Below are 144,179 nucleotides of genomic sequence, written 5' to 3'. Positions count from 1 at the left end.
TGCCACCCTGCAGGATATGTGGTATACCTTACACCTAGGTGTGTAGCACGTGGAGAAGCGATGTTAGACAGATGTCAAATGCTTCAAATCGCCTGCAATAATCACTTCACACCTCTATCATTGTGACAGATGGTGGGTGCTTATTTGCACTTGATCGCCAGAGATAATTACATGACACCTTTACAATTGTGTATGTACTTGTATGGTAACACAGGTGATTGTTGCATATGTTCACCGCACGATCTCATTTTAATGTACTGACGATTCTCTGTAGTACTGGTGGGGGCGGTCGGGTAGCCTAGTGGTTAAAGCGTTCGCTCGACACGCCGAAGACCCGGATTCGATTACCGACATGGGTACAATGTGTAAAGCCCATTTCTGGTGTCCCCCGCCCTGATATTGCTGGACTATTGCTAAAAGCGGCGTAAAACCATACTCACTCACTCACTGACTGTAGTACTGGTCCGTCTGAGTTCGTACATTCGAACATATACTCTTCAATAAAAGAAGGAGATACGTGCAAATAACTTAATATTTCAGAAAATGTAAGAGAGAAATTAGTGTCTAGTCACATTACAAACGGTAGGGAAGTGTGACAGTAGATGTTATGACAGCGAACGATCTTGAAGGACGATAGAGGTAAGATGGGAAATGAAAAACGACGTTTTTTATCAGTGGTGGGTATACCGCTTCGATTTTTCAAACATTCATTCACTCGACGAGACATACTGGCGATTTTTAGGGAATCTGTCCCACTCCTCTTGCAGCGCCTGCCAAGTTCAGCCAATGTGGTCGACCTCATATCTCCCATCATGTCCCAGGCGTGTTCAATGGGGGAAAGATTTGGGTTCATTAATGACCATGGCATTCCATGGATGTTGTTCTGTCGGAAGTGACGATTGACGATTCGTGCACGGTGAGCACAGGCGTTGTCGCCCTGAAAGACAAACGTCGACCCACACGCATTGCAAACGGGACCAAAAAAGCGTGTCAGTATGTTGTCCCGAGAGTACTGTCCATTAAAACACATCTGTAACGTCATTCTATTGTTTCAACGCTCCATTATTTTTCAGGAATGGAGAGTTGTTTTTCAACTGTACATTATCTTGAGGCAACATTTGAATTAATTTCCACTTGGAATGGACGGAAGTATTTTTTACATTTATTGACAAGTGAATAATTTCATTTTTTTCCGAAAACATGTGTCACCAGCAGGATTCGAACCCGTATCGTTTGATTTGCTAAAGTGTAATTGTCAACCTCAGCTACGGCGGCACAAAAAGTATGGTGTGAAATTAACTATTAAATATTTTCATAATTTTGCATGATGCTTAAAAGCTCAAAATAATATTATATAATTTGTGTTAGAGCAGGTTACCTACAACAATGTTCCTATTTATAGCAATTAGATAAACCTTTTGCGAGAGAAAAACAAATAAGGTAATATAAATAGCCCTTCTTCGGGGCTCTATATTTCCTATTATTCCCGTCAGCATGTATTAACAGTGTGCATGCGATGAATACTAACCCAACGAAAGCCCAAAGAAATTACGAAGAGCCGTGTACCATGCATTGTAAATGTCAGCTCGCGACGGAGCGTTGCATTTGCAACAGCGGCAGAGGACGCATTCCCCGTGCATCACGCAAGGGCGACTCATGCAGTAGAAATACAGACAACAAAGAGTTCTGGTGTATTTTACAAATAGTATTTTCAACAAAAGAATATTTTGTCAAAGTGTAAAAGTAGGGATGAGTTTTAAGCAGGGAATTATACTCGTAACTCTCCATTCCTTAAAAATAATGGGCCTCGGCCCCTGCAGGGCCTCTGCTCCATTATTTTGAAGAAATGGAGAGTTACTCGGACATTTCCCTCTACGTTACCCTTCCTTGCACAACATGGAGTGGGGTTCGGTCAGTGATAGTGATGCCACCCAGCACCATAACCGATCCCGTAGGCTACACATGTTGCAGACGCCGCATCGCTAGTTCTTACACAAACAATGAATTAAATAAAGTAAATCAAAACTGTATGACTCAAGACGATTGACAGAAATATCACACAGAGATTGATATACCTTCTTTAAAAGTAAGAGGCGCCTACCGGGATCGAGTGGTCAGGCTCGCTGACTTGGTTAATGCATATCGTCGTATCCCAATTGTGTGGATTGATGGGCATGATGTCAATCAACGGATTGTCTGGTCCAGACTCGATTATTTACAGACCGCAGTCATATAGTTGGAATATTGCTGAGTGCGGCGTTATACAACAAACAAACAAATTGCTACTAAGCCATCCCTGTACAGTGGAGCATGGAATGCACGTGCACTTACATGGGATGTCCATGGATTACCACTGTCCACACAATCCTGGTCTACCAATTTGATGATCTATGGTGAGTAATATCAACGTTTGTCATCATGCATTCACATAACAGGTTTTAATATTCATATATCATCGACAGTCTATTCTGTGCCTGTGCGTTTAAACGCAGTTGGCTGTGCAGACTTAGACCACCTGCATACGATGATCGTGGGTTCGAATCCTAGATTACCCTACATTATTATCCTTGGTTTGTTCAAACCATACCCGTCCTCCTGGTTCCTCACCAATGGTGTAAACTGCCAAGGCCACTTTGGGCTTTCCTCCGATATCAAGCTGACACAAGCATATTTGGACATTGCTAATAGGTCAAATTTGCAACCAAGTTTTAAGAGCTGCAATGCATCATGCAGGGTTAGCTTCCTTTGCCATGTCGGGATCTGCAGATTTTTGTTTCGACTCGTAGAGTCGTCCTGATGAAGATCATTTGCTGATCAGAACAGGTCAAGCTGTCTATCGAACGGTATGCAGCCTCTATATCTGCTGGTTGTAATTAGAAGAAAACTGGCGAATGGTTATGTATACGAATCGGATCAGCCGTGTTATGTTCAGTGATATGATGTGGAACAGGTTGAGATGATAAATTTTGAACATATTAAATGACTTATATTTCATTATTTCATTTGCCTACCCATGAGGATTCAGGGGGAGAATAGGCCCCCAGTTCCCCATTCTTGTACTGGACAACTAAAGGGGACCAGACTCTGTGCCGGGATCATCGCTGCTCGTGTTTCCAGTCACTGGATTATCTGGTCCAGGTAATGACTTTGTAAAGGCCGCCATGGTATGACTGGAAGCCTGCTGATGGTGGCATTGAACGTCACTCAATCATTTATTCAGTTAGACTTCGACAGTGTAGTTTAGATTTCTAATAGAATTCAAAATAAACACGTTCAATTTTAGAGTTTAGTTATTGAATATATGTATGGGTCGTGTCATTTTGCTGTGAAAGCCAAGTCACATACATGTATGATATATGCTCGGGTTTTTATTTGTACCAGTGCGTCCTTTCGTCAAACAATGCACTCTTCAATACTTACTCAGCAATCACACTCAAACTATAGAGGAAGCGACACTAAATATTAACACACCCATAAATGGAGAGATATGTAGTGCACACGAATTATCTTGTATTAGTTGATTATTTCCATTTATTGTATACTGTTTGTTTGTTTGTTTGTTTGCTTGTTTGTTTCATAAGCTATATGACGGCGGTCTGTAGATAATCGAGTCTGGACCAGACAATCCAGTGATTGATATCATGAACATCGATCCACGCAATTGGGATCGATGACAGGCATCAACCAAATCAACGAGTATGACCACCCAACCCTGTTAGTCGCCTTAAGGCAAGCATGGGTTCCTCATAGTATACTGACAAAGAAACTGCATCATCTTTTTATTATAACAAGATTATATTTTAAGTCATTACGAATCATCAGAGTAACACGGGGAACTTTAACCCTGTCATTGATTAAGGCTCAAATGCACCAATTGGATTGTATTAGTGGGCAACATCAAACATGAAAAATCAAACACACAAGCAGCTTTGCAAGAGTCAATAAAAGGATGTAAACGAGGGTGTATGTAAAGCGAAGCAACTCCGGCCGTACTCTATACAGCCCGAAGTGAAGTAAAAGCAGCTCTGCTGATGTAATAAATAAACAGCCTGTTTCATTCAGGTTTCTCGATGGCTGAAACTTGAATTCTGTGATGATGCTGACAGAATTAAATAAATCTGATATAAATGTAATGGGGTGGCATAACAAATTATAGTACATACAAATTTCCATTTTAGTGACTCCGCCGTGGTTTTGGCGAATCGTGATCGGGACGATATTATATTATATTTCACGCTCATATATATATATTTAAGATAATTGTAACTGCTAACATCTCACATGGGGTACCCGTATTCAGTTTGTTCACATGTATTTACAGCATACACTTGGATTTTTAGAATAAAATAGCACCAAGTATATGAATTTATTCACCATGTCAGTGTAAATTTTAACATTTGATTATCTTTATTATTAAAAATTATTTCATACCTGTGATAGTTCCACAATCATTTTCCCCTGTGCTTGTAGCTGTCAGTGGAGTGTAAAACACCTCCTGTGGAGAATCTGAAATATATAAGTTGTGAGTGCACTAAAATATTTGTATTGAAGATTTTGCTTAATTGTGCCTGACCGTTAAGTGCATCGATAAATCTCAAATATTTCTTTTGTATGCATGTGTTCATTTATAATACATTTAATATGTAAGGGGAATTTGCCAATATGCAGGAGGTATTAGTTTTTGAATATGGCAATATTTAGTTTATTAACATCTTCAAAACAAAGAAATAAATGAGTTTGAAGTATTATTTACCAAACATTAATGCCTGTGTAGCTTCTTCAGCTTCATCAGCTACTGAAGGAATCATGCTGAACACTGTTAAATAAAAAAAACATATTTTTCATTGGTGTTATCATAACAAATACTGTCAATATGTCCTAAATATACCATCAAATACCCATAAAACTTGATTAAGTTACATTCTTTATTGACTTTAATACACATGTACATGAATCCCAAGAAGGAAGTGTCATCATTACCAGGTGTTTCCATGCCTCCTGAGATCCCCTCAGTAGCACAGGATGGAATCAGTTGTAGAATCTATTTAAAGAAGGAATTGGTGGCTATATTACTATAATAATAGTTTATTTTAAAATGTGTAATACACAATTAGTTTTTCATGAATTATGTCTATTGTCACACAAACTCAATATGTTTCAAACCATTTTACTTTATCAGGTACATATTGAAACATTTTGTTTGTAGGCTTCATGCTGTCATGAATCTATGTTAATTATTTACCCTCTTTTCAGTTGCAGTTAGGTCATCTGGGGGTGGTCCACCACCAGTCCTCCTAGCATTCAGCCTCCTGGCTGACTCTGCCTTCTTCACACATCCATTCATGTCCATCCATTTCTTACGTACTTCATCCTTATTCCGGGTTATGTCACCAGTGTCATTTAGTCTGATATTTAAAATTATTATCATTATTATTTTATATTATTATGATTAGTAATGGTGTCATTTGTGAAAATTATTTGAAATTGGTATCTTTATTTAGAAATACGACTGTACTGTGTTAAATTCGTGTAAGATGTTAATTTATTTGTTCATCATGAAAAAAACTGGCAAGATTGATGATGTGGTTTTGAGGAACAATCACTCACCCACTCTCCTGTTCTTTCATATTTGATCATTATGCCATGATCATTAACAGTGAGAGGTTAATAAAATTTTGAAGTGAAGTGGTGGTTCGTAGTTGTTTATGTCATAAAGTGAAACCAAACAAATGAAAATAATCTGACCTTATTTAACTATCATTACATTATGTAATCCAGTATAGATCCACTTCTCTCAATAAACCTTTCCCCCCATTTCCAATTTGTTACATTCTACCTCACATTTTATGACCCTTGAAACACATGACAAATTCTTGTTACGTTTTTGAACATTCTGGGAAACAAATATGTAAGTTGAAATAAATAAAGAAATGAATATATAGTGGAATGTCCCCCTGGTTTCATGGGTGAAAATCATAGACTCACTTTTATATTTTATGAGAGTTTCATTTTAAGGTTTCATCAGAATAAAAGGCGCTTGCTTCGTGGTGATATCTTTCCAAATCTTCTTCTTTGTATTATTTGTCACTGTATTTGTAAAGGCCGAATTCAGCGTGTCAAAATTACTTTCCACGCCTGACACAATGATATCTATGTCAGCCGAGGAGAAGTGTCTCTTTCTTTTCTTCAGTCCAGAAGCGTCCATAATATATATCTTAAGGTCGTCTGCCGCTACGAAGGGGAACAACTCTAATATTACAATCTTCCGTGTTTCCACACAAGAGAGTTACTATTTTTGCCGATGCAGCTTGTTGTCGCTGGATTCAAACCCTCACACTTGACAGCTATAGATGGAACTTTGATGTGTAACAGACTATCATTAAACTCGAACAGGTTTGTAGTTATCTATACTCACCATATGAGCTTTTATTTCATTCATGTTTAGCATCTGGCTCTTTTTTGATAAAAAATTAACAGGTGCGCTTCAATTTCCGGTTTGAATTGTATAGCGTTGCTATGCAAGTTAGGATGTCGTAAATCGTAATCTCATTCTTATCTTAAGAGGGGTTTACGACGGGCTTACGATGCCTTTGTGAAACGGTCGTAAGACATGTCATTAGGACATCCTAAACTAGGTCGCAGCAGTTAGGAGGTCGTAGCGCTAAGAGGCTTTCGTGAAACGGCACCCAGATCCGTGGACCCTGACAAGGGCGTTTCCAGCATTTTTATTGAAATATCAAAATCCTCACTCAATGAGGGGTGGGGGGATTATCTACAACTTGCTACATTTGGTTTTCAAAAGAGGGGTGCTAAGTCACTGATATACCATGCCGCAGTTTAACATGGATACCCCACTCAGACACAGTATACTGTCTCAAAGATCCGGGTTAGAAGACGTCTCAAAATATACCGCGTTGTCGCATTGTCGCGCTTTGGTTAATATTGACACCTTTTGCTTGTTTTTGTAAGGTCGACAAAACGACAATGGGACAACGCGACAGTGGCCCTTCTAGTATTCCATAGAAAACGTTTTATTACTGACTTACTTTCCTCTTATACCATGACAATATAATAATATTGTTTACTGAAGCGTTAAAACCACTCACTCACTCACTCTTTCCACTTTTCTGCTCAGCCATGAAAATCCGGGATAGAATAGGTGTTCAGCAACCAATGCTTGCCATAAAAGACTACGCTTGTCGTAAGAGGCGACTAGCGGGATCGGGTGGCCGCGTTCGGGTGGCCGCGTTCGCTGACTTGGTTGATACATGTCATCACATCACAACTGCGTGGATCGATGCTCATGATATCAATCACTGGATTGTCTGGTCCAGACCGCCGTCGTATTGCTGGAATATTGCTGATTGCGACAAACAAACCTCACTCACTCACTCACTATAATTAACGATCAGAAGTCAGAAAAAACACCTTCATATGGTATGTTTATTCATGTTTGTGTATCAGTGTACACTGCTAAGGGCATTGGAATGCCAGCTTCATGAATTGACGTGTGTGAGCATTCCTCCATAACTTAAACATGCTGCTCTTCTCAGCGGAATGCTTATTGTTGCGCTGTCATAAGCATCCATCCAGACCTGGTCTCCTTGGTTCAAGTGTGTAGAAGTGGTGATGGATGCTACGCCATATTGCTGCCCAGTGATAAAACCACGAGCAATCATCGTGCTTTCTCTAAAGATACGGTGTTCCATGCTGACGCTAGATATTACCATCACAAGAGGTATGTGCCAGATACGGTGGCCGTGAATATGCCAGTAGCCTTGTTATAAGCATTCCCCTTGTTATATGAGACGGTGTCAAATGTCAAAGGCGTTCCTCCAATTTGGTTGATGTCTGACTCAAGGAAAACGCTGTACGCCACGTCGGTTGCTTTATTATTTTTTTTGAAAATTGAAAACGTATATGTATAAATTTCGATGTAGGAGTACCGCTCTATTAACTATGCTTTTTGAAAATTGATTGAAATGGTTCTGTCAATAGGATTTACTGGAGATTATGATAGGTACTATTTGTTCAAAGGAGACACTATTGCTGTGTTGAGAGAAGTCATTCACTGCCAGGTTGACATAACATGGGTTAATTATGTGAATGTGTGAATGTAATTATCACTATTGGAGATGAACCGTAACGACATTTCAGATTAGACATTTTCAGATTATCTTTCAGACCTATTCGAAAAATAGAACTTTTGAATCAAACAGTTTAGTAACATTGGTTATGCTAAGATTGATTCATGTACGAACGTTTATCATACTGTCACATGTGTAATTACAAATACTTTAATAATTAGTGTTCAAAAGATAACTAAACTGATATGGCTATGTCTAAATCCAGAGGGGCCACGGATGGCCCAGTCGTCTGAGGCGCCGTGATTCGCTGTGCAGAGTTGCGTCCCTTGGGCACGCCAAAAACCTATGATTGTGGGTTCTAATACCCGGTTCACCCTGATTGTGTTTCTGGGTTTGTCAGCACCATACCCGTGCTCGTGGGTTTCACCGAAGTGGTAAACATCTGAGACCTGCATCACTTCGGGCTTTCCTCCCACATTAACCTGACACGCCGCGATATTACTGTAATACTGTTAAAAGCGGCGTTAAACCAAGCTCAGTCACTCACTCACTCTCACACTAAATAGAGACGAAACTTGTATAAATGGATCACTGAAAATCAGTGATGAAAAGGGGTGTGACGAAAAGGGTTAACTGTGTTAAACACAACCTCACGCACTAACGGGATCGGGTGGTCAGGCTCGGTTGATGCATGTCATCGTATCCCAATTGCGTTGATTGATGCTCATGTTGTCAATCACAGGATTGTCAGGTCCAGACTCGATTATTTAAAGACCGCTTGAATAGTGCTGAGTGCAGCGTTAAACAACAAACACACATACAAACATGCAAACACTCACTATTGTTAATGATAAGCAGAGAGAAAACAACAATTGAATAAAACATATGTATTCATGTACAGGTAACAGTGTACAATGCGCTGACACTGAAATCCCAGCTCCATTAATCAGCATGTATGAGCGTTCCTCCATAACTTGAAAGTGCGCGTCCCCTCAGAGGAATGGTGTTTGTACTGATGTGAGCATGCATCCAGACCTGATCTCCTTGGTCCAGATGGGTAGTAGTTGTGGTGGATGCTACGCCATACATCTTTCCCTCGATGTAACCCTGACCAAACATCGTGTCTCCTTTAAAGATGCGGATAGCCATAAAGGCGCTAGATCTTACCATCACGTTTGCCCAGAAGACATATGTGCCAGACACGGGAGTTGTGAATATACCTGTAGCCTTGCTGTAAGCATCACCTTTGTTGTACAGCACGGTGTCAAATGTAAGAGGCTTCTTTACAATCTGGTCGATGTCTGTCTGTAGGGACACGCTGTATGCTACGTCAGTTGCTTGAGCCGCTGAAAACAAAGTATTTTTGCTATTTAGCAGTCTAGTTCATCCTTGAATCTCAAAACTTGTTTAGGGTTCAAACGAATATTGTTAATTGGTTGAATGTATCTTATGTACATAGAATGTATCTGATACGCACTAAATATATTTTTGTTAATGTAATATTCATAATATTCATATCTACATTTACGTGAATTCCCCCAATGCTGTAATAGTCAAAGTTATGAGGAACGTGTTTGATGATATTCGTGGTTTAGATGTATCTGATGCGGACATGTCCTCAAGAACGATGGCATTACATCCATAAATATAAATGTGAAAGTTTGTCTGTCTACACTGATCAAGGAAACGGTCTGAGGTCTTGAGGTTGCTACATAAGAACAGGCACACACCTTCCGCTCCCTGGGCAGACGCTCTATCCACCAGGCTGCCGCTGTACAAAGCGATCATAGAGCTGTGATCGTAACTCCCCGGCCTTAACATAGTGAGTAAGTGAGTTTGATTTTACGCCGTTTTTATCAATATTCCAGCAATATCACGGCGGGGAAAATGGGCTTCTCACATTGAACCCATGTCCGGAATCGAACCCGGGTCTTCAGCGTGACGACCGCCCCACCTCAAAATAGACCTACGATAGCTGTAGCGCTAAGGTTGTTTTGCAAAACGGCACCAAGACCACGGTTGCGAACCATGACTGCAATGATTACTGTAAGAAATGTCACCGTATCACAAGGTAAGCTTCGACTTATGTACAGGTTTACTTTATTGCATCACCGTTCATACCTGCAGACGATTTTATCCATTTCCAACAAATAGTACTTTCGGATAGTTCTCAGAAATTTCACTCTGGTCAGTCCATGCGATTCTAACGGGTCAACATTTCCATACTTACCAAGTGATCGTGTAATATTGGCCAGCAATGCGTCTTTGTCCCGTAGAGCAGATTTCATTGATTCTTGCATTGATGCCATGGTCTTCAGTTCTGTTGACATGATAGCCACAGTGCGTTCCAGTCGTAGCATGTTGTTGAACAAACTGTCTACAATACTACTCGGTCTCTTGTCATCTTCAGGGATGCTGGTGGCACAGGCAGCAAGAACAAATAACCACGACACAAACAGACAATGCATCATGATCACTGCTCATGAAAAGTGTCACACTGCAGATAGACGTGGTTTATAACCTAGTTTGAACGCGTCAGTGTAATTGTGGATATCATTCTTCCGTTTTCACAATGACGTGCATCCGGCATTAGTGCCTCTTCCTCTTTAGAATTGATTTAACACTTGAAATATATGTAAAGTGGAAGTGTCACTACTCAAACATATCTGATTTCATGACATACTTAACCCGACTTTCCGTGATCCACAGGACAGCCACAGCTACAATCTGGTCGCAAAGTAAGACACTCCAGCACTGAAAGGACTTCTTGTTTCAAAGTTTCAGTTTACTGGTTTTGATAATGACTAATTTGAAGACAGGGTAGAGATACCTGATGCAGTTCGGTTCTTTCACAGAAATATTTCCCTTTACGCCAAATGCAATGTGTTTCTTCGGATAATCAAGACTGGTTATTCTCTTGTACTGGCGTTTTATATTTACAATGATTGTTTAGTTGTTATGAACTTGTTGCGGAATGTACTGTTTCGTTGCGATTCTTTTATATGGACACGCACGTGTCAAACTCCTCTTAATGGTGGTGGAGTAGCCAGCCGTTTGTCATTCTGAAGGTCCAGGTTCGATTCCCAACATGGGTATATTGTATGAGACCCATTTCTGGTATCCGTCACACTGACACTGCTGGAATATTGCTAAACGCAGAGATAGAACATTCTCAATTATTCGTTCTGTGATTCATTTGATATGTCCGACATATAACCCACATTACCCAGGAAACTCAACAATGCACTGTGCCAAGTACTTTCAGTTAGGAAATTATAATGGAACCCGTGATTTTTGGAGAATATTTAGAAAATAGTTTTAATACACCACCCACTTGTCATACATATGGGGAAACGATTTATACTATTACATAATTATTATATCCCCTTTGTGAAAGAGTAATCGGTCACTTTTATTACATTTATATGTACCTACGTTGACATATAATTCCATTGAAGCTTTAAAAGTGAATAAATATATATATAACGCGCTTAATTTATTTTCCTATTGCAGTTCAGTACACTTGTTCCATCTATCAGGTCCGTTATCCAGTCAAATCCTGTCCGTCAACCCGTTCGATGATGTAAGAGGCTCGTCATGGTGGGTGTGGTAGAAGCTCGTCAAGGTGGATGGGTAGAAGCTCGTCATGGTGGATGGGAAGAAGCTCGACAAGGTCGATGGGGCAGAAGCTCGACAAGGTCGATGGGGTGGAAGCTCGACATGGTCGATGGGGTAGAAGCTCGACAAGGTCGATGGGGTAGAAGCTCGACAAGGTCGATGGGGTAGAAGCTCGACAAGGTGGATGGGGTAGAAGCTCGTCTCGGTTAATGGGGTAGAAGCTCGACAAGGTCGATGGGGTAGAAGCTCGTCTCGGTTAATGGGGTAGAAGCTCGACAAGGTGGATGGGTAGAAGCTCGTCTCGGTTAATGGGGTAGAAGCTCGTCACGACGGATGGGTAGAAGCTCGACGAGGTGGATGAGTTAGAAGATCGCCAAGGTTGATATGGTAGAAGATCGTCGCGGTGGATGGATAGAAGCTCGACAAGATGGATGGTGTAGAAGCGTGTGGTAGAAGCTCGACAAGGCGAATGAGTTCAATGCTCGAAGAGGTTGATGGGTTAGAAAATCGTCAAGGTTGATGGGTAGACGGTGGATAGGATAGAATCTCGAAAAGATGGATGGGGTAGAAGCTCGTCAAGGTGGATGACCTATGTTATGCGCTTTTACCTGATTCTGCTCTTTCAATTATCCGACATATAAATATATGTTGGGACTGTTCCTGAAGTCTGGACACCTGCCATCATTGTTCAAGTTCCAAAACCAGGGAAAGACCCAACTATGCCTGCATCATACAGACCAGTTTAACTAACTTCAAATCCATGTAAAATTGGGGAAAGATTAGTCACAAATCGATTGAATTATTTTCTTGAGAAGAACATGCTTATCTCAAGAATACAGTCACGCTTTACACTTGGATATTCATGTACTGACGGGGGCACGGGTGGCCCAGTCGTCCAAGGCGCCGCGATTCGCTGTGCAGAGTTGCGTCCCTTGGGCACGCTAGAAACCTATGATTGTGGGTTCGAATCCCGGTTCGCCCCGATTATGTTTCTAGGTTTGTCAGCACCATACCCGTGCTCGTGGGTTTCACCGAAGTGGTAAACGTCTGAGACCTGCATCACTTTGGGCTTTCCTCCCACATTAAGCTGACACGCCGTGATATGACTGGAATACTGTTAAAAGCGGCGTTAAACCCAACTCACTCACTTACACACTCATGTACTGACCATCATGTACGACTCCAGACTAAACCACAAAGAGCTTCATGCAATCAAGAGTATAATTATGTTGTGCGTCTTCCTCGATGTTGAAAAAGCATTTCGTGACTTGTGTGGCCGGCGATTAGGGTCCTCACTCTGGCAGTGAGGGTTCGAAACGCGGATGGGACTCAACCCCAAAAAGTAATAGAATCTGTACTTTACTCAGAAGTAACATGTGTTACCTTTGACCACTTTATAAATGGCATGTTCAGGTGGATTCGCTCGTCTAATAGGGCTATTCAAATTCGCACTGGTCAAGACTTTTCTGGTATGCATGGGACTGGAGTGATGATACGGAGGCGTAATATTTTCATGTTGTGAGCAAATGTAATAAGCTTCTAAATCTGCTTAAATGCATTGCCAAAACGAAGTGGGGAGCTGATAAATCATCTATGGTATTGCTTCATAAAGCATTAATACTATCAAGCCATGACTGTAGCTGCCAAGTATTTCAGTCTGCCTCAAAATGTCACCTTTCCAAACCTGACCGCATTCAGTCAAAGGCTTTCAAATCTGCACGGGTGCCTTTGCAACTACCCCAGATTTCAGATTTTTACATCTGAATTAAGTGTGTCAGGCTAAATGACCATCTCTCGGCTGAACCTATAGCTATTCTTCAAGCCCTAAGGTGGGTTAATGAATATGGTTATGAGTGAAGCCCGAAATGATGCAGGTCTAAGACGTTTCCCACTTCGGTGAAACCAACGAGCACGGGTATGGTGCTGACAAACCTAGAAACATAATCGGGGCGAACCGGGATTAGAACCCACAATCATAGGTTTCTGGCAAGGCCAGGGGACGCAACTCTGCACAGCGATTCGCGGCGCCTTAGACGACTGGGCCACCCGTGCCCCCGAATATGATTATGAGGCAGTCATATTTACTGACTCAACGGCAGATGTTAAGGCAATCGAATCGGATATCAATGTTTCACAAAGTGATATTGTTTATGAAATGTTAAAGCTTGATACATTGTTTAACTCAAAGTATATTATGTGTGATATTGACCGGATTCCAGCTCATGTTGAGCTGCATGGAAATGAGATAGCAGACCAACTTGCGAAATCTGGCTTTCAAAATCCTGAGGTAACGATATCAGATTCAGACCCTAACCGGGTGATTTCGACTCCATTTTAGTCAAATCTTTCATTCACCGCAAGCTTGAAACAGTTGTGGGGTGCTGGGACTGCTGGTCAACACATGAACACAGTTTGTCCTGCTGTAAAAATCAAATTGGATAATTCGTCGACGAAGGAACCGTAAGGAAGTCATAATAACCAGACTTCGTCTTTGACACAGTGTTAAAAGCTGTGTCATTGATAAAGAGGTCTCCCCTGTATGTATGCAGTGTGATGAACATACTCCCGAGACAGTGAAACATCATTTAATTGAATGCACAACCACAACATATATCATGGATAATTTCAGCGGGCAATACTTGATTTCGAGACTGCATCGGGAAAACTATATATATTATAAAAATATTCTCATTTCCGTTACTACTCACGTTGCTCGTGTTAGAAGAGATGTGATGTGTTAGGCGCAAATAGACCTTTAATGGTCCAAGTCGGCCAAAAACCCAAATACCATTCCATACCAATATGCTCTTACTGCCCGAAGTGCCGTAAAATTAGCCGTGGTGACGTAAGGAAGAGCCCTATTTTATTTCAGTTTTCTCTGACTGAAACTTGAATGAATAATGTAATTTTATGATGAGTAAGTGTGACTGCTTCCTGGTGTATTCGGTACTTGTACCAAGTTTTAAGTAAGATACACAGGACCTCGTGATACCCTCCAGTCTCCAGACCAGTGTCTGGACTGTGAAGATAACACACCTTATTTCCTAAATGCACCTATAACTTTGTCTGAGGTAACTAGAACAATTGGAGAATGAAAGCGGAACAAGTCGGCGGGTTGTGATGGTATACCATCAGAAATATTACTTCATTCTCTTGATGTCATATCGCCTGTTCTTTTACGTCTCTTCAACAAGATTCTAGTAACTGGAAATTTCCCTGACGAGTGGTGTAAAGCTATAATATGTCCTCTCCACAAGAATGGATCATTGAATGACGTAAACAACTATAGAGGTATCTTACTTTTATCGATAATTGGAAAAGTCTTCACAAAAATATTAAATGAAAGATTACAACAGTGGACAACCGACAACAATATCATATACGAAAATCAACTGGATTTAGGAAGGGCTACGCAACCGTAGATAACATGTTCACTTTACATGGAATGATCAGGAAATTTCTCTCGAAGTCGGGTGGACGATGTTATTGTTTTTTCATAGACTTCTCGAAAGCTTTCGACATTGTAAACCATTCTCATCTTTGGTACCGACTCATCGACTATGATTTACATGGTAATAACTTGACTATTCTACGAACTATGTATTCCAAATTAAAGTCGTGCGTCAGATCTTCCTGTGGTTTAACAGAATTCTTCCAGTGTTTTCAAGGAACAGGACAAGGCTGTATGCTAAGCCCGTTACTTTTCAGCTTATTTTTAAATGAACTTACAACGGAGATGACAATATCAATCTGTAAAGGTATATATATTTCAGAAGATGCTCCAAATGTACGTTCTCTCCTATATGCAGATGACGTGGCAAACACTATAGATACGGTTCGGAGGCTTCAGCAACAAATTGATGTTCTCAGCGCATTCTGTGACAAATGGGGGCTTTCTCTTAATTTAGATAAATCCCAAATTGTAGTATTTCGGAACGGAGGATACCTACGCAACTACGAAAAGTGGTTTACAAAGGAACACAGATTAAAGTTGTGCCGTTCTATAAGTACCTGGGACTCGTCTTCACGCCTAAGGCAGTATGGACTCGAGCAAAAACGATATTAGCACAGCCAGCCGAAGAAGCATTGCCAGCTCATCTATAAAATCCATTTTAAGTGTGGTGGACTGCCAATAAATGTTGCTGTAAACAAACAAACAGGACCTGGATTCTCTGGTCCATACTCGATTATTTACAGACCACCGTCATATAGCTGAAATATTGCTGTGTGCGGCGTTAAACAACGAAAAAAAAAACTTACTTGCTGCCAACATAGTGTTGACTGTCACGTGTAACAATACTTATACACATACTCACTTTTGTAAAGTTTTTAATTCCCATGCAATGCCCTTGTAAGGCACAGCCATTTCTATATTATTCCACTGTTACGGGTGGCTGTTCAGTGAGAGTCCGTCTTCTCGAATGAACATAGGTATTTGAAATAAATTATCTGTTCATCGTCATGTCAATTCCTGCGCCGTTTATGGGATCTGTTTCTAATCCTAATTGTGTATCGTCTAGTAGCATATGATACTGACTTGAAGGGTCTTTTACACGTCTCAATGAAAACGGCATGACAGTACTGTTTAAACTTGCTTTCCTCTAATGCTAGAACTATAGCAGCCTTGTTCCCTGGGTATGCTGCGCTGACGCTACACTGACCCAGGCAATGACTGCACGCCTCCACAAGAAGAACAAACATGGCGGACACGCCATGTATGTACTATAGAAAACTCTAGAACGGGTGGTAAAAAAAATTCTTAGCATGTTCATGAATGCTCTTGTAATGTATTTGTCACGAGAATAACGTCCGTTGTACTTTTAGTGAAGGAAAACATTATTTAAGCTGTTTCGAGACTCGAATGTGGTCGTCACATTGGTGAAATGTAAACAATGACACACACCATTTTCAACAGTGATATGTGCGTTAATATATCGTGTCAGCTCACTGTTATCACGAAATCGTATACATATATTACATGGAATTAAACGGCCACGTCAATGAAATACCGTTGGCATCTTTATTTGATTATGCCCCATTTTCTCCCATCGTGAAATGATGGTTTATTGACGCCCAGTATCCTCAATAATGGTGTTTAATGATAGGGTCTGTCATCGGTTCCGATTTTTGGCCTGTGGATTTTATTCACACGAAAAGCCATTTAATTGTCATTTGTTTTCTTTTTACACAATGAAATTAATCATAAATATATCTAATAATTTTGGAAACATATTGGAATCATTTCAATCGAGTGTTTCTGAACTAGATCTATGTGTGTGCTTATTAAAATTTCGGGTCTGAATGGAATAATAACAAAGAATATGATCATAATTAATTTGGTACAGTGGCATACACATCTATGAGCATTCTATATGATGCAATATAGACACTGGGGAATCCGTGTACAGAACAACATGAAGAAGAGTGCATACCATTATTATTGAAAAATAGTTTTGATTATATTATCATCATGTTCGATGAAATATATGTGTACGAAATTATCTACAAATAAAGAACTCAATGAAAGAAGTTAAGTTGCATTATTGTTCAAGCAAAGGAAAACAACAGTATATCAGGATGGTAATAAATTACATTAAAAGCGCACATAAATTGTAATATTTGAGGATGAAAGCTGGCGACACGTGCACATGTGTACATTCCACTATTTATTTGTGAACTGTTTAACTAGGGGTGAGGATTACCGGTACCAATGAAACCTGTCTTGACTATGAGTACCATAGTTTGGGGGGCTTAAAGCCAGTATCAAAGCATTTACTGACATCATTCATAACATGATATACATGTAGATCTGACAGAAGTAATAAATCACATGCATGTAATATGATGTTATTATTTATTCAGCCAGTGGATAAGATGATGCATTGGTTCACACTCTTATGCTTTAACAGTACTGCTTCCATACCTAGATCAACACACAATCAGTGATGCTTTGGATTCAGGAGAATTCAAACTGAACATGTTGTCCGATTTTGCTTTGTAAATAACATACTAACCATGCTAACAAGTTCCAAAACAGATTATGTCAATTATTGGTTTTGCTTTTATTCAGGTGATCATGTTCATTATTTGGAGTTAATGTTGATTGTCAGTAGATACATGCCAAATTACAATTTAATTCCATGTATTATGTATACGATTTCGTGATAACAGTGAGCTGACACGAAATATTAACGCACATATCACTGTTGAAAATGGTGTGTGTGTCATTGTTTACATTTCACCAATGTGACGACCACTTTCGAGTCTCGAAACAGCTTAAATAATGTTTTCCTTCACTAAAAGTAACAACGGACGTTATTCTCGTGACATATACATTGCAAGAGCATTCATGAACATGCTAAGAAAAAAAGAATAACCACCCGTTCTAGAGTTTTTCTATAGTAAATACATGGTGTGTCCGCCATGTTTGTTCGTCTAGTGGAGGCGGCCATTGGGCAGTCATTGCCTGGGTCAGTGTAGCGCCAGCACAGCATACCCAGGGAATCAGGCTGTAACTATAGTGATTACTGAAGCGTTAAAACCACACACTCGCTCACTCATTCCACTATTGTGGCATTCTACCTTGAGCTGACACACAATGTCTTATCTGCGTTAAAAAAAAACCTCACTCGCTCACTGCTGTTAGTCACCCGTGAAGATCCGGGTTAGAATAAGACTTCAGCAAACGTATGTTTGCCGTAAAAGTCACTATGGTGTCGTTAGTGGCGACTGAGGGATCGGGTGGTCAGGCTCGCTGACTCGGTTAATGCATGTCATCGTATCCCAGTTCTGCAGATCGATACTCATGATGTCAATCACTTGATTATTTACCGACCGCCGTCATATAGCTGGAATATTGCTGAGTGCGGTGTTAAACAACAAACAACATCAACACTATTGTTAAGCATAAGAGAACAACTTTATGTGATCTTTTTATTCATGTAAGTGAATCAGTGTACGCTGCACGGACATTGGAATCCCAGTTTTAGTAATCGACATGTGTGATAGTTCCTCCATAACTTGAACATGCTTCTCCTCTAATCGGAATGATTGGTTGGCTTGAGGTAGAATACGCATCCATCCAGGCCTGCTCTCCTTGGTTCAGATGCGTCGTAGTGGTGATGGATGCTACACCACCTGCTTGCCCAACGATATAACCACGACCAATCAACGTGCTTCCTCTGAAGATGCGCAAACCCATGTAGGCGCTAGATTTTACCATCACGTTTGCCCAGAAGACATATATACCAGACACGGGGGCCGTGAATCTGCCAGTGGCCTTGTTATAAGCACCTCCTTGGTTATATAAGACGTTGTCAAATTTGAGGATACTCACTCTGTTGTGGTTGACATCTGACTGAAGGGATACGCTGTAGGCCACGTTGGTTGCTTCATGTGAAAAGAAATGAAAATATGTATGTATATATTCGCTGTGGTAGTACCACCCAGTTGTCCCGCGAGTTGAAAATCGATTGAAAAGATTCTGTCAATAGGATTTACTGGAGATCACGTACTATGTGTGTTGCGAGAAGTCATTTACTGCCTGGTTGATATAAATCATGGCAATGAGTTTAGAATTTAAACACATCCAAGACATCTTTAGATCTAAAAGGGTCATGGAATTTGTTGACATCATAAACGGAATGCATATTTGCTGTTAAATGTCTCGACATAAAATTAGCTGTCTTCTCAGAGCCTAAACACGCCATCCCCACAATCTAAACATGTTTAAATTTTAAAATGTTTCAATAAAGTGCATATCATTACGCAATAAGACAAATATGGATAAGATGTATAATATATTGAAAATAGATGTGCAAATAGGATTCACAGGCACTTGCGTAATATATGTACCATCTGGACTTCAACGAACTTGGTACAACAATAACATCAAAACTTAACCAAACTTGGTTAATGGTGACTAGGGAGGAAAACTGACATTGGTGACAACGGTCTCTGTAGCACAGGTTGTCGCGTGAACGACTACATATCAAGAGGTTGCAGGTTCATATTCCGCCGAGGTTTACAAATCTAAGTGTTCAGAGAAGTGTTGTTGCTGTATGAATAGTAGTATTTATCTCATACAGGAAGCTCACAATAAAAGAATATATATAGCTATTTTCTACAATAGACCCTTAACTGTTTTTAGTTACCACCGCCCATCCCAAAATGAATCCATCTATACTGCTAAAATAGCTTTTATCCATATACATAATTCCAAATAAATAAACAATGATTGTGCATAAGATAACATTTTTTTAATATGGCCATGTCGAAATCCAGAGTCCATACATGTCAGAATAGACTTATTAACTGAGATTATATGAGGAAAATAAGTCGGGAAATCTACCTCATGGAACAGCCACATCGAACTTCCTAAGGGCTCTCACGGGAGATAAGTTTGGTGATTCTAACGGGTCAACATTTCTCTACTTACCATGTGATAACGTGTCACGGAGCTGTGCTCCTGTGATCAGGGATGTTATAAAATAAGAATAAAGTGAAAAAGGAACGTAGTAAAAGGTTCAAAGGTTTGACAATTAAAGACAAATCCAATCTCTGCTCACACAGATCGTAAATTATTTCTATGAGCGCAAATATACAACCAGGTTTCAGCCAAACTTTGACAAGGTACGGACCAGATGCTTAGACTGCCAATTAAGTCAGCTGCGACCAGTTAACACCTGTGTCAATTAACTCCACACTCTAATGAGTGAATAGCCTCGTCTCATTAAAATAAGAGGAAATAAACACCGAGAGCTTATCCCTAAAATGAGTCGCTTAGACTACAAAACAGACCATTGTGTCTGAATTTCAACTAGTCTTAATCGACTGAAGATTCTGTCACTTTGACTGAACAGGGAAATACTAAAGTTCCCAACAGTTAGTTAATCATGGGAAAGTTGGTTAGCCACGGATTGATAGAAAATAATGTGCATTACAAAGCCTAGTAACTAAGATTAGTTCAGTACAACCAGACTAAGTCAAAATCTAGATCGACATGGCCCTGAACGCACTTACTGGCGAAACCTGAGTTTCGACCATGACCAACGATTTAACGGAGCCTGGAGGGTCAAACCACCAGATCTTACAAAGTTTATATATACATGTACACTGCGCGCGGACTTTGGAGGGGAACATCCTCTCCTGGGCCGCCGAGGAATACAACTGATGGGCACAACTAGCTATCGCATGTTTCTAAACATGGGAGAATCACGTACTACATATACACTGAAGATGTGAGTACTAACATAAAGTGCTGAACATAAGCTATCCAACGGTACTGTTAAAGATTCACAACAAGCTAAGTACAATTATTAATGAGGTAAAAATGACCATAAATACATGAGAAATACCTGAACGTATCTATAAATTTCCCTAATGTTTGCAAGTCATAATTACCCCAAAACAATATTTTCAATGCAAGAATATGGTAGCGAACAAATAAGTGATAACATACGTCCAGTCAATAAATGGTTTGAGAGGACATTAGATCACAAAAGAATGAAATAGGCGGGCCAATAATTCTCTAAAACGAAATGATCTGACTCTGTAAGATTGCGACCGCGCGCGTTTGCCGAGCGGTACCGGAAATAAAGCTGGACAACGGAGTGGCACGAGACCGTGACATGGGAAAACACGAACTACGGTGGCATAATGTAATATTAGCAAGCAATGCATCTTTGTTCCGAAGAGACAATGTCATTGATTCTTGGCATCATGCAACCAACTGGATGTCTATACTTACCAAGAGTTCGTGTAATGTTGGCGAGCAGTGCGTCGTTGCCTTGAGGATTATTACATGACATCTTCCTTTCACATCTCGCTTGCCGTGATTTTATGGCCTTCAGTTCTGTTGACATAACAGCTACAGTGCGTTCCAGTCGAAGCATAGCGGTGAACACACTATTTAAAATACAGCTCGGTGCGTTGCCCGGTGCTCGGCTGCTGGAGGCAGAGGCAACAGCAACAAACAACGCCAGCACAAACATACAACGCATCATGATCACTGGGCTGGGTAAGCATGGTACAGTAGAAGCTCGGTGTGTTTTATACCCTAGCTTGACGGAAGTGTCAATGTTAATATTGATTATCATCCACCAGGCATCATGATCTCATTGTGCATGGTCAGCATCAAAATATGAACAGCTGACGGGCCATCTATCAGGTACGGGGTTGTTTTCTCCTCCATGTGAGCTGATATTGGATCTTTGCAATCAATGAGTGTGAGAATATTATTTAACGCCGCAATCATCGATATACCAGATGTGTTGGATCCGGATAAGAATAGGTCTTCAGCAACCCATGCTTGCCGTAAATGCGACTATGCTTGTCGTAAGAGGCGACTAACGGGATCATGTGGTCAGGTAAGCTGACTTGGTTGATGCAATACATCGTATCCCAATTGCGTTGATCGATGCTCATGATGTCACAGTCACTGGATTGTCTGGTCCAGACTCTATTATTTACAGACTGCCATCATATAGCTGGAATATTGCTGAGGGCGGCGTTAAACAACAAACATACATACATACATACATACATACATACATACATACATACATACATACATACATACATACATACATAATTACAAATAAAATGACCAATGAATGTGCATAAGAAAAAAAAACAGTACATGTAGTCATGTTTTCGGCCGTAGTGTTATAATAAGTTAACGTTTATCACCAATGTCCATAAATCGCATATAACCCACATGTACCCGTCGTGATACTGCTGCAACATATATTATCATCTGAGATTTTATGAGGAATATAAGAAGGGAACATTCCTCAGTCTCAAGAACGAGAGTTTATGTAAGCCACATGTAATTTCCTAAGCTTATAAATTGAACTCTCATGGGAGATGATTTCTGTAATTAAGTGATCATGTACATGTAACATTGGCCAGCAGTGCATCTTTGTCCCGTAGTACGGATTTCATTGATTCTTAACCTGATGCTACGACAGCTCTTGTAATATTGGCGAGAAGTGCGTCTTTGCCTTGAAGATAAGATGTCATTGATAACATCTTCCTTTCACTCCTCTGTTGACGTGATTCTATGGCCTTCAGTTCTGTTGACATCATAGCTACAGTGCGTTCCAGTCGAAGCATGGCGGTGAACAAACCATCTAAATTGGTACTCGGTCTGTTGTGTACCGTAGGGCTACTGGAGGCAGAGGCAGCAACAACAAACAACGCCAGCACAGACATACAACGCATCATGATCACTGGGCGGAGTAAGCATGGTACAGTGGAAGCCCGGTGTGTTTTATACCTTTACTCAACCAGGCTAGCTTGACTGAAGTGTCAATGTTATCATCCGCTTGTTTTACAATTTGGTTCAAAACGTGAAGCATTATTATCTCATTCTGAGTAGCCAGCAATAAAATATGAACCGCTGACGGATCATATATCACTTCCGATAACATGTCCAATTCCTGACATAGCTTATGATTGAGGATGTCCACAGTATATCAATAGCCAACCTTAATGGTAATCATTATAACTTATACGTTGGAAACACAGTACTGATGTTTTATCTTACATTTGTGCATAGGGTTCTGAAAATGAGCGAGTGTGAGAATATTGTTCAACGCCACTGTCAGTTATACTACTTGCTCAACTCACCACAAATTGTAAGACATGTGACCGGTGAAGATCCGGGTTGGAATAGGACTTCAGCAACCCATGCTTGCCGTAAAAGGCGACTATGCTTGTCGATAGAGGCGACTAACGGGACCGGGTGGTCAGGTTCACTGACTTGGTTGATGCAAATACATTGTTTCCCAATTGCATGGATCGATGCTCAGATGTCAATCACTGGATTGTCGGAATCAGGTTCAATTATTTACGGACTGGATACCGTCTCCATAATCTTTAGAAATCACTGCTAGAAGCGGAATCCATTGTACGATTCTGACTATATCATAATCATGTGTCTATAAATAACATTCAATTAGTGATGATGCCAAATGTTGAAAAGGTGAGCGTATCCTGCCCAACTGATGACATCAGTCACAAACACATGCAAAGGCGAAAACGAGAATATATGGTACAAGTCAATCCGGGAATTGCATCGGACATCGCCTTTGTCACTGATGCGTTAAATTTGGAAATGTCCTGCGCATGTATACAATAAAACATTTTGAAAACTTTACCCGGGCTTTGGAAAGATTAAGTCACTCATATTGTCATACAGTGGTTAGTCACTCTGAATCTATGCGTACATCTAAATATCATTAGCTATTTGACCAATATTGAACATACAGGTATTGTTTTTGTACCATTAAATCACTAGTTGATTTATCCCACGATCGTGTATGTACTGTAGATGTATGTAATAAATGTGTTGTGTCGTTTGTGTCCAATCAGAAAGTATAACCTGCGAAGGCGCAAAGTTGGGGAACCTCATGTCTTTGATATCTTACACTTGGGCATTTGCACATGATCGGCGATACACAGATTATGTATTTTGTTATTGGTTTGTCAAATGCATATTGGGAGTCTGTGCTTCTCTATTTTTAGTCATATCTTTTATCATTTTCATTTTTGTGTGTGTGTGAGGGGGCGGTATCTGTATTCGTAAACCTCAAAGATTATTTTTAAACATCATGTGGGGCACTGTGGATCTGAGCATACAGAATAGCGTATCAAAACACCTGAAACAATTCTCATGCCACCCTGCAGGATATGTGGTATACCTTACATCTAGGTGTGTAGCACGTGGAGAAGCGATGTTAGATAGATATCAAATGTTTCCAATCGCCTGCAATAACCACTTCACACCTATATCATTGTGACAGATGGTGGGTGTTTATTTCCACTTGATCGCCAGAGATAATTACTTGACACCTTTACAATTGTGCATGTACTTGTATAGTAACACAAGTGATTGTTGCATATGTTCACCACACCATCTCATTTTCATGTACTGACGATTCTCTGTAGTGCTGGTGGGGGCAGTCGGGTAGCCCATGGCCAGTGGTTAAAGCGTTCGCTCGTCACGCCGAAGACCCGGGTTCGATTCCCGACATGGGTACAATGTGTGAAGCCCATTTGTGGTGTCCCCCGCCCTGATATTACTGGACTATTGCTAAAAGCGGGGTAAAACCATACTCACTCACTGTAGTACTGGTCCGTCTGAGTTCGTACATTCGATCATATACTCTTCAATAAAAGAAGGAGATACGTGCAAAAAACTTAAAATTTCAGAAAATGTAAGAGAGAAATTAGTGTCTAGTCACATTACATACGGTAGGGAAGTGTGACAGTAGATGTTATGACAGCGAACGATCTTGAAAGACGATAGGGGTAAGATGGGAAATGAAAAACGATGTGTTTTTTTATCAGTGGTGGGTATACCGCCTCGATTTGTCAAACATTCATTCACTTGACGAGACATACTCAGTATGTGTCTCCCAATGGCGATTTTTAGGGAATCTGTCCCACTCCTCTCGCAGCGCCCGCCAAGTTCAGCCAATGTGGTCGACCTCATATCTCCCATCATGTCCCAGGCCTGAAAGAGTGAGTGAGTGAGTTGTGTTTAACGCCGCTTTTAACAGTATTCGAGTCATATCGCGGCGTGTCAGCTTAATGTGGCAGGAAAGCCCGAAGTAATGCAGGTCTCAGACGTTGACCACTTCGGTGAAACCCACGAGCACGGCTATGGTCGCCCTGAAAGACAAACGTAGACCAACACGCATTGCAAACAGGACCACAAAAGCGTGTCAGTATTGTCCATTAAAACACATCTGTGACGTCATTCTATTGTTTCAACTCTCCATTATTTTTCAGGAATGGAGAGTTGTTTGTCAACTGTACATTATCTTGAGGAAACATTTGAATTAATTTCCACTTCTTATGGACGGAGGTACTTTTTACATTTATTGACAAGTGAATAATTTCATTTTTTCCGAAAACATGTGTCGCCAGCGGGATTCGAACCCGCATCGTTTGATTTGGTAACGTGTAATTGTCAACCTCAGCTACGGCGGCACATGAAGTTATGGTGTGAAATTAACTATTAAATATTTTCATAATTTTGCATAATGCTTAAAAGCTCAAAATAATATGATTTATTTTGTGTAAGAGCAGGTTACCGACAACAATGTTCCTATTTATAGCAATTAGATAAACCTTTTGCGCAAAAAAACAAATAATGTAATATACACAGTAAAAAAAGTGTTGCACCCCCTATACTTTTTCATGGAGGGGTGTTTTGAAAGGGTGTAAAGATAACCGAATTAATATTATAACCAGGATTTCGTGTATACCAACAAACCAGTGTATTGTCTATACAATGAACTTAAATGGGGTATTCCATGACCTTATGGCATGTAATAATCTCATGCTGAACTTTTACGAAAAATGAACGAACAACGAAGACGCATTAAGTATGGTGACATCTCAATAATTTTTAGTGACCAAATTCATCCAATAGGGTAAGAATGTCATATGGAGATTTGACGAACACAGTAAGTCAATATCGAGAACTTCCACCAAGCACTTGGATCACAGCTTGAAGTCTTCGTCTCATACCCCTCACCAGACGTTGGAATCGCTCCATGGGCAGCTGCTGCCACTCCTCGTGTAATGCTGCTTCCAATTCACGCAAGTTCTGTGGAGGAGGGTCCCGAGGATAAATCAGGCGTCCCAAAATGTCCCATACATGTTCCAGAGGATTCAGATCTGGACTCATTGCTGGCCATGGAATCTGCGTCAGAGCATTGTTGTGGATAACCTGGGTCACAGCTCGTGAACGATGTAGTCTGGCATTGTCATCCATGAATATCGGTCTGGTGGCCAGTGGATGATTGTCAAAATGGGGCACCACAACTGGATTCACCACCTCTTGGATGTAGCGCTCCCCTGTCAAGTTGCCTCGTATGGTCACTAAATCAAGCTTACAATCAAATGAGAAGCATCCCCAGACCATAACAGATCCACCTCCATATGGTACAGTTGGCATGATGTTTCTTGCAGTATAAGCTGTTCCAGGACGCCTCCATACTCTCACTCTGCCATCCACAACATGCAGAAGGAACCTGCTTTCGTCCGACCAGTGGACTCTTCTCCAGGACCTCAAGTTCCAGTTCTGTCTCAGTCTACACCAGGCTAGACGTAGTCGTTTGTGGTTGTCTGTGAGTTTAGGTCGCTTGATAACCCTTCTGGACTTCAATCCTGCAGCTTTAAGACGATTTCTCACGGTCTGGGTACTGAACTGTTGACGAGGAAGCCAAAGACGTTTCAAGGTTGTGCTTGTAGCAAATGGATGACGCCTTACCACCCTCAACAACGCTCTGTCATCTCTAACTGTGGTCTTACGTGGTCTGCCAGAGGGTCTGCGATTCCTTACATCATTAGTTTGTGCGTGTTTTCTGACCAAACAGCTTATTGTTGAGTAGTGATGTCCGGTTCTTCTGCCAATCTCCTTGAACGAAAGACCTGCTCCATGAAGGCCAATAGTCTGCCACTTGACTGCTTCTGACAATCGTCTACCCGGCATTGTGGGTTACAATAAACTGGGCTGTCAGAGAACATCTTTTATAGGCGATGTTGAGCTTAAGAAGATACTGCAATCTGCAAATGTCATGCACTATGCAATTCACGTGCTGATTGCTACGTTTTGGTGATCATCTTCCCTCCGAAAACATTACGCATTTCACATCAGATCCCCAAGGAATACCTACCATTAAAACCAGAGTCGGGCGTTTTAAATGCTGTGATGTATCAAACGTATTAATGTGGGGGTGCAACACTTTTTTTACTGTGTATATAAATATTCCTTCTTCGGGGCTCTATATTTCCTATTATTCCCGTCAGCATGTATTAACACTGTGCATGCGATAAATACTATTTTAAAGCCCAACGAAATTATGAAGAGCCGTGTACCATGCATTGTAAATGTCAACTCGCGACGGAGCTTGGCGCACTTGCAACAGCAGTAGAGAACACATTCCTCGTGCATCACGCAAGGCCGACTCATGCAGTAGAATTACAGACAACAAAGAATTCTGGTGTATTTTTCGAATATTTTCAACAAAAGAATATTTTGTCAAAGTGTAAAAGTAGGGATGAGTTTTAAGCAAGGGATTATACTCGTAACTCGCCATTTCTTTAAAATATTGGGCCTCAGCCCCTGCGGGGCCTCTGCTCCATTATTTTGAGTGAGTGAGTATGGTTTTACGCCGCTTTACGCAATATTCCAGCAATATCACGGCGGGGGACACCAGAAATGGGATTCACACATTGTACCCACGTCGGGAATCGAACCCGGGTCCTCGGCGTGACGAGCGAACGCTTTAACCACTAGACTACCCGACCGCCCCCCATTATTTTTCTGGAATGGAGAGTTACTCGGACATTGCTCTCCACGTTACCCTTCCTTGCACAACATGGAGTGGGGTTCGGTCAGTAATAGTGATGCCACCCACACCATAACCGACCCCGTAGGCTACACATGTTGCAGACGCCGCATCGGTAGTTCATACACAAACAATGAATGAAATTAAGTAAATCAAAACTGTATGACTCAAGACGATTGACAGAAATAATATCACATAGAGATTAATATACCTTCCTTGAAAGTAAGAGGCGACTACCGGGATCGGGTGGTCAGACTCGCTTACTTGGTTAATACATATCGTCGTATCCAAATTGCGTGGATTGATGGGCATGATGTCAATCAACGGATTGTCTGGTCCAGACTCGATTATTTACAGAACCCCGTCATATAGTCGGAATATTGCTTAGTGCGGCGTTAAACAACAAACAAACAAACAAATGGCCACTCAGCCACCCCTGCACAGTAGAGCATGGAATGCAAGTGCACTTACTTGTAGTCGGGGTCAGAATGATCGTACTCCTGAACTGACACGAGATGTACTTGATGCGAGTAGTTTGGGTCGGAAGTATCACTATTCCTTAAATCTCGGAATTACCGCGGCCCGTACTTATAGACATTGCTAAGGATTTCCACTGCCCCCACCTGTCAGGATTACTATGGCTTACCACTGTCCATACATACCGGGATAACTATGGATTACAACTGTTCCAAAACAAAATGGATTACCATGGATAATCACTATGCCTACAGACCCGTAAAGATCCGGGTTAGAATAAGTCTTCAGCAACCCATGCGTGCCGTAAAAGGCGCCTAACGGAATCGGGTGGTCAGGCTCGATGACTTGGTTGATGCATGTCATCGATCCCAATTGCGTGGATCGATGCTCATGATGTCAATCACTGGATTGTCTTGTCCAGACTCGAATATTTACAGACTGCTGTCATATAGCTGGATTATTGCTGAGTGCGGCGTTAAACAAAAAAACAACAAACATACTGGGATGTCCATGGATTACCACTGTCCACACAATCCTGGTCTACCAATTTCATGATCTATGGTGTGTAATATGGAGGTTTGTCATCATGCATTCACATATCAGGTTTTAATATTCATATATCACAGTCTATTCTGTGTCTGTTGTCACGGGTATGCCTTGTTTCCACTAGCACATGGCATTGATATTCTGAGGGTTGTTCAGCCAATGTGCCTGAATTGCTTTGTCTGCTAATTGTGGAATAAACAATCATATTGGGCCGTAGGAGTGGATCCAGGATTTTTCAAAATTTGGAACATTTCAACATAATTATATTTACAGACATGTATGTTTAACTGTATCATACCGCATGACCTTTAAACATTGAAAACGAAAAAAAAATCACACTTTAGCCTTAACATTTCCCATCTTTATTTTCAAAGATTAGAATAGAAAATTAATCCGTTGTTTTAGGCTCGTCCATGAATCCATCAACTGAAACCTTCATGTTTATTTCGGATGACAGATTTCCCAGTCGTTCCAACGCAATTGGCTGTGCAGACTTAGACCACCTGGATACGATGATCGTGGGTTCGAATCCTAGATTACCCCACATTATTATCCTTGGTTTGTTAAAACCATACCCGTCCTCCTGGTTTTCATCAATGGTGTAAACTGCTAAGGTCACTTTGGACTCTCCTCCGATATCAAGCTGACACAAGCATATGTGGACATTGCTAATAGACCTGTGAAGTTTCCGGGGTAGAATAGGTCTTCAGCAACCCATACTTGCCGTAAAAGGCGAATAGGCTGGTCGTAAAAGGCGACTAACGGGATCGGATGGTCAGGCTCGCTGACTTGGTTAATAAATTGCATCGATCCCAATTTACGTAGATCGATGCTCATAATGTCAGTCACTGGATTGTCTGGTCCAGACTCGATTATTTACAGACCCCAGTCATATAGTCGGAATATTGCTTAGTGCGGCGTTAAAAAACAAACAAACAAACAACATTGCTAACAGGTCAAATTTGCAACCAAGTTTTAAGAGCTGCAATACGTCTACAGGGTTAGCTTCCTTTGCCATGTCGGGATCCGCTGATTTTGGGTTCTAATCGTAGAGTCATCCTGATTAAGATCATTTGCTGCAAACACCTTTAACCTTACCCTTGATTCTCCACTTTTACATTTACATTGTATCATGGTAAATACCCAAGCCCATCACCTGACAAAACTTCGTCTGGATAGTGATGTCATCATCTCCATCTCCATCAGCGTTTTAGTATCTCTTCGACGACTTTCTTCCGTACGTGATTGAATTTGATAAGACAGCTTTCGAGAGGCGTGTCACTTTGAATTCGACTTTGAAAGTAAAGGTGCATGTATGTATGGTCTATGCTCGTGTGTAATGGCCTACACGTGTACGTCACCTTGTCCATTCGTCAACCATTAAAGTGATATGCAGTGATAAAAACCGAAACACTTTAAAACTCACTCATACTCAAACATATCAGCGACCACACTCAACATATTGACGACATATTGTCGAGGAGACGCTAAATACTAACGCAAGCCACTGGTTTGGGAGATGAAGTGCACATGAATCTGTCAGTTGATTACTTCCATTCATTGTGTTATGATCAAGAATTTCATCAAGTCCTTGAGATAACACCATTGTCACTGATTAAGGCGCAAATGAACCGTAGGAATGCATTACTGGGTGACATCAAATATGAAAAATTTAGACACATAAACAATGTGAACAAGAATATACATAAAGGGAAGCAACTCCGACCGATCGAAGTGTCATAAAATCGGCTATGTTGACATTTACGGACAGAGATCGATGAATGTAATGTGAAAATAGGAATGTTTCCCATCGAATACGGGATTTGTCTTTTATTCAGCGAAGCTATGGCTGAACGCACCAAGGTTAATGCTTGTTTTGTTTTTTAAAAAGGCGATTTCGAAAACCTTTGTCAAAAGATATCAACTAACGCCGTTTTCAAACATATACAGATCCATGTAAGGTTGGTGTTTCCTTGGGGCAACTGTTTACGGCTTTATTAAAACAATATTTATTTACAGATGATCCTTTTTTTTGTCATTTCGTCACCGACATTTTGTTGACTGTCATGTATAAAAAAATTCATCCACTCACTCAGTTAAACTCGTCAAGACGGAAATGGGGTAGAAGCTCGTCAAGGTTGTCAGGGTAGAAGCTCGTCAAGGTTGTCAGGGTAGAAGCTCGTCAAAGTGTCTGGATAGAAGCTCGTCACGGTGGATGAGTTAGAAACCCATCAAGGTGGGTAGAAGCTTAACAAGGCGAATGGGCTAGAAGCTCGTCACAGTGGAGCAGGTGGATGCTCGTCACGGTGGATGGGTTGAAGATCGACAAGGTAGATGAGGTAGAAGTTCGACAAGATGGATGGGTAGAAGTTCGTCAAAGTGGATAAGGTAGAAGCTCGTCAAGGTGGCTAGAAAGAAGCTCAACAAGGTGAACTGGGTAGAGGCTCGTCACGGTGGATGAGGTAGAGGCTCGTCAAGGTGGATTGGGTAGAAACTCGACAAGCTGGATTGGGTAGAAACTCTTCAAGGTTGGTCGGGTTGAAGCTCGACAAGGTCGATGGGGTAGAAGCTCGTCAGGGTTGTCGGGGTAGAAGCTCGTCAAGGTGGATTGGGTAGAAACTCGACAAGCTGGATTGGGTAGAAACTCTTCAAGGTTGGTCGGGTTGAAGCTCGACAAGGTCGATGGGGTAGAAGCTCGTCAGGGTTGTCGGGGTAGAAGCTCGTCAAGGTGGATGGGGTAGAAGCTCGTCAAGGTGGATGGGGTAGAAACTCGTCAAGGTTGTCGGGGTAGAAGCTCGTCAAGGTGGATGGGGTAGAAGCTCGTCAAGGTTGTCGGGGTAGAAGCTCGTCAAGGTGGATGGGGTAGAAACTCGTCAAGGTTGTCGGGGTAGAAGCTCGACAAGGTCGATGGGGTAGAAACTCGTCAAGGTTGTCGGGGTAGAAGCTCGACAAGGTCGATGGGGTAGAAGCTCGTCAAGGTGGATGGGGTAAAAGCTCGTCAAGGTGGATGGGGTTGAAGCTCGTCAAGGTGGATGGGGTAGAAGCTCGTCAAGGTGGATGGGGTAGAAGCTCGTCAAGGTGGATGGGGTAGAAGCTCGTCAAAGTAAATGAGATAGAAGCTCGACAAGGTGAATGGGTAAAAGATCGACAAGGTAGATGACATAGAAGCTCAACAAGATGAATGGATGTGGTTCAAGCTCGTATCCACACTCAATTACATCAGCCAATGCAACCTGACTGGAGTGAATTGTAGCTTTTTCCTGGTGGAAATGAACACAACGTCAGAGTTTGCCGCGATGTTTTCGCCTAATGTTTTCAATAAGTTGGCTTAGTATTTACCATTCATACATATCCCCTGTGGTAGATAATCTGTGTATATTTCCTTTGTCGTCCCAAAGTAAGTAGGCCAGAACGTTCTCAGTGGCTCTGGTTGCTTTATACTTCTTGTGGACGGCATCAATGTCTTTTGAGATGCTGATGCAGAAACTTATGATCGTGGTTTTGGGGTTTGCCGAGTTTCTAGATGCACTATGGGTTATTTCTGGACTAAAGCCGGGCGATGTGTTGTTCGCGACTATTCAAGAGTACCTTCGTAATTCCCATACTTGTAGCACGATTACGAAATTCCCACGGCCGTTATAGCATTTTGATTCACCAAAGTGGTGAACGTCTGAGATCTGCATCACTTCGGGATTTCCCCCCACAGTAAGCTGACACGCCGCGATATAACTGGAACACTGTTAAAAAAGGCGCAAAACTCAACTCACTCATCCACTCAAACAGAAATGTAAACTGTGAATGAATTAGTAACAAACACAGAAAATGGTAAACATGTATCAAGAAAAGCTATCAAAGAAAGATTTAAAGATATGGAAACACTATATATTATTAGTTGACGGATTTTAACTTACAGATATAAGATTGTCAATTAATTAAACATAAAAACATGAGAATACCTAAGTACCTAACTTGTGACTTATATACTGAACTTGCCCAGTGCGACCGGGATGCCTATCTGAAAACGCCGACCTTTCTGCTCCTAGCACTGTTTGCAGTGTCTCCCGGGTTCAAGAACGGAGGGCGTGCATCATTCAACTGTGACAAAATTCTGGACGTCCTTGATTGCACTAGCGTATCCCAATGAGGCATGTTATGTATTGCTGCTGCTGCAACATATTTGACCCATTGTATTGCCTCTTGTGAGTGTAAACCTCATCTGTGTGTTTCAATATAATTTGTTTTTTATTCATTGATCTTGCATGCTTGTTAAGTCCTGTACATACCGCTTCTGTGTTAACCTTCGCGTTACAACTTGGGAATCAACTCTACCACTTTACACATATTCAAGTATCATCAGTTAGGGATTATTTTGTATTAAAGATCCTTTATATATAGATTATTTTTTTGTATTAAAGATCCTTTTTATATAGATTATTTTTTTAAATAGTGAGTTTGATTTTACGCCGCTTTAAGCAACATTCCAGCAATATCACGGCAGGAGACACCAGAAATGGGCTTCACACATTGTACCCATGTCGGGAATCGAACCCGGGTCTTCGGCGTGACGATCGAACGCTTTAACCACTAGGCTACCAGACCGCCTCTTTAAAAAATAGAACCATGTAGAACCATGTAGAGTGCTGACTTAGCTCCAGTACCTTTCATTTTTGTAAATAAAATATCGCTTACTTAAGATAATTTCAATTGAAAATCAAACTTAATATGTTAAAATCAACTGAGAGGTATGGTTTCCATTGCTACTCAGCTTAAATGGTAAGAAGTAAGAAGTGGGATTTACTGATCATATAACACAGACAAAGTACTGATAGATATATTGCTAGTAGGATACGTGAGTCATTTAAAGGAATGAATTATAAAACGTCGCTTTATTTTATGTAATTTCAAGTCGTCAATATTCGTTTATCTTGGGAGAGAATGTGAACGAGGAAATAAAACATAAAGGGAAGCAACTCCTGTCATACTCTTTACACGTACTGAACCAAGTGCCATTAAATCATCTAGGGAGACGAAATGAGCAGCCCTGTTTTTAGTGTTTTCTTTAATTGGGAAAAAGGAGTAATGTATAAGTGTAGGATTACCATTATAGCTGAAAAAATTATGCAATGTAGTAGAAGTGTAGATTTGTCCTGCTGAGATCATCTTGCCTTTATCCCGGATGGAAATGTCTGAACTGCACCCGGTGCTCGCTATCAACACGGGTCTTTCGAACTCTCTTGGCAGCTAAACCTTCCAAGTTTAAAACAAGATGCATAGAACACCGCAATGCTGGAAGTGTTTCCCTGGGGCCGCTGTTTACAGCTTCATAAATAATTCATTTCTCCTTTATTTTCCATTTTTCTCAATAATGTCAAATGTTCGTGAATCCAAATGCTAGTGTTTGGATTAACAAGGTTCCTTCATTCGGAAATACGATGTTCTGATTTACGAGATTTTATTCAAATTAACTACCCGACATGCTTTATCTCGACTAATGAGCTTCTTATGTTATTCCGAATGGAAACTAAATAGTCAATAAACCATCCTCAAGTGCAAACAAGACATGAATATGTATAGGTAGCTGGCGTCTGCCAAGGTAATTGTTCATTCACTTGTAACATACCGATGTGTATAGGCTTTGATAACCTGACGACGAACTGTGGAATAACATAGTATAGAGCATGATAATACAGTGCATGAAACATGACACTATGAGGTTTCGAAAACTATCCTCTTTTAAAGACATTTGTGGTGAATCACACGAACAAGGCCGAGGTTCACACAGATCGAACTCAGTCGAACTCGCCTCGAATGTTGGATACCGAGCGACGATCTAAGGGAGACACCGTATTGCTAGACGCGGCATCTTTGTCAGACATGTTGACCACTCGTGTCTGGTTATTATATTGTGTGTCTGTTTGTTGTTTAACGCCGCACTCAGAAATATTACCGCTATATGACGGCGGTAAATAATCGATCCTGGACCAGACAGTCCAGTGGTTGATATAATGAGCATCGATCTACCCAAATGGGATACCATGACATGCATCAACCAAGTCAGAGAGCCTGACAATTCGATCCGGTCAGTTGCCTCTTACGAGAAGCATAGTCGCCTTTTACGGCAAGCATAGGTTGCTGAAGACCTATTCTAACCAGGATCTTCACGGGTTCTGGTTATTATAGATCTGTGAGGCTACAATGTGTGACCTGCCTTATTCTGTGACTTCGTATCCATACGGCGTAGATAGTTGCTCACCTTATCAACCTCTGGCCTGGCCGTTACTTTAATGCCGCTTATATATATATATATATATATATATATATATATATATATATATATATATATATATATATATATATATATATATATATATATATATATATATATATATTTGAAAGCAATGTCATTGTTCCACGCTGCCAAGTGCACATGATTCCAAATTTTCTTTTCGGCAGAGCATGCCAAAACACCAGGTGACAGACCGCCTTTAAAAGTGACAGACGATCTTGCTCGAGAGCAGATGGACATTTGAAACAGATTATGTGTCTATCGTCAACTCAGCTATCTCAGATCCATACATAATCTATCGCAAGCTGTCATATTGGCGCATGGTAGCATCGTATTACGTCATCCTACATTTGTTTCCATGGCAACGCAGCTATCTACTGAAAAAGAACGTTTTAATTATCTGGAAGTTCATCTATTAATATCTGTTCACATAGTTCTGACGATATTACATGCAATTCCTCTGTCTTATGTCTCTGGTAAAACTCTGGGTTTCGCTGATAGTGATGTTTGAAGTATCCTAATCAATATATTTTAGCATTGACTTTTGACCGTCATGGTGAGCTCCAGACCCCGGTTCACATGCTCTTTGGAATAGCTTTAATAATGTACCCTTGTTCAATGATAGTAGCTTCTATAATGTACCACTGTCCGTGAAAGTAGCTTCCATAATGTGCGACTGGCCGTGATAGTAGCTTCCATTATACATCACTGGCCGTGATAGTCGCTTCCATAATGTGCCGCTGCCCGCGATAGTAGCTTCACTAGTGTACAACTGGTCGTGATAGTAGCTTCCATAATGTGCCACTGCCCGCGATAGTACCGTCACTTGTGTACAACTGGTCGTGATAGTGGCTTCCATAATGTACCACTGCCCGCGATAGTAGCTTCACTAGTGTACAACTGCCTGTGATAGTAGCTTCACTAGTGTACAACTGCCCGTGATAGTAGCTTCACTAGTGTACAACTGCCCGCGATAGTAGCTTCACAAGTGTACAACTCGCCGTGATAGTCGCTTCCATAATCTGCCACTGCCCGTGATAGTAGCTTCACTAGTGTACAACTCGCCGTGATAGTCGCTTCCATAATGTGCCGCTGCCTGTGATAGTAGCTTCACTGGTGTACAACTGGCTGCGATAGTAGCTTCAGTAGTGTACAACTGCCCGTGATAGTAGCTTCACTAGTGTACAACTGGCTGCGATAGTAGCTTCACTAGTGTGCAACTGCCCGTGATAGTAGCGTCACTTGTGTACAACTGGTCGTGATAGTAGCGTCACTAGTGTACAACTCGCCGTGATAGTAGCTTCCATAATGTGCCACTGCCCGTGATAGTAGCTTCACTAGTGTACAACTGGCTGCGATAGTAGCTTCACTAGTGTACAACTGCCCGTGATAGTAGCGTCACTTGTGTACAACTGGTCGTGATAGTAGCTTCACTAGTGTACAACTGCCTGTGATAGTAGCTTCACTAGTGTACAACTGCCCGTGATAGTAGCTTCACTAGTGTACAACTGCCCGCGATAGTAGCTTAACAAGTGTACAACTCGCCGTGATAGTCGCTTCCATAATCTGCCACTGCCCGTGAAAGTAGCTTCACTAGTGTACAACTCGCCGTGATAGTCGCTTCCATAATGTGCCGCTGCCTGTGAAAGTAGCTTCACTGGTGTACAACTGGCTGCGATAGTAGCTTCACTAGTGTACAACTGCCCGTGATAGTAGCTTCACTAGTGTACCACTGGCTGCGATAGTAGCTTCACAAGTGTACAACTGCCGGTCATAGTAGCGTCACTAGTGCACAACTGCCCGTGATAGTAGCTTCACTAGTGTACCACTGGCTGCGATAGTAGCTTCACAAGTGTACAACTGCCCGTGATAGTAGCATCACTTGTGTACAACTGGTCGTGATAGTAGCGTAACTAGTGTACAACTCGCCGTGATTGTAGCTTCCATAATGTGCCACTGCCCGTGATAGTAGCTTCACTAGTGTACAACTGGCTGCGATAGTAGCTTCACTAGTGTACAACTGCCCGTGATAGTAGCGTCACTTGTGTACAACTGGTCGTGATAGTAGCGTAACTAGTGTACAACTGGTCGTGATAGTAGCTTCCATAATGTGCCACTGCCCGTGATAGTAGCTTCCCTAGTGTACAACTGGTCTTGATAGTAGCGTCACTAGTGTACAACTGGTCGTGATAGTAGCTTCCATAATGTACCACTGCCCGTGATAGTAGCTTCACTAGTGTACAACTGGTCGTGATAGTAGCTTCACTAGTGTACAACTGGTCGTGATAGTAGCTTCACTTGTGTACAACTGGTCGTGATAGTAGCTTCCATAATGTGCCACTGCCCGTGATAGTAGCTTCCCTAGTGTACAACTGGTCGTGATAGTAGCGTCACTAGTGTACAACTGGTCGTGATAGTAGCTTCCATAATGTACCACTGCCCGTGATAGTAGCTTCACTAGTGTACAACTGGTCGTGATAGTAGCTTCCACAATGTACCACTGCCCGTGATAGTAGCTTCACTAGTGTACAACTGGTCGTGATAGTAGCTTCACAAGTGTACAACTCGCCGTGATAGTAGCTTCCATAATGTTCCACTGCCCGTGATAGTAGCTTCACTAGTGTACAACTGGTCGTGATAGTAGCTTCCATAATGTTCCACTGCCCGCGATAGTAGCTTCACTAGTGTACAACTGGCTGCGATAGTAGCTTCACTAGTGTACAACTGCCCGTCATAGTAGCGTCACTAGTGTACAACTGCCCGTGATAGTAGCTTCACTAGTGTACAACTGCCCGTCATAGTAGCTTCACTAGTGTACCACTGCCGTGATAGTAGCTTCACTTGTGTATAACTGGCTGCGATAGTAGCTTCACTAGTGTACAAATGCCCGTGAAAGTAGCGTCACTTGTGTACAACTGGTCGTGATTGTAGCTTCCCTAGTGTACAACTGCCCGTCATAGTAGCGTCACTAGTGTACAACTGCCCGTGATAGTAGCTTCACTAGTGTACAACTGCCCGTGATAGTAGCTTCACTAGTGTACCACTGCCGTGATAGTAGCTTCAATAATGTTCTACTGCCCACAATAGTAGCTTCACTAATGTGTCACTTGCTGCGATAGTAGCTTCAATAATGTACCCTTACAGCCTTTTAGAAGTTGGAAGAACATGAATACATGACACTTTTTATGGATAACACTCTTTATTACATAACAATATATTCTTAAATAATTTCAAATGTAGAATAAAATACGTTATACATACAATGTGTCATGTATTAATGTCCCCTTGGCCAGAGAAAGTAGCTTCAATAGCGTACCACAGCCTGTGATTATTGCTTCAATAATTACATCATTCCTGGGGTTTTGGCAATACAGGTAATATGTTTTACCAAACGTCTGTTCAATGTTTGTTTGTTTTGTTTTTTTCTTAGTTAAACTAATAATAGATTTTATTTCTATAATATAATAGCCTTTTTTCGATACAAATCAGTAAAGCAAAAATCAATATGTTTTCCCCATTAACATCATATTGAGGAATAATGAGTTTGCACTTACAAGCTCTGCATGGAAAGGCGAACATGAACTAATTATCCCAAATTTGCCCAAACGAGAAATTTACGTTCGCATCGCAATGATGCATATTATCCCTGTCAGGTCATCCACGCATGTACAGTTATTCGTATGATCATTTCAAAGCACATCAGCAAAACTGGACTTAACAACTGACTTAAATTAACGTATGAACCTAAAGTAATTGACCTAAGTTGATCCAAAGTTCAATTCTGAATCTCCCCTACATGTATAATGGAAATTGCTTCAGGGGAAATAGGCTTCTATTTTAGATACACTGACACTGTGTTTCAGAGGTTATATTAGACTAAATATACATTCCATTTCAACTGAGGAATATATATTTATTCCGATAGCTGTCGGAAGCTCTGTAGAGGGCAGGGTGCCGAGGTGTTGGCACAGCATTCGGCATCAGTTCCCTGGACAGTTACCACTATACATTTTACTGTTTCATTTATCGTCCCAAACGTTTTAACGGACAAAACAACTTATTTTCATCCACATCGATTTTGCCATTTTCCAGTCTAGCAACTAATTAGTGAGGTGTAGACTTCATATCAATCACTAAAACAATATATGTTCAGCTACTGTTTGAGGGCTGCTGGGGATTGGATTGTAGTAACGATCTTAACTGATGCATTCTTGGGTCAAAGGTGCTTTATGCAAGACTGGTTTTTTTAGTTGGTTTATATCCCCATGTACACGGTCACGTGATGAATACGTTCGGGGTCAGCAGGAGATGGCCTGTCTGGTACTGATACATCAGACGCTCCCCTGATACTGTCTCGCTTAGGTTGAGCGAAGGAATGGTGTTGAAATATATATTCGTCGAGTTTTGGTCATGCAAACTAGTGGTTGATAATCTGAGCATGTACTCCAGTCGTGGGTAACGATGACACGGCAGCAGCAATGTCATCCATTTTAACTATTTGCAATCCACAATGGAAGGTTACAAAAAACGGCACACTCACGCTCATTCACACACTCACTCACGCACTCACTCCAGCTGCAAACCATACAGAATGACATGCTGTATGTATGTCATAAGCCACTACAATTAGGACATGAGTGAGTGAAGTTATACTTCGTTTTTAACAAATTCAGCAAGACGTGGAACAGAATGGGCTCCAGACTTTGAACATATGTGGGGATTCTTAACTGGGAAACAGATTAACCCGTTAGTCCTGATTTGGATATTATTCACCACGTTACCGGTTTATTCGACTAAGACCTTAATCGTTTCCAAGAAAATAACAACTTTAAACTCATATCTTCTCTAAACAGAGATGCCCGTGAAGATTCCGGGTTAGAATTGGTCTTCAGCAACCAAAGCTTGTTGTAAGAGGTGACTAATTATAACGTGATCGGGTGGTCAGGCTCACTGACTTGGTTGATACATGTCATCGTATCCTAATTGTGTAGATCGATGCTCATGATGTCAATCTCTGGATTGTCTGGTCCAGACTCGATAATTTGCAGACCGCCGTCATTTTGCTGGTATATTGCTGAGAGGGGGGTTAAACAACAAATTAAAGAATAAAAAGTTAATGTTCATACCGTTTATAAAAAAAATAAATATAACATTGCGGACTATAATATACATTTGTCTGTACTGTCCATCATTGTCTGCATCATATGGTATCTAATTCCACAGTACACACTGCTATATAAAATGGCTGTATTACGGTCCACAGTTATCTAGATAGGATTAATGACATGCGGATGGTACCAGGGGATAATGCTTGTTCCTGCTTGAAATCGAAGAGATGAGGTTCCCCGCGAGAGTTCCAAGCTTGCAGCCCTTGTAGATTTGTGTAACGACAGTCGTAGACTGGTATCGATCTGCAGAACGGGCCCGGATCAAGCAGTTTCGATTCAGATGGGCCAGACATTCAATCCTTTCTATTTCCAATTTTGTCTATTTTAGTCATTCTGCTGGAACAACTTGTGCGACATTGATTGAGGTATTTGGGGTGAAAAGGAGCACACGGACCCCTGTGTCGGAATTGATAAATCCGAGTAAAATATTTACTTAATCAGTTCACAGAATGTCGGCTTGTCCTGAGCAGTGGAAGACAGTCCAATAGTTCAAGGAGCACTCACGCCAGTCTCTCTCATCGTAGTTCTTCACACTGAAAGAAGGAAACACATTACATTCAGAAAAGTGAACATTTGTGCTCAAATAAATTCATTCAATTCATTTGAAAACAATCACGTCCCAAGGATCCCTGAAGGCACAATGTGGACTTGAAAAATCTGAAAGTAAATAAATTCTTAACCGATTTTCAGTCCAATTTACCAAACTATTTCAAATCTAAATATGTGGTTAAGACATCTTGTACTGAACAAATACCAGTATGATATATTCTATTTATCTGTTACTGTATTCCCTGTAAATGTAATCGCAAGTAACAAATGAGCAATCATGTGTTACACATATAGCAAGAAACATCACTTGTTTAATGCAGCTCATTTGCAGCTTCTAATGCTATTGTTGTTTCCATTATATTCTATGATGTTGGTAAACAAAGCCTGTATCAGCTGGGCGTCAACCAAAAACGATCTGAGATATAATTATGAGTAAAATGTCACGTAGAATTAGCGCCAGTTGCCGCCAGTCCTATTCCTCTCAATGACCTTGGTATTTGCATAATTGGAGCGTCCTGAATGCCACAGACATTTTCTCGGATTTAGAAACAGTAACAACCCACGTGATGTGTTCGTGCCTTAAAATGTTTCGAAGTTTTCAAGTCTCTACTCACTGAAACATTTAGTTTAAAACTTCACAAACTACATGACGTCATATGTCACCGGAACCAGTGAACCACATCAATCATGTCACGTGATCAAAGAGTCGTCTGCTACACAGATCAAAATGGCGGCAGAGCGGTGGTGAAGAGTGTGGAGCGACACAGAGCAGCTTGCAAATTAGGATCCCGTTGTCTTATTTTTGGCATATCTTTTCCTGGCTTTGCTTGGCTCGTGTCAGGTTTCCAAGTGTAGTTGCATCTCGCAAGCGATGCATGTGGGCCTTGACAATGCACAAGCATCTAAAGTGAGGAAGCGGAGTGAAATGGAGTTAAGGCTGTATATTACGGACTCTCCGTCACCTGAATAGCAATTACTGGTCTTTTACACCAGTGGTGCCGATTTCCTCTTCTTGATTGTTTAATCAATGATGCATGTGAGACTCATACAAACCGTGAGTATATGGGTGCAGTGTTGTCGGAGCCATCTCTTCCCCGTTTCCGGATTACAACTTCCTAGGCCTTTTTCATTAAGCAACAACTATACATGACTTTGGGACGCGGCTTAACAGATGTACGATGTTTTATGTTCACACTACCGCTGTAACCATTTGCATTCTTCACGCAATGAAGAATATATCAACCACTTAACATATGTTTCAAGTGATCAGTTCCTAGGTCTTGGATTCTGTGTGCCGTTTTGAATATTCAAATGACGTGAGATGTAATTGAAATCATTACTGACTCAATAATCGTTGAAGAGTTGGGAGGAATAGTTCTACACTGTATCAAGGTTGCATCATAGGTGTCAATCCATTGACGATACCGTGACCAGAAGATCAATCCTTTGAGTTGATCGGCATATGTCAGTTGCTTGAGCTGTCTCAGGAGTCTATGGGATAGCACCCGCGCCCAAACATCTCCCAAACACACCATCACAGATAAGTATTGAGAAAACAGAAGAGTTTAGCGTATGCGGAATATTTTGGAAGCACTTATCTAAAGGTAGAAGGCCCTTGGAACAAGGCCAAGGATGTTGATGGATTCTTACTCTTCTCGTTGAAATTTGCATTTGATACTTCAATCCATGCTGGACGTGCATTAAGAACTGAACACGACGACATCAAGATTTCAAGGATTAAAGGTAGGACGTGTTTAGAGTGTTTCCTGGGATAAGCTGTATCGGGCAACCGACTGTCTAGCGAGTGGTAGTTATGTACATAAATGTTGCTATGATACATGTCAGGTAGTCAGACGCTTCTGATTTCATACAAAACACAGCGTGGATGTTGTATGTGTGCTTTTTATAGCATGCACCATGTCCTACTAGGATTAACATAACGTATTCGTAATTTATTCGACGCCTGGAGAGCTTCCACATTAAAAAGTACAATATATGCACTACTTTTCATGAATCTAGTTCTTTTCGTTTAAGAATTGCCATATTTTAAGTCTGGTTATTGGTTTACGTAAATAACGCAATATTTGATGAATGCGTAATATCATATGACTTTCGACAATTCAGTGTGCTTATCTGTGAAATTTGTTATGTGTACAAATGTGGTTTGTTTACTTCTTTTAATCTACTTGTTATACGGTTACGAAATTCATTTGCTATTATTTATTTTTGTTTCATTATCTTAAACCTGGTGAGTGTAATTAATCTGTAAATAAACGTTCATACAGATGTAAATCAGTCAGAATGCCTTGATAATATTTGCAAAACGTTTATCTTATAAGTTGCGAAGCGCTTCTCAATCCATCTATTATGCTACCAACGTCAAAAGTTCTTCCTACATTACACAGGGTTCAAATAATTACGAAATCATATCCTTTGATTTCCATTGACATATTAATTTCTTAAGTATGTGTCGTTAAGGAGAATCAGTTTTTCCTTCATCAAAATATCCATTTCACATCTATAATTGATAATATTACAAACGAAGCTTAACGGGAGAAAATTGATAATTTTCCAAAACAAAACCCTCAATGTGGCCAATTTATTTGCAGTAAGGAAAGGGGCAAGTGAGGAAATATTTAGCACCACCTGCATTTAATTACCTCCTTTGGCCAAGGAAGGATAATAATCCCCTCTGACCCAGCTCGTGAAGTGGCTGTTACGTGCCGTCAGGGCTTCGGAGATATATGGCAGGATACTATCTATATTCTCGCTGTGAGGATCATTAGATGTTAAGATTGTAGTCATGGGGTCTTTGGCGTTGAGGTACACCTGCTATATGTTACTTTGATGCATATCTTACCCTTTTAACTACAACTCCATGATTTGATATAAGCTCGATCAATATCTCACCACTCACCATTTGCCAGCATTGTTCGTAGTCACTAACCTCCAGATGATCTGCTTCAGTAGCTGTTGTGTATTACATGTATACTTAGTATGTCAGATAAGCTTGGTATTAGTCTTGTTACTTTTTAATTCATATATGTGATGCTTCTAACACTTTACCTTCCTTCGTTGACATATTTACCTTTTCCTGATTTATTATACTCTCGTTGTTGCAGAGATTTCTGATGAATATGGAAAGGGCTTTGGCGCATTTATTTGAACTCTCTCACTTCCTCAATGATCCACAGCAAGATTTCCTAACTTTTGTTGTTTATTGCCCATGTCCTCTGATCATAATGGGTTATCACGTTTGTTTAAATGCCTTAATTACATTTTTATGATGTAATATCTTTAATTCAATCTATGGTGCTTCGCTAACCATCATTTCCTAACTTTTATGTAGGAAGTTGTCGACGCCGGAATTAGGCCACGTTTATTGTTCTAGCATGTTAGTTAACACCATCCTGAGAAATACTGTTATATTATGGCAGCATGAAACTATGAAATCACCTTGCTAACATAGCACTATAACACTATGAAAGTCCATGTTTCGTGAGATCACGCCAACAATTGTTTACAAGTCATGAAAACACCAAGCAAGCATGAGACATTGAATTCACTTTGAACTTCCTGCCCGATTGACATAACCTTGTCGCCAGCATGAAAAACGAAGACAAAAAAGGAAACTTACAGTACCGTGACAGAAGCATGATATATTAACAAAACATAGATAACGGCTTGTCCATACGAAATCGCCTTTACAACAGGGTGGTAGTATAAGGCGTCAGCAGCATGAAAATTTAACAGTACCTGGACAATAACAATGCAAGACAGATTGACGTTGGGTAGAGTAGAGTGACAACAGCATGACAAATTCAAAGTACATTGACAAAGGTATGGCAGAACGATAACAGAATGACGGATTGACATTACATTGACCAAAGGTATCACAGATTGATGACAGCATTCCATATTGACCGTACATTGACAATGGTATCCAAGATTGATGACAGCATGACATTACATTGACAGTGGCCTGGTAGATTGGTGAGAGATTGACAGTACCTTAGTCACAGCATGGCAGATTGACAACACCAAGGCTGATTGACAGTACATTGACAATGGCATGGCAGTTTGACAACAGCATGATAGTACATTGAGAATGGCATGGCAGTTTGACAACAGCATGATAGTACATTGAGAATGGCATGGCAGCATGATAACAACATGACAGATAACAGTACCTTGGTAATAACATGGCGGACGGGCAACATCAAGACAGATTGGCAGTACATTGACATCAGCATGACAGATTGACAGTGATTGATAACGGCATGGCAGATTGACAACAGCATGAATAATTGATACAACACAGACAGCCGCCTTAAAGCATCCACAAATTCATTGCTTGCTGAAAAAAATCAAATCTACTGACACTAGTTGTGTAAAACAGCGAGCCAAACATACATAAGTAATAATCGTTTGAATGTTATACCCAAAAACAACAGCCAAATAATTTTTGGGAGTGAGCTTAGTTTCAAGTCGTATCTACCAGTACTCAAGCCAAGTGATGGCGATGGACACACATTGTTCCATTTCACACTATGGCGTATATTGTCTTCGAGATTCTGTAAAATTAGTCTTGGCTTCGTTTTCAATAATTCACAATGCTCACATGTTTTATTCAACCATCATATATTGAGGACCTATTTTGCCGGATGAACTTCATGAAATAAACATTCCAATGAAATAGTAATAAGAGCTTGCCTCCTTCACAATTTAAGTATGCAACTGAAGAATTAGTTCCTTCGTAGTAGTGTATTAAGGTCTCTAAATTTTTAATTAAAGTTAATTTATGATTGCATAACAAACTCAAATGTTAATGCATTATTTGTGACACGGTAATGAAATTAACGTTGAATTTAAGCTACATAATAATTGTATAACGTGTTAAACGTCCTTTGAAACATTAACCAAAAAAATATAACAAAGACCTTGTACGTGAGCAATTATGAATTTTGAATGAGAATTACCAACCAGGAAAATAAAAGTTTGAATAGGATGAAAACCCAGTTTCAAATTGCCTCAATGGTTGTAATGTAATTACAGAAAACACTTACATAATAGCCTTACACAGGCCATCACTAGGCTGTCTGTAACCTGCGTCTGGAGAGCCATATGGCCGGCAGACCTTCTTTACTTTTTGTTAAAGAGGCACTGTTGTTGCGTGTGATGAAAGCTGGTAAGGACTCTTATGCCTTCCAGGTGTGCAACACACACACTGCTTTCTCCAACGCTATACAGTGTGTACAAACACACACCATTCGAGATATCTCAGGAATCCCCCCTCCCATCTCCCTCTCTGCAGTCTAACCCCATCTTCATCCCTGCCGAGCAATGCACGTTTCACTATGCAGCATGATATGAACATAGGTATTCGATCCGATCGAAAAGATATTAATGGGATGAAGGCATTGTTGTTTACATACTGAAACAATGTAAGTACGCAACATTTTGATTTATTTGGATGTCTATATTTTATTAATCAGGGTATTGCTTTAGTTTCACATTATCACAAAACAAGATTGTAGTGATTTCATGTTGTGACTGTTTACATTAACCTCTACAGCTACATTTATTATTTTAATATTTTGGATCCTTTTTGTGAAGGCCAACATTATTTGGCTTCATTGACATTTAATCAATATTTCCATTTTTTTCGATACGTGTGTTCGATATCAGTCAAATCAGTAGAAATTGACATGAACAACCGGATACAATTACCTCTCAGTATTCATACTGAACCTACGTTTATATTCTGGTGTCTTACAGTCGTATTGAGGAAATATATTTTCATTAGAATCTGTATTTCAGTTATTTTCAGCCACCAAACCATATAAATTAGAAAAATGGTGTTTACCCTTTCGCGAACACTGATTTTAAAGTGATCCATTCATTTAATTTCCATCATTGTGTTGCCTTTTACGCAAAATGGAATTTGTTTCGGCAGGAAATCGAGACTGGTTGTTCCCTGGCTTTGACATGTTACATTAGTGTTTGTTTCAGATGCAGATATAAAGAACCTAGAAAATGCAGTCTGCCATTAAATTTTCATACTCAGTCGGTGTTATGACATTTGAAAACGAATCTTACTGTAAAATAAAATGTCACATGTAACACAATACGCAAACCTTGCCTTTGGGTTATAACGTACACGTAGTTGTGTCGCCGTCTGGATTATCGAAAGGTTCTTGCTTGAAATGTCCAGTTTGCAACACAAGAGGAGCGATATGAAAACAGGTGTTGATCTGTATTGAACTATTGATGGCTACTATGTATGCATCCTGTAGATATATGTCTGAGATCACAAATGTCGACTGCATGGGTATTTGTAGATATAAATATTGATATTTCACACACAAACACCGTATTCTTGATGTTAATTATATCGCATTTTTCAGATAGAACACAAAACCTTGGTGATGTGAAAATGTCACTGGGAACAGGAATACCTTGACGACGAAACGAATAATATTCCATTTATCTGTGAATAAGTGTTTATTCATTATATGGATACCAGGGATACAGGCTTTTTATTCGACGTTGACATTCGGATTTGTCCTTGAGCGGAAACTCGAATCAAAGCTGGCGACCATTGTGCAACGACACTATAAGTCAGACGGTCACGTGACATCTCCTGACATCCAAATCGCCCGTGTATGTACGGCGTTGTACTTAGTAAGCACAGTCATGGCAAGTGTTGCCTATAACTTTATGACAGTGGATTCAAACGCCCACCACCGTCGATACAGCAACGCCGGCCGTGACACCGGCGTGAGCGTCGACGTTTTAAGTGAGACGTCATCAATTCCAAGATCTGCCAAGAAACGAGGTCGTAAGAAGTCTTCTGCTTCTGTTGTTCAGTCCAACCACAAAAAGGTAAGCACGATTGCATGTTAATAATATAGTTTTTCTCTTAACAGCTTACTTTGTTAAGGCCTTTTCAGCATTTATACAACGTCATCGACGTCATGTAAGGAGCTATTTTACGACGTTTGAAAGCTTCTAACGAGGAAATACTGGTGAATTATATACATTGAAAAGTTTCCAAGTATTTCGAATAGGGTTCCAATAAATTTAGTCACTAAGGCTAATATAGGCAGGTTTACAATTTCATTTTGAATAAGCAACAGTACTGTCTTGACTGGGTACAATTATCAACGTTATCTGTGGTATTTGTGAAATGAAATATAGATATTGTGTATGTGACTTTCTGACAGTAAGCAATGCGACGACCAAGGACCATACACTCTAAGACCAATATCATAGCATAAGTAGATCACAATCTACGAAAGCAAAGCTTGATGATACATAAAACTGTGAATGAAATAGCTACTCATAAATTAACATAATGTTAACTTTGAAAGTGGCGTGCAACGATTTTGTACGATAACGACTTTCCCAGTAACTCCCTGCTATGGGCAACCTATTCAGTATTCTCCAGTATGCATCCTTAACCCCTCGTGTGCCCTGCTATGTCCAAATGTGCCTCAGATTGCCCAAGTACTCTCCAAAAGTATCTGTTACCCCTCGTGTGTCCTGTTGTGTCCACCTATGCCCAGTATACTTCAATATACATCTGTTACCCCCCCCCCCCCCACACACACACACACACACACACACACACCCCGCCCCTTGTGCCCTGCTATGTCCAACTGTGTCTCAAATTGCCCCAGTATTCTTCAGTATGCATCTGTTTCACACGTGTGCCCTTCCATGTCTGATTACAGCTAACATTGCTCCAATATTCTTCAGTATGCATATTTAACCATCGTGTACCCTGCTATGTCCAACTATATACCAAATTGCTCCAATATTCTTCAATATGAATATTTAACCATCGTGTACCCTGCTATGTCCAACTATATACCAAATTGCTCCAATATTCTTCAATATGCATATTTAACCATCATGTACTCTGCTATGTCCAACTATATACCAAATTGCTCCAATATACTTCAATATGAATATTTAACCATCGTGTAGCCTGCTATGTCCAACTATATACCAAATTGCTCCAATATTCTTCAATATGAATATTTAACCATCGTGTACCCTGCTATGTCCAACTATATACCAAATTGCTCCAATATTCTTCAATATGCATATTTAACCATCATGTACTCTGCTATGTCCAACTATATACCAAATTGCTCCAATATTCTTCAATATGAATATTTAACCATCGTGTAGCCTGCTATGTCCAACTATATACCAAATTGCTCCAATATTCTTCAATATGCATATTTAACCATCTTGTACTCTGCTATGTCCAACTATATACCATATTGCTCCAATATTCTTCAATATGAATATTTAACCATCGTGTACCCTGCTATGTCCAATTGTGCCTCAGATTGCCCCTGTATTCTTCAATATGCATCTGTTACCCCTCCCCCCTCCCCCCACCCACCTTCCCCCCGTGTGCCCTGTTATGTCCAAATATGCCTCAGATTGCCCAAGTATTCTTCAGTGTGTATCCGTTACCCCCAGTGTGCCCTGCTATGTCCAACTGTGCCTCAAAATTGCCCAGTATCCTTCAGTATGCATCTCTTACCCACGAGTTGCCTTCCATGTCCAATTACATCTTAAATTGCTCCAATATTCTTCAGTATGCATCACTTACGCCTGCGTCCCTTGCTATGTCATTATCAAATTGCTCCAATTATCTTCAATATGAATATTTAACCCTAGTGTGACCTACCATGTCTAACCACGTATATTTTATCTGTCTCGGTATTCTTCTGTGTACAAATTTGACACCTATGTCTCCTGTTATGTCTCAAAATATCGTAGTCTATCAGTCTATGAAATATTTTATTCTCTCTGAAATTGCTTTGAAATTATTTTTTCCTCTGCTCGGAAAGATATATATTAAATATTTAAACCCTTTCCTTAATGCTGATTTTATGAAATACAAATTAGAACACAAGAACAAGCCAACTAGAATTACAAACAATGCTGATATGTGAATGTCATTGTATAAAACTATGCCCTACTATGCCCCACTGTATTCACTCATTCTAATCTATGGAAACATCTGACATATAGGACCGTGGTTAACCTGACAGGACGGGACGTAACTGTATAATACATGACACTGATGCATAAGGCAGCCGTTCTCCTTTATAATCATGTATATCAATTTCTGACATTGACCTGTCTGTTATACTATATGCATACCTGTTGAAGAGAGGGACACGAGTGAACCAGTGGTCTAAGGTACCGCAAATCACTGTGCACAGTTGCGTCCCTTGGGCGTGCCGGGATCCGTGGTTGTATGTTTGAATCGCAGATTCGCCCTGATTATGATCCTTGGTTTGCCCCATCCACGTGATCGGGGTTTCACTAAAGTAAGAAATGTCGACCTACATGTGTTTGGGTTTCCCCAAACATTAAGCTGACACGCTTTGGTATAACTGAAATACTGTTCTAAGCGGTGATAAACGTGACTCACTCACTCTGTTCAGAGATCGTTTGTAATTATTCTCGATTTGGGAAGAACAATATGGATTCTTAAAGTTGAGAGTCAATTCCACATATGTGTTACTACATGTTTATAGTTTTGTTCCTTTACTTCATAGGTTCAGTCACCATAAATTCCTGTTAAGTACTAATTATACACTGATGACCTTGAGTCAGGCTTAGCATTTGTACAGGTTTTATAAGATTGTTTTCTCCACCCGTTCATGTATATTTAACGGTTGGACAAATCGTCTAAGGGACCAAAATTCGCGTCCCTTAGTCGTGTAAGGATCCGCTCATTAAGGTCGAATCTCATATTCGGCCTGATAATGATCCTTGGTGTGTCAGCATCAAAACCGTGCTCGTTGGTTTTACCAAAGTTGGTAATGTCCACGACCGCGATAACTTTGCATTTGTCTGACGTGTCCTGATATAACTGAAATATTGTTCACAGCGGCATTAAACCAAAATCAGTCACTCACTCACTCACATATATATATTAACGCAATCCTTTGAATAATTTCAGTTCTACGGTTTCTGCAGTTGTTGCCAAAATCGTCCCCTCACATGTTGTGTCAAGGTGTGTCACTAGTGATATTCCTTTATCTTAAATGTTCAGTTGCGTCCCTTGGTCGTGCCAGGATCCGCTACACGTGGGTTCGATTCGCCCTGAATATGATCCGTGGTCTGTAAAGACAACACCCGTAGTCGTGGGTTTAACCAATGTTGTAAACGTCTAATTCCAGATAGCACTCAGAAATAATGTTGTTCAAAGCAGCGTTAAACCCAGACTCACTCACTCACTGATATCTCGATATGTTACTTGTTTCCTGGTACGGGGGAACTCTAAGACTAACCATCTCTCACGTGTTGAGATAAACAGATCACTTATCTTGTACACAGGATGATATGAAAAATTAGTAAGTGCACGTTACAGCTATTTTCGTTCCAGAGCATTTAAACACACAATGCTCTTGTTTCACCTCAGAAAAATACCTGGCATGCATAGTTTGTTTTTATATGTAGGTTCTTCCTGTTAGAATCAAAATGACATTCATCTAACATTGCACCAACTACGAACGTAGTTCTGAATTAATGTTTCGTGTACTTCATCATAACATGATATAACATATATTGCCACGCCACGCCACGCCACGCCACGCCACGCTAGTACCGTACCATACCGGATTGTATCGTTTCCGTATCGTTTCGTATCGTTTTTGTATCGTTTTCGCACCACATCGCGTCGCGTCGCGTCGCATCGCATCGCATCGCATCGCATCGCATCGCATCGCATCGCATCGCGTCGCATCGCATCGTATCACGATTCAGTTGATCATGATTATTAATGTGCGTGTGTTCCTTATTACCCCGTGCTAGCAAGCCAAAAACACAACCTACACACTGAATGACGCCTTATTGTTTTGGGAGGGCCGAGTTTGTGCTGGCATACCACTAGTCACGTGTGAAGGCCAGTTCAAGGTATTTGTAGCTGCCTCACGGTAAATATACGTGCCACAAAAACGCTCATGAGCTTGTCCTAGCTTTGTTTGGCACAGTGTATGTGTTTTCGATGTATAAAGATGATCTTCATGTCATTGATTAAACCATATATTTATTCATTGAAGGCAACACAAATTGACACGCATTCAAAATTCAAATTGGTCTGAATTCATCGACCGAAAAACAAATCGACATTCATTCAAAATTATAATTAGACTGATTCACGGAATTATTCTCGTTTCGTATTTGAGCCCAGGCTTTTCTGTTTATTCTATGAATGTTTGACACGTTTTGGCAGCTTTACATTCCATTTCTCAAAGGAGTTCTTCGAAGCCAAGTTAATTGATAAGTGGGTCTATTTATACTTAGCCTAGATGTGTACGCCTTCACAGAAGCGAGCGGCAATGGGTGCCGCTCGCCGTTCACCTATAAACTCTGGTACCTCCCGGGGGATTCGCGCACACACCACGCGTCTGTGCAACGAGGCGTGCTTCTGATCTATCACACATGTAGGAAAGTCTACGTTAGAGAAGAGCTTTAATAAAATATATGCAAAAGATACCATCAGTAAAAAATATGCATCTAAAGTTGATTATACCGTTAGACAGCTGAAATGATAGTATGTTTATATTGCTTTGTAAAAAGGAATATTGAGGAGTTGTATTTTGTTTGTGTACCGTGGTATCACTCATTATATCAATTCTAGGGAGCGTTCAAGTAGGTTTGAGCAGTTCATTATTGAAGCCCTTTCATGTAATAATTTGTTTTTGATATTTATAAAAGGTATACAACCATACATAACGCTGAAGAATATGGTTTGCTAGCCCCAACTTACTCAAGCACATATCATTCCTTTGAACTAGAACACCAACTTAAAGAAGTTCGTTTTTAATTGAGGGCAGAGTTTATATTGAGGCGGTGGAGAGTACATCAGACTTTGTAACCTTATTATGAGAAAATAACCACGAGCATCTGATCAGGGAAAACACTTACTGACATTAAACTGTGCTCAAGATAAAACGGACCCTTGTAAAAGTGGTGTAAAATTAGGCGGAACTGACGGCTGAGCATGATAGGAATATATCTGGTAGTGTGAGGAGCTAAGTCAGGGAGTCGACATCAACAGGAAACTCAAGTCTTCTGCGCTGCCACATTATCGTTTCGAAATTTACTGTGTTAAAAATGTACACTCATTCCTTTGCATTTGTTTCTTTGATATTATTTTACACAGTCTAACTCTGCGATCCATGAGGGTAACATTCCAATGTGGAATTGGACGCCCTCGATCAGTATCTGGGCTAACGCATTAGCGTTAGACCGTGGCTATTTTAAAAGGGCTAGTGGAGTGAAGAAACGCTGCTGACCATTGCCCAGAAAGTTATATTTACAATGTTCAGTTTGGTGTTGTTTGAATCTTCTCCTGTCCAGAAAAGCTACTCTTCGAACTATGGGCTAGTTAATGTTCATCAAGACTATGTCTCACTGCTAACTATTTCTGACAACTCATCCATGTGGCTAATAAAGTGCAATTGTTGATTTCACTCTGCTTTTCATGATTGTCAGAGTTGATTAAACGGGGAATGGGATGGCTATCATAACTTCTTCTTCTGTATGTGAACATAATTTGTGTTGGTAACCAGTGAAGAAGACCAAATCGTTATGACCACCGGACTGTCCTCCTGGGCCAGAATTTGTTACCAACACATGCAGCACACATTGGCGACTGCTGTCTTGTTCGGGGTCGATAGCTTTAGCCAGTTGTTATGGTTGCAATATTACTGACTGGGGCTCACATCTGCTTACTCCCTCTGTATGTTCTCAATGTGTAAGAGATGGCATTGACGTCCAGTGTGATATGCAACTGTCATAACAGACACTATGCAATCTATACAATGTGTACGTCTGAATATATGGAATATTATATCTATAAACATTCTCTGCTTCTGGGTCACTTGCGTTAAAATACACAGAACTGCGTCTTAGCATTCATGTACTAAATACGGCATTCGCCTTTGAGATCTCTGTATATATTTCTATATAGTGTTTGAACTGTTAAGTCTCGTTTTCAAAAGTAAGCCGGAAGATTACAAATAAGACAATTCAATATTAAGAAATTATATAGAAATTAACAATCTGGCGGTTCTTTTGTCCTGGCCTGTTATTTATCCGCACTTATTCACATTCTCACATGAATCTTACTCTGCCCTTTTATCTCTAATTCTTGTACACAAACAATTTTTGTATTAACAAGTCAATAATATATAATTGTAAATGTATTTTAACCATGTAGATTTCTTGTATTTTCAATGTTGATACAGATTTCCTGTTTATGAACAGTAAATTCCGGTTATAGCGAACTCAGGGACCACTGACATGAGTGCGTTATAACCGTACTTCGTTATAAGCATTACTGTTGCACAGCAAATGGACGGGACCAGAAACAGTTCGTTATATCCGTCGGTTCATTTTTAACGTGTAGTAGTTTGCTGTATTTTGATATGAAACGTACACTTTTTATAAGAATACGTGAAATTGAGATGAACCTAATGTTTTGTTTGTTGTGTAACGCCGCACTCAGCAATATTTCAGCTATATGAGTTTCCCTCCTTAAAAATTAAATATGTATACGATGAACCTAAGGGATACCTTTGAAATACCCGTTTTAATCAGGGAAACTTTTAGTCACATTTGACGCGACAATATCCAAATTTGTGGGTTGCTTTTTTCCATTATTATGTGTTTTAATTAATAGAATATCCATAAAGTTATTTCATCGTATCAATAAAGCTAAGTTCAACTCATGCATGAATCTCTAAATCTTGATCAATATTCTCAGAAAATGAGTCATGGTGACTCAAATGTTTCCAAGTGAAGCCCGGCGTAGTATTGAACAAGAGTGAGTGAGTTGGGTTTAACGCCGCTTTTAACAGTATTCCAGTTATATCGCGGCGTGTCAGCTTAATGTGGGAGGAAAGCCCCAAGTGAGTCAGGTCTCAGACGTTAACCACTTCGGTGAAACCCACGAGCACGGGTATGGGGCTGACAAACCCAGAAACATAATCGGGGCGAACCGGGATTCGAACCCACAATCATAGGTTTGTGGTGTGCCCAAGGGACGCAACTCTGAACAACGAATCGCGGCGCCTTAGACGACTGGGGCAACCGTGCCCCCTATTGAACAAGAACATACTGACATCAAAAACTGCTGCTTAAAAGGAGAAAAGTGACGCGTCTGATATTCACGTTGGTGGAAAGTATTGTGTCTAGCATAAAAATAAAAAATAACATATTGAGACGTCGATATTAAAACTTATATTTGTTACTTGGGGAAAAAGATCAAGACCAATTCCAATGTCAACAACAGTGATGACACCCGGTGTTGGTAGCACACATACCAGACACATGATCAGGGCCCAGTTACTACTAAGTCTTGTTCACGGACTCATTATGTATGCATCATAAAGCTTGTTACGCTCTAACACAACCTCTGTACGCACCATATACCATATATACGCGTCTCATCGCCTCCATACGCATCATGTAGCCAATGCACGCATCGCACGGACTCACAACGCTTTGCAATTGGGTTTCAGCTGTTGCTTACAGATAACCTATAATTCAAGGTTATGCTTACATATGTCAGCTGCAGTGATTCATAAATGCAAGAACTTATCTTGTTGTCTTTTCAACTTCACATGCAGGATTGCGGTATACACATTAACGTTCTAGTTGGTTAGGCGATCGTAATTTCTGAAATCGATGAGCCCATGAGCCATATTTATGAGCCCAAGACAGGGGTTGCTTTCCGATGTCGATGTTCGCAGGAACCATTCTGCATTCAATTGCTATCTCCCGCGACCGACGACTGAAGTAATAACTGTCTCGCGTCTTCATGTTCAAGATATTTACGATTGCCTCTAACACATATCAGTCTGGGACGGTAACGGAGTGTAATACCAAGGGATCTATTGAAGTGTGCGTCCATTAAGCTATGTATCAGATGTGTTTCACCATGTACACGTTATAATTTACCATGGATATACGTAGCTATATTGTACCATGCATAAACATAGATATATTGAAAGGGATTATGCCCTTGTTTTCAATGTAACATAAACTCTAAGAAATTCCACAAAAGCATTTTCTTAACACCAATCATTTATCAATTCCTCGAAGAAATGTAGATACACTGTCTAAATTCTTGAAATAATGTTAAAATTAACATGGAACTTCTATATTATTCTCAGTATGGTCCAAGGAGATACACTATTATTAACTGATACAATATTTTATTATTATGCTGATAGGGGATAGTGATGGACTACTGGAAGCTAGGACTTCTATTATCACTGATTAGTAATAGACAATGGCCAATGGTCAAACGGGAGGCACGGGGTGATTAGCACTGTATATAATAATAAGTGGATGAATAGAACCCGGCTAGATAATCAAAGCAATAAGTCCCAAGCACTGGGCAGATAGGTTCCCTGGTCCCGGTTCATAGGTGGCTGGTGTTTCCTGATGTCAATGGCTTCTTGTTGTGTAGTGTAAAAAAGAAGTTGACATCCATAAATCCTCTTCCCATGGTGGATCACTTCTAAATGCCATTCAAAGATTTCACTGTTCATTGGTGTAATTATATTCGTTGTAAATGTATATTTATAGGATTTTCCTAAGATGAGATAACTTGATAATAATAAAATATGTTTAAACTTAAAGACAGACGCAAAGAAACTGACTAAAACGTACAAATTAGCGTCTCCTCCATAATAAACAGGACCTGTCGACTTTATTGTACATGTAAGACTACCATATAGTGTACCAACCTCTGTGAGATACCTGCATGGTTTTCAGTCATTTACTACAGGCAAACGTCATTAAGTACATGTAAGCTATGTTCTGTACGCCTAAGAACGCTTTCCATTGTCCTATGCTGAATACGCATGGCTCGTAAAGACCACAGGAGATGACATAGTATATCACGTGATATACTCATCACGCGCATCCTAAACAACCAATCAGAGTGATGGAAGCTTTTTTTATCGGTGTAGATGCAAAACAGATGTTTCTTACTGTAGTCGTCTAGAGGTTAAAGGTCGCCTGACAACAGACGTTACTTAAGCTCTTGTCATCATCCCCATGAATATAACACTGATGAAGCAACTGACTGTTTTAAAGCAGTTTGTTTTCGAACAGCCAATAAGCGTCGCCCTAATCATTATACATACCCTTTACCATATTGTAGCTCGTATGTGATTTGATAAAAGTGCGAATGCCGAAACTATTAACCAGACAGTATTTCAGGGGACAGACCGCCAGTTAATGTATACGTTTTTTAAATAACGCGACTCTATTGATCAGGCATTATTTCAATCCCTTCGCATGTTATAGTAACACGAACACCGACACTTTTCATCAGATGTTATTACATTCGCGAAATTATATCTTTGGCTTAAATAAAATCGTGAATACCGACATCACGAACTCTAACAGCATTTCAAAAAACGACACAAAAGGAAGTCTCGGGATTCAATAATAACGTGAATACCGACACCAGGAACCTACACTGTATTTCCAGACAAAAGTCTCAGAAGAATGCCTTTTCATTTGATATTAACGTAGATACCGATTCTATGAACCCAAACAGTATTTCCAGACGAAGGTCTGAAAAGGATGCCTTTTGATTTTATAATAATGTGAATACCGATGCCACGGACCCAACCAGTTTTTCATCTAGGCGTAAGTCTCAAAATTAAGGACGCCTTTGGATTCTATAATGACGTGAATACCGACCATGAACCCAAACAGTATTTCCAGACGAAGGTCTGAAAAGGATGCCTTTTGATTTTATAATAATGTGAATACCGATGCCACGGACCCAACCAGTTTTTTTCTAGGCGTAAGTCTCAAAATTGAGGACGCCTTTGGATTCTATAATGACGTGAATACCGACCATGAACCCAAACAGTATTTCTAGACACAGTTCTCGAGAAGATATCTTCTAATGTTTTAGGATTCAATATATCCACCTGGAATAAGAGCATGGTGAAATCGTTTGCGTGTTTTGCCACATAAAACATGCATATATATCTCGACGCCTACAGCAGCTATATTCTCCTTACAATTGTTAAAGTCGTTATGTTCTGTATTTAAAAAGTGCTGATGTTCTTACATTGAAGCGTTACTCTGACTCCCATTCACTTCTGCCAGTAACAACGCTACAACACAGGGGAAAGGAATAAGATGCGACAGAAGAACAGTTGACATCATGATAGTAGTGCTTCGTGTATTACACATCACGATCGCTACTGCTTGATGCATGTAACGATGCTGGCGCCTCAGCACATATAATGACGTCACGTACAAACATGATATGCATTTTAGTCTTATCTCGTTTATATAAGTCTATTTATTTTGGAACTGCGGCGTTGAGTGGTTTCACACAAGGTGTTTCGTGTTGCAATGGATGAAACTGTGTTTATGTAACAAGTATATGTAGAATGTTTGTTTGACTGAATAGGTTCCAAGGCAATCTGCATTCGTTCCAATCAGATGCTTTTGTGGGCATTGTGATGGTAACGTGTACAGTTCACATATGCATGTTTACATTTGCTATTTGCTGAATGTTATTTACATTTTAAGAAAATAGAGTATCTACATGGACCCATCCAGATAATTCTGGATTAGGAGCTTGGTCAAAACACCTTTACTAACATATGTCACACTTCAGTGGACCCACACAATAGCAAAGGCCTAACACAATGTCAAAAGCATGCACGACAAGATTGATCTAACACTGTCATTGACTCAAGCTCTAAATATAGGCCCTAAATAATAATACAGGCCGAAGCATTAACATTGGCCTAAACACCACCATTGGCCTAAACGCTGACAGGGGACCAATCACTAACACTGGCATAAACGCTGACAAAGGTTTCACCTTCAGAATATATACTTGGGTTTTCTTGAACGTTTTACATTTCGTTTGCTACAAACAGGTGCACGTGTGCATATGTTAAATATTTCTAACCATTCACTGGTGGTTTCATCCAATACATTCCCATTGATAACCACACTCAGCTGCTATATTCATCCCACTCTGAAATCGTCGACTGCACTTTCAAACGACTAAGCCAACTGTCATAATCCATTACCGCCAATCTGACCAATATAAAAAGATAACGAACCACTTGACTGCTAATAGTACTGGCTAGACTACCCCCAATTACGAACCAGCTTCAGAATTAGAATACGGGTTAACAAGCAGAACAGTTCCAAACGTGCAGTGGACTTAGGAATTTTCTGACTTCAACCGTTTCTGTTTTTCTCATACCAGTAGGACCATCATATAAAACACACCCTATGATAACACAGCTTTAGCTTATAGTACTTTTCAAAGCTTCGATGTCTCTTTCATGTACATTCTGAAGGAGCTTGGTTGTCATGGATAGTTTCTAAGGACCGCTTCTCGTACCTTTAACTGTTTCCACGTGTGTTGACATCAATAACCTCTGTGCTCTTTGCGGCCATGTGGGGCACACATTTACGAATGATTGGTTTCATTGAAAATGTACAAAATCAGTATCGGCTGTGACATCGTGGTGTGCAAACCCAAATACATATACATGTTTAGACTGTACAAAATGTGTGCAAACGGGGCTTAAAGCTCCTGATTATCGTCTGAATTGACGAACGATTAAACTATTGTATTGCCCTGCAATCATGAGGATTGTAAAGACTGCCTCAGGTTTATTATATATTTGCAAGTAAATAACATTTTACAACATGTCTGATTGATAAACAAAGCGATATTAACCTGTAAACTGATTATTGTTTAGGTAATGGATATATAATTTGATAGATGTACAGAAAATTAACAAACTTTGCTGAAGTACACCATTCAATTGTTCATTGCGCATAAAAAATATTATCTATGATATCGTGTAATGTGTTCGATTGAAGTCGCTTAGATGCAAAGGATTGTCCATGATCAACATATGCTGAAGCGATTTTAGATTGTGTTGTACGACTTGAATTATACATAATAAAGACTATCAACAGTTTATAATATACCAACAAATATATAACAGTGATATATGTGAATGTCATATCTACATTACATACCTACAGGATATGCCTTAAATAGACACAATTTTATGGACAACAACTTCTTTAATACTGAAGATGTTATCCATAAAATTGTGTCTATCTTATCATCCGTCAACTTCTAAGTAATGCCTGTCAAACAATTTAGGATATGCCTAATTTACGGTATGATATACCTTCAGGGAATTCTCAAATATAGGCATGATGGGATATTCATGTTGTACACATGCATGGTATATAAACACAAAACCTAAATGATATGGCAAAGATCTACACATCATATCTTCGTGATATACCTCCTCTTTGTTCATAATGATATCATGTCTTGCAGCCATACGTTCATTCCAGACTGTTTGCTTTAGCGTGTAGATGCACATAGGTATTTTCGTAACATCTAGAAACAATAAGGCAAGATGACGGTATGCACTCCTGTAACCTGTGTAATATGACCTGTTATTGTAAATAATTCCCATGTGTCGTCGGACATTATTGCGTGTGTCATTTGACTGCAAATGGATAAATTTATTTAGAGAATGATATTGAATCTACCCTCAACACGTATTACACACAGCTCCGTAACATTCATTACACATGGCCCCGTAATATGCATTACACACAGGTCTACTACATCATAGAAACTGATCATTGTCAGGTGGTTCGCTTTTGCATAAGCCCTCGCCAGAACATGCTTCTCTGTTTTGGGAAGAACAGATGTCATATCTGTGTTAAATAATTTATCAACATAAATGACTTCAAGTATCCCATTTCATACTCGTAGATTTTGTTTCAATCCATAAGTGGCTTTACCATGGTATGCTATCAAGAAATGGCACAGATATAAGACGATGTTTCCTGGGAATCTCCACAGAGTTACCTACTGTACTAGCAGGGGGGACCTAGCGACATCTGGGATGCATTACTGTGTCACCATGTCACTGCGAGAAACGTACATGACAGCAGCTATTAGGGGAAGGGGGAAGGGGGGAGGGGGGCAGCAGTATTCAGGTGTATATAGCTGGAGGCTGGAATGTTACCGATTCTCAAACAGTATAGGCAACTGTTAGTCAGACCCTGATACAAATATATCCAATACAGCCCATGCAAGTTTATAATGCGTGGCAAGTCTAGATTACTGCAGTATCTGAAAATATCTGAGTCTCTGCGCTCTTTTTCATCATATTTTAATTAAAATAATTTAACCACTGTATTTTTCTGTAAGATATGATCATTTCAGAGACTAGATGTTAGTCTAAGGCAGCTGCCTACGCCGTACCTCATGTATCATGATGGTTTATAGGGTGATATTTAGCCAAAGGACATTCCATATGTTGAATATACTTACTACTTGGCCAACTTAGAAATTGAACGTGTTCAGTGTTACCTTTGCATTACACACGTTATTAATCATGTTAAAGGATTATATTTTGTAATATTCTGTAACATTTAATATTTTTAAAAAACCATCAATCGTAAATTGCATCAAATGGACCTTGTTTCAGATAGGACAAATCATGGATTCCAGCGAGGAATATTTGTTGACTTCCTGTGTGCTCATCTGTTTTAGATCCACGACCAACTTGATTTGAATGTGTGCCAGGTAGAGCTTAATATACACACTTAATTGAATTTATCTGCTTTAGGCTTGTAGGTAAACAGCAACTTAACATCTGTATGGTCAAGGAGCTTGGATCTGCTAAATACACGAACACGTGGCGAACCTGTAAAAAGTATTATGGGTCTGGGAAGACTCAGAAAGATAAATAATGTTTCTTTCGATTCACGATAACGCCGTTTTCAATTCTCTTTTGACTGGGCCACATACCGAGCTAAATATGCATATTATATTTATCTAGATGTTTGTAAGCCATGGTCTCTTTTCAAACATGTCTCTGACCGAGACTTCATGCAAATATACCAGCAGCATATCTTAGAACAGTTGTTATACACTCTTAGAACAGTTGTTATATACGAACAGCATGTCTTGGAACAATTATTATATACCTCTTGGTATAGTTGTGATATACGAATAACATATCACGGAACAGTTGTTATATACCTCTTGAAACAGTTGTCATATACGAGCAGCATATCGTAGAAAAGTTGTTATATACGAGCAGCATATCTTTGAACAGTTGTTATTTTCGAGCAGCATATCTTGGACCAGTTGTTATATACGAGCAGCATATCTTAGAACAGTTGTTATATACGAGCAGCATATCTTGGAACAGTTGTTATATACGAGCAGCATATCTTGGAACAGTTGTCATGTACCAGCGGAAAATCTTGGAACAGTTATTATATGCCGGCAGCATATCTTGGAACAGTTGTAATATATAAGCAGCAAGTATGTATATTGTAACAGTTGTTACACACACGCAGCATATGTTGAAACCGTTGTTATATATAAGCAGCATATCTTGGAAAAGATGTAATATACAAGCAGAATATCTTTGCAAAAGTTGTTACATACCATCAACATATCTTGTGACAGCTGTTATATATAAGCAACATATCTTGGAATACAGTAGTGGTTATATGCAAGCAGCATATCGTTGAACAGTAACTATACACCTCGAATATATATAAGCAGCATATCGTGTGAAATTTGTTGAATGCAAGCATCATATCTTGGAACAGTTGAAATATATAAGAAGCATTTCTTGAAGTAGTTGTTTTATACAAGTGGCTTATCTTGGATTAGCTGTTAAATACCAGCATCATATCTTGGAAGTTGTTTTATACCAGCAGCATATCTTGGAACAGTTCTTATATACCAGTAGCATATCTTTGAATAGTTGTTATATACCAGTAGCATATCTTGGAATAGTTGTTATATACCAGTAGCATATCTTGGAATAGTTGTTATATACCAGTAGCATATCTTGGAATAGTTGTTATCATCCCCCATTCCATTGCCCATTCCTAGCCATCGCAGAGCAGCATCGTTATCGTGATCTGTTTCAACAGTAAAATATTTAATGGGGACATGGTGTAATGATCTAGAACCCGCCGTTCAAAGTCCCGAGTCACAACCATCAGTCATTGGTCAGACAATCATGATCCTTTGTTTGTCACCACCAAACTCTTGGGTTCAGCAATGAAGAAAACTCCTAAGACCTGTGTCACTTTGGGCTTCCCACCCATATTGAAATGCCACGCCGTGATTTACTGAACTATACTGCGCACCAAAAGAAACTGTGTGTTTTTTATCATATGCACCGTTTCTTTTGGTGGATAGTATATATACATCACTAAGCACCAGGTGCGTAGATGAGACGGCCTTTGCTGTTGTTTATACAAGGAGCATGGTTAATTGTGTAATAAAGAAAAGGAAAGCAATATTTAACAATGAATACATATCGATGTATATTTCACAAAATGTCTGGAACTTCATTGTTTATTGTTCCTGCCAGTGAAAAATGCGATACTGCTAAAATACACGGTTAGTAACTTTAGGAATACCGAGACTGTTTTGAAAGGGATGGTACCATGCCAAACTGAATCGTCCATATAAGTAAATTAGCAAACTATCTGGTAAATCTCACCCTCGTGTCTTTTGCTGTCCAATATATCAATACGTGTGTTAGCAGTTTACAACTTTTTTTTATAGTAAAAGACTGGAAGGTGAGATTCTATTAACATCCGAAATCATTCTTCCAACGTTATCAGTTTGTAAACAGCCATAAGCAGTGTCTTGAGCCTAAACGATACAGCTAACCATCTTCGGTGGCAGAGAAATGGGTGATGTCATTTGATGGTTTGCAAAGCATTGTAATTGAGTTGCATTGAAGCGATATCTAAGAGGAGACATCGATTGATCTCATCCAAGCGATATTTCCAGTGGAAGCCAGTTTGGGAGGATGAATGCGTTCTTATACATTGTAGATGTGTTCTTATACATTGTAGATGTGTTCTTATACATTGTAGATGTGTTCTTATACATTATAAATGTGAATGTATACGTGTATCATGTCCCGTCTACATCAACAGCCAACCTCGTTGCGGGGACCTTAGAATAGGTTACAGGCCAGGCGCTGTATTTTGTGGTGCTTGCGAAAGAGGTGGATCATGTGTTTAGGCTTGTGTGTAATCGTACCCCAAAAGCGTGGTCCACATCGTGTATGTCTGGTCCAAATTCGCTTATTTACAAGCCTCCGTAAAATGTAAGTGCATTGTCGCCTCCTGCGGCGTTAAACTACATGATCTGACTCACCCCCGTTCTCACTATTTAAACTTAAATCCAAACTGAATTTAAATCCAATTGAAATGTTAAAACCAAATACGAAACAGGTTGATGCACTTTCATATCCGTTTTCCTTTTATTTCATCATGACTTAAGATGAATGATTTGCTGGAACAAAGCATATGCTTTTGAACTTGTAGGAAAGTGTACTACCACTATTAATTTGTACACTTGTACAAAAAAATATCTGTCATTCTGAATCTTACCAATCTATGCACAGAGGAACCAAACATAGTTTCTAATTCTGCAAATATATTCATAACGACATTACACACACACTAGATAGGCGGCTTCAGAGCCCGGTCTCTCGAATCCAGTAATGTTGCTGTGAGCGAAGACATTCGCATCTTTACCTGTCGCTCCATACATGAAACATGTAGAATGAGATTTCATCCAATGTTCTCTCCCGCCCAAGACATTGGTTGTAGGTGTACATTGTTTTAACCACTGGTTTTTCTTGAACATAGGTTGATTACAGGCCGACGTAATGTTACTGTAATAGTTTCTGACGGTGTAAGAAAGCATTCCCTATCTCACACACGGTCGCTGAAACTAGAAGATATGAGTGGAAATATGTTTTAAAATTTGACAATACGATAACAATGAAAAGTACGGTACTATATTGATTAGAGATTATTTTGGTGATGCCATCATAAACAGTATTATAGCGTACTTGACATTTATTACTGTGGAACGTTAACGACTAATGTTAGGATTGTCTGCATATATAGTACTACCTCCGTGGTTAAGTGGATAAGGCGTCTGACAGAAAAATAGAAAGGTCGGTGGTTCGATACCCCGTCTAAGAGAGGTTACAAGATAGTACTTGTTGGTAACCTTCCTGGCGCTCGGCATTGTACAGGGTATTCATGTTAAAACAGCGGCATGGTTTCTCAAAGGGCTAAAAAGCCTGGACAAGTACAAATAAAACACACACACACACACACAAACACACACACGCACACACGCACGCACACACACACACACAAACACACACAGAGACACACACACAGACACAGACACACACACACACACACACACACACACACACACACACACACAAACACACACACACACACACACACACACACACACACACAAACACACACACACACACACACAAACACATAAGCACCCACGCACCTTGCTTAAAAAGTGAAATAATCTTGAACACCCATGTCACCTCACCGAAGTGTATAGAAACGTCATTACTTTGCACTCATGATTATTTTAATCCGGAAATTTTCCACCGGAACAAATGTAATAAACCTTAACGGTTTACTATTACAAGTTTACTAAATAATTGAACAAGAAATAGCATACCCCAGTACGATGTGTAATAATTGTTTAAGCGCAAGACAAGATAACACACACTTGGTTAACTGAGTTTCTTAATCACATTTACGCATCTATCCGTGAAGCCCAATTGCACAAGACAATTGAAAACGTGCAATTATAAGCAGGTGAGGTAATTATACCCTGACCATTAATGCTTTATCGTAAGTTCATACAAATTGTGCGTCAATACAATACAATTACACACCACAGGGAATTAAAGGATCTGTTTTATTGTTTACTGATACTTACAATTTGCATCTTCATCAGTGATGCTGCACAAGAAATGTGATATCAATTCTTAGATTCGTGCGAGACAGAAAGGAAATATAGTATTCCCAGGACATCCCGTGGAAAGTTGGGTCACGTTGATCCAGCGTAAAGCTGAGTCAGTGAGTGAGTCGAGTTTAACGACGTTCTTAGCATTATTACATTATTACCACGACAAGGGACAATCAACGGCTTCTTATGTAATATCCATGAGGAGAATGAAACCAAGGTATTCAGCGTTTCGAGCGAACGCGTTAAACACTGGGCTGCACCTTCGCTACTTGTAGTTCTCAGACAACTTTGGATTAAATTCAACACTCCTATTATACCTTATAGGCGTGTACAATCAAAGAGAAAATATTAAAGATTATGACTGTGGTGATGGGCAGAACAATATGAAATGTACTTGCTTGCTCATACTTATGGAAATACGTTTACTTATTTAATAACCAGTTTGATTCATTCTGATTTGAAAATATTGACATCCATGTTCTTCTGTCATATTTAATGGTTGATAAGTTAATACATTTTACTCTGGAAGTTCACACATCACCAAATTCCGTAGGAATATGCCATTAAAATCTCTTCTGTCAACTCAGGCGTTTCCACCAGATCCGGATGTATCTAACAGACGCTAAAAACATTTCAACCTAATCTCGACATTAAAGGATGCCAGTCTCCATTACGTAGGTAAACACCTGAAAATATGCCAATTAGGATCAATTTAACCTGTGTCAGGCGCAGACTGCTTACATTCTGGCTAATTCAGATCTCTTATCTGTGAAATTTAATTATATTTCCACTCTACGTTCCTGCAGAACGTGTGTTGACGTGTAAAGGCGTTTGTGATGGATGTTTCTTCCCGACTTCTGTGGCGTAACATACAAGTCGGTGTTTTGATAAAGATCTGATATTTAATCGGATGTTATATCGATGCTATCGGTGTGTATTGATCGTAGCGTTTAATCATATCAAGTATAAAATATTTGTATGCGTATGTTCTATGTATATTCTGTTCTACCCTGTCTCCTGAGTCCCTTCCTTCTGTACTTCCGTGCCTTCTGAGAACCTTCTGTCCTACCCTGTCTTCTGAATACGTTCTGTTCTACCCTGTTCTCTGAGTACGTTCTGTTCTACCCTGCTTTCTGAGTACGTTCTGTTCTACCCTGTTTTCTGAGTACGTTCTGTTCTACCCTGTCTTCTGAATACGTTCTGTTCTACCATGTCTTCTGAGTATGTTCTGTTCTACCCTGTCTTCTGAATACGTTCTGTTCTACCATGTCTTCTGAGTATGTTCTGTTATACCCTGTCTTCTGAATACGTTCTGTTCTACCATGTCTTCTGAGTATGTTCTGTTCTACCCTGTCTTCTGAATACGTTCTGTTCTACCATGTCTTCTGAGTATGTTCTGTTCTACCTTGTTTTCTGGGTATGTTCTGTTCTACCCTGTTTTCTGAGTATGTTCTGTTCTACCATGTCTTCTGAGTATGTTCTGTTCTACCCTGTCTTCTGAATACGATCTCTTCTACCATGTCTTCTGGGTATGTTCTAATATACCCTGTCTTCTGAATACGTTCTGTTCTACCATGTCTTCTGAGTATGTTCTGTTCTACCCTGTCTTCTGAGTATGTTCTGTTCTACCCTGTCTTCTGAGTATGTTCTGTTCTACCATGTCTTCTCAATACGTTCTGTTCTACCATGTCTTCTGAATACGTTCTGTTCTACCATGTCTTCTGAATACGTTCTGTTCTACCCTGTTTTCTGAGTACGTTCTGTTCTACCCTACTTTCTGAGTACGTTCTGTTCTACCCTGTTTTCTGAGTACGTTCTGTTCTACCCTTTCTTCTGAATACGTTCTGTTCTACCATGTCTTCTGTGTATGTTCTAATATACCCTGTCTTCTGAATACGTTCTGTTCTACCATGTCTTCTGAGTATGTTCTGTTCTACCCTGTCTTCTGAATACGTTCTGTTCTACCATGTCTTCTGTGTATGTTCTAATATACCCTGTCTTCTGAATATGTTCTGTTCTACCATGTCTTCTGAATACATTCTGTTCTACCCTGTCTTCTGAGTATGTTCTGTTCTACCCTGTCTTCTGAATACGTTCTGTTCTACCATGTCTTCTGAGTATGTTCTGTTCTACCCTGTCTTCTGAATACGTTCTGTTCTACCCTGTCTTCCGAGTATGTTCTGTTCTACCTTGTTTTCTGGGTATGTTCTGTTCTACCTTGTTTTCTGAGTATGTTCTGTTCTACCCTGTTTTCTGAGTATGTTCTGTTCTACCCTGTCTTCTGAGTATGTTCTGTTCTACCATGTCTTCTGAATACGATCTCTTCTACCATGTCTTCTGAGTATGTTCTGTTCTACCCTGTCTTCTGGGTATGTTCTGTTCTACCATGTCTTCTGAATACGTTCTGTTCTACCTTTTTTTCTGGGTATGTTCTGTTCTACCCTGTTCTCTGAGTACGTTCTGTTCTACCCTGCTTTCTGAGTACGTTCTGTTCTACCCTGTTTTCTGAGTACGTTCTGTTCTACCCTGTCTTCTGAATACGTTCTGTTCTACCATGTCTTCTGAGTATGTTCTGTTCTACCCTGTCTTCTGAGTATGTTCTGTTATACCCTGTCTTCTGGGTATGTTCTGTTCTACCCTGTCTTCTGGGTATGTTCTGTTCTACCCTGTTTTCTGAGTATGTTCTGTTCTACCATGTCTTCTGAGTATGTTCTGTTCTACCATGTCTTCTGAGTATGTTCTGTTATACCCTGTCTTCTGAATACGTTCTGTTCTACCCTGTCTTCTGAGTATGTTCTGTTCTACCCTGTCTTCTGAATACGTTCTATTCTACCATGTTTTCTGAGTATGTTCTGTTCTACCCTGTCTTCTGAATACGTTCTGTTCTACCCTGTCTTCTGAGTATGTTCTGTTCTACCATGTCTTCTGAGTTATGTTCTGTTCTACCCTGTCTTCTGAGTACGTTGTATTATGTTTGAACGTAGGATCTCCCGCATATCACCCGTAGAGTACATCAGATTGATAATGTAGGATAGTGACATTGCTTGCTATCCAGTTGTATAAGGAAGACGATGAGTGTTTGTATTTTGACTGGATAGCTGATGACGAAAATCTGCCCATGATAACACCCCAGGTGTACACAACTGCTTTCCCTAGTCTTAAAGTGTAGGAAGATAGATTAATCTGATTGGTTTTTCTGATGTTATTGTTATGTTGGGAGTGATTTTCTCAGACACAATGTATATATTATAATTTGATAACACACCCATAATATAGATGTTCTGTTTATTTTGGAGAACACATGTGATGATCATTCCCTATGAAAACTGGTACACTGATGTGTAAAAGGGCAAGTTTTGATTTGCCTTCTCCGATGTGTCTATGTAGTCTGGATATTATTATGCAAAAGAAAAGCAGGGGATATTTTGTTTTGAGGTGTAATTACAGGAAAATACACAAATACAAGTGATTTATGTGGCGTGAACATTTGCGAAGAAATCAAGCTCCCAAACACAATATTGTGACAGTCATGAAATACATGACCTGGGACTGCCCGTGCAATGGGTGGTATGCCAGATTTACCAGACGCATATTGTTCTTTTTTAAACCAAACGCTCAAAGACACTTTATTTTATCATGTTGATCATGCGACGTTTGCAATGCGCTGAACAATTATGTGTTATAGGCATGTTGCAGGTGGGCACACGTTTGTTGTCCAAACGCTCCACGTTTCTCGATGTGTCATCAGAAGGTTGTGGGCCCGATACCAAAAAACAAAGTAACTTTCATGATCGACGCCGCTCTGGACGCCCATGGGCAACAACTCCAGACCAGGACAGATTATTCAGCCAGATGGCATTAAGAAAAAGGTTGCAAACTGCATACTCAGATAAGGTACCGGTTGCAACAGGCAAGTGGTGTTAGAGTACAGCCCATACGGTGCGAAATCGCCTGAAAAGATGGAATTTGCGGGCACGACGTCCACATGTCACCCCGTAACTTCCTGCACGTCATTTGAATCAGAAGTGTCAGTGGTGTGGGGAACGTCAGCACTCGGATAAGCGACGTTGGGCTAATGTCATGCATTCTGACAAATCGTGGTTCAATCTCGACTTCCATGACCGAAGGGACCGAGTTTTGAGACGCCCTAATCAGCGTTTAATGGACGTTAACGTCATGCGTCACGATCGCTTTGGGTGTGGGTCCATAATGGTACGGGGTGGTATCACAGTGACTGACCGAACTGCGCTCCATATTGTCCATAGAATCACAGGTCAGTAGTATCGGGATAACATCATTGCACCACAACGTGTTGGGCAACGTTTCATCTTTCATGATGATAATGCCCGTGCTCATCGTGCCAGGATTATGACCCAATTCCTCCAACAGTAAAACGTCCATGCCATGCCATGGCTAGCACTCAGTACTGACCTTTCTCCAATTGAACACGTCTGGGACGTCATTGGCAGGCCTGTACGTCAACACTCTCAATGAACTCGGTGTTACTCTCACTGATGAGTTGGCCAACATGAGTCAAGTTGACATTGGTCGACTCATCAGAAGCTTGTCACGAAGCCATATCTGGCCAGGTGGTTTTACCCTATATTGATGACGATGGCTGCAAAATGCAAATTTCGAATTCAAACCACGATCAAATTTATGACCTAGTGCCCCACCATCTCATCACACCAACGATTAGAACCCATTAACCCTGATCGCCTGCTCTCCGGCAGATACGATCGTATCATTTCCATTTGCAATACAATATGGTGCAGAAGATATAACTTGATGATTCTCACTATCCCCTACTTTTTTGGCATCGTATATTTCGTACATTGTTTTATAAGTTTTTCTATAACTGCGATGTGGCGGTAGTTAAAAACTGAACACCTCATTCAATACCAAGTATGATGTCAAACTTCCCTCAAGCTCCCCGAGGCGAGACGGTGCAGTAAATGGTTCCGGGTAGTATTTTGCTGTGCTTCATTTACATTTACACTTTTCGCAATCTACTCTAAGGAATCGAACAATCCAGTTAGGATCTTCCTGTTATTCAGCTGTAAGATTGGATTTGTTTTCTAACAATAAATTTTACTCAGATAAAAAGAAAAGCATGATATCTAATCATGCACTATGAAAGTATTCAACCTATGTATCAGAATCTGGTTTAAGCCAATGTCTTTACAGAACTGGTTTGGTTTGGTTTGATGTTTAACGCCGCACTCAGCAATATTTCAGCTATATGACGGCGTTCTATAAATAATCGAGTCTAGACCAGACAATCCAGTGATTAATATCATGAGCATCGATCCTGCAATTGGGATCGATGATATGCATCAACCAAATCATCGAGATTGACCATCCGATCCCGTTAGTCGCCTTTCACCACAAGCATAGTCACCTTTTACGGAAAGCATGGGTTGCTGAAGACCTATTCTACCCCTACAGACATGATAACGTCAGTCCTGTCGTGATGTGCAAGCTGGCACTAACACCGGAACAGAATGAAGGCAAACGACAAGAAGTCCTTGATTTCACAACTGGCCGAATGTTAATTGATTAAAATTATAAACTGACCAGCTGGCGCCAAAGAATCCACACAACAAGAACTAATGCTGACGAGGCATGGCCCCGAGTACTACAATTTTAACAATTGTTATGACCTTACAGCGTGTCAGAAGCTGCACACTGACAATAGTCCTATCACCCCAACCCAAAATACTGTAGGATTACTAATGGAAGGCTTTTCTATAATATATATCACCACCGTACAAGTGACTGCAATCATCCACATATTACTTAGGCCTAAACAATCAAGATCGCTCTGCAACGTATCTTGCCATGGCGCTATATCATGACGTCATGGTTACGTCATTTCCTGCTTTATTTCATACGACAGTGAGTCCTTATCGAATCTCTCTCTGACGATTCTCTCATGTTTCTCCGAATAATGATGAGGTAGAATAATTACACGTCTCAACTTAGTGTCATAAGAACATGGAAACAAAGGTAATGATGTATGTAGTTTCTGCCCCTTTACGTACAAGCCTGCGTAAAGGATATTAATGGAATCACTAAGGTAAATAACCTGTTTTATTTCAGGCAGTCTCTGTTTGCCAGCGTTAAAATAGACATGGAACTGTAATCGATGTGCAGAATGGTTGGAAAAAGGCCATTTGTAATATGACGCAGGAAACTGTTTTGTCGTATGTACGCTTAGCTCTGATTGGTGGAAATAACCCTTGCTTCTCTCGGATTCGATGAACATAATAGTGACGTCATCGCGATTTACTAGGACGTGCTCGTGCGCAGTAAATTTCGACGCGAAAGTCTTCGCCTCGTGTAGTGTAATTCATTTTCCATTTGCATGGTCGCTTTTCGTTTTTAGCGTGTGCTCGATTTTTGTGACACGTAATCTGCTTTCCTTGGGGTTCTTGGAGCACAGAATTAGAAGTCTGCAAGTTGCACGCCCTTGTACATTAAGAAAGACACATCTTGACGAGGTTAAACCATTGATTTCTGTCAATGGAGGCATTTGGCTCTGATTCATCGTCTTCAGGGAGCAGGCAGGGGTCATTTGCCGTTAACACGGTACATTGTTTTTGGTGCAAAGTAATGCAAACGCCGTATAGTTTGGCTGTACCTATAATGTTTAAAAACATTATTTACTCTTCTTCGTCAAGAAATCCAGTGGCTTATTTGTCGATTATTTAAATAATTCAATGTACATAATGTGTCAGCTTCTTGTCTGTTGAGTCATAACAATATCTAATACAAAGTGTTTTACCATGTCTTGCGAAAACATCTTTTGATCAATATAACCGACAAAACCATTTCCATAATTCAGGTTGGACAAGATACGCTCACGCTTTCGCTGACACCTGTTATCATTACTATTTGATAATGATTCATAAACTTATGAAAAAGGAAAGAGTTGTCGATTTGATTTTATAATCACTAAATAGATACCAGGTGCCCGCAAAAAGGTGCACCAACGGTGGCGCTCATCACAAAAACATGCAAATGCAAGTCAATTGCTCACCTGATAAAACGGAAACATATGGTTAAAATAGGGAATTGCATTTGACATCATGTCATTGATGCGTCAAATTGGGAAATTTCCTTTACATGTCTTCTTTGAAACGTTCTGAAAGATTAGCATGATGTACAGGTTGTATAACAGTAACTTAACCATGCTTGAATAATTTACTCAGTTTGTTACTGATTTGTTTGTCTACTTACACTTTCGACGCGAAATTCACCTTTGTTCCAATGTCTCTACGTACAGAACGCCTCTTCTAGTGGTAGAGCGTCCGCCAGGAGAGCGGAAGGTTCGGGGTTCGATTTCCGGCCGCGTCATACCAAAAGACGTTAAGAGATGGTACTTGTTGTTACCCTGTCTGGCGCTCGGCATTAAGGGGCTAAAACAAGGACTGGTCGGCTCGGAGTCAGTATACTGTGCCTGAGTGGAGTATTCATGTTAAACTGCGGCATGGTATCTCAGTGAGCTAGCACTATAAATCGGCATCAGTCTAGTACAAGTAGCCTCACACATACATACACGTGCATGCACGTCGCTATATAAGTGCAATAATCTTGAACGCGACGTTAAACCCAATTTCACCTCACCTCACCTCTCTACGTACAGGTATGTGTACATGAGGAAACAGCAAAATGGAGGGAAAGTTTCAGTTTCTTACATAGACAGGGTTGTCGTCAACATTGATCTGGGGTTGTTTTTTCTCCTAGTCAATCTTTTGTAACAACAGGAAGCTGAAGCATTGATTGATTGCTATAACATTGATATTTTCACGTAAAACAAACACAGCCCTCGATATAGATCTTCTAACACCCATCGCCACGTCCATAGAGTTTACTTCTTAACCATACAACCGTTTTTGAGATTTTGGAACCCGTCATGCCAAAGAGCCTCGTCACCTAATGAAATTCGCTATGCTCTTTCTACATGGCTTGGAGTAAGCGAGACCTGTACCGTGATCCCTGTTTAACTACCCACTCTGGCAGCAGTGAAGAACGCCAAGTCTGCCAGCTTCTCTAACTACAGATATTGGCTCGCCTACATTTCGATAAGGGATGAGAAAGATGGATGGTGGGAAATTGATGGACGACACAGGCATTTGCTTATCGAGCTAGATATGAGTCAATAGATGCACTGTGGTTGATTTCTGGACTGAAGCAGGACGATGTGTTGTTCGCGCCCATCCTGGAGTCCCTTGGTCCTTTCCATACATATAGCACGCTTAGGACATTCGCACGACTTTTATAGCCATATAGTTTCACCAAAGTGGTGAACTTCTGAGACCTGCATCACTTCGGGCTTTCCCCCCACATAAAGCTGACGCGCGGTGATGTAACTGGAAACTGTTAAAAGCGGCGTTAAACACAACTCTCTCAATAACTCAATCTAGCGTATTGTTTTTTGAAAACGTAATAGTACTCTCCAAATGGTGAAATTGTATGATTGTACACCGCTTTTACCACTATTTATGCAGTATACCGGCGGGGGCATTACCACCTTATTCTTTTCTGTAGGAGATGCAACTGTTTTAAGCCTCCAGCTGTGTTATTCATTATGTAAAAACTTTACCTACTGACAGTAATACATTTAGTCGAGAAAAGGGGTATCACTGTGCAAGCTGTACACAAGGTCTACTTTGTGCCAAGAAAGATTCGCTTCTCCCGATACTGCTTAACTTGCATGAAAATATCACACATGCAGCTCAATAACAATCTAAAGCCCCGAATTATTACAACTGTGATTTGATCGTATGGAATAATCCAACAGCTAGCGTTGGAACAAACAGTTTCGGACAGAAATTAACCTGTTTGTTGCGCAAGGTAACAAAGATTCTGACTTTCAGGCATTAAAACAGATTATTAATTTGCATATTAAAAATCAACAACATCAAGTTCATCGCCACAGTACTTACGATCTTCAGCTTCGTTTTGCAAATGTGACCTCCCTTCGACAAATCAATGGACATGACGTAAGTTGCCCTCTTTAACGTCACTCGCTACAACCACGTGTTTGGTGTTCTGAAGTTAGCGTCTACTGCAACTAGTTTTTGCATGTTCAGTAAATATAAACACATGTAGTTTATGATACATAACATAACTCGTCTACTGAGTTATCTCCCTGCCTACATTGAACGAGTTACCCTCTTTAACGTCACTCGCTACAACCACGTGTTTGGTGTTCTGAAGTTAGCGTTTACTGCAACTAATTTTTGCATGTTGAGTAAATATAAACACATGTAGTTTATGATACATAACATAACTCGTCTACTGAGTTATCTCCCTGCCTACATTGATCGAGTTGCCCTCTTTAACGTCACTCGCTACAACCACGTGTTTGGTGTTCTGAAGTTAGCGTTTACTGCAACTAATTTTTGCATGTTGAGTAAATATAAACACATGTAGTTTATGATACATAACATAACTCGTCTACTGAGTTATCTCGCTGCCTACATTGATCGAGTTTAAATTTATGACCTAGATGTGTCCTTTGACTGCAGCTGTTTCTTCAATAAGGACACTTGTCTTTCTGATGATTTGAAACTGCATAGTTTTCGTTTTTTATCGATCTCAGAGAAAGCGGTGCACAAGAGATCAGCAGCTACAAATATTGTATTTCTACGCCTTCTTTTTACCAGTGTTGAGCGTTTAATGAGAAAATGTGCGCCGTTTCGTGAGTGATAAATAAACTACTAACCCTTCCTCGTTATACCACCTTTCCTATTCAGCTCTTTAAGTGAACACCTTTTAAATACGAAACAGTTTATATTTATTGCAGCGGGAAGAATCTCCTTCGTCATAGGAAGGTGTGCGTCGGCTTCATTTGAAAATTAATTTACGTTATACTCCCCTTCTGAAATGTAAGTCACGATTTCGAGGTTGCCTGGTTTTTATTTAACAAAAGCTCATCTTCTTCGCAGACATGCTTTTTGGACGGTTCTCACACATGTACAGGTTCTGCACAAAATGTAATTGTTTTACAATGATCGTCATCTTATTTGGTGGTGATCTGTTTGTCCAGATTCCACTTCCATTTACTTTGCTGGGAGACCGCCTCCGTGGTCTAATGGTAGAGCGTCCGCCCGGAGAGCGGAAGGTCCGGGGTTCGATCCCCGGCCGCGTCATACCAAAAGACGCTAAAAGATGGTACTTGTTGTTACCCTGTCTGGCGCTCGGCACAAAGGGGCTAAAACAAGGACTGGTCGGCTCGGAGTCAGTATACTGTGTCTGAGTGGGGTATTCATGTTAAACTGCGGCATGGTATCTCAGTGAGCTAGCACTATAAATCGGCATCAGTACGGACTAGTACAAGCAGCCACACAAACACACACACGTACATGCACGTCGCTATATAAGTGCAATAATCTTGGACGCGACGTTAAACCCCATTTCACCTCACTACTTTGCTGGGCACAGTGATCTTAGGGAACCTCAATTAAAATTGGCGTCCCTTAGCTGCTAGTACCAGCTGATCGACGGTTCGAATCCCGAATCCGAGAACATTATGATCCTTGTTTCTTAAGATCTAAACCCGTTGTTAATTAAGCGGCATTGGGTCTGTCTACCACATTACACTGACACGCCGCGAGACGACTGAAATTCTCTGGATCACTCATACAAATTAAATCGATATGACTTGCGAAATACTGACGCCTAGGGTTCGGCGGTACTTAATAAATCAATATAACAGTCCAAAATCAAGAGATTTTGGAGAAATCAAGAGATGTTTTTTGGTCGAGAATTCGTTTCCGAAAATAGATGAGGTGTTGATGTGTTCACCTCGACCGACCTTGATGATGCAATATATTTGCCCTGTTTAGTTGGGTCAGGGTGGTGTGTTTAACTCCTAACATTATGTTTACGAAGGAACACAAATATTTTCCTGATTACAGACGATAGTAAATCTGGCAGATGCATGTCAGCAAACTATCTAAATGCTAAGAAAACAAAAAGCTGGTGCTTGACTTGAAATTTCGACGGTTCCACCATTAAACTCCACAACTGTGGAATAACAGGCATGTTGGAAACATCATTTCAGTATTATGAACTTGGGATGATGGATCGTTGAGTTCCACCAGGACGGTTTTAATACAGACATGTATCTTTATTGTAATAATAATTATCGGAAACAAATTCGAAAGTTAAATAAAGTGCTTCTGAGTAACAGACTAATTGTTTACATTTTCTATTGTCAACAATCTTTTTCAACCTTAAAGGCGTCGTTGTGATTAGAAAGTTACTCTATTAAACTACTTAATAGTTTCTCCAACATAATCTGTATACGTTTTTTTGTTCTTTGGGGTGCCAGCCTTCTTATCTAGTTTTCTACGCAGCTAAACAATTAAGAGCACACACACACACACACACACACACACACCACATCACACACACACCACATCACACACACACATATCACACACATCACACATATCACACACATTACACACACCATACATACACACCACACACATTACACACATACACAGACAATACTCAAACACACACACACTAAACACTAAACACAAGTGCACGCAACTCAATGATCTTCAACGTTGTAAACCCCTATTTACCTCACTTTACAACAATACACAAAGATACATTTCTGAAACGGTTTATACCTGCAGAATATGGAGAAGCAAGATGCCCAGGAGATCAAAGTCCACATTCCATCTGATGAAGCACACACTTACTGTGACTACACACAAATTACGGAACACCATGTGTGAGCATGCGTGCGAACATGCTGTGGGTACACCCAGTTGTAAACGGGCTGACCTATGCGTAGTAATTCTAAAGGTCAAGTTCAGAAGGGGATACGTTCTCAACAAATACAGCTTTGTAGTGTCTTCGAAGCGTGGTATTGCAAAGGTTGCCTGTAAACTGAGAACCACTGTTGATCCAACTACATAATCGGTCACGGAGCAGCTCAACAGAGTTGCAGGGGTAAACCTCTCTCTGTCTGTCTGTCTGTCTATGTATGTGTGTTTGTGTGTGTGTGTGGGGGGGGGGGGGGGGGGGGGGGGCTGGGCCGAAGAGACTGTGTGTGTGTGTGTGTGTGTGTGTGTGCGTGCGTGCGTGCGTGCGTGCGTGCGTGCGTGCGTGCGTGTGTGTGTGTGTGTGTGTGTGTGTGTGTGTTGGGTGTGTGTGTGTGTGTGTTGGGTGTGTGTGTGTGTGTGTGTGCAGATTAATTACGAGGACAGACTATTGTTTTCTGTGTGAATTATCCTCGTCAGAAAAGTAAAAGACAATATGAACAAAATTTCAGATGGTGGATCTGTAAGTTTTCAACATCAAAATTCACTTTTCATATTTTTAAAGGGTCGATGTGTCCGTAAAACAACTGAAAACGATATCACCTGAAGAATATTGATACCAAATATTGATACTGAATGTTTCAAATGTCACTTTTAATACCATGTTAATTTGTAACGTCATGTTCATGTGCAATAGTCAAGGTCAGACTCATAAGCATTATAGATTGGATACAAACATCACAGTCTACCTCTGTAGTTTGTTTAGGTATTTTGAAATGTAGGCACTTCCGATTTGAAGCATATTAGTGGCAAATGCGTCGTTGTGAGCATGTTTGCAATTCCATTGTTTTCCATTTATCTTATCTTACTCCCCAAAAGATATTGAAAGATCGGCAATGGACACGTTTAGAGACCATCGCCACTTTCACAATCAACTGCAAAGTTTTTTTTAAATTAATATATCGTTTTTCGTTTCAATATATCAGTAAACGCGCTATCGTGTCACTAGATTGTCTGGTTCAACATCACTGGATTATCTGATCAAGACCTGTTGACAGGCTGCTGTTGTTTGTCAGGAGTACTGCTATGCGGTGTTAGGCAACTGACATTTACTTTTTATGCAACTTTTGTTTATAGCGGGTGCTACCGGTAGAGCAGGAAATGCTTACCCATTTCCGCGGACACTTTATGTCATCACTGATTTTCAGTGATCTTTTCCATATAATTTTCACCACGATTTTGACTTTTAAGCCCAGTGGAATCTGTTAATCGAGTCTGATTCTCTGGTGTTATATTTAGAGCTTACTTGAAGCAGCAAGTCAATAAGGAAATGACACACACACACACACACACACACACACACAGATATATATCTTATACAGAATATATTGATTATTTGTTCTTGGGATCAAAAACAGATTTTTCTTTTAACAGACTATAAAACATCAACGCCTGAGAATAATAACTCTCGATCATCTGCCGAAAGTTACTTCGAAGATTTTAGATTGGCACATGTTAATATCTCAAAATCTGACAGTGTACAAAATGTTATGTTATTGATTAAAAGTTTTCATTCGAATCGCTTTGAGGATACATTTATCATAAATACACAATACATTCATTCTTCTATTATCGTCAAATAATCAAATTTAGCGTATCGAAATATACTTAATCAATAGAGCCTTTTATCCTCAAACAAAATTGTGTTTGGCAAATTGTCTTCATTCCTTAAATATCGAAATATATTGTTTGTATTAGAATTCTGTCTTTCATAATGTTCAAATAATGTATATTACTATACTAAAACAAACACACTAAATTAAGAAATAATAATTTTGTTCCCCAATAATTTGCACTGTAGTAATCTACGTACGTATATGTGTTGCCACTGGGGTATTGTGGTGTTCTTGCCCATATTGTCGTACTCACTTTTCATTTATAAAGAAACATGTATTCATGTTACCGTCCAAACTATCATTTACTAATAAGATGACATGTAATTACACGAATCCTGTTGCTGAGACCTTGGAATCTTTAGCATTTTCTCTTGATATATGCTTACATTCCAGCTTCGAATGCTGCCAGATCTTCCCTGGAAGGTAGATTTGGTGACCATATGTTCATCAAAGTCACTGGAACTAGGTTGCAGTGTTCCTCGCTTGGCGTTACTTTACGTGAGCTTGCGAGATGATCACCAGCAAGTGTGAACCTTGTCTAACAGATTCTGGAACGTACCAGGAAATTGCTTCAGTCTCTGAAGTCATATATTTTCCAAGTGGTCTTGTTAGCCTGAAGTTGATTTCTAGGTTGTGAAAGTCCCACTTGTGGGCAGTGACTGAGTGTATGGGACAATCCTTTCTCTGGATACTCGCTGATGGAGTAGTATACATGGTAGGTATCCATTCGCTGCTTCACATACTTGCAGTATGTTTCCGCAAAGGTCATCATGACTTGCTAAGTATATAAGGTATTTGGGGTCTATTGTCGACCGGCGTTATGTTTCTATATATATTTTCATAATGACACCGTCAGCAGATACTAGGGGTATAGAATTATTCTTTTGCCGCCAGGAGGAAATGCCATATAACATTGTATCTAACAGTTCTATGATTCGCAAGCTTCATGGGGCTATGTCTGGTCTCTGATTTTACAATGTGATTGCTATATTAATGGGACGATTATACAGTTGTTTCTATCTTGAAGCTTTCAGCCTTACACAATTCTTATAAATGTGTTCACAGTTACTCCAGTTATTTAAACAGTTATGTTGCTATTTAGACGTAAGTAATCCAATACATCTCATAGTGATTGGCATCTGTTAATGAACAATACAGCTGTGTGCTCTTCATGCAGGCCTAACTTCTGTATATACTCATACGTACGTATACTGAGGAGGTCAAGGACACGTTGAGGATAATCTTAAGATAACATAATTGTGTTCATATTTCATCAAGTGTGCATTGCCCCACTGACAAGGCCTCAAATAAAATACCATTATATGTAAGCATCACTACGTTAATTGTTTGTTCAAAGAACATGGTATAAGTGACAAATAAAACAATGCCACATGTAAGGCCAGTATGTATCCTTAATACAAACAAGGGAGGATTCATTTATATTCACAGAAAATGTTTAATGCAAGTGGAACTAATACCATGTGGATTCGTGATTCGGTAATTATTGCCAGTCTCGGAAAAGAGCGAAGTCAATCAAAACATTTGATTTTTCAACTTTACGCACATCATTCCCAAACTTCATTCCTTGATGCAAGGGGCATTTGCCACTAAACGTGGTGACACTAGATATAGTTACATCTCTTTATTCAAAGGTTCACGACAATTTGTCAAAAATGAAAGCAAATGCCATCTGAAGTTTACTGAGAAAGCAAATGTAAAATACTGGTCTTCCCCGCAGATAACATCTGTGAAATTTGGTGTAGGACATTTGACAAGAAGCAGGTATGCCCATGGGCCCCAATTGGGCTCCCATTCTTGTTTATTTTTATGCATTCGAGTTTCTCCTTGGATCAGCAAAATCAAAAGGGTGGAATGTGTCCAAGAAGTTAAACTTAAGCTTCGGGTATATCGATGATCTCATATTATTTGATAACGGTCAAATAGCCAATCATCTTCCACTGATGTACCCACCTGAACTTTAAATAAAAGAGACCACCTTCAGCGTGTCAAATAATATCCACAAGACAACTTTCCCTTTATGTCCAGCTATATTCCAGCAGTTCGAGTGTCTACATTTTACAGCTTTTCACGGGTACAATCGGACATGCTCTTTGTATGAAATCTGCAAAAAGCATCATTACGACTCTTGCTCAAAAGTTGTCAGGGCTATGACACTAAAGCCTTTAAGTAAAACTTTTTTTTGCATGTGTGGGTGGCGGTGCCACTGTTGGGGCAGGATATGCTCACCTTTTGGGTATGGTCACTAAATGACAGTGATTCATAAACACATGCTCGTGATAAGCTAGGAATCGTACAACATACTCGTAACATGTCTGAAGTCTATATCATTCTAATCTGACAAATGTTAACTTTCTTTAATACTCACACGAAAAGGCCTAAATATGTAATTATTCGCTGATGCAAAATGGCATTCCACGTCAGATATTATCCTAAAATCAATATGATGACATTTGGTAACACAGCAATGGGTGCATGCGATTCCACTAGATACATAGCATTACTTATCCAGAAATGCATCCCCAAAAACATAAATAAATAAGAAAGGAATCGTAACAAGACGATGAAAATGCTTCACGCAAAAACATTTTTGTTGTGTTTTAATTCAAAATATAATTGGAATTTGGGATAATATAAAAATAAAATGAATGATAACAACTGAATACAAGTTATTGTGTTTGTTTAATAAAACATTTTCCAGATAGATTAAGTTGAATCTCCTACCCAAAAACATGAAATATTCCAGGAAAAAGTTACAATCCTGTATTTGTATTTTGATTTGCACGTTGATATTACGAACAGCTAAACCAGGCATCGTTCTTATTATGTTATTGCGATTTATTTTGTTCTGGTTGAATTATAGTTTGTGAAATTATTGTTCCATGGATTATTTTGTGAAGAGATTTGGAAATATCCTCTCTTGTTTCATTCCGATTCTCTCATCAAATCATTTCTGGCAGACAATATCCCTCAATATGAAATTATTATTATGTATATAATGACAATTGCTCATGGATTGGGCACCAGGAACAACTTGTACAACATTGCTTGTTATCTACACCTTTGGAGCTCCATCCATTAACACAACTGCATCTATGATTTATAAATACGAAAAGCGGTTGCCATGGTAATGAACTTGTTTTATTGTCCATACACGTTTATCTCAAATCAATATAAAATGTGCAAGACATTTATTTTATGTTTTTATAATAATGCATTGGTTTCTGTCTCGGCGGATAATCGAGAATAGTCACTTTGTGGCGTTGACGTTTTATAGTGTAATGTCCTTGGGGGTCTGCTCTCATATTCTGTTCAAGGCTACCATGTCTTCAGTGAATATAGACGTTCTTTATGAAAATTGATTTTCCAATTCCCAACACGTTTCTCATATAATGACTACTCCCTTTTCGATATCCCGAAATGTTCTTTAAGCGTTTATCAACACACAATCAAGCTTAGTCGCATAGTTAACTGAGGTATGTTGACCATCAAGCAAATTTAATGCATACCCGTCGAATTGTGTCTGCTTAAAAAGTTCGGATTCAGGCGGTTCCGACGGACCAGATAGAAATCATAGTTTTGAGGTGTCCGGATTAATAGGGATCGGTAGTTGATTACAATACAATCAAAGATGCCCTCCGAATGAAAATTTAAAACACCAGAGAATAACCATACTTGGTTATCCGCCGAAATATATTTCATTGGGTTTTAAGGGCAAAATAGCAGTGATAGTTTATATTAATGGATAACTGGAAACAAGTGATGACACAAAAGAGTAAGCATGAAGCAAAGAGATATTATACCCGTTAGATCCGGGGTAGAGTAGGTCTTCAGCAACCCATGCTTGCCGTAAGAGGCGACTAACGGGATCTGGTGGTCAGGATCGCTGACTTGGTTGATGCATTTCATATGCATGTATTCCAAATGCGTAGATCGATGCTCATTATGTCAATCACTGGATTGTCTGGTCCAAAAGTGATTATTTACAGATAGTCCTCATAGAACTGGTATGTTGCTGAGTGCGGCATTAAACATCAAACAAAGAGATATTATTGTTTTTATTATATAAACCGTCATCCTTCCACATCCACTGATAAACATGAAGCATACATTTCATTTATTTATATTATTTCATCTAAAACCTTTTCACATCAACATAGATTCCGTGCTAGTTTTCACTCTTAAGAAGGGCATTTTGATTTTAAAAAAGGTACAAGTTCTACACATAAAATAGAAAAGACATATCATGAGTAATGGACATACATGTACCACATTCGATGTATCGGTCGATGTCAAGTTGAAGAATGATAAGCAATATATACTATGAAACATTGAAAGCAATCCCTGTCGATCAATATTTAACACTTTCCGTTTGCTACTTCCAAATAACGTAGAAAACTACCATCTTGGCAATTTAAGAACAAAGTGCCAATATTTTGCCTCTGGTTGTTACAGGCAACATGCAGTGTCCGTCCCATCAACCGTTTCTCTACCATTGTGATGACCGAATCCGGTGCTAGATAGTGCAGGTTGTACATGTTCTGGTTAAAATACTTACGTAAGTACAGCGTTCTAAAATAGACCACCTAACAGTTGGACAGATATTCTGTGATGTCAAATCAGCGGAAGATGTTGGAATATTTCCAGAATATTTTGGCATCGGTCATGTTGTACCCGGGACACTTTCCAACAGCCAGACTGAGAACATCCGCTTAATGTATATCTGAAGATGATACGTATAACGATTATGTACTCTCCGTAGTATCAAAAATCACTGGAATCAAAATGATGGCTATCCAAAACATCGACGCGAAACAATGTAGATAAGAAGCAATGCAGATAAGTTTGAAACCTTGGAAGTAGTATCGCGGTCATGTTACTGAAATTTCTGCTTTCCTTAAGCCTACTTAAGTGTGATACTGCCCGTGTTTGCTACGACCATCACCTGGAACATGCAACCTGGGTTATTATTCAAGTTAGCAATGGCAAAATAACAGAATTATGTTAATTCTGTTTATCCTGCGATGTTGATAAATTGATGATCGAAGTTCCACGAAACCTTTCAGACATATGCTGTCGGAAGCGTTAGTATCATCCCTCTCGATAAAACAATGGAATAATAATAATAATAACTGACATAAAATATTATAATTAATAGGACGTGTACTAAGCACAAGGCTTAGAAGGCATTTGCTGCCTGCACTATAAACAGACTTTTTCACAATTAGCTGATTGGTACAGTTGCACCAACATGTCAGCAGCAGTCACTGGTAGAGCAGGAGTGAACAGGATGAATTGTGTAACCTGCTTCAAATGGAATGACTGCGTTGTAGCAGTTCTGCAATTTGGAAAATCACCAAGAGACCTACGGTCGTATCAAGTAAGTAGGTTGCGATAATTGAGACCGAACGTAATTTATGAATAACAGGTGCATAAATCACATACAATAGCAATACTTTTTCCCTGTAAATACCTGGGCATAGCAATATATGAAAATGAGAAAAACAAAAGAAACACCTCAAGATTATGGTTCGTCTATCAAACAATGCAAACATTAATTTATCTCGCTCCAATCTCCAACTTCAGCAAACCCCGATCCACCATTGTTCATAATAATTCTCTCTACGAGATGCCACCCACATGAGATGGACCCCAAACTGCCCTTGTCAGTAATTAATCTCATGCACGTCTAGTTGTGTAGTGGTTAATGTTCGAACTATTGTAACCTGCAGACGAGAAAGGAAATAAACTTCTACTGGAATTCCACAGTATATGCCATCACGAATTTTACAATATCCATCGGTTACCCTGTGTGTTGTCGCATGATAGGGAGACATTTGAAGACCCGGTTAAGAATAGGTCTTCAGCAACCCATGATTGTCGTAAGATGCGACTAATGGGATCGGGTGGTCAGGCTCGCTGATTTGGTTGATACATGTCATCGTATTCAAATTCCGTGGATCGATGCTCATGATAAGAATCACTGGATTGTCTGGTCCAGACTCGATTATTTACAGACCGCCGTCATATAGCTGGAATATTGATAACAAAAAACAAAGCATGATAGTGCATTAGACACAGATGAGTGCCATGATTAGGAAGAAGGAATTCTTCTAATTGGTTGTTATTCCCTGCTTGTCATTCCTTGAGTGTCAAAAGTTGATTGATCAGGATTACAACATTCAAAGCCTTTGTAAAGCTTTCAAAGGGTTTTCCAAAACTCATCGGTGACAAAAATGATGTCTGATGCAATTCCATATTTTTTTACTTGTCATGTTCCCGTATTTGTTCAAGTGAGTATTTTGCTTGCCTTTGCATGTGTTTGTGGCGAATGCCACCTATGGGGCCGGATATGCTCACCTGGCGTTATCACTAATCGATAGTGATTCATAACACATGATTAGGATATACCAGAAGTCGGGATCGTACAATGGACTCTGTGTGTAGCGGGAAATGGTTGTGTCTCTTTTATTTATGAAAGTAACATATACAAACACTATATGTTCTATCGATCGCAAATGGTATTATTGTTTGACAAAAATAATATTATGAACTAATTAACACACATAACTGTCAACTCTGTGATTCATGGTGACGTTAAATGGACGATATTTTTCAATTTATCTTCCCTTCACTAACCCGTTAGGTGCGCTGGGTCAGACGGTCCAAACTTACGCTGACAGCGCATGTGGTATATTCGCGATACGAGCGGTACATGTTGCCATCACATCTAGAGAGTTAACCAGTATAATATTCACCTCTATCTGTAACGTTCACGCTGGTTTATGGGCAGTCTTTTATTGATAACTATTTTTGGCCTTTTTAAAATTTTAAATCTTAGAAAATTATTATTTTTCAAACACAAAAGAGCCTATATATTAGTGATAATTATCTTATAATGATGATTGTATTAACATTGCCGTGCCTACATCCAGTTTGCTTTGACATGATGAGATGATTGTAATAGATAAAGCTCATGCTTAATTTCATCAGACCTTGCTTTTTTATGTTTTATTATTCTAAACTGATATTTCAAATTCCCACATAAACGAATAGATAATGTTATTCTTTTTTCTCTTTGCATCAAAAGATATCTGCATTGCACATTAATGTCATAATTTTCTTTGGTATCTTTGTATACTTGTGCATGTGTACTAGTATTAGACCTTTTAGCAGTTATCACATGTAAGTATAATCTGTTTTGTGTTTAAAAAATAACATAAATAAATGCTTTAGACAGATCAACATGAAATGACTGTGGGGTAAAATTTGCATTTTTGTCAAAATAAAAAAATCATATTTGCTATATCATAATATCTAATAAATATACTCAATACTACATGTGACTTGAAGTGCTGCTGAATGAAAATCAGGATATATTGCTATAGTAGGATATATGTATGCCAAAATGTATGCCACAAATATAAGTTGCCAAACAAGAAGATACAACTATCATTCACATCTATTTATGTATCATATACATCTTGTAGCGTACTCAGTAAGATTTGTTGAAATGTCTGTAATTTACTACTATTGTAAGAACACGAATATCAGAATATTGTAAGAAATTTATGGATCAACGAATTAACACCCGTAATGACTCAAAGCATTAAATATAAATGATGGGACACATTTGACAAAGGGCAGAATAATTTGGTTAAATCATTTATTTCAATGAGTGACAGGTGTGTACAACTACCTGATTGGTTGTTGGATGCATGGTAGATGTTCTTCTGGTATATTTCTAAAAATATTGTCAGAATTAAAAAAGACATGAAATCAGATGTAAGGGGAAATATTGATAAAAAAGTAAAATATAAAATCTGAACGTTATTTATTCTTCAATTACAAATAAGGCACGGGTGTATAATAATAAAAAACCCGCGGTGAAGGCTTGTCAAAGATATCCATGTGATGCAAATGTAGGCTCCAGTTTTATTACATTGAAGTCCACGGTAGTATGAAAAGTATGTGTTATATTTGAATGATGCAGTAGGACTTGCCGTGGGAAATAACGCAAAGGCTGATTAATAGGACGAGTTTGCATTATTCCACCGATGCGGCGATGTTACCTCAGACTGTCATAATGTCTCGCTGTTACCTTACATAGAAAATGAGGTGGCAATATACCGTTTTTCATGGCGCCTTTCCAGCTTCCATCCTGTCAATTCGTGTTTAAGTTGAAGACTGAACAAATGTTGATATTCTAAATTAATAACCACGTTTTTGGAAGACGGTGCAACAGGGTAACGGTTTAGCTTGGCTCCGTCTCTACATGTCACCAGTTGTCGTAGCGCACATTGATCCGTGAACCAGACCGGAAGCGACAGTTTGGACCGTCGCTTATATCGTTTCAAAAAGAGAGCTATTGCCCTTATGAACCAAAATATCGCCCATTAGTACTCACTTACTCCTGGATTCATGGGAAACATATATCTTTATATATTTATTTATAGTTTTGCCTCTTGAATATTTTGGGATATTATTCCCTACGAGAAGAATTTGTTTGGCAATCATCAGAATGAATATTGATAGTTTCAGCCAAAGCTCCTTCTACCCTTTGCATCTTAAACCTCCTCATTTGGCCCAGTGTTATTCTTCTGGAGCAAAGGGGTCCCATTAGCTCCATAGTTCCTATGTCTTTAAGCAAGACACATGCAGTTATTCCCATAGTACCGCTTCTCCGATGCTGTTGTCCGCCTTGCATGTTTCGTCCTTTTGTGTATTCAGTCTTATACCGAGGACATATAATCATTCAACAACATGTCAGTGAACTCTTCCTCAACATATAGCCAAATTTCCTTTCCTTTGTTTTTTACCACCAACCGACTGTTTCCTGATTTGAGCGTCATACAGTTTGCTTGGGGCACATGGAAATAGGTTACGGTGCCGATGTTATACTGAAACTGCTTCTTCAAGAAGGTGAAGACTGCACCAGGAGCCCCTCATTACATAATCGTCGATCACACTCTCTGCTCAGTTTGCCACCTTGTAATGTATCTGCCTCGTGGTGTTTTACCATAGCTGCAGTGTATCCGGGCAGAAGCACTATCTGTATCCGTGTGGGATGTGATGCTATAGTCCTCCTCCTTTAAGGTCTGCATTTTGTCGTACCATTCATTGAATATCAGGTTTCCTTGTCATCTCTGATGCAGGGAACGTGAACATTGAAGCGATGTAACTACATCCACTTACATGACATGATATCTAATAATATGATACACACGATGGCCACGATGCAAACACTAGACACACGTGTTTTGTCCAGTTCTAGTTTCAGTTTCTTCCTCTTTCCATTTCTCACTAATACATTTTGTCACATTACTTTTTTCACCACCGTAATGGAATTTTCTTCCTTTATCTCATTGTCTATCTTGCCGACTAAAACACTGCCACTATATCACCTCTATTACCGCCTCCGTGGTGTAGTGGATAGAGAGTCTGCCCGGAGAGCGGAAAGTCGGAGGTTCGAACCTCTGGCCGCATCATACCAAAATACGTTAAAATATATCTGTTACGATGTCCTTTCGGCATTAAAGGGATAAAACAAGGACTCATCGGCTCGGAATCAGAATGTTGTGTCCATGTTAAACTGCGGCATGGTATCTCTGGGCTTACACTATAAAGCCGGCATAAGTATGGACTATCGACTATATAGTTTAGTACAACAGCCACATACACACGTGATATATATATATATATAGGTGCAATAATCCAGAACACCATGTTCCTCTATTATGGTTGGTTGGTTGGTTGGTTGGTTGTTTAACTCTGCACTCGGCAATATGCCAGCTATATGACGGCGGTCTGTAAATAATCGAGTCTGGACCAGACAATCCAGTAATAATACCATGAGCATCGATCCACGCAATTGGGATCGATGACATGCATCAACCAAGTCAGCGAGCCTGACCACCCGATCCCGTTTGTCGCCTTTTACGACAAGCATAGTCACCTTTTACGGCAAGCATGGGTTGCTGAAGACCTATTCTAATCCGGAATCTTCACGGGTCTCCTCTATTATGAGTTACCCTACGTCATCCTGAGAGTCGTTACACATGTCGCCCATACTCGACTGTTTCTCTGGTATTTCAAATCAATAAGAATCGTGATGTTAACGACATCACTGGGTACGCATGTCTGAGCAAGCCAAGCTATCATCTCACCTCCTGATTGCAAGACAACTCGATACAGACGTCGTGACTCCTTATTGTGAACATTCACAGCACCTTATCACTCTCTCAGCTTGTGCTCTCTGGTATCATGTGGTGGTGCTTTTGGCACAAAATAACCTATTTTGTTATTATACACGTGTTACGATGTGTGCTTTGATGATAGGCCAATGTTTGGTATTCTTTATCAGTAAAAAGAAACTGTATTGATGCATCAATCTGTTGTAAGTACTATTACTATTCTGTTCGAGCCAAAAACTTCATTATACATTTTCTTGAAAATCATCACCATATATACCGTATTCGACGTAATAAGTTTCCCACTCTAATAAGCGCCCACGGCGATATTTGCTAATATATTGGCTAGTGAACAATCCCAATTAGCACCCATTCCGATTATTAAATGTACACAAGACTTATTTATTCGTGTGTAATACGTGTGTTATATGCATCCTTAATTATTGGAAATTAAATTCTGGAAAAACATATCTGTCGTATATTTACATTTCAGGCTGTCTGCATAAACCACGATCTTTCAAATGTTTTCCACCAAAATAATATGCTAATAAGAGCCCCCTATTTCTAATTTTGAGAGCGCCCTGGGCGCTTATTATGTCGAGTACGGTATTATGTTTTTCTTGATACGTGTCAGTGTATTGCGTCAGTACACTTGCCTGTATACATCATAACCTACACTTAATACATTTTGCAATATCACCAATTTGAATGGCATAGAAGTGACTGGTTGGGTAACATCTACAAATGAACGGAAGATGAAGTTAAGTCATTTTACTGTGAATGGGTATTCACCTTAAACAGTATTCAGTTACATCACGGCGTGTCAGGATAAGATAGGAGGGACTGTACCCGGTCTTAATGGGTTCATCTTGCGGAAAACCAACGTGCACGTTAATGGGCTGTCAGCAGAAGATATGGGCACATTTTGAATTCGAAAATACCATCAGCGGACCCTTACAGCTTTGAGAGGCTACTCTGTGCGTTGGTGTTATGAGTGTCTGGATGTTATCTCATTCATCGACCTATTGCAAGCAATGGCATATGGCTCGAAGTGATCGTGTTTGCTGTCATCATCCACGCTGTATGTAAATGAGTTGGGTCTGTTGCTTCGGTACTTATGACAGCACAGATATAGCTTCCATTGAAGTACAAAGTCTCAATTTCAAAAACAAAACAGTTTTGCTTCTAAAACCAAAATCACAAACAGGTATGAATATAACAAAAATAAGTTAACATGTTCAAGGGTAGGATTGTGAATATAAGCGCAAGAAATCTCTTCTATAGAAATCAAATATCGACGACACTAGGTTCTGTGATAAGGTGAGCATATTGTGACCCACCTGTGGTACCCATCACATTCACGTGGGAAGGCAAGTCAATTGTTCGCCTGAACATGTTGTACAGTGAACAAAATTATGTCTGATGCAATTCCCTATTTTGACCTGTACAGCATGTTCATTCAAATTAACGTTTGTCATGTCTTTGCATGTTTTCGTGATAGGTGCCAACGGTGAGGCAGGATAAGCTCACCATTTCGCAAACATTTGCTACCTGCATCCATCAGTAATTATCACCGATTCATAAACACATGTTTATGATATAGTCGGAATCGTACAACAGACTCTGCTTTTTGCAGAATTTATTGGTTTTGTCGTTTTTATATACACATTGGCAGGTTTAATCCTTTGGGAGTACTATGAATATATGAGCACATGAGCTATATGCTTTATGTATATATATAATGTATATTTTTCATGCCGCTCTTTAACATATTGCTGACCAAACCATAAGAATATATTATGTATTCTGTGTTTGGTGTGCTAAATGCAGAAAATATATCCATGCAACAGAGAGTAATCTATTATTACACGATGCTCCCAGACGTGTTCTTCTGCCGTGTCTGGCAGCCACATGACAGTTATGCCTGTCACAACCTGTTTAGAGAGTAGATGCGATCTACGTCAGCAGAATATGTGAAAAATGTGGTGATCTATGCACCATTCACTGCACACACACTCGCCGTTATCTAGCTCAAGAACTCCCCACACTGACAGAAAGAAGCGCTTCTGCACTATTTCATATGATGTAGCACGACTGAATATAAATACATGATATGGCCTTGTACTTATTCTGGGACCAAATGAAATGACACCCAGTCAAGAAGCACTAATGCTTTTGATATCAACCTGAAGATATCTGTTAATTACAAGGTAAATTTGTATAATTAATTAAACAGATATTCTATATTAAATTTTATCCACAATTTATGGTTCATTTATGTTGGTTCTCTGTACATTAATTGATTTGGATACATTACCTAAAAGCTAAAACGGTGCGGTGCGTGTATTATTCATATTCAGACGCAGAGATATAGCGAGAGAACATTAACAAAGAGCAAACTTTTGGCAAGAGAATCGGTGTGAAACGCTGTTATCGGATTTTGTTAATGACAATAATGGTTATCTAGTTATTTCTCAACTATGAACTTCAAGGGATCAGTTATCTGATACTTGAGATTCACGAGGGCGTGGGAAGCCTAGTTGAATACGATGTGTTATACCAGTAGCTATTGATGCTGATTTAATTGTTGTTCAAAATATACAGTAAAATACGTCCATACGTACTTTAATATAATACATTATTGCAACGAGTTCTAATTGTTAAAATTTGACAGGAGGTAATATGGTGTCTAAATGAATACATACGGTTTAGTGTTGGCATTTGGCGATATATTTGCTTCACATTAGTATTTAGCTCATGTTTAATCGCCCTACTCTAGTAGTCCAGTATTGTTCAGAGGACCATTAAGCAGGCAGAATTCACACTTGCAACATTAGAAGTGAATAAACTGTATATATCAATAAAGTCGAAAATTAGCTCTTGACATCGGGTCGCGAAGGTAGCTCAGTTGTTAATGCGGTCGATTTTCACGCTGAAGTTTTTGGTTCGATTTCCCATATGGGTTGTTTTCTATGCCCGCTCTTGATGTTCCCGTCGTGATGTGACGGTGGCAACACTGCTACATCAGAGCTGTTAACCGGCTTCAATATGACTGAAAAACGGCCGCAGCATGGCCGAACGCCGCCTCACTGCTTCAAATCGGCTGAAGCCAGATTGCTTCACTTCTCCAACATGGCTGCTAGTTGGCCGCAGCATTGCTTCTGAACGGCTGAGACATGCCTGAAAAACAGCTACTACACAGTTGCGTCACCATTGATGCTGGAACGTTATAGCGTAACGTCTACAATATGGCTGATGCATACGCTGTTGCAACATGATTGTAATGTGGCGGCAAAATACTGCAATACGGCTGCAAAATGGCTGCAATATTGCTACGAGCGGCGAGCACCTTATTCCCTCAACTAATCAATTTTCAGGTAACCGAAACATCTTGTTTGTTTGCAGGTGAAAGTACAAGTGTGCGTGCAGTTCTTTAAAGTCGGCGAGATCGACACGCTGAAGGAACAGTACACAGCTGACGTCATCGTGCGGGCAAGATGGCGGGAGCCCAGTTTGGATGGACAAATTCAGTCGGTGAGTGAGGTTTGGCGGAAAGCATCATGCGCGTACAAGCGAAAATACGCTGCGGAGATTGAACCAGTCGATCTTTTTTATAGCTCACACATTCTTGACACTCATAAAGACAAAGAGGCATAATGCAGTAAAATACATATAAATGGCACAGTATAGTGCATAATTAAGTTTTCAACAGTTTTTCCACACAATATTGTTTGTTTGTTTGTTTGTTTGTTTTCTTAACGCTGCACTTAGCAATATGCCAGCCATATGACGGCGGTCTGTAAATAATCGAGTCTGGACAGGACAATCCAGTGATTGACATCATGAGCATCGATCCATGCAATTGGGATACGATGACATGTGTCTGACCACCCGATACCGTTATAAGTAGTCACCTCTTACGACAAGCATGGGTTGCTAAAGACCAATTCTGACCCAGGTCTCCACGGGTCTTCCACAGAGTAAAACATTAAGCAAACGGTTCATTATGGATTTGCAAAATAAAGAAAAGCTAGTAAGTTAATTGTAGGGTATTCTAATATTTTAAATTAAAAGTGATATTTTCTATGAAAAAGAAAACTAGATCATAAACATTCTTTGAATGCCTTCTATTCTAAACCCCACCTGTATTGCGGTTAGATAGTTTATTGGTGGTTTATGGGTCCGCTGTGCCAAATGTCACGTAATGAAATGAAACCTTCTACCCTCAGGTCTCCTAAAACACGACAGAAATATATAAACCTCCAAAGTACACCTTTAACAGAAGGAAGTGACTCAATGGCCTGTCATTCAAAATAAAAATCCAGGCACCTTTTTTCTATCCTTTCATTTTTATTTTATGCCACCCCGTTGACTTATGTTAAGAGATCACTTTGAGGAAATCTGTTTTCGCAATTTCAAATTTGTTTTTTCCGACTATATACCTATGGTTTTCGAAGCAAAATCCGTAAACCCAGTAATGAAACCAAAATGTCATGGTAATGTTTTAAACATCAAGCTGTGTATGTTCAAAGGCAGTAACATTCTTTAAAACATCCCTTACTCCCTGCTTTTCCTGTATTCTCTGGTGTATATTATTTTATACCCACGTTTATAAAAATTTGTTTATGGTTATTTTATCTAATTATTTATATCAATTACAACGATTAAGCATGGTTCATAACTTGGAAGGATCTCGTTTCATTTTCAAGTACGACTTCAAATACAACTTCAAGAATAATTTAAAAACAGCTTTAGATACAGATACGTCCATTAACGTTACTACAGCCGCAGCTGGTAACATATAAAATCATTCACAGCTGTATTCAAGGCTTATCATACAGCTTCATGTACACAAACACGACACAATAAGCACACACGACATTTAAGTTTCGGCGATCTACTTTGAACCTGGAAAAGTCCTCACAATATCACATTTGTACTTAAAACTCCGCATACCAAGTTCAACACCAAAGTGCCTAGATAATGTTTTAAACACACTCGCTGATAATAAGCAAGGGCAGTAATAACATTGTGTAATAACTCTCCCTGTTAGCACGATAGTCTCTGGTGTATGTATCTTACCACGTTGACAAAAATACGTGTATGGTTATTGTAAACTAATTGTTTGTTTACAGAGGTTTTAGAAACTGCTTCATACACCAGCCTCCATCGCTGGGGAGGAACCTTCCCATCTGCATCCCTTAGTAATTCCTTCAAAACCTGTATTTCAGCAGCATTGCTCTCATTACAGGTACTCGTGTTGCCAAGTTTTGTCTGCTTCTCAACATACTGGAATACCTAGAACATGATACAGGTCCCACTCTATAACAAGTACTAACAGGTGGTTGCACCATAGATCACCAGCTATCACACAAACACCTCACCGTTCCTCCCACTCGTTGGAATAACAAACCCTCTCTACTGTTCTCTGACGGAGAGGATTAGATTGTGTTCATCAGGATTGAGATACAATGTAATATTGACACGCCCAAAGGAATCCATTAAAGTATGTTCGACCGTGCTCAGTTTCACACGTGTTGGGTTTGGTGGGTACATGTAGATGGGAATGCAGCTAACTGTCTCTTCTACTTACAAACATCATTGTTTCAACTCATCCTTATCTACTTTAGATCTCCAATCAGTACCGAGGAGCTACCGTGAACCGCGTTGACCCACATTGCTCGAGTATCCGAGTCATTAAGTTGCCACAGCTAATTGAAATTCAAGATAACGGTTACAACATACGTATTGTAAACATGCATTAATCTTTATGAGTTCTTTAACACGTTTTGCATATTATCTACAGCTATTCGCCCACGCTGTTTGGTTCAGTATTATGATCATGTTACACAGTCCATATAGACTGAATGGGGAGGTTTTATTCACAATTGTAAAAGGAATTTGCGAGAGTGTGTGTGTGAGAGAGAGAGAGAGAGTCTCTGTGTGTGTGTGTGTGTGTGTGTGTGTGTGTGTGTGTGTGTGTGTGTGTGTGTGTGTGTGTGTGTGGAGGGGGGGGTGTTTGGAATCTGATTGGTTAAAAAACGTTGTTTCGGACTTTTCAATGCGTATGAAAACTTTTCTTGATAAGTGTCATTTTTCTCAATGCCAAGTTTGAAGAAAGTGTCATTCGGCTTGGCGAAACGGATACGTGAATTGAATATTAGATATGATCAATATTTATCAGAACAACGTCGCTTTGGTTGTTTTTCCCCACATTCCGCTAGATCAATAATCATAGAAGCAAATGACGTTATTCATTGTATCATGGCATCCACGGTGACGTCAGGTCTGTCATGCAAGACCATCGGGTCTAAATGTAAATATCCGGGCATCGAATACACAATATAATCCGCATAAAATGAAAACACATATTTTCTAATGCATGCAACTGATAACATAATAGGAAAATCCTCAAATACGGTTTCACGCCGACTTTATAATAGTCTACTGCGCGATACACCAAGAATGGGCATTGTACATTATATAGGTGGAACTGAACCCGGGTGAGCAAACACTTGAACCACTAGGATATCGGTCGCAAGAGAGGATGAAAATAGGGTTTGGCATAAAATATAGCCACACTAAAACTAGCACGAAACGCTAGAGACGTGCTTTTTAATGTTTTTGCAAAGTACAACCCAACACGGGATGTTTTCCGTCACGCTTCAGAAGTGTTGATCATTAAAACAATTTACTTCTACCTAACCAGTCTACACCATACATCTTTCAACAGACATGGTGATATGCATACAGTGATTGATGCCAGCAGTTTAGAGTAGGTAAGAGGGCTTAAGAGCATTTTCTGAACGTTTAAGTAGGGCAGGGCGCATTTTCAGAATGTTTCAGTCTCATCGAAACAATTTCCACATTTCATAAATAGTTTCAAGATTTGCGACCTTTTGTGAATAATTACGTCTGCAGTTGGGTAAGTTTGCACATTGTATTGCATAACGACTACAAAAATACGACCATTATCATACAACAAAAATTAGGGTTTAGGAAATTGAGGATTTTGACAAAATAAACACCATATAGCAATAATTCTTACTCGATTAACCATATAAGGGCATATCAGATCATGAGATGTTTTGTTTATACGTCGAAAGTGGGAAATCAAACTCATATATTTTAATGACCGCAAAGCACTGAGTTCACTTGGGTTTTCCGGTTGACACACTATGGTTTGAAAGTGAAGGAGTTTGTCATTTATTTGGCATGTTGAGAGCAACCAAGTCTCAATTCTTCTACAGAAGCAAAAGGCGAATGTGGATATCAATTGTTTGATTATGTCATTGCTCTATGACGTCACGGTCCAATGAAGAATTAGCATATAGCAATAACTGTTCAAGCTCCGAAACATGTTACAAATGAATATCACACGCATAAAGCTACACGCATTGGAAGAAATATGTGTCCAAGGATCTCCTTACTCTGTGGCGCTTCGTACGAATTCTTTTTATCAAGCACACGCATAGAAATGTTTCCCGTAATATGAAAATAATCACAAATCTATTTTCTATCGTAACATGTGCTGATCCTTTTGCCTCGATACCGGAAGTCCCAAAGCGTGTGGTCTAGGCGGAAGTACAACTATACACCAAGCCTTATGCACGTGGCTGAATCCTTTATACGATCAATGGAACAGCCACACGATATGACCTGACCTTTGCATACATACGTGTTTGAATGGACACTTATAGTACTGGGTAGGAGCTAGCAGCTTAATCGTTATCGCTATGAAGTAAAACATGTTATACACAACACAAATATAGTAAAAGTCCTATATATTTTGCAGCATTTTAGTCTTAATCGTGTCAATATCATATAGGTGCCATTCATATAGGTGGAACGTATTACATGATAAATAAAAGCCATTATGTATATTTTATTCATGTCTTCAAATTTTATTTCATTTTCATAAAGTTCTAACTTTGGTTTTATATTTCTCTATTGTCTCATTGACTCATATTCCACGTGATTCTACATTTGAACTAAATATATTCTAATTTCATTTTGATTTATTAATGTAATATGGCTGATATTGCAAACATATTTAGAATCTTGGTTATGTTATCTTCTCCTAAACTCTGATTTATTATTATATGGAAGCTGTTTTGTCGCTTCAATTTATATTCAGAGGCACATGTGGCCCTGTTGCGCTATGTTGCTCAACCAGGATCTGCTGATTGTGGATTCGAATCCAAAGGTTTGACCCGATTAGGATCTATAGTCTGACAGTACCATTCCATGCATTCAATACGGCTTTTCGGTTGACTAAGGTGATACGCCGTAATATAACTGAAGTCAAAACAATATCAGGTCATAGTTTCCTGATGTATCTAATTCTTTAATGTTTCAGGCAGGAGACATCCAGGACTTTCAGAAGTACTGGAACCCCAAACTGTACATCGAAAACACGATAGGAGACCCGAAGGAGATCTTGCGTCACCGCCTTACGTTCAACAACAGGGGGGAATGCTTTGTGTCGGAGAAAAGAATCATAAAGGGGACGTTCATGGAGAACCTGGAACTCGATAACTTTCCATTTGATGTACAGGTAAATTAAGTGTATATTTTCGAGTATCTGCTAACTTTCCATTTAATGTACAGGTAAATTTGGTGTCTATTTTCAAGAATCTGCTAACTTTCCATTTGATGAACAGATCAATTTGGTGTAGATTTTCGAGAACCTTATAACTTTCCATTTGATGTACAAGTAAATTGGTTGTTTGTTTTCAAGGACCTGATAACTTTCCATTTGATGTACAAGTAAATTAGGTGTCTATTTTCAAGAACCTGATAACTTTCCATTTGATATACAGGTAAATTAGGTGTATATTTTCAAGGACCTGATAACTTTCCATTTGATATACAGGTAAATTAGATGTCTACCTTCAAAAGCTGAGAACATATTGAGAACATTTTGTCAAGAAGTCGATATTTTTCATTTGGTGCGTGTGTAATTTATATTTTCACGAACTCCAAACTTACATTTAATTTGCAGGTAAATTAGGTGTCTATATTCACAAGGACACGATAATTTTCCATTTGATGTAGAGATTAACAAGGTGCTTGTATTCACAAAAATGTGATACCTTTCTATCTGGCACCGTGCTCGTGGGTTCCATCTCAATAAGGGTCACTTTAGGCTGATAAACGTGTTATAATTGAAACGTGTTCAAAGCACTGGTACACTCAACGCATTCACTCTTAATTCGAGATATTAGACGTCACTTCACAAACCTTAATGACAAAAGAGATTACCACTTTAAATAGCGAACTGATTTTCAGTGATCCATTCGTATAATATTAACCGCTATTTTGCCTTTTTCTTGCAATATAATCAGATTCGCGGATAATCGAGACTGATTTTACCTCTCTGGACGTTTGATATACATTTATGCAGTAGACAATTCCCTTTTATGTCATGTACTCTCCCCTACGTGAAAGTCTGGCAGTTACCGAGTTACGTGAGAGGAAATACTTATGATCAGGTTCGATTCCATGGGTAGACTGTATGAAGCCTATTTCTCGTGTCCCCCGTCGTGATATTGCTTGAATATTGCTAAGAGCGGCGTTAAACTATACTCACTCATTCTAGTCATTGCATGTTGGATTAACGGTTCCCAAGGTAAATTCAAACCACGGACACCGTGGTGTTTCCGGTGAATTATCTCTTGTGGGAAATGAAAGACAAGATCGGCAACGTTCCGGAAATATTGGACAATACACCAACAAATAAATAATCTGACCTCGCAAACACAATGATGAGTGGCTTTCCAGCACAGATATACAGCACGAGACCTGTATCTCTTAGGATTTTCATCCAACATTAAGCTGACACGCCATGATATAACTGGAATACTGTTAAAAGCGGCGTTAAACCCAACCCACTCACTCACTCACACAGATTTAAAAGAAGATTGGCCTGATTCCACTTTCGCTCAGGATATAGCCTGCTCATGGTCATTCTTACACATCAGGACATCAGGATATCAGGCGACCCTGACCACCCGATCCCGTTAGTCGCCCCTTGCGACAGACTGATTAAGAAGGAAGTTTAAACGAACAAACAAATACAACAGCTGCCAATAAAATATATCAAACATTAAAGCATATAATACCAATAATTTATAAATGTCAGACTGTGACCAGATATTAATATAAGTAATCATTAAAACGATGTTGTTTGTCTGATAAAATTAGCTATGTTTTGCTCAAACCTTCTGCAGAACTGACAAGTAACGTGTAAAGCGTCACCCGACATGTATATTTCTTTCTGGACAGTCATTTGGTTTCAGTTTTAGTTGGTATAGTACAAATTCCACAATACTCGTGTATGGAACTTTGTGTAATTCAAACATCAGCAAGATAGATTATGCACGCGCTTGCTGTGTAACTGTTGTCACAAACTAGATCGTAAGCACCGGGCGACACTGTCTTAATATTTTACAAGTCCCTCCATCCCAACATCCTCCAAATACCCGTCTCTGACCGGATTTAGTGCAGTGTTAATGGTAAATCCTTCCTCATCAAGAGGAATGGTAATTATGTCGGACACCTGGTTCTTTACTGTACTGACCTACTGCTCACAAAAAATAAATAGCCAGAATGAATTAGTGTGGTTGGGTGCGCCAATCTGGTTGGTTAAAGACCGTGATTAAATGAGACTTGAAGACCGGGGGACATTGGATTGTTGTCGGAGAATTTACTTTTTTGTTAAATATCTTCCATTTCTCAGCAAATATATTTTACTTCTGAGCCGGTGCTGTGTAAAATGGGGTACTGGGTATTGTGACACGGAAAATATTACCCATAAGGGCACTAGAATTATCGTGTGTAACAACTTTTCAGCGATTCTCAATATTGATTGGTCATTTGAAGCCATAAGACGTCACAGTGGTTCACTGTGAGGGGCCGCCTTTTGCAGGGTTGATATTTCCTACGTTTTTTTCTTCATTTTATCTCTTTAAATGCCAATGAGTAATATCATTTTTTTACAATAACCTACCCGGAAGTCGGCATTACGGATTATAATGTAGTAAGTCCGTCGCTAGGCTCTGGATTACCCTTCTTCATTCACTCAAGACAGATGTTTCGTAATTCTTCATAACTCGTTGGTTATATTCAAATTATTACCTATATTTACAGTTTGGTTAATATTCTATACTATTTGACATTATCTTTCATTCATTGTTTGCTTAATTTGACAAATTAGTATGCTGGCAATTTGGATTTCGACTGTCGTAACTCCCGAACTATTACACAGACTGACCAATATATTCCAGCGTGAATTCATTTCTATCTCACAGTCGTTTGAATTCCTGCAAAAAATTATTGGCCTTGGGAATTTTCCAATACCTCCTGTATGTACAATGTCGTGAAACAATATGCGGATTTGATCACGGAATTCGTATATGATTCCAAGATCACATGCAAATCTGAGAACATATCATGTTTATCTTTTATTTGTCAACTGTTTACGTATCCTCTACTAGTTACATCCTTTATCCCTTTAACCCTGTATTATCTTTTTATGAGGCGTAATTGTGTAGGCTAATGAGAGGATATCCAACGACCTTCAAAGAAATACTAACGATCTAACTGAATTAATTATGTGCTTTGGAGAACGTCAACACATTCAGTCGCGTGGAACAGATAATACGGTTATTCTATATATCGCCCGTTGCTATTATGAGAAATCCACCAATTGTTCTGATGACGAGACGTTATTGATTCTTAGCATTACATGTTACTGTTCTTAGCAACTGTTGTGTGGTATAGTGAGTATGGTTTTACGCCGCTTTTAGTAATATTCCAGCAATATCACGGCGGGGGACACCAGAAATGGGCTTCACACATTGTACCCATGTCGGAAATGGAACCCGGGTCTTCGGCGTGACGAGCGAACGCTTTAACCACTAGGCTACCCGACCGCCCCTTGTGTGGTATAACTTCCTCAATGATTAATGTCGAGAATTTCCAAGACGCACACGGAAATACTGGAACATTAGGGCACTCTATTTTTCAACCTTTAGGCCACGATAAAGCATTTGTTTAGTTCTTTTTGTACCCTTCCGCCTCTCAGCCATACTTCCCGCCTCACAACATATTATTGTACCCAATTAACTACAGACGAAGGAAATCTCTATGTAGATGAAACACATATAATATAGTCCAACCAAACGGCCGTGCTTCACGTGAATCTCCTCTGCCTCCCATCTGCATGTATGAAATTCTTATAATTAATTTATTGTGGCCATAGATAATGAAGGTGACACATCAATTATATACACACGTTTATCCACACAGTCAGTCAAATACTACCCCTGCCGTGGCAATCCATTCTTTTTACCCTGGACATACCTTAACGACACCTGCCTCGGAGCCCACACGGGGACAGGAGATTTCTCCTTAAACTGGGTATCGATGTCTACCGAAATAATTAAAATCGTCAACGCCAGAGAAAAATCAGCCTCGATTATCTGCCGCAATAGATTCCATTGAGCGTAAAAGGCAAAATAGTGATGAAAATTATATGAATCGATCACTGAAAATCAGGGATGGCACTATGTGTTTGGTAAGCATGTCATACACTGCCGGTACCACCTCTCACTCACACAATTTGCAAGGAATGTCTTTCCCCAGTCTCACAGGCTTTGAGAGCTTGACGAAGGCAAACGTTCGCCTAAACATACTGTACAAGTCACAATTACATCTAACATTGATGCGTCAAATTTGGAATGCCCTCTACATGTCTACCATATTTGTTTCAAAGTCACAAGGCCTTGAATGCTGTCACCCTGATCAAACAACCTTCGAGTTAAAGTAGAATGACACTCTGAAATCTTCGTACAAAGAGTATGCTCCATTCTACCTAAAACAAGTGACATGCAATTGGATACTGAAATGAAGCTGGAGTTGCTAGAATACAGCTGGACATACAGCGAATGTTGACTATAGGAAAGTTGAAGTCATCTCTCTTGTCATACAGTCTTGTGGATACTATATTGACACTCTGAATCTTGTATCCTCAGCTCGAGTATTTGTAGAGAGGTTAATCCCTCGTTTGATTCCCAACATCGAAGACTCTGCCGCGATAGTGTTCAAAGCATTCTATTTAAAAAGATACATATCTTCAGTGACTCCACAGAAAAACGTTCAGCATACTACATTATAGCACCTGCTGGGCGGAATCCTTGCACTTGAGAATATAACTTTTAAACGAATTAAAATTCTACCAAGAGTGTGAAGTTGTTATGCTTTACGTTAATAGCAAGTAAACGCTTCTTTTAATGTGTATTTTTATTACCGACACACGGAGAAATACAAATGATCTCTCCCTAGTGAACCAATTTTGTATGTTCTGTGCCTTTGTGTAGGGCAGTCTTCGTTATTTTCGAAGTACGATTACCTTATTCCACGCATACAGTTGTGATATGTGAGATGTACATGTGTGTTAGTGGTGATTGCCAACAAATAGAGAACAGATGCTTTACTGTATCACGCGGAAAGCGAACAGTTAATGTTTCCATTCTTTCTCTTCAGTGTACTGATATGACGTCACGTTGCTAAGGGGTGTCCTTACGGAAATTCAAAACAATTCGCCAGTCAATCTGCTCGAAGCATTGTCCAGTAATAGCGTTGACACACATATAATGAGTAACGTCAATGATTATTGACACAGCCTTTGATATAGGGGTTCGGTAAGGGGGACTCCATATGTGTTTACTGTGAAAGGTAGAGCTGAACAATTCAATATCCAGTGAACGTTATATAAATTTAGTTGATTCTGGAACAATTTGAAAAAAGTCCCAGCACCTATTTTGATATATTATTGTGGAACGTCGCCCACAACAGTCTCCATCCCGCGTATCCTCTTGCGGGCAACGCTGGAACGTCAAAGGTTCGCATTACCTGTTTGCAAAAACAACATTGGCAAAAGATTAGATGTTTTAAGACTGTGTCTACTTGTAAATTGGCGAGCAGGAGTTGTTTTTAAGATAACGCAGAAGTTATTTAAGCACAAAAACAACATCGCCTTGCATTCCTTCGATTACAATCTAACCCAAAGTACAAGGTCATGGACAATGACCCGTATTCATCAGTGATCTACATATTGGAACAATAAACAACGGTCGGTATTATTTAGTGAGCTACATAGTTGGACAATTGACAGTATCTGATAAGACCAAAAGAGACATGTTATAATAAAACTGTCACAAAATAAATATAAATAACCAATAATATATGAACTCGTCTCGTCAGTGCATTTCTTTGTGAAGGAATCCTGTGGTGGTGGTTGAAAATGAAACAAACAAAACATGGTCATTCGATGGTGATGTATTTGAAACGGGTATTATAGTTGTGTTTGGGGCCTTAAGTTCATAGAGGTTCGGCGACTTCTTCGAGCCAAGTAACGTTTTGATAACGTTTGTATATTTTTCAAATCCAACTTTTTAATATACCTTCTTTTGCCGATTGGTTTAATATAATCTTTGTTAGCATTAAGCGTATCTTATTAAACGTTTAGTTCTCTTGGATTTGCGGAAACATCGTTTATGCACCAGTCATAATGACACTTTCACTTATTTACAGAGTGACAACAAAACTCTCCACAAAACTGTAAAACAAGAGAGCTGACTTTAGCAATTATCCAACAGCTTCATCCCCTGTTGTCTACATTTAGTTTTGGGGTACAATCGAGCATGCTTTTTCTATGACGATTTTCAAGGTTACACCATTCCAGGCTTCGGCAAAGCCTTCAAAAACTTCTTTGGTAAACATTGGGAGGAATGTCCAAATTTGTCGCTTCAGTGACAAAAAGGATATCCGATGCAATTCCCTAATTTGACTTATACTATTTGTTTCCGTGTGTGTTCATGTGAATGAACTCTTGACTTGCCTTTGCATGTGTTTGTGACGGGTGCCACCGGGGGTCGCCTTTTCGCGAACCCCTGATACCATTACTATTTGATAGTTATTTATTAACATATGCTTATGATATAGTCGGAATCGTACAATGTACACTGATTTTGGCAGAGTGATTATGGAAAGGGTTTTGTTTAGGTGTGTTTCACAATTACTAAGTGTGCCATCGTAAGTCGATGTTCATATTATCAACTACTGATGCATTGTCCAAAATCCTATATTTATGTTTGTCAAAAAACTACAGGGTTAAACAACAGCCACTAAATCATTATTAGCTGATATATTTGGTTGTTGACGAGATATCATAGCCTAAATACTCAACTGTTTACGAATGCAGTGTTTATAGGAGTGAGCAACATTGCACCGTCTCTGTTGATAACAATGTCTCATTGATGTGACGTTTACAATTGAAACTTGTTTGTTTGTTTTTTTCCAAAGGATTTGACTGTTACTGTGGCTTCTGAGTTTCCCTCCTACGAGGTGGAGATTGTTGAGGATTCTGAGAACAGACATATGGTGAATAGACAAAGCTTCGTGGACGAGCAAGAGTGGCATCTATATGTACACACGGAGTGTGAGAAGAAAGCCATTGTCATTGACCAAGCGGACAATAGTGTTAAGAGATCGGCAGTTTCCGTCAAGTGTCGAGCAGCGAGAAGGCCCGGTTACTTTGTATGGAATATATTCATGGTGACGGTAAGGTTGTTGTGTGCTTTATTCTTGGATCAGGTATTAGAGTCGTGATTATCTTGTCATTTCTATGTTCCTGTGGGGAGTCCGGATTAGAAAAGGTCTTTAGGGACCTAAGCTGGTCGTAAGAGGCGACCACGTGGATGAGGAGGTCATGCTTGGTGACTTGGGTCACAGCTGTTCTCGTACTCCGACGGTGTGGATCGTTGCTCACAATATCAATCACTGTATTATCTGGTCTGGTATTTAACTATTTACCAAACATCCAAAGCCACGACTCCGACTATAATGTTAAAGTATTGGAGTTATGACTGACTCACCGCATCAGTTATCTTGTTAGATTGCGTAATGTAAACGTTTCCATAGTGAGTGAGTGAGTTTGGTTTTACGCCGCTTTTAGCAATATTCCAGCAATATCACGGCGGGGGACACCAGAAATGGGCCTCACACATTGTGCCCATGTCGGGAATCGAACCCGGGTCTTCGGCGTGACGATCTAACGCTTAAACCACTAGGCTCCCCGACCGCCCCTGTAAACGTTTCCATAAATAACCATGGCGTGAAAAAATGCAACTTGTTAAACGACGTTACTCGGAACCGAATATCTACTAAACGTTTTTGTATCATAATTCATTTTAAAATATTAACCTAAATTCTTCACACCAACTAAATGCCCAGTCGTGGTCTTTAGGGACAATGATCCTCGCTATTGACATTTGTTTATTTGTTTCGTATTATGTGAGTCAAATATCAAATCATGTGTCACTAGAATTTGAACATGTGACACTGTTAATCTCATTCAAATCATATCTTAGTTCTCGTTACCGCCAAACAAAGATCCGTGGACATCCCATCACGTCTTGAACGACCTTTCATCCGACCAATCAGCGCGTCGCTTATCAGAACCGGAAAGCGACAGTGACGGAATGTGTTTTCTAACCATGCTACCTTGAATGGGTTGACACGGGGTATTCCGAATGTCAGTTATAGCCTGTACGACTGATTCCGTCAAACTCACCGTCTATCTCTCGCTTCAGTGGGATAAACATTCAAACGGAAGGGACGTTGCATAGCACGTGCGACGTACTGCCATACAATTTCGACCATATATTAGTATTATATTATATGTCAATATAATAGATAAACAAAATATATTTCAATCGAGAAATTTGTCAACATATTTTTAAGCGTAGTCTGAAATGGAAGTCGCCAGTTTGATACTAGTGTCCTAAAGCTGCTCTGTGATTGACTAATGTTGACTTGTTAGTTATTTCATTGGTCGGTCAAGGTTCGCTGAAGGTCGTTCTGACGTGACCCGTAATTGGATGTCATCAGATCTTTATATACCCGTAACGAGAACTGAGATCTGGTTTTAATGAGATTGTTGACACTGTGGACTTGTAGTTCCTTTTCTTTAAAATTCCAATACATTGAAACCTCGTTTTTCGACATATAGTTTGAGGCGATGTAACTTTCTGGCTGCGGCAGAAGTCTTATCAGTACAATTGTATAATATCTGCTCTCCGCTTGTATTGAACTAAGACATATTTCCGATGGTCCCTCAGATATCGTGCTTAATATGTTTCATTACAGGTTAACATATTTCTGATTCAGTTTAAAACATTTATAAGCACTCGTGTTTCTGTAACATTTGCGCAAGGGACATGCGTGTTTCTTGAGATACATCAATTCGCTTTAGGCCTGCCAGGCTGGGTTCCATTCCCAGATTCGCCCTTCTTATGCTTCTTGGTTTGTCAGCACCACCCCTTCTTAGGTTCACCAAAGAGGTAAACACCTAGGACGTGCACAACACTGGGCTTTCCACCAAAGCAGTATTTTTAAAAGGGAGGGTTCCAAAATATCAAAATCCTCCCTCAGTCAATATTCAATTTTATTCTCTACAACTGCAACATATTACATTTGGTCAAGGATTCCTAGCTCGCCTCATGTGTTTCCCCCTTTTTTCAGTTCCTCATCTGCAGTCTGGCATTCGCCACGTTCAGTGTAGAGAAGGATTTACCCCAGAACCGGCTTCAGCTCTCCTTCACGCTTGTCCTCACTGCCGTTGCCTTCAAGTCGGTCGTCAACCAGAGTCTACCGAGGATATCCTACCTTACCTATATGGTACGTGTCATCAGCGTACATACATGCTTGTCGTCAGATGAGCGTCTAAGGTGTTCACATGTCTATAGTATGATGAATGCCCTGGACCCATTCGCCACCGCAGCCTCACTTTCACCTCGATGGAACGAATAAAAAAATGCCTCCAATCAAATTACTCTTTTGAGCGTGAGGAAAGCTTGACGTCAGTTCCAGATGAAGCCACGATGGTGAATGTGTCCAGGGTTTTTGATAGTAATATATGTATAATCGAAGATGGACGCAGAGGACCACTCTCGGACACAAACTGATTTTGTTGACGGGAGTCGTCGTGAACAAGGAAGGTAACCGTCCGTCCGTGGAACACTCTGCAGTTGGCTGTGCCGCAATTCGCCCTTCGACACATCGATTGTTCTTTAGTTCAGGCCTGATTGTGATCTTTACTTTGTCAGAACCATACCCGTGATCACGCATTTCACCAAAGATATTAAGGTCAACGACCTGACCCATTTGAGTATTCAACAAACAATGTGCTCCAATATTATGATATGCCTGAAATACTCTTTCAAGCTCAAAATCTTCTTACCGGATTTTGTAGTTTCCACAATATAGACGGATGCACCCGCAGAATAACTTCGGGATAACCGAATCCAAACGCTCAAAGTGCCCTGCTTACAGTACAGGTCAATCTCTTTAAGTAGACCCCGACAGTATTCTAATTGGCATTACAAGTTAAATAGTTTGATGTCTTCAACTGATGTACCCCTGTTGAAAACTTTACTACCTTTACTTTCAAAGCAATGCGATTACGATTCCATCTTTATTGTGTATTGTACATTAAAATATCTCATACTAGATACGCTGTAATGTAGAAAAGGCCTATGGCCTACACTACTTGATGAATAAAATATTATCATAATCGGCATTGTAAACTCCGTTTGTCCCGAACGATGGATATGTCGAGAAATATAAAGATTTCGAAAGTCCTCAGGCCTCCAACTAAACGAAGGTTGACTGTACCCGAGAGGTGAAGTTCATGCACACTAGATCACCTCTCCTTTAACAATGGCACATTTTCAGGATAAATATTCACTTATCTTATCAACGGTCTTAACAACGTGCTTTATTTCGTAATGATACGTATCGCAGTAAACAGCCGACATTTCTGCAACGCATTCCAAATGTCCTTTTGTTCTTGACAATTGTATGTTTTCAGGATAAATATTTACTAACGTCAATGGTGATGCTGTCGACGGTGTGTGCGTGGCACGGCATTGTGACGACGTTGCTGAAGGACCGCGAGCACGCCGACAAGGTGGAGGTTATAGTCCTGTCTGTACTCGTGGCCCTGTACATCCTCTACAACGCCGGCTTCATGCTGGCAATATATATAGTAGTAAGTAAAACTACACAATGCTACTTTGAAGAAACGATTTATTGTAAGTTGTAAGTCTAAGGCGCCGCAATCCGATGTACAGAGTTACGTCCCCTAACCGTTCCAGAAGCCGCTTGTAGATTTAAATTCGAGGTTCGCCCATTATTACCATCGGGCCATCAGCACCATACCCGTGCTCTTGTCATCATGGGTCACTTGTTTATTTTCTCCCGTCTTAAGCTGATATGACTGAATTACTGTTCAAAGCGATATAGTTGACATACTCACGGGCAAACGTACAATTTAGATAGAACTCGATATTCATGATGAACATCCACAATGTATTTGTATACAGATCAGTTAACAGAGTAACCTATAGTAACGCTATATTTGTAAAATTATCTTGAACGCGACGTTAAAACCCATTTGGGGGCATGTAGCAGATACGAACGTGTATCAACATGGCCTAGTAGTTTTGAGATATGTGCATTTTCTCTTATTCTGTTTCAGCCTTACAAGAAACGACGAATAATGGCCCAGAAAGATAGGGAGTATAAAGTATGTATGTCATCTTTATGTCCAAAGCTTTCTTATTCCATTATACACTTACTAAAATAGGTAACAATCAGTGTGACATATCGTAGCATACTCTAATAGACAGAAGCATGAGTGTATCTTCTTATTATCCCGGATCCTCTGATTCTGGGTTCGAATCCCAGTCTCGGACCGATTATGAATCTTGGTTTTCTCAGAACAGAGCTCTTGGATACCACCAAAGTGGTAAAATTCTACGACCATTGTCGCTTTGGGTTCCTCACACATTGACGAGACACGCCGTGATATAACTGTAATACTGTAGTGCGGCGTAAACCCAACTCAATCACTCATTATCATACCATGCTATGCTATACTGGATCATATAGTCTTCGTACACCGTGCAGCTAGTATGATTAATTGCACTCCTAACTTTTTATGTTATCTTTATAGTGCTTGTTCATCACGTTTCAATCACCTCTGCACTTGGATATTTGTACATTCCATATGTCCGTCTGTTTATCAAACAACATTCTAGTGTACACTGTATCTGGCTGGGGTTGTATAACTGGCATCTGATGTAGTGGTAGTGTTAGCATCAGACGTGAACCTTCTTCTTCTTAATCTGACGGTTTTACGACCGCTTCCAGCGGAACCGATCTCACACTCGGGGCACTCTGGCCAGTTGTTTCATTTGTTTTCCAACGTGCAGCCAGTTTAACAACCAAATCAAACCCAAATCGTGAAGAGTCGTCCAATATTGGTTTTAATGAAATATCCTGTAATTTTTATATTTAAGTATACAAGGGTGTGTATTCCAGTTTAGATAAACTTTTATTTATGACATGCACATGTGGAGACCAGTTTAATCATTTATACGAACCATTAGCTAGTTGTTATTATTCCGGGGAAACAATAATAAATAATACAATATAACTTTTTACCTTTGTCACGGAATCCTTGCATTTCAGCATGTCTCTAAAACACACCCGAGTGTTCCATGACAATCCACTATCTATCCATATCTGTCAATCTCTATGCATATCTATTACATACATAACAACATCTGAGCTCATAAGGACATTTAGCTATGTTTTCAATAATTCTGTTTTTCTACGGTTTTATTCTCTATTTATATTTCTAGTGTGAAGATAATTACTTTTTCGCCGTAGTCTCTTATCTGACATATACGCATGGAGGAAGATATTGAAAAATGTAAAAGAAAATTGTAACTTTTATCTGAGAATCTGAAATCATTTGTTGTGGACATTATATGATAACAAGTTATTTCGCTGTGACACGTTTGTAAATTTGGCAGGGGGCTGTGACATTTGGAATATGGACAAACTTTAGTAACATGCAGTGATCAAGTCACAACAGCAGATTTCGCTATAATGCAATTTCTCCTATGTGAGGCTTTGAACTTATCAATCAACCCTAGTATAAGTGTGCTACACTTAAACTGTATTTGGAAAATAAGTTAATTGACCTTATTCATTTTAGTTTATGAGTTACGATTCCGACGAACAAGTAGTTACGCTGATGTGGCCTGCGCATTGTATGTCTCTAATCTATTTGAAATTTACAAAAATATATACAATATTAATCCATACAATGTTTTTAAACAATTAAATACTGATATTAAGGTTATGATTTCAATACCAAATGTTTTATTTATATGCATAATTGTTGTTAACTGATTTATCCTGTATTACTTGTCACGTACATTGATTACTAACTGCACACTAACACTATTAAGCATCCTGTTTATCCTTTGTGACATCATGAATCAGGGGAGATAACCACGATAGGTTGGAGGGAACTCTAGTCACGTGGATAATCCTTATTTTCCTTGTAGATACTCCATAAGTCTCCGTAAGTGAAGGAATCCCACAGAAATCTGCGAAACACGGAAAATGGGTCAGTCTCATACTTAAAGATTCGAAACCCAGCTTATGCTTCAGTGACTTAGTGAAGTAGTGACCCTGTGTAATTCCTCATCAACCGCCTGAATAGACTCGCTTACTTAAAACCGTTTACTAACAACCGTGTGTACATATATGGACTTCTCTGAATGGTAGTCGTACCTTTTATCCTTTTTATTGCTTTATCCCATGCCTTCATTTATTTTCGTCTGTGTCCTTCTCCTTCGGAAATTGCCGAGTTGTGTACAGCGTTGTTGTTTTTTACGTTGTTGTATTCATTTGTCTCCTCTCGTTTAATTCTGGAACCTATGTGACGAATTATTATGTTCACGGAAACGAACGAGACGTGATGGGTATTTTTTATGTTAGCAGTCCATCTTAAATTTGTATGCAATTTTGTAACATTAGAATATAGATGTGTTTGGTTCGCGTCTCTAATTTTCCTACTTAAATAGTTTCGCTTTTTCCGGAATGCTTCGCCAATGTTTATTCACAAGACCAGATATTTGCGAGTGCGTGTATCACTAATCCTTTCGGTTTATAAGGTTCATGATTCATTCAGCTGACAACTTTTATATTTTGCTATTATTATTTATCATTCTTAACTTAATGATTGCTTAAGGGATACGAGCAAAAACTATTTTTATTTTGTGCGAACAAGTTGGTGGTGAGTACGACGTACTATGTTGTGTGCACTCTTTGTTGCATAATGTTGTACGCACGAGCTATGTATTGATGCACAAGTGTCATTCGAGCGCACACTCTATCCATTCGAAACAGAAGGTTTTTGGTTAAAAAAAAAGAGGGTGATGGGTAGCCTAGTGGTTAAACGTTCGTTTTTCACGCCGAAGGCCAGGGTTCGACTCCCCACATTGGTACAATGTATGAAGCGCTTTTCTGGTGTCCCCCGACGAGATATTGCTGGCGTAAAACCCAACTGACTCACTGACTCACTCACAACACAATGTGCAGTTGTTTTCTTAATTTGTCATGATCCATTGGTAATTGGTTCGATTCCCAGAACATCGCCCGATAATGATCAGTCGTCTTTTGTGCGATTTACGAGCATAGTGAGATGCACCAAAGTGATAAACGTATTTTTCACGGCGTGATATAACTGAATTAATGTGGTACTATACCCATCTCACTCACTCACTCGAATACTACGTGGGTCACGTGTTATCCTTGGGTTGCCTGAACACATCGGCACCCGTATGTAACACGAACCGTTACTTACATTCTCAACAAGAAATAGGTAAAGTGTGCTAACGAAAACACTAATTCTTGCGTCCATTATTCAGTAATACAGCTGTGCACAAAATAGCATCCTGTGCGTACAACATGACAATTGATGCGCACAGCGGAGTATCTCGTGCTCACGACATAGAACGTAGTAAATACAAGATTGAAAATATTTTAACTCATGTCCCTTATGAGACCATCTTTCTTCGTGAAAGAGTGTATATTTCATTTGAACCTGAAAGTATAAGGTTAAAACAATATTAAGAACATTAATGAAGTATCCAGACACCGCCACCCTCACTCAACACAACCAACTGTAACTTATAACACGACCTACCACATACACAAGCCATCAATCACCGTTAAGACTTGTTACCATCCGCTCAGCAATCCCTCTGACATCCCCAGTTCCAGGATCAGACCACGCATAATTCGTCTTCCGGACATCTCTCACACACACACACACACACACACACACACACACACACACACACACACACACACACACACACACACACACACACACACACACACACACAACTTGTCAAATCACTTTTGTCAAAAACACACTCAAATCGAACATATCTCCCATTTAACTAATGCTCTGTAACAATTCAGCAGAAACAAAACGGGGTCAAATCTACATATCTCCCATTTAATTAACGCTCTGTAACAATTCAGCAGAAACAAAACGGGGCCAAAGATACATTTATGCCGGCGGTCTGTTTATTATTATATGTCACAACGTCTTCATAATTTACAGAATTGATCTCGCCCAATCAAACTAGGACTAAATATCTAAGATAAATCAAGGGAACATAAATAGAATGTAGGGTCTACGGGACATGCCGAAAGGAATTCTAACAAAGGTGGATAAATGATTTAATGACAGTGATATCAATTGCAGCCAGACACGGCTCATGCGACACTCCTTGTGAATATTGTGATGTTGTCTTGTTATGTTCTCATTTATTGTGAGGTAAGTATTGTACAAAATGTCAGAACAATTACACAGTGACATTAATGTGTTGTAATTACATCGGTGTTGTGGTAGTGGAGCGTCACACATTTAGCTTAAGGCCACAACAAATTAATTGTTTGTTCGTCGGAACTGGGTGGTTCTATTAAACTCACGGACTGATTCCGGGTTTGCATTGGCCCCATGCACCCTATGCTGGTCGTTTAAGGCGACTTAATGGATAAGGTAGTCATGTTCGGAGACTTGGATGAATGCGAGTCATCGTACCCCGACGCCGTGGATACTCATAATATCAATCACTGGATTGCTTGGTCCAGACTCGATTTTTATTTTTGACATACCGTCGTCACAGAGCTGGAAAATTGTTCAGTGCGTCGTTTAGCACTTAACAAATAAAATTATACGTTAACATGTAACTACAATGTTACATCCGGGAGAAGCTCACTCGAACCAAGGTTCTGAAAAGATATAAAGATATAACCCTTGAATACCTCAATATATGTCTGTGGATTATGATAATTGAGTAGTTTGGACAAGTCTTTTGCGATTTATACAACAGGCAACAGACCTTTGGAATTTGATTCAGTTAAATAAATAAAATCTTCAATTTTAATCAAAGATCCGACGACCAAATAATGGCATTGTAGTGGCCTTAGAACAGCAAACTAGCTTATGGTGATTGCTTATTGTGATTGAAGCCATGAGTCATGTTTATGTGTACATATGTCGTAGCCAGTGTTTCCACAAATGATCAGTAGTTTATGTATGCTCTTGTTTCAACCAATTCATTTTGAATGATAATGATTGTACCTTTAACAAATTCCACAATGCGAGGTAATGTTCCGACTCATCACATCCAACAATAGACGTCGTACGTGTTGCAATGACACCGATGTGCGTGTGGATCAACGAAAAAGACCATGGCAAGACTTTAAGATGTTTCTCAGCACCATGTGGATCTTTCCAAAGTTAAATATTCAGAACAATCGATGATATTTGGCTACATTTAGTAAAACATCCGGTTTCATTTTTTGTTATTTGAATGTCAAGTTACCCCAGATTTAACGGAACAGCTACTTTACTTTGTCTGATCTAGTCTGGTGATCTGGTCGTTATAAAAATACGCATATTTTGAGAAATATCTTTTTCATTGCCTAACATAGAATGCAATGGTTTCGAAGTTATCCCTGTCATTGGACATACATAGACATCACACCAAGACTCTCAAATACACTTCCAAACCTTTCAGTAGAACATCAAAATAGCCACATTACCCACGCTTGTAAGCAGACTATTACAACCTACATAGACAAATTACAATGGAACCCAATTATCGTTTGTTTCGGGATTTACACTGCTGTTGCCATGGGTAACTCTTAAATCCAACATTAGAAGTCTCATTCATTTGGTCTAGTGGTAGAGCGTCCGCCCGGAGAGCGGAAGGTCCGGGGTTCGATCCCCGGCCGCGTCATACCAAAAGACGTTAAAAGATGGTACTTGTTGTTACCCTGTCTGGCGCTCGGCATTAAGGGGCTAAAACAAGGTCTGGTCGGCCCGGAATCAGTATACTGTGTCTGAGTGGGGTATTCATGTTAAACTGCGGCATGGTATCTCAGTGAGCTAGCACTATAAATCGTCATCAGTCCGTACTAGAACAAGCAGCCACACACACACGTGCATGCACGTCACTATATAAGTGCAATAATCTTGGACGCGACGTTAAACCCAATTTCACCTCACCTCATTCATTTTCCACATGTATGCTTTATTGCATCACACTAAGAACATAACACAAACGCCGTACATGCACACGTAAGTAGGATACAGATCTCCAGGAGAAATTACCAGAACACTATGTTGTCAATTTGCAATTGATTTGGGGGATTGTCATGTTTTGTACTTATCTGCAAATTTCTATCATAAAGTATCTTACGTTTCTTTGCAGGAAGGTTGGCAAAATAGAGTGAAGTCAAAATACTAACATCTACATGCCTCTACCCGAGTTCCTCAATTCTTAACAAGAACTGAAGATGACCTTACCGAAAACGTTCCCGAAGCGTTCTAGAAACGGTACAGCTGACCTTCGCATGACCTGTAAGTCTCTACTCCTGCTCAGCAGAGGGTCACAGTAGGTCAAGTCAGAGAACAAGGTTGCAGAAAAAGGTCGAATTATGAAGACCAAGGTCATCAAACGCCATTGAACAGTCGGCATGTCCTTCGCAGATGTCGGACTTGCACAGAGATCCGCAACCTAGTCAAGCGCAAGATTTGGACAACGTGCCCGACGAATCACTCGTGTCTGAAATCTACTCTGTGAATACCACTCTTTGTGAACTTCCCACAGTGAAAAGACTCCTCCTTGACAATGTCAGAGGTTGTCCAGACACATCCGGCATCTGGAGGACACACACGTTACACAGGTGCTCCGGAGGATGAGACTCTTCTAGGCATCCACTTCGAACGCTGATGCCACTATCTACTATCCATCTTCCGTATAAGACACGGTAGGACCATCACCGCCATGTTTATCTAGTAGAGGTTCGTCCTTCAAGCACACAAGCCAACCCCTATTCCGTGTTGGGAAAGCGAGGGCCACGGGACTCTCCTGTCCCAAAGACAACATCATCCTTTATAGTTACTATACACAGTCCTGACCCTCGATGCTCACCTGTACACCGGGGCGCGAGATTCCTTCTCTCCTGAAGCTCACCTTACTATGATGTGCACATGTGCACGTTGATGGAGACATTTGTTATTAATAAGACACGAGAGATCAACTCGTGATGTATTATACTATCAGAACACCGACTCGACTCAAGGGAGTTGGTCCATATATGCACCTAGAACTTTGCACCTGATGATATACAGTGTAACAACTTGTGATATATCCACCACAAGCAATAATTTCACATAATACAATTTGCACCAACGTATATTTCATACCTCTTGTCTCGAATAGTCATGATAATATAGAGAAAAACTAGATTTGGTGTAGATGTATGTTTAAACTACTCATCAAAGACAGGTTGTTAGCTTTGCGATTGACATTTTATCTCGAGTTCCATACCTTACAACTCGCCACCTATCGGCAAACAGAAAGAATCTGTGGACCATTCCTAAAAAAACGACCTCAGCGCTAAGACTGACGTAAATCTATGTTTAGGAATTGGAGTTATGACAGTCTTAGAACTACGATCGCTTTGTGGAACTGGGCCCAGGTCTTAAGTGTGTTTTGTGTATATCGTTGTTGATTTCAGCGAAAACTCCTTAACTCGAACTTCTTTAACTCGAAATTCATTACCTCGACATATCGCTGAAGACGATATCATTATGATATGTCGAATAAGATGATTTGTTTTAGATGAACATGTTAGGTGCATCAAGTTACATAGGTTCAATCCCACTGTTCCGGATTATCAATATTTATAGAACAGCGAATAATTGAATGGACACACTGTTTATATAAAGAACAAGATACATTCGGTTACAAAAGCATTGCGCGCCTGTCAAGTCAAATATCGGTACTGTTTGTCTCGAAATCCAAATTTCCAAATATTTCGAGTTAATGAGATTTCATGTATTTCTGTGTTACATAACCGATAATTCCTTCAATTTATGTTTTGTGTACTGTCACAACCAAAATAAATAATAGATTGGCTCATTATATTCACTCAGTAAACAATCTTGAATGTTGATATATAACTATTCCTCTTCAGATGTTGTGAAATGTTATCCGGTACGAGCACTTCCCGTGTAATATTGTCAGTACAAACGCTGTTCAAACGTATGGGTCTAATCTGACTCATATAACACAAAACGTCTATTGGAATAAATGGTAGTACGCTTTAACTTTCAGTGACACGCCCAGACAAAGATATAGTACGTCTTTTTAAGCAGCGCGTATTCTTAATGTAGTGAAACCTATCCTCGTTTATCCAGTGTACCACATCTTCATTTTATATTATGAGATATTGATCGTAATTGAATGGATACATCTATAATACACTGGATAATCTAGGATGGGTGAAACCTCATTTCCTGGGGATGTTGTTTGAGACAATGTGATTGTATAGGATAGGAAGAATCCTTATTTGCTGAATCATCTAATATCGACACACCGCTTGTCTCGAACTATTTTGCCGTCAAAAGAAAGTACACATTTGAAAACTGGATCTGACCAACACAACACAAACGTTACTAGATTGAAAACAGTCGCCGAAATACTGCAAACTTAAGGTCCAAAACACTACTATGGTACCCGTATCAAATACATCACCATCGAAGAACCATTTCTTGTTTGTTTCATTTTAGCCACCATCAATAATGAGTGAAAACTTTCTTTACATAATTACTCGATATATTTCGGTTGTTTCAAGGGTTTCGAGTTACCACGGTTTTAAAATACTGTCTCTCATACTTAGTCTTCTCATTATTAAGACCCAAAGCCCCGTTATACGAAACAATAGTAGTTCTCCCAACTGCTGATATCTATGTGAAAAGCATGACCTGTTCAGTTAACTTTCAGTTTAATTCCAAAGTTACCTGAGGTAGATATTTCTAATCGTTCCTAAAAAAAACCTTTGCACTTGCGAAATGCAAGTTGGAGGATTTCATGACGGAAAAGAAATCACCCCACCCCACCCCACCCCACCCCCACCCCACCCCCACCCCACATCTGAAGCTGCCTCTTTCAGACATGCCAGGATCCACTGATAATTAGGCGGAGACTGTCAGCATCATTCTCATACCGTGCTCGGGGGTTTCACCACTCTAGTACACGTCTACGATGAAGCTGACACGGCACGGTTTGACTGAGATGCTTTTGGACCATCTTTATCACATCCCCTTTCCACTTGAGAAAACGAAATTTCACTTCGCCAGTAGTCATACTAGGTACCAATCGCCTTAGCTGGCAACATCTTTTGCTGTGAATAAACATCTACCCGTCCTTAAAAGTGGTCTTGTCACCACCAAGAATGGTTTAACCACAATGATTTCAAAAATCACTTTTTCTTATAAAGTTATAAAGTTGATGATCAGAGATTAACTTAACTAGGACCTAATGGTTGTTCTTACTTTTTTAAATCATTGGAGCACCATTTCGTTTGTCTGCTATATGTATGATGTCCGTTAATGATTAACTTAAATAGACAACAGAAGCCTCCGTGAAATTAGGCACCAGAACCACAATCTGGCATTAATTCATCAGCCACAATTACCGTGTTTTACACACTATTGATACTAGCTATACTATGGAATAAACACTGGAGAAAGCATTAAAATATGGCGACAAGACCATCTTTATTCAAACCATCATCAATTTGCATGTGCGAAATGAGCAATAACTGGAAGCGCACGTACTATCTCCAATAGTCATCATGATAGTAGAAACAATTCACTTGTATGAGTTTCCATTACAATTGATCCTGTTGTGTATTATACAATGCCCCAGTCTCTTTAACCTCTATTTCTTTAGTTTGATTTACCTTAACCCTGTCTTAGAGGGGAGTGAATAGTTTCTATCTGAACACTGCTCAAGGCATGACAGAATGACGTTATCTGTCAAATACCGTTGTTTTAGAGGAGGATGCAAAGATGCTATCTTGACAAATAAAGTCCTCATCATGTTTGTATGTCTTTGTCGTTATGTATTTTTCCCGCGATGTGATGTGCACGTTATGATTATGATGTTGACATGTTTTACTAAAAGCCAATCGACCTTTCCGAATACCGCCATGCGGCCCGCACCGAAGTGACAGTGAATTCGAGATCATAAGTGTTGATCCAGCTTGATTTGAGGTACGACTTCAGAATACAAATTTTCTACTCTACCTTGAATTGGCAGGCATACTGGTTAATTTTCTGGATCTTACGTTTCCCGTTGGATGCTGTGATTTACATCCGTCATCACGGGCGAGTAACGAAGAATGCTAACAGCTGCCATAAAGATTGGTTCGGTAAGAAGGAATGGACCCCCGCTATACCTTCATCACATATACATTTTACATCCTTGGATTAGCTCTTGACAAAAGTCATGCTTGCCGTAAAAGGCGACTGTGCTTGTCGTAAGAGGCGACTAACGGGATGGTGTTGAGGTTCGCTGAATTGGTTGATGAATGTCATTGTGTCCCAATTGCGTAGATCGATGCTCATGATGTCAAACACTAGATTGTGTGGTCCAGACTCGATTATTTTACAGACCGCCGTCATATAGCTGGAATATTGCTGAGTGCGGCGTTAAACGAAAAAAAAAAAACAACAAAAAACAACTTCTGCATCAAGGGTGATTTCGTGACAGTCAATTGCCTCTCAACATGTCTTCTTGTTAAGTAACTTCATCCAGGTTATCTTCGTCACAGTCTATTGTCATTAGATATCCTCTTTGCTTCATTTGCCTACATTGGTCTTCTTGGCCCTCTCCCGTCTTCAACATGTCTTCGTGAAAGTTTTATTCTCACTGAATACCTTCTTGGCATGAATTGCCCGCATTGGTTTTCTTGAGACTCTTCTGCGTCCAGGGTATCTTCGTGTTAACTTCTTGGCATGAATTAACCGCATTGGTTTTCTTGAGACTCTTTTGCGTCCAGGGTATCTGCATGTTAACTTCTTGGCATGAATTGCCCGCATTGGTTTTCTTGAGACTCTTCTGCGTCCAGGGTATCTGCATGTTAATGAATTGCCACTGAATATCTTCCTGGTATGATATGCCAAAAAATTTCTGCTTGGCACGCTTCAGCCTTCAGGATGTCTTCGTGACAAAACAATTGTAGCTGAATATCTTCTAAACATGAAATGACTGGATTGGTCTTCTTGAAACTCTTCTGCCTGCAGAGTCTGCAGGGTCTTCGCGTCAATCAATTGCTGCTGAATATCTTCCTGGCATGAATTGCCTTCTCTGCGTCTTTTTTGCACGCTTCTGCCTCAAGCGTTTATTTAGTGACAGTCAATCATGATATAACCAAATTGGTCTTTTTCTCACGCTTCTGCCTCAAGGATATTTTGTGTCAATCAATTGCCACTGAATATCTTTGTGGCATGAATTGCCTACATTGGTCTTCTTCGCATGTTCCTGCCTCCTTCATGTTTTTGTGACAGTCACTTGCCACTGAACATCATCCTGGTATGAATTGACTGCATTGGTCTTTTTGTCACGCTTCTGCCTCAAGGGTTATTTCGTGCCAATCAATTGCCTTTGAAAATCTTCTCGGCATGAATTGCCTTCATTTGTCTTCTTAAGACACTTCTGCGTCCCGGCTGTCTTCGTGTTAATCAATTGCCACTGAATATATTCCTGGCATGAATTGACCGCATTGGTCTTTTTGTCACGCTTCTGCCTCAAGAGATATACCCTGTGAACCAACTGTCACTGAATACTTCTTTGCACGAATTGCCTACATGCGTCTTCCTTGCACGTTTCTACCTTCAGGATGTCTTCGTGACAAAACGATTATCAGTGAATATCTTCTTAGCATGAAAAGACTACACTGGTCTATCAATCATTTGCCACTAAATATCTTCTTGGCATGAATTGCCTACATTGGTCTTTAAGGCACGCTTCTGCCTTAAGGGTGATTTCGTGACAGTCTTTTTCTCACTCAATATCTTCTTGGCATGATTTGCCTTCACTGGTCTTCATGACACGCTTCTGCCTCAAAGATGATTTCGTGACAGTCTTTTTCTCACTGAATATCTTCTTGACATGAATTGCCTTCATTGGTCTTCTTGAGACGCTTCTGGGTCCAGGGTGTCGTCTTCGTGTCAATCAATTGCCACTGAATATCGTCTTGGCATGAAACGCCTACATTAGTCTTCTTGAAACATTTATGCAACCATGATATCTTCGTGCCAGTCTATTGTCACTGAATTCTCTTGGCATGAATTGCCTACATTGATCTTCCTGGCACGCTCCTGCCTTCAACGTTTGTTCGTGACAAGTCTCATTGTCACTGAATAACTTCGAGGCATGAACTGCTTTCATCGGTCTTCATCACACGCATCTGTCTCAAGGGTGATTTCCTGACAATTGTCACTGAATATCTTCTTGACATTCAAATGTCTACATTGGTCTTCTTGAAACATTTCTGCATTCAGGATGTATTCATGATAGTCTTATTGTTACTGAATATCTTCTTGGCATGAATTGCCTTCACTGGTCATTATGACACGCTTCTGCCTCAAATGTGATTTCGTAAGAATTAAATGATGCTGAAAATCTTCTTGGAACGAATTGCCTACATTCGTCTTCCTTGCACGCTGCTGCCTTCAGGATGTCTTCGTGACAAAACAATTATCAGTGAATATCTTCTTAGCGTGAAAAGACTACACTGGTCTTCTTGAAACTTTTCTGCCTACAGGGTGTCTTCGTGTCAATCAATTGCCACTGAATATCTTCTTGGCATGAATTGCCTACATTAGTCTTCTTGGCATGCTCCTGCCTTCTGCCTGTCCTCGTGACAAGACAATTCTCTTCTTAGCATGACTTGCCAACATTGGTCTTCTTGAAACTTTTCTGCCTACAGGGTGTCTTCGTATCAATCAATTGCCACTGAATATCTTCTTTCTTGACATGAATTGCTTATATTGGTCTTAATGGCAAGCTCCTGCCTTCCGTGTCCTTTTGTGACAGTTAATTGTCACTGCATGTCTTCATGGCATGAATTGCCTACACTGGTTTTCATGGCTCGCTTCTGCCTCAAAGGTGATTTCGTGATAGTCAATTGCCACTGAATATTGTCGTGCCATGAAAAGACTACATTGGGCTTCTTGAAACTTTTCTGCATCCACAATGTCTTCGTGACAGCCGATTGTCACTGAATATCTTCTTGGCATGAATTGCCTACATTGATCTTCTTGGCACGCTCTTGCCTTTCGCATGTCTTCGTGACAAGACAATTATCACTGCATGTTTTCTTTCTAGACTACATTGGTCGTTTTGAAACTGTTCTTCCTGCAGGGTGTCTTCGTGTCAATCAATTGCCACTGAATATCTTCTTGGCAGGAATTGCCTACATTGGTCTTCTTGAAGCTTTTCTCCTTTCAGGATGTCTTCGTGACAGTCTATTGCCACGGAATACCTTGTTTGCAATTATTGCCTTCAGAGGTTTTCATGTACATCTTCTGTCCCCAGGGGGTCTTAAGGGTGTGTTAATCAAATGCTACTGCATATCTTCGTGACATGAATGACCACATTCTCTTCGTGACAGACAAGTGCCACTGAATATCTTCTTGGCAGGAATTGCCTACATTGGTCTTCATGGCACGCTTATGCCTCAATGGTGATTTCATGACAGTCAATTGTCACTGAATATCTTCTAGATATGAATTGCCTACATTGGTCTTCTTGGCATGCTCCTGCCTACTGCGTGTCCTCGTGATAAGACAATAATTCTCTTCTTAGCATGACTCACCAACATTGGTCCTCTTGAAACTTTTCTGCCTACAGGGTGTCTTCGTATCAATCAATTGCCACTAAATATCTTCTTTCTTGACATGAATTGCTTATATTGATCTTCGTGGCATGCTCCTGTCTTCTGCGTGTTTTTCTGACAGTTAGTTGCCACTGAACATCTTCTTGGCATAAGTTGCCTACATTGGTCTTCTTGGCATGCTGCTGCCTTCAGCGTCTTTTTGTGACAGTTAATTGTCACTGAATATCTTCTTCGCATGTATTGCCTACATTGGTCTTCATGGCATGCTCCTGCATTCTGCGTGTTTTTGTGACAGGTAATTGTCACTGAATAACTTCTTGGCATGAAATGACTACATTGGTCTTCTTGAGACTATTCAGCCTTCAGGATGTCTTCGTGACAGTCTTATTGTCACTGAATATCTTCTTGGCATGAATTACCAACATTGATTTTCATGGCAAGCTTCTACCTCAGGGGTGATTTCGTGACAGTCAATTGCCACTGAATATCTTCTTGGCAGGAATTGCCTACATTGGTCTTCTTGAAGCTTTTCTCCTTTCAGGATGTCTTCGTGACAGTCTATTGCCACGGAATACCTTGTTTGCAATTATTGCCTTCAGAGGTTTTCATGTACATCTTCTGTCCCCAGGGGGTCTTAAGGGTGTGTTAATCAAATGCTACTGAATATCTTCCTGGCATGAATTGCCTTCTCTGCGTCTTTTTTGCACGCTTCTGCCTCAAGCGTTTATTTAGTGACAGTCAATCATGATATAACCAAATTGGTCTTTTTCTCACGCTTCTGCCTCAAGGATATTTTGTGTCAATCAATTGCCACTGAATATCTTTGTGGCATGAATTGCCTACATTGGTCTTCTTCGCATGTTCCTGCCTCCTTCATGTTTTTGTGACAGTCACTTGCCACTGAACATCATCCTGGTATGAATTGACTGCATTGGTCTTTTTGTCACGCTTCTGCCTCAAGGGTTATTTCGTGCCAATCAATTGCCTTTGAAAATCTTCTCGGCATGAATTACCTTCATTTGTCTTCTTAAGACACTTCTGCGTCCCGGCTGTCTTCGTGTTAATCAATTGCCACTGAATATATTCCTGGCATGAATTGACCGCATTGGTCTTTTTGTCACGCTTCTGCCTCAAGAGATATACCCTGTGAACCAACTGTCACTGAATACTTCTTTGCACGAATTGCCTACATGCGTCTTCCTTGCACGTTTCTACCTTCAGGATGTCTTCGTGACAAAACGATTATCAGTGAATATCTTCTTAGCATGAAAAGACTACACTGGTCTATCAATCATTTGCCACTAAATATCTTCTTGGCATGAATTGCCTACATTGGTCTTTAAGGCACGCTTCTGCCTTAAGGGTGATTTCGTGACAGTCTTTTTCTCACTCAATATCTTCTTGGCATGATTTGCCTTCACTGGTCTTCATGACACGCTTCTGCCTCAAAGATGATTTCGTGACAGTCTTTTTCTCACTGAATATCTTCTTGACATGAATTGCCTTCATTGGTCTTCTTGAGACGCTTCTGGGTCCAGGGAGCCGTCTTTCTGTCAATCAATTGCCACTGAATATCTTCTTGGCATGAATTGCCTACATTGGTCTGTATGGCACTCTTATGACTCGAGGTTGATTTCGTGACAGGCAGTTGCCACTGAATATCTTCCTGGCATGAATTGCCTACATAGGTCACCATGGCACACTTCCGCCTCAAGGGGGAGCCACTGAATATCTTTCTGGCATGAATTGCCTACATTGGTCTTCTTGAGACGCTTCTGGGTCCAGGGTGTCGTCTTCGTGTCAATCAATTGCCACTGAATATCTTCTTGGCATGAAACGCCTACATTAGTCTTCTTGAAACATTTATGCAACCATGATATCTTCGTGCCAGTCTATTGTCACTGAATTCTGTTGGCATGAATTGCCTACATTGATCTTCCTGGCACGCTCCTGCCTTCAACGTTTGTTCGTGACAAGTCTCATTGTCACTGAATAACTTCGAGGCATGAACTGCTTTCATCGGTCTTCATCACACGCATCTGTCTCAAGGGTGATTTCCTGACAATTGTCACTGAATATCTTCTTGACATTCAAATGTCTACATTGGTCTTCTTGAAACATTTCTGCATTCAGGATGTATTCATGATAGTCTTATTGTTACTGAATATCTTCTTGGCATGAATTGCCTTCACTGGTCATTATGACACGCTTCTGCCTCAAATGTGATTTCGTAAGATTTAAATGATGCTGAAAATCTTCTTGGAACGAATTGCCTACATTCGTCTTCCTTGCACGCTGCTGCCTTCAGGATGTCTTCGTGACAAAACAATTATCAGTGAATATCTTCTTAGCGTGAAAAGACTACACTGGTCTTCTTGAAACTTTTCTGCCTACAGGGTGTCTTCGTGTCAATCAATTGCCACTGAATATCTTCTTGGCATGAATTGCCTACATTAGTCTTCTTGGCATGCTCCTGCCTTCTGCCTGTCCTCGTGACAAGACAATTCTCTTCTTAGCATGACTTGCCAGCATTGGTCTTCTTGAAACTTTTCTGCCTACAGGGTGTCTTCGTATCAATCAATTGCCACTGAATATCTTCTTTCTTGACATGAATTGCTTATATTGGTCTTAATGGCAAGCTCCTGCCTTCCGTGTCTTTTTGTGACAGTTAATTGTCACTGCATGTCTTCATGGCATGAATTGCCTACACTGGTTTTCATGGCTCGCTTCTGCCTCAAAGGTGATTTCGTGATAGTCAATTGCCACTGAATATTGTCGTGCCATGAAAAGACTACATTGGGCTTCTTGAAACTTTTCTGCATCCACAATGTCTTCGTGACAGCCTATTGTCACTGAATATCTTCTTGGCATGAATTGCCTACATTGATCTTCTTGGCACGCTCTTGCCTTTCGCATGTCTTCGTGACAAGACAATTATCACTGCATGTTTTCTTTCTAGACTACATTGGTCGTTTTGAAACTGTTCTTCCTGCAGGGTGTCTTCGTGTCAATCAATTGCCACTGAATATCTTCTTGGCAGGAATTGCCTACATTGGTCTTCTTGAAGCTTTTCTCCTTTCAGGATGTCTTCGTGACAGTCTATTGCCACGGAATACCTTGTTTGCAATTATTGCCTTCAGAGGTTTTCATGTACATCTTCTGTCCCCAGGGGGTCTTAAGGGTGTGTTAATCAAATGCTACTGAATATCTTCGTGACATGAATGACCACATTCTCTTCGTGACAGACAAGTGCCACTGAATATCTTCTTGGCAGGAATTGCCTACATTGGTCTTCATGGCACGCTTATGCCTCAATGGTGATTTCATGACAGTCAATTGTCACTGAATATCTTCTAGACATGAATTGCCTACATTGGTCTTCTTGGCATGCTCCTGCCTACTGCGTGTCCTCGTGATAAGACAATAATTCTCTTCTTAGCATGACTCACCAACATTGGTCCTCTTGAAACTTTTCTGCCTACAGGGTGTCTTCGTATCAATCAATTGCCACTAAATATCTTCTTTCTTGACATGAATTGCTTATATTGATCTTCGTGGCATGCTCCTGTCTTCTGCGTGTTTTTCTGACAGTTAGTTGCCACTGAACATCTTCTTGGCATAAGTTGCCTACATTGGTCTTCTTGGCATGCTGCTGCCTTCAGCGTCTTTTTGTGACAGTTAATTGTCACTGAATATCTTCTTCGCATGTATTGCCTACATTGGTCTTCATGGCATGCTCCTGCATTCTGCGTGTTTTTGTGACAGGTAATTGTCACTGAATAACTTCTTGGCATGAAATGACTACATTGGTCTTCTTGAGACTATTCAGCCTTCAGGATGTCTTCGTGACAGTCTTATTGTCACTGAATATCTTCTTGGCATGAATTACCAATATTGATTTTCATGGCAAGCTTCTACCTCAGGGGTGATTTCGTGACAGTCAATTGCCACTGAATATCTTCTTGGCAGGAATTGCCTACATTGGTCTTCTTGAAGCTTTTCTCCTTTCAGGATGTCTTCGTGACAGTCTATTGCCACGGAATACCTTGTTTGCAATTATTGCCTTCAGAGGTTTTCATGTACATCTTCTGTCCCCAGGGGGTCTTAAGGGTGTGTTAATCAAATGCTACTGAATATCTTCGTGACATGAATGACCACATTCTCTTCGTGACAGACAAGTGCCACTGAATATGCTCTAAGTAAATATTGCCTCCAGAGGTCTTCTTGGCCGTCTTCTGCCTCCTGGGTGTTACCCTTGTGATCCATTAGTCGGGCATGCTTCGGATGGATAAATCGAGGCTGACACTGCCCCAGACAACCAAACAATCCCATGTTTTGGACCTAATGCTACAAAATTTGGAAGTGTCTTTGTATAAAGTAATGCGCCTATGTGCAGGTTGTTAGTGCGGATTAGTGCAGGTTAGTGCAGTATTAAATCACTAAACCTAACTTGTCTTAAAAGCATTCCCGACCCTTGGATCGACGTATCCAGAGGTCTTCTGTGGAAACCATTGGCCATGGTGGGAGGTTGGTTGCCTGGTCCTCGGGAATTTCCTGATGATTCCTTGTACCTCCAGGAAGTGTTCGTGAAAGTCAATTGCCACTGAATATCCTCTTGGCATTTCCCACATTGGTCTTCTTGGCACGCTACTGCCTTCAACGTTTCTTCGTGACAGTCTTATTGCCACTGAATATTTTCTTAGCATGAACTGCCTACATTGGTCTTATTGGTATGCTTCTGCCTCAAGGGTGATTTCGTGTCAATTAATTGCAACTGAATATCTTCTTGGCATGAATTGCCTACATTGGCTTTCATGGCACTCGTCTGACTCAGGGGTGATTTCGTGACAGTCTATTGTCACTGAATATCTTCTTGGCATGTTTTGCCTTCATTGGTCTTTATGACACGCTTCTGCCTCAGTAGTAATTTCCTGACAGTCAATTGCCACTGAATATCTTCTTGGCATGAAATGACTACATTGGTCTTCTTGAAACATTTCTGCAACCATTATGTCTTCGTGACAGTCTATTGTCACTGGATATCTTCTTGGCATGAATTGCCTGCATGGAACTTCTTGGCATGCTCCTGCCTTCAACGTTTCTCCGTGAATGTCTTATTATCACTGAATATCTTCTTGGCATGAATTGCCTACATTGGTCTTCATGGCACTCTTCTGACTCAAGGGTGATTTTGTGACACTCAATTGCCACTGAATATCTTCTTGGCATGAATTGCCTACATTGGTCTTCTTGGCAGACCCCTGCTTTCTGCGTGTTTTTGTGACAGTTTATTGCCACTGAATATCTTGGCAAGAATTGCCTACATTGGTCTTCTTGAAACGCTTCTGCGTCCAGGGTGTCTTCGTGTCAATCAATTGCCAATGAATATCTTCTTGGCATGAAATGACTTCATTGGTCTTCATGGCACGCTGCTGCCTTAAGGGTGATTTCGTGACAGTTAATTTCCACTGAAAATCTTCTTGGCATGAATTGCCAACATTGGTCTTCTTGGCATGCTCCTGCCTTCTGCGTTTTTTGTGACACTTAATTGCCACTGAACATCCTCTTGGCATGAATTGCCTACATTGGTCTTCATGGCTCTCTTCTGACTCAAGGGTGATTTCGTGACAGTCAATTGCCACTGAATATCTTCTTGGCAGGAAATGACTACATTGGTCTTCTTGAAGCTTTTCTGCCTTCAGCAAGTCTTCGTGACAGTCTTATTGTCACTGAATATCTTCTTTGCATGAATTGCCTATATTGGTCTTCATGGCTCTCTTCTGACTCAAGGGTGATTTCGTGACAGTCAATTGCCACTGAATATCTTCTTGGCAGGAAATGACTACATTGGTCTTCTTGAAGCTTTTCTGCCTTCAGCAAGTCTTCGTGACAGTCTTATTGTCACTGAATATCTTCTTTGCATGAATTGCCTATATTGGTCTTCATGGCTCTCTTCTGACTCAAGGGTGATTTCGTGACAGTCAATTGCCACTGAATATCTTCTTGGCAGGAAATGACTACATTGGTCTTCTTGAAGCTTTTCTGCCTTCTGCAAGTCTTCGTGACAGTCTTATTGTCACTGAGTATCTTCTTTGCATGAATTGCCTACATTGGTCTTCTTGGCATGCTCCTGTCTTCTGTTTGTTTTTGTGACAGTTAATTGCCACTGAATATCTTCTTGGCATGAATTGCCTACATTGGTCTTGTTGGCATGCTCCTGCCTTCTGTGTGTCTTCGTGACAATATATTGCCACTGAATATTATGTTAACAATTGTAGCCTTTAGAGTACTTTTGTACCTCTTCTGGTGCCAGGTTGTTTTCATGACAGTGTGTTGCCACTGAAAATCTTCTTGGCATGATTTGTTTACATTGGTCTTCTTGGCATGCTTCTGCCTCAAGGGTGTCTTCGTGACAGTCAATTGTGACTGAATTTCTTCTTCGAAATTGTGTGCGTCTCTGTGACAGTCTGTTGCCATTGAATAATACCTTGCTGGCAAGCATTGCCTTCAGAGGTTTTCTTGTACATCTTCTGCCTCTTCGTGTTTATCAATTGCCACTAAATATCTTCTTGACATGAATGGCCAGATTGCCTTTGTGAAAGACAAATGCCACTGAATATCCTCTTAGCAAATATTGCCTCCAGAGGTCTTCTTGGCCGTCTTCTGCCTCCTGGGTGTTACCCTTGTGATCCATTAGTCGGGCATGCTTCAGATGGATAAAACGAGGCTGACACTGCCCCAGACAACCAAAACAATCCCATATTTTGGACCTAACGCTACAGACTTTGGAAGTGTCTTTGTATAAATTAATGCGCCTATGTGCAGGTTGTTAGTGCGGATTAGTGCAGGTTAGTGCAGTGTTAAATCACTAAACCTAACTTGTCTTAGAAGCATTCCCGACCCTTGGACCGAAGTATCCAGAGGTCTTCTGTTGGAACCACTGGCCATGGGAGGTTGGATGCCTGGTCCTCGGGAATTTCCTGATGATTCCTTGTGCATCCAGGGTGTCTCTTGGACAGACATTTCTTCAGTCAATTGACACTGAATATGTGATTTCCACGAAATGACTCCAGTGGGCTTCTTGACACTCTTTGGTCTACTGGGTGTATTACTCTCAGTCCATTGCCACATCTTCTTGGAATGAATTGACTACGTTGGTCTTCTTGACACGCTTTTGCCTCCAGTCTTCGTCATTTGCCACGGAATATATTTTAGAGTTACACTACTCGAAAGGTGGCCTTATTAATTTTCTACTTTCGTGGTCTCTTTGTGACAGTTTATTGCTACTCGAAATCTTCTTGGAATGAATGGCCCACATTTGTCTTCTTCGAATGCTTGTTCCCCAAGTGTGTCTTCATAACAGTCAATTGCCACTGAATATCTTCTTGACAATCATTGCCTCCAGAGCTCTTCTTGTAATTCTTCTGCCTCCAGGTTGTCTTCGTGACAGTCAATGGTCGGTGATTATCGTCATGGCATGAATTGTCTACATTGGTCTTCTTGGCACGCTTCTGACTCCAAGTTGTCTCCATGACAGTCGATGTCCACTGAATATCTTCTTGGCAATTATTGACCGCCTCCGTGGTCTAATGGTAGAGCGTCCGCCCGGAGAGCGGAAGGTCTGGGGTTCGATCCCCGGCCGCGTCATACCAAAAGACGTTAAAAGATGGTACTTGTTGTAACCCTGTCTGGCGCTCGGCATTAAGGGGTTAAAACAAGGACTGGTCGGCTCGGAGTCAGTATACTGTGTCTGAGTGGGGTATTCATGTTAAACTGCGGCATGGTATCTCAATGGGCTAGCGCTATAAATCGGCATCAGTCCGGACTAGTACAAGCAGCCACACAAACACACACACGTACATGCACGTTGCTATGTAAGTGCAATAATCTTGGACTCGACGTTAAACCCCATTTCAACTCACCTATTGACTCCATAGGTCTTCATGTAACTGTTCTATCTGCAATATCTTCTTGGCATGAATTGCCTATATTGGTCTTCTTGGGACGCTTCTGTCTCCATAGTGTCTTCGTGACAGTCAATTGCCACTGAATATCTTTTTGGCAGGAAATGACTACATTGGAAATGTTCTGCCTCCAGGACATCTTCGTAACAGTCAATTGCCATTGAATATCTTGTTAGCAATTATTGCCTTCAGAGGGCTTGCAGGGTGTCTTTGTGACAGTCAATTCTCACTGAATATCGCCTTGGCGTGAAATGCCTCCAGGGGTCTGCTTGTCAATTGTCTGCGTCCAGGGTGTCTTTGTGACAGTCTATTGCAACTGAATACTTTCTTGGTAATGACAGACTCTGTAGGTCTTATGTAACAGTTCTGCCTGCATTCTGTCTTTGTGACAGACAATTGCCAGAGAATATCTTCTTGGAAATTATTGCTTCCATCTTTCTCCATGATGTCTTTGTGACAGTTTCCTTGGCAACCATGTCCTCAAGTGTTCTTACTGGCACACTTCTGGGCGTCTTCTTGGCAGACATCTTCCTGAAAACGGAAGGATGTGTACTCGTTATTTGATGTTTTATGTGATCTATGAAAACCTACTTTTTTTATATTGGACCTCTGATGTAACATCTCATCATAGGTTTTTAAACATTGGGTGGTAACACATGTCCTGGTGACACAGATTTGTGTATCGCTGACTGCTTTAGCTGCAGCATTACTCATTGTATTTTCTAACCATCCCAATATGGCAGGTAACCACCAAAAGACGATGTCGCTTTGATGTGGCGTATTTCTGAATCGCCTGAAGGCAAGAAAGGTAGCATGAAATTATTATATATTGATTGTCTTTAGATTGAGTCTTTGCATATTTGAGAACTGTTAAAATTGCCTTTGGTTCTGATGTAGAAATCGAACTGTCATTTGGTAATCCTGATTATATGACTCTGGATCCAATGACAGTGATGGTAGCAGCTGCGTCAACATCCTTGGACCCGAGTATGAATATAGATTTATAAGTAATGAATGTCCTTCTTTCATTATTATATTTTTGCTGATATATTGGTTGACTAGTTTCTTATTCTTTAGGTTTGTAATTGAAAGATCTAACAATGGTTTTACCAATTGTCACTGAGGAGACCCCAAAAGCAGGTGGGTGACATGTTTTTATGTCAATTTATGTGACCGGCATTTCAGGTTATATTTGTTTTCAAATGGGTGGAATAAGGGTCGGTATCTAAAGTGGAACATATCTTTATAAAGTGGGTTAACTACGCAGTCGTGTGCTGGATTGGATTAAGCAGAATCCAGTTTAGAACCATACTGCAAAGATTATTTTATGCCGTGTTGTTTAAGGTATGACTCATCAGCCACTACACAATAGATTGTTCGAAAGGCTCCAGGGCAAAGACTCTAAACTTGATGATAAACAGAATCTAATTTGTTTCAATTGCTTTTACAATATACAATGGAGCCATAATCCAGTTTTTACCGGACGATCCCTCTGGAGGAAGGTTTTCGGATCACCTCCCCGCTTTGAATTTGATATGACTCAAGATAATTCAAGGGCCTTCAGGCGTTTATTCTTTAACTGATTTATGTGCGGCAGAAAAGTCAAGTAATGGTTGAGAATAATACCAAGGAACTTGGCCTCTTACACAACTTTTGTAGTATCTCCATCCAACACTAAATGAGAGACTGTATGCGGCTTACATTTTATTTGAATTATTATTGAATGTTGTTGGTCTTGGCAATTGAGACCTTGAGACCATTTTCAACTGTTGAAAGAGTATTTATTGATTTATCATTGCATTTAAATTGCTAAATAATTTGAGGGAACATGATCCCATCAAGCATTCTTTATGGATAGAACTATGGTATCACACCATAGAGAAGTATATTTACCTCCAAATATTTCTGTCCAAATATATTCAATAATCAGCAGAAGGGTTTCTAGACATGGTTCTGATAAGTGATTCAAGAGCTGATAATGTATATCTTCTCCATTATCTAACTTAAAGTTCATAGTTTTCTTTTCTTTCTGTCTCTGGTAGTGAGGAACTGAGGTACATAGTTCTGATGAGAAAGAATGTTTTGCCAATATTTCTGCAAGTTTATTTGCAATATCCGAATCATCCGTAAAATTTCATTCTCATATTTAAGATGGTGAAAACTAGATTAAGAACGCTTACTTTGGACACGGGCGTACGTAAATTTACTTTTGAAACCTAATTGTGCCAAAATTGTGCCAAGCTTGTTTTAATTTACGCCGACCTTTAGCATGTTTATTGTTTTAAGTTTATTTCAATTATATACCATAGGATGGTGACAGAAATAGTTTTCAACCTTTTTCCTTCCTTCCCAGCTTGTTTGCAATCATTGTGAAACTATTCTTTACGGTTGTGTGGATTTGTAAAGGACTTTGGAAGACATTTATCAGATAATTTGTTTAGTTCATTACACAATTACTGCACTGGGTCAGTGACATCAATATGTATGATGTGTGAGGCGTGATGTGTGATATGTGATGAGATATATGATCATGTGTCATGTCTTATATGTGTCCTCCTCATGTGTCATGTGCTATGCAATATGTGTCATGTGTTATGCAATATGTGTCATGTGATAGGTGCCGGATAAGAGGTGATATTTATCATGGCATGTGATATATGATATATATGTTATATGTGAGCAAGTGCTTTTAGCAATATTTCAGCAATATCAAGCCGGGGGACACCAGAAATTTGCTTCACACATTGTACCCATGTCGGGAATCGAACCCGGGTCTTCGCCATGACAGTCGAATGCTTTAACCAATAGGCTATCCGACCAGCCCTGTGATATGTGATGTGACATGTGATATGTGTCGTGCGTCATGTGTGTCTTGTTCAGTCGCGTTTTGTATATGCCGTGTTTCATGTGATGTGTCATTTATGTGATATGTGTCATGGGATATGTGTCATGCGTCATGTGTCGTGTAATATGTGTCATGTGATAAAGACGGGTAAGAATTGATATGTCATGTATTATATGTACGTGATATGTATCATGTCGTATGTGTGATGTGTAATGTGATATGTCATAGGACAAGCGTGATGTGTCCAGTTGTTTGTGCAATATAAGTGATATCATGTTATGACATTTCATACATGTGATTTGTCATGGGATATGTCGTATGTTTGATATGTGACATGTGGCATGTGGCATGAGGCATGAGGCATGAGGCATGAGGCATTTGATATGTGATGCGATAGGTGGCATGTGGCATGTGGCATTTGATGTGTGACATGTGTCACGTGCCATTTGATGTGTGATATGTGGCATGTGGCATTTGATATGTACATGTGGCATGTGGCATTTCATTTATGGCACGTGGAATGTGTCATTTGTTATGTGTTGTGTGCATGTGTCATTTGATAGGTGATATGTTGCATGCGGCATTTGAAATTAGGCATGTGGCATTTCATATATGGCATGTGATATGTGGCATTTGTTATGTGATATGTGTATGTGGCATTTGATAGGTGATATGTGGCATGTGACATTTGATGTGTGACATGTGGAATGTGGCATTTGATATGTGATATGTGATATTTGATATCTGATATTTGATATATGATATGCAATATGTAATATGTGATATGCGATATGTGTCATTTGATGTGTGGTGTGGCATGTGGCATGTGACATTTGACATTTGACATTTGACATGTGATATGTGATATGTGTCATTTGATATGTGGCATGTGACATTTGATATGTGACATGTGGCAAGTGGCATGTGGCATTATATATGTGATATGTGGCATGCGGCATGTATCATTTCACAAGTTATATATGGCATGTTGCATTTGATATGTGATAGTGATAAGTGATATGTGATATGGGTCATGTGTCATTTGATATTTGATATGTGATAGGTGGCATGTGTTATGTGGAATGTGACGTGTGACATTTGACATGTGGCATGTGGCATTTGATATGTGATATGTGACATTTGTCATTTGATATGTGACATGTGGTTGGTGTCATTTGATATGTGATATGTGGAATGTGTCATTTGATATGTGACATGTGGAATGTATCATTTCACAAGTGATACATGGCATGTGGCGTTTGATATGTGATATGTGGCATGTGGCATGTGTGATTTTAACATGTGATATCTGGAATATGACATTTTGATGTGATATTTGGCATGTGACACGTGGCATAAATATGTGAATTGGAATTTGTCATTCGATAAGTGACATATGGCATGTGTCATTTGATATGTGATATGTGGCATGTGATATTTGATATTTGATATATGATATGCAGTATGTAATATGTAATGTGTGATATGTGACATTTGACATGTGATATGTGACATTTGATATGTGGCACATATCATTTGATATCTGGCATATGGTATTTCATATATGGCATGTGGAATGTGGCATTTGTTTTGTGATATGTGTATGTGGTGGAATTTGATGTGTGACATGTGGAATGTGGCATTATGTGATATGTGACATGTGATATGTGACATGCGTCATTTGATATGTGATATGTGGCATGTGACGCGTGGCATGTGGCATGTTGCATGTGACATGTGACATGTGGCATGTGGCATTTGATATGTGATATGTGGCATGTGGCATTTGATATGTGATATGTGGCATGTTGCATGTGTCTTTTGACATATGACATGTGGAATGTATCATTTCACCCGTGATGTATGGCAGGTGGCATTTGATATGTAATATGTTGCATGTGGCATGTGGTATGTGGAATGTGACGTGTGGCATTTGACATGTGGAATGTGGCATTTGATATGTGATAGTAATATGCAATATGTAATGTTTGATATGTGATATGTGATATGTAATATGTGACATGTGTCATGTGTCATTTGACATGTGATATGTGATATGTGATATGTGACATGTGTCATTTGATATGTGACATGTGGGATGTGACATTTGATATGTATCATGTGGCATGTGGCATGTGTTATGTGGAATGTGTCATTTGATATGTGATATGTGGCATTTGATATGTGATGTGTGGCATGTGGCATGTGGAATGTGTCATTTAATATGTGATATGTAGAATGTGGTATGAGAGTAGAGTAAAGTAACATACATATCAACATTTAATGACAGACGCTAACCTTTTGTTAAAGTCTCATATCAACATCTGATAAACAACTACACAATATGAAATGCATTAACATATTTAGCCTTTCAATATGGAACTTACAATCAAAGTAAAATTAACTTATTTTTTTTATGTCTTTATGTTCTTAGCATTTCTAAATTCTTATCAAAGAGTATGTTACAATTAAATGAATGTTAGAGAGGTGTACAGTAAACTACGGCTCATCTCAGTCCAGTATTATACAGCAACGGGAGCCGAATTATGCCAGGTGTCGTGAGTAAAATGTACTGGCCATGTCCGACACTACTCACATAAACATGTACCCATGGAACAGTATGTACAAATGTGTAAAACTGGCCACAATGCGGAGAGTTTCTGGAAAAATGTGGCTTTTTTAAGAATGAAACTGGACGTGTTATAGAGAAAATCATTACCTCTTTGTGTATCCAGCGAACTGTCTCCACGTAGGTACACGGGGGTGGGTTTGCCTTTGATGACTAGTTGGTTTTTTTTTCTGTATATGAGTGAAGTTGTGTTTGTAATACGGCCAAATAGGCAATATACACAAGACGCATTTTTCCAGACGCTTCTTGGAATGTTCTCTTTGTTCACGTTTTGGTACACATCCATTTGGGCAATCATGTCGACTACTCTTGGTTACTCGGACTCACTTCGTTCAGTTTTCTTCATCGTCATTGTGAGTTTCCAAAAGTACATTCCGAAAGAAATTCCATCAAGTTGTCCAAGGCGTCTGTGTAGTTTCTTTGACAATGTCAGTGTCCACACTTTCTGCTGCGTGTCGTTGGCGGTCCTACTCGTTGTGAGAGCTATTCAATGCTTCACTGACTCTGCTTGGGCTACCCATTGTTTGTTGATTACCCGGACGCTCAGTCAGTCACCAATGACAGAACTTGTGTAAATTCTCCTTCGACAACGTAGCTGTATATATTGGTGCCTCTACACACAGGGGGTGTGTATACAACGTAGCTGTATGTATTGATGCTTGTACACACAGTGATCCCTGTGATTTTTGTGAACACGAGGGGGGGGTGATGACCACGGGGGGTGACCACGAGGGTATGAACGTCTGTACACTTTTAAAAAAAAGAAACTTTGTCACTTCGGGTGAACAAGACACTCGACTCTTCTCTTCCGTGCTTCTTGGGATACCAAACGTCTGTATTTTTCGTTCACTTCTCCATCAGGACAAAACACACACAAGTATTCGCAGGGGACTTTGGCGTGCTTCAGATGTTCTTTCCAGGGTTTGTCTGTGGCTTCCCATTGGCGGAGTGCCACACCGCAGCAATAACAGGTAACACAGTCACCTCGTCCTGGATAGAAATAGCCAGCCATGGCCATGTCATACGGGGTCTGGGTCATCTGTTTAGGCCACGTTTTAAAAGACCTCAGACGTTCTTGAAATGCATCATAGTGAGGATGAGAAGGATGACACAAGGTGTAAGAAGGAAAAGGTCCCTCCAGAATGTCACTGAGTCGCCATGTGTCGTCCATCAAAAGGGTGTCGTCCCTAAAGAGTGGACGTTTTCTCGCTTCTTGTTCTCTCGCCTTTTCAGACACCCACTCGGAATCGGGGACAACATCTCGGGAGGATGACATGGCATTCATAGACCGTTTTTGCTCCATGATGACTATGACTTCACTGAAAGAAGGTCTGAGGGTTCGCCTTATTTTATGAAACTCTCCTCCCTACTTCCCTTCAACGGAAGGTCATGACCTCCACCTCCTCCTCCTTCATCTCATCACGTGACGTCATCCTGTGTTTGGGTTGACTGACACACGGCATGATACATGACACATGACATGACACACGGTGGGTGTGGTGATGTGTACTGGAATGACTGACACCAGGCAGCTGATCTTTCAAGCATGACCTTTGTCGTTTATCTATTTTTATTTTTATTTTACACTTTGGTGTGCACTGACATGACAGACGCACAGCAGACAGACAGACAGACAGCGTAGACGACATCTCAACTCAACCTCTACCCTCGGTTCGGTACTCTATTGGAGTTGAGATCAATCAAAACACAAAGGGTCAGTTCAATCAATCACTGTTTAATAATGAAAAAACCCAATCACAACCAGATACATTGGAAATACGAAAAGACAATGGCGGAGGGAGTGCTTTGCATGTCCCGACAACAACGCGGCAACGTTTTCCTCTTTCCTCTTCAAGCTCTCCTATCTTCAACCCCATAAGATGTGGTCCTCCATCAAACATGTGAGAGGCCCATCGGTTAAACAAGTACAGTCTATGGCCTCCCTGAAACAGACATGGCACATCACTTGATCACTGTTGCAGTATTTGTGTTGTAAAGCTCTTCGAGTGAAGATGAGGATCACCATAAGATGTGACCCTCCATCATACTGTCCCAAACAGGTCCCGAACATCTGAGAGGTCCATCAGTAAAACAAGAACAGTCTATGGCCTCCAGACAACAGACATGACACATCACTTGCCCGCTGTTGCAGCTGATGTATCTTAACATGTTGTTGTGTCGGCAAACACTACATTCACGTTGTAGGGGAGTGAGTTGAGCTTCTCCATAAGGATCCTGGTCAACGTTGTCATCGTCGCAAACCATGGGCATACCTGAGGAGAAGACATCTTCCGGTGATGCTGGTGACCAAGAAGCATCAAGCAGGGGGAGCGTATCCAGATCCATGGATGGGAGGGTGGCCAGCTTGAGCGCTTCATGGTCTTCACTGTCATCCGTCGTCAGCGTCACAGGTGCATTCGGTGAATAGGTGGGCTCCCGAGGGGTTTGTTCCCACCACTGTTCTAGCACGGACTGGGCTGAACTGACATCAGGGGTCCTGTCAATCATAGGACAGAGTCAATTCTCTATGAATAGTCATATTCATCACCAACATAGACATCATCATGAAGATCAACATCACATCAAGAATGACTGAGACAAAGAAGTACTGAATGGTACTTACAGTTGTTCTTGATGAGCGATCTTCAGAGATAATTTCTTCCAGGATCGTCTTTTTGCAGGCGTTGCAAGTGTTGCAGGTTTCGAAAAAGGATGTCCCTTTCGTTTTGGTGCCTGCCGCTGCTGCTGCTGTTGTTGTTGGGGTGGGGATGATGGTGTTGGTGACTGGTGCTGTGGTGGTGGGTGTTGCTGCTGCTGTGGTGACAACAGCTGCCGTGGTGGTGGTGGTGATGGTGAGTGTTGCTGCTGTTGCTGTGGGTTTGCTTGTTTTTTTTCTTCTGGGTCTTCTTTATCGTCTTCACCGGTGCTACTTTCTGGGGTTCAGACAGTTTCCGCATCTTTGAACGTAACTCGGCGTACGCGTCGTCAGCCTTTATCTTGGCACACAACATGTCGTACACATCACCCCACATGTCAGCAGTCATGTCACCGTTCTCATCTCCCCTGCTTCTTTTACCACCCATGTCGCTCCGTGTCTTGGCATTCAACCGTGTCGACATGATGTTGTCCGGATTTTCTGTTCGTTGTTTCTTCTTTCCAAGTCTTCACGGATGTGTGTCAAAACTTGATAGTACTCTCTCCAAACACGTGTTTCTTCCAGATAAAACGCCAACAACCAACACAACGTGAGGAACATCAATCAGAGGGACGATGTTGTTGCTTGGTCTGTTCAGTGAAAAATGATGACCGGAGAGCGTTGGACGTAGTAAAAGTCACTGAGGTCCTGCTTTCCGATTCGTCCGTTCCGGTGTCTGGTCTGAGCTTCAATTTTTCCAAACCGGTCCGACCCGTGTGTTTCTTTTCCATAGGGTTAGGCTTGTAGCGTGAGAGAGAAAGCACAACCTTGGTTCGACCAATCAGAGCCCACCCTGGTCCGAGCGCGGCCTCTGATTGGTCGACAACCCAGGCTTCGGATTGGTCAGATTTCGATCCGTTTTTTTCTGTAGGGGTCCATTTTGATTCAGTTTCGATCCGTTAATGAAACCCCAATGGTATATCATTTTATAGAAAGTCATCTCTGTACCCAAAGGGGAGCGTGTCTACAGGCAGCCCTGTGGTTTCATCGTAGACGAGACGTCGCTTGTCGTACACGGTACGATAGTCTTTTCGGGTGGGTCGGCTCACAAGAGCATTTTCGTGTTGAGGTCCTTTTCGAATGATCTGATGAGGGTAATGCAAACCGATTTTCTCCCCCTCTTTCCCAGGCCGCTGTCCCAGTATCAGTCCTTTCATGGTGTCAAAGTTGAGATGTTGTTGGTTTCGGTAATTCAAAGTGAACCCTCGCACTTTGCAGGTCGTGCGCGTTCCATCGGGTCTGGGGTTCATTAACTCATAGCCATAGTTTTTGGGGCCTCCCGACACAAACGTCTTGATGGTGTTTCCATCCAGTACATCTGTAAACTCACCCTACGAATGGCCCAGCTCTGGATTCGCGTCGTGGGGCCGATGAATGTAAATGACGCTGTCCGTGTCAAAGTACAAGACCCTGCGACCCACCAGGGCAAGGGTCTCGTACAGCTTGATGCAGCGATGGCAACATTGAAATGAGAATGAGGGGTTTGGAATTCTTTCTGCTGGGTATAGGTCACTTCCACCATGTGTTCGTTGACAACGGTGACATCCTCGATGGTATTGCGTTCATCCCTCCATCCCTCCTCGTTCATATAGACGTTCTGACTGTAGTCTATCCGTTGTCCAAACTTGCCCCAGAGCAAATTCAGTTGCATCTTGGCAATCGTGCGACGTCCTGGATTTTTTTCGATGCGATCCTTGTCCAACTCAATGCTTTCTTTGTCGTAGATCTCCTGCATGTAAGCGTCATGATCCGTACATCCCTCGGGGTATCCGCTGGCTTCGAGCTTCTCCTTGAAATGCCGATCGATGTAAGTGTCAAAGAGTCCCACTTGCTGGGTGTCGGGGTCATGCTGTGCAAAGTTGTCAAAATGCCAAACGTCGTAGATCTGAAGCACCTGGTAGTCATACTTCTTCGCGGCTTCCTGGAGTTCTACGGTGGCGTACGTCCCCACCCATGACCTCTCTTCGTCCGTGTGCTCGCAGGGGGAGTCTGACCGGGTGTCGGCACACGTGCGGCACAAAGGACAGAGCAGTTTGCCACCCAATCTGTAAGGCAGTAGCGGATGGTAGAGTCATTTCGGGGGTAAGACACGGCATTGGATCAGTCCTTTCAGTTCAAACAACGTGTCCACAGGGGGTTGATGGAGAAGGGTCGGGTGTCCCGTGGGAAACGCACCGATCATACAAATGTAGGGATAAAGGGAACAAATATCGATGTATTTGATGGTTTCACCTTCTTGGGCTTCGTAGCACAATCGCGTGGCATTGGTGCGCCCTCCATAGAAGGCGTCGCGAGGGTTGAGCGGTCCGGGGACGTGAATACAGTGGGGTCCCTGTAAGAAAGCATGCAGAGCAGAGTCCCCCCGTTGCATTTGTGTAAACTCGTGCACCCACAGGGTCACGATCCGTTTCACCTCAGGGTGTTGACTCAAGAGACTCAAGCGGTAGTGGGTGTCGGTGTAACGGGCTCCCAACGACGTGCCCAGGACGGGATGTGGTTCTCCACGTTTTAGTATTTACATATGGATGTATAGATCAATAAAATATACAAGGCGCAACGAATTAGTTCAATTATCTCCCTTTGACTGTCAGCATAGTGGAGACAGCTTTCCTGAATGGTGTACATCTTTCAATAAATAATCCCCCTTTAACTGTTCACACAACCTATTTAGAGTACCAAAGCCACATTTTCAAGCATACAGTTCTGGTTACCAGTCAATATGTCTTTTTAATATGTCCACATTACATGGATGGTTGGACGATAAAGATGGCAAAAACTATTTGTCTCGCTATTGTTTGTTCAATGGGCATACAGTAATAAAATGCACTCCATCCTCAACAACAGGTACATCTAGATTTTCATGACAAAATTTACAAATCCGCGTATTTTTGTCTATTCCACAGCCGGAGGTATCAATGGAAACCATAGAAATGGCCTGTTCCCCAAACCATGTATCTACGTACATTTAAATTCCGATAGAAAACGTATTTTGTCGAATGTTATGAACCTGTAAAACAAAGGGGTTTCACTGTCGCTGTGTTCTGAATATACAGTAACCGAGTAGTTTCCTGGGGCCACCTATCACAGTGGGGGGTTTTGACTGGTGGCAGCGATAGTATAAGCATGGACACTTAATACTTAATACTCTATAGTTTGGGTCCATGGTATAAGAGAGCACCGCGAACGGGATTATATTCCAAAATTTCAATATAATTAAGCAACCCCTAAAATCCCCCTCATGGGTGGCACACACCACTTTCACCCTTTTCGGAATACACTAAATGGTCTGGCCAGGCCCGTGTACGAAATACGCTACAGTCGGAAAGCGCACGTTAAATCTTCTATATCATTCAATCGGGATATCGATATCGCTGGGAGGAGCCTGATACTTTGACCAAGAGTGTAACGAAGGTGTCACGCGCTGGGATGGAGCTTGTACTTCGACGGGCAAGGGGAGGTCACTCTAAAATCATATGGATCACGGAACCGAAAGTAAGGCGCGAAGGTAACAAGGCGTCACAGGTGCATTCGGTGAATAGGTGGGCTCCCGAGGGGTTTGTTCCCACCACTGTTCTAGCACGGACTGGGCTGAACTGACATCAGGGGTCCTGTCAATCATAGGACAGAGTCAATTCTCTATGAATAGTCATATTCATCACCAACATAGACATCATCATGAAGATCAACATCACATCAAGAATGACCGAGACAAAGAAGTACTGAATGGTACTTACAGTTGTTCTTGATGAGCGATCTTCAGAGATAATTTCTTCCAGGATCGTCTTTTTGCAGGCGTTGCAAGTGTTGCAGGTTTCGAAAAAGGATGTCCCTTTCGTTTTGGTGCCTGCCGCTGCTGCTGCTGTTGTTGTTGGGGTGGGGATGATGGTGTTGGTGACTGGTGCTGTGGTGGTGGGTGTTGCTGCTGCTGTGGTGACAACAGCTGCCGTGGTGGTGGTGGTGATGGTGGGTGTTGCTGCTGTTGCTGTGGGTTTGCTTGTTTTTTTTCTTCTGGGTCTTCTTTATCGTCTTCACCGGTGCTACTTTCTGGGGTTCAGACAGTTTCCGCATCTTTGAACGTAACTCGGCGTACGCGTCGTCAGCCTTTATCTTGGCACACAACATGTCGTACACATCACCCCACATGTCAGCAGTCATGTCACCGTTCTCATCTCCCCTGCTTCTTTTACCACCCATGTCGCTCCGTGTCTTGGCATTCAACCGTGTCGACATGATGTTGTCCGGATTTTCTGTTCGTTGTTTCTTCTTTCCAAGTCTTCACGGATGTGTGTCAAAACTTGATAGTACTCTCTCCAAACACGTGTTTCTTCCAGATAAAACGCCAACAACCAACACAACGTGAGGAACATCAATCAGAGGGACGATGTTGTTGCTTGGTCTGTTCAGTGAAAAATGATGACCGGAGAGCGTTGGACGTAGTAAAAGTCACTGAGGTCCTGCTTTCCGATTGGTCCGTTCCGGTGTCTGGTCTGAGCTTCAATTTTTCCAAACCGGTCCGACCCGTGTGTTTCTTTTCCATAGGGTTAGGCTTGTAGCGTGAGAGAGAAAGCACAACCTCGGTTCGACCAATCAGAGCCCACCCTGGTCCGAGCGCGGCCTCTGATTGGTCGACAACCCAGGCTTCGGATTGGTCAGATTTCGATCCGTTTTTTTCTGTAGGGGTCCATTTTGATTCAGTTTCGATCCGTTAATGAAACCCCAATGGTATATCATTTTATAGAAAGTCATCTCTGTACCCAAAGGGGAGCGTGTCTACAGGCAGCCCTGTGGTTTCATCGTAGACGAGACGTCGCTTGTCGTACACGGTACGATAGTCTTTTCGGGTGGGTCGGCTCACAAGAGCATTTTCGTGTTGAGGTCCTTTTCGAATGATCTGATGAGGGTAATGCAAACCGATTTTCTCCCCCTCTTTCCCAGGCCGCTGTCCCAGTATCAGTCCTTTCATGGTGTCAAAGTTGAGATGTTGTTGGTTTCGGTAATTCAAAGTGAACCCTCGCACTTTGCAGGTCGTGCGCGTTCCATCGGGTCTGGGGTTCATTAACTCATAGCCATAGTTTTTGGGGCCTCCCGACACAAACGTCTTGATGGTGTTTCCATCCAGTACATCTGTAAA

General features: G+C 40.3%; 4 protein-coding genes across 8 annotated transcripts; 1 reads left to right on the top strand and 3 right to left on the bottom strand.

The window, feature by feature from the left end:
• Positions 1-2,725: 2,725 nt before the first annotated feature.
• Positions 2,726-6,205, bottom strand: LOC139466017 (myb-related transcription factor, partner of profilin-like). The gene is made up of 6 exons (XM_071248033.1): positions 6,042-6,205; positions 5,243-5,405; positions 4,981-5,041; positions 4,754-4,816; positions 4,432-4,506; positions 2,726-2,793 (listed from the first exon to the last, which is right to left on the bottom strand). The coding sequence occupies exons 1-6, from the start codon at positions 6,203-6,205 to the stop codon at positions 2,726-2,728; spliced, it is 594 nt and encodes a 197-aa protein (XP_071104134.1).
• Positions 6,206-8,959: 2,754 nt separating this feature from the next.
• On the bottom strand, positions 8,960-10,597 carry LOC139465210 (heavy metal-binding protein HIP-like). Its single transcript, XM_071246877.1, has 2 exons — positions 10,318-10,597; positions 8,960-9,433 (listed from the first exon to the last, which is right to left on the bottom strand). Exons 1-2 carry the CDS (start codon positions 10,556-10,558, stop codon positions 9,030-9,032), a joined length of 645 nt encoding a protein of 214 aa, XP_071102978.1. The 5' UTR covers positions 10,559-10,597; the 3' UTR covers positions 8,960-9,029.
• An 8,093-nt stretch (positions 10,598-18,690) lies between these two features.
• LOC139466016 (complement C1q tumor necrosis factor-related protein 7-like) lies at positions 18,691-21,897 on the bottom strand. The gene is made up of 3 exons (XM_071248031.1): positions 21,860-21,897; positions 21,454-21,719; positions 18,691-19,094 (listed from the first exon to the last, which is right to left on the bottom strand). Exons 1-3 carry the CDS (start codon positions 21,895-21,897, stop codon positions 18,691-18,693), a joined length of 708 nt encoding a protein of 235 aa, XP_071104132.1.
• Positions 21,898-41,662: 19,765 nt separating this feature from the next.
• On the top strand, positions 41,663-119,087 carry LOC139465717 (cys-loop ligand-gated ion channel-like). 5 transcript variants are annotated; one of them, XM_071247541.1, is made up of 11 exons: positions 41,663-42,841; positions 47,506-47,983; positions 51,096-51,149; positions 93,117-93,245; positions 98,071-98,268; positions 105,081-105,338; positions 107,301-107,456; positions 108,649-108,828; positions 109,318-109,365; positions 111,200-111,261; positions 115,437-119,087. In XM_071247541.1, the coding sequence occupies exons 2-10, from the start codon at positions 47,795-47,797 to the stop codon at positions 111,218-111,220; spliced, it is 1,233 nt and encodes a 410-aa protein (XP_071103642.1). In that variant the 5' UTR covers positions 41,663-42,841; positions 47,506-47,794; the 3' UTR covers positions 111,221-111,261; positions 115,437-119,087. The 5 variants fall into 5 exon arrangements, with proteins under 5 accessions (XP_071103642.1, XP_071103641.1, XP_071103640.1 ...); XM_071247540.1 differs by having other exon boundaries at positions 115,433-119,087; XM_071247539.1 differs by lacking the exon at positions 111,200-111,261 and having other exon boundaries at positions 115,433-119,087.
• The last annotated feature ends 25,092 nt before the right edge of the window (positions 119,088-144,179 follow it).

The sequence above is a fragment of the Haliotis cracherodii genome, unplaced genomic scaffold (assembly GCF_022045235.1).
Source record: "Haliotis cracherodii isolate W230 unplaced genomic scaffold, xgHalCrac1.p SCAF_18, whole genome shotgun sequence".
NCBI lineage: Eukaryota > Metazoa > Mollusca > Gastropoda > Lepetellida > Haliotidae > Haliotis > Haliotis cracherodii.
The sequence above is the reverse complement of the archived record's forward strand: the minus strand, read 5'-3'. Positions and strand labels throughout refer to the sequence as shown.

What these genes read in the sequence shown, in the direction of transcription:
- LOC139466017 (XM_071248033.1), bottom strand. Translation starts at nt 6,205, where the DNA reads ATGGACGCTTCTGGACTGAAGAAAAGAAAGAGACACTTCTCCTCGGCT. An exon ending in TGGAAAGATATCACCACGAA is followed by an intron (nt 5,406 to 6,041) that starts GCAAGCGCCTTT and finishes TTTAAATATCAG; the next exon opens with ACTAAATGACACTGGTGACA. An exon ending in AGGAGGCATGGAAACACCTG is followed by an intron (nt 4,817 to 4,980) that starts GTAATGATGACA and finishes TTTATTTAACAG; the next exon opens with TGTTCAGCATGATTCCTTCA.
- LOC139465210 (XM_071246877.1), bottom strand. Translation starts at nt 10,558, where the DNA reads ATGATGCATTGTCTGTTTGTGTCGTGGTTATTTGTTCTTGCTGCCTGT. An exon ending in CAATATTACACGATCACTTG is followed by an intron (nt 9,434 to 10,317) that starts GTAAGTATGGAA and finishes CTTTGTTTTCAG; the next exon opens with CGGCTCAAGCAACTGACGTA.
- LOC139465717 (XM_071247539.1), top strand. Translation starts at nt 47,795, where the DNA reads ATGGCAAGTGTTGCCTATAACTTTATGACAGTGGATTCAAACGCCCAC. An exon ending in ACTTTCCATTTGATGTACAG is followed by an intron (nt 98,269 to 105,080) that starts GTAAATTAAGTG and finishes TTTTTTCCAAAG; the next exon opens with GATTTGACTGTTACTGTGGC. An exon ending in GGAATATATTCATGGTGACG is followed by an intron (nt 105,339 to 107,300) that starts GTAAGGTTGTTG and finishes CCCTTTTTTCAG; the next exon opens with TTCCTCATCTGCAGTCTGGC.
- LOC139466016 (XM_071248031.1), bottom strand. Translation starts at nt 21,897, where the DNA reads ATGGAGGAGAAAACAACCCCGTACCTGATAGATGGCCC. An exon ending in CCGTACCTGATAGATGGCCC is followed by an intron (nt 21,720 to 21,859) that starts GTCAGCTGTTCA and finishes ATGCTTACCCAG; the next exon opens with CCCAGTGATCATGATGCGTT. An exon ending in CAACATTACACGAACTCTTG is followed by an intron (nt 19,095 to 21,453) that starts GTAAGTATAGAC and finishes TTTCACATGAAG; the next exon opens with CAACCAACGTGGCCTACAGC.